Source organism: Eleutherodactylus coqui, chromosome 1 (genome assembly GCF_035609145.1).
Source record: "Eleutherodactylus coqui strain aEleCoq1 chromosome 1, aEleCoq1.hap1, whole genome shotgun sequence".
Taxonomy (NCBI): Eukaryota; Metazoa; Chordata; class Amphibia; order Anura; family Eleutherodactylidae; genus Eleutherodactylus; species Eleutherodactylus coqui.
This window is the reverse complement of record NC_089837.1, coordinates 505,569,677-505,713,855: the sequence shown is the minus strand read 5'-3', so window position 1 is coordinate 505,713,855 and position 144,179 is coordinate 505,569,677. Positions and strand designations below refer to the sequence as shown.

The 144,179-nt window shown below is 47.6% G+C and overlaps 1 protein-coding gene and 1 long non-coding RNA gene across 2 annotated transcripts; both read right to left on the bottom strand.

Moving 5' to 3' along the window:
* Window positions 1–32,724: 32,724 nt before the first annotated feature.
* On the bottom strand, window positions 32,725–37,102 carry LOC136614234 (uncharacterized). The gene is made up of 3 exons (XR_010790949.1): window positions 37,017–37,102; window positions 34,404–34,535; window positions 32,725–32,906 (listed from the first exon to the last, which is right to left on the bottom strand). It is a non-coding gene; the product is annotated as an uncharacterized lncRNA (long non-coding RNA).
* An 18,005-nt stretch (window positions 37,103–55,107) lies between these two features.
* Window positions 55,108–118,549, bottom strand: LOC136614191 (leucine-rich colipase-like protein 1). The gene is made up of 6 exons (XM_066594104.1): window positions 118,415–118,549; window positions 103,155–103,271; window positions 94,501–94,623; window positions 60,714–60,836; window positions 56,822–56,953; window positions 55,108–55,305 (listed from the first exon to the last, which is right to left on the bottom strand). The coding sequence occupies exons 1-6, from the start codon at window positions 118,493–118,495 to the stop codon at window positions 55,216–55,218; spliced, it is 666 nt and encodes a 221-aa protein (XP_066450201.1). The 5' UTR covers window positions 118,496–118,549; the 3' UTR covers window positions 55,108–55,215.
* Between the last annotated feature and the right edge of the window lie 25,630 nt (window positions 118,550–144,179).

The window sequence follows — 144,179 nt, the reverse complement described above, 5'->3', positions numbered from 1 at the left end:
ATGCCGCCACGCATTCGCACGCTCAAGCTTTAAACGTGCTCATTGCCAAATTGATCAGGCTGGAGATGCTGCCGTACAGGCTTGTGGAAACAGAGGCTTTCAAAAACATGATGGCGGCGGCGGTCCCACGCTACTCGGTCCCCAGTCGCCACTATTTTTCCCGGTGTGCCGTCCCAGCCCTACACCAGCACGTCTCCCGCAACATCAATTATGCCCTCACCAACGCAGTTACTGGGAAGGTCCACTTAACCACGGACACGTGGACAAGTACTGGCGGGCAGGGACACTATATCTCCCTGACGGCACATTGGGTGAATTTGGTGGAGGCTGGGACCGAGTCAGAGCCTGGGACCGCGCACGTCCTACCCACACCCAGAATTGCGGGTCCTTCCTCGGTTCTGGTATCTGCTGCGGTCTATGCGACCTCCTCTAAACCCTCTCCCTCCTCCTCCTCCTATGCAACCTCTACCTCTTAATTAATAAATGTGAGCAGCGTGTCGCCAGCAGTCGGTGTCGCGCGGTGCGGCAGCACAGCGGTGGGCAAGCGTCAGCAGGCCATGCTAAAACTACTCAGCCTAGGTGACAAGAGGCACACGGTTCCCGAGCTGTTGCAGGGTCTGTCTGAGCAGACCGACCACTGGCTTTCGCCGCTGAGCCTGCAACCGGGCATGGTCGTGTGTGACAACGGCCGTAACCTGGTGGCGGCTCTGCAGTTCGGCAGCCTTACACACGTGCCATGTCTGGCCCACATCTTCAATCTGGTGGTTCAGCGGTTTCTGAAAAACTACCTGTACTTGTCAGACCTGCTCGGCAAGGTGCGCCGCGTCTGCGCACATTTCCGCAAGTCCACCACGGACGCTGCAAACCTGCAACATCGGTTTAATCTGCCAGAGCACCGGCTGCTGTGCGACGTGCCCACACAGTGGAATTCTACGCTCCACATATTGGCCAGGCTGTATGAGCAGCGTAGAGCAATAGTGGAATACCAACTCCAACATGGGCCGCGTAGTGGGAGTCAGCCTCCCCAATTCTTTACCGAGGAGTGGGCCTGGATAGCAGACATCTGCCAGGTCCTCGGAAACTTTGAGGAGTCTACCTAGATGGTGAGCGGCGATGCTGCAATCATTAGCGTCACCATTCCTATGCTATGCCTGCTGAGAAATTCGCTCCAAAGCATAAAGGCTAAAGCTTTTCAGTCGGAACAGGAGACAGGGGAAGAGAGTATGTCGCTTGATAGTCAGAGCACCCTCATGTCTATATCTCAGCGCGTTTTGGAGGAGGAGCGGGAGGAGCAGGAGGAGGAGGAGGGGAAAGAGACAGCTGGGCCCACTGTAGAGGGTACCCATGCTGCTTGCCTCCCATCTGTTCAGCATGTATGTCGTGGATTACTGGGTGTACACCCTTCTCGACCCCTGGTATAAGGAGAACCTTTCCACTCTCATTCCTGAAGAGGAAAGGGGTTCAAGAGTGATGCAATACCACAGGGCCCTGGTGGACAAACTGATTGTAAACTTCCCATCTGACAGCGCTAGCGGCAGAAGGCGCAGATCTGAGGGCCAAGTAGCAGGGGAGGCGCGAAGATCAGGCAGCATGTTCAGTGCAGGCAGGGGAACACTGTCCAAGGCCTTTACCAGCTTTATGGCTCCCCAGCAAGACTGTGTCACCACTCCCCAGTCAAGGCTGAGTCGGAGGGAGCACTGTAAAAAGATGGAGAAGGAGTACGCAGCCGATTGCACCACCGTCCTCCGTGATGCCTCTGCTCCATACAACTATTGGGTGATAAAAGCTAGACACATGGCACAAACTTGCGCTGTATGCCCTGGAGGTGCTGGCTTGCCCTGCCGCTAGCGTCTTGTCAGAGAGGGTGTTTAGTGCATCTGGGGGAATCATCATGGACAAGCGTACCCGCATGTCAACTGACAGTGCCAACATGCTTACATTCATAAAGATGAACAAAGGCTGGATTTCCTAAGACTTCTCTTCTACACCGGCGGAGAGCAGCGGAACCTAAAGATTCTTTTCGCTGCAACCGCAGATAAGAGCACTCTTCTCTGTCACCGGTAAAATGGGGCTTTTAGCTTTGCCAATCTGTCTCTGACATTAGTCCTCCTCCTGCCACTCCTCCTCGAGAAACAACATGTCATCACGCTGGCCAATTTTTCTGCGGCCCAAAAGGCTTATCTACATCTATCAATTTTTTTAAGTTTCAAAAGTATTGAGACTGTAACATGAACCAATTTTTTAGACAGGGCTGCCACCAGGCTCTGTTACAAATTAAGCAGCAGTAAGCTGTATCTTTAAAAAAATGTCTATGAGTTTCACCTGCCCTCTTGGTTGATAAATTTTTCAGAGGTACACTTGTACTCTTGGTACACTAATTTTTGGGGCCCACGCCTACACTCTTATCCAACTAATTTTACCGGCCTTCGCCTACGCTCATGGTATTCCAATGTTTCAGAGGTTGGCCTATACTATTACTACAGAAATTTTACTGGGGTCTGCCTGCCTATACTTCTGCTACAAGAAAGTTACAGGGGTCTGCCTATACTGCTGCCACTTACATGTTACAGGGGTCTGCCTCTACTGCTGCCACTTGAATGTTACAGGAGTCTGCCTATACTTCTGCTACAAGAATGTTACTGGGGTCTGTCTATACTTCTGCCACGTAAATGTTACATGGGTTCTGCATATACTGCTGCTACACAAATGTTACAGGGGTCTGGCAATACTGCAGCTACATAAATGTTACAGGGGTCTGCCTATACTGCTGCTAATGAAATGTTACTGGGGTCTGTCTATACTCTTACTACAGAAATGTTAATGGGGTCTCCCTAGACTTCTGCAACACAAATGATACTGGTGTCAGCTTATACCTTTGCTACAGGAATATTACAGGGTTCTGTGTATACTATGGGTGCACTGAGTCTTTCAATCGTGGTATTCTACCTATCTGGCCCGAAAAACAACCCAGACTGACTAGGGCATGGCGTGTGGGCAGCAGCCAACATGTATTTCCTCTCACGCACCGCAGCTATCCGGGGCACTGCAATGGGATTTCCTTCTGTACCGTCTGTGTGTTCCTGCTAGCCACCCATGCTGCGGGTGCACACAGACTTGCCATAGCGGAGTTGTACCTGCCTGGCACTTTTAAAGAAACCACGAATGTCTAGGGCATGGCATGTGGGCCGTAGCCAACATGTATTTCCTCTCATGCACTGCAGCTATCCGGGGCACTGCAATGGGATTTCCTTCTGTACCGTCTGTGTGTTCCTGCTAGTCACCCATGCTGCGGGTGCACACAGACTTGCCATAGTGGAGTTGTACCTGCCTGGCACTTTTAAAGAAACCACGAATGTCTAGGGCATGGCATGTGGGCCGCAGCCAACATGTATTTCCTTTCACGCAACCACAGCTATCCGGGGCACTGCAATGGGATTTCCTTCTGTACCGTCTGTGTGTTCCTGCTAGCCACCCATGCTGTGGGTGCACACAGACTTGTCATAGCGGAGTTGTACCTGCCTGGCACTGTTAAAAAAACAACGAATGTCTAGGGCATGGCGTGTGGGCCGCAGCCAACATGTATTTCCTCTCACGCAACCGCAACTATCCGGGGCACTGCAAAGGGATTTCTTTCTGTACCGTCTGTGGGTTCCTGGGGGGCCACCCATGCTGTGGGTGCATACAGACTTCCCATTGAGGTGTTTTACACTGAGCCTGAATTACTGCGCTAACTCATCTCTCCGGCGGTAAACTCTGGGCCGGACTCGAACCGAGCTATGTTAATAGCTGCCTCTGATTGAAAAGTGAAGAAATGTTTTATGTTCCTAAAAATGGCATCAATGTAGACTAGGGCTCATCCTGCAAAAAATAAGCTGTTACGGCACTCTGCCCCCCAGAGCGCCAGGTGGGGTGCCCTGATCTTCCCGCACCCCACTGTCCCTGCCTACTTGCCTCGGCCCTGGCTAACCCCAGGCGGACAACTGGGCGGCGGTCCCTGCGCTGGCTAGGGACCTGGCGACTACCTAGAGGGAACTACTAACAGGGGACAGAGTGCCGACAGAAGAGGCAGGTGGAACAAACCAACAAAACTTACAAGCAGAGTAAGTCTGGAGATGGAGCTCACAGGTAAACAGACAGGCTACTGACGAGCAACTAGCACAGACTGGAACAGACCTGACTAGAGGCTAGCAGAACCAATAACTGGCAGTGAGCTCAGGTCACTGCCAGCCTTTTAACTAAAAGCCTCCGCCCAGGGGCGGAGAGTGGGAGGAGCCGACTCTCCCACTGTTGCATAAGGAAGGTGGAGGAGAACGGGCGGCACCCTACGGGCGGACACGCCCACGCCGCTGCACGCTGGCTGCTCCACGCCGCTGCACGCTGGCTGCTCCACGCCGCTGCACGCTGGCTGCTCCACGCCGCCGGGAGAGCCCCGACAGCAGAGCTCTGGGACGCCGGAGCCGACATCGGAGCACCGCGCGCTGGCCGTGGGGACCAGCGCCGCCCTGCATGGTAACATTACCCCCCCCTCTGACGGGGGACCTCCGGGCCCCCGGAAACTCGACCAGGCTTATCCGGAAAACGACGGTGGAACCGCCGTACCAACACGGGAGCGTGAACATCACGTGCGGCCACCCAGGAGTGATCTTCTGGTCGAAACCCCTTCCAGGCCACCAAATATTGTAGGGTTCCTCGACACCGACGAGAATCCAGTATCTCCTGGACCTCGTATTCAACTTCATCCCGGACCAGGGTGGGCGGAGGGGGACCGGAGGTGGGCATCACCGAAGGGACAAAAGGTTTCAATAGCGACTTATGGAATACCCTGTGAACCCTCCATGTGGGTGGCAGCCCCAGCTCGTAGGCGAGAGGGTTCACCACACGTGTGATGGCAAACGGCCCTACGTAACGTACCGCCAGCTTCAAGGACGGAACCCGCAATTTGAGATTTTTAGAAGACAGGTATACCTTCTGTCCCACCCTGTAAGGTTCAGACACAGACAGACTCTTCCCACTGCAGGCAGGAGGAACCCTCGGGGATGGAAAAGGCCCATGTCTGGGCAGAGCCCCGCAGCAGGGACATTATCAGCCCGACCCTCTGAGCCTCTGACCCGGAAGAACGGGGACGCATCCGAAAAAACAGGCGGCACGCCTGTTGGAAAACAAAAAACTTGTTCCTCTCCCCAGAAAACGCCTCAGGAAGAGGGCACTTGGGTTCGGGGCTGGTTGCGGCGTCCGATCCCTGCAACACCCCCCGCTGCTCCTGGGCCACCATGCGGGCGGATAAATCCTGGATCACAGGCACCAGGGTCTGCAGCTGGTTTGTGAGGGAACTGAACGCCTCCATGACAAACGGTTTTTAAGGGCCAGTTATTATGTTACGGCACTCTGCCCCCCAGAGCGCCAGGTGGGGTGCCCTGATCTTCCCGCACCCCACTGTCCCTGCCTACTTGCCTCGGCCCTGGCTAACCCCAGGCGGACAACTGGGCGGCGGTCCCTGCGCTGGCTAGGGACCTGGCGACTACCTAGAGGGAACTACTAACAGGGGACAGAGTGCCGACAGAAGAGGCAGGTGGAACAAACCAACAAAACTTACAAGCAGAGTAAGTCTGGAGATGGAGCTCACAGGTAAACAGACAGGCTACTGACGAGCAACTAGCACAGACTGGAACAGACCTGACTAGAGGCTAGCAGAACCAATAACTGGCAGTGAGCTCAGGTCACTGCCAGCCTTTTAACTAAAAGCCTCCGCCCAGGGGCGGAGAGTGGGAGGAGCCGACTCTCCCACTGTTGCATAAGGAAGGTGGAGGAGAACGGGCGGCACCCTACGGGCGGTCACGCCCACGCCGCTGCACGCTGGCTGCTCCACGCCGCTGCACGCTGGCTGCTCCACGCCGCCGGGAGAGCCCCGACAGCAGAGCTCTGGGACGCCGGAGCCGACATCGGAGCGCCGCGCGCTGGCCGTGGGGACCAGCGCCGCCCTGCATGGTAACATAAGCCCTCCTAGCGCTCCGTCGATGGGAGAAGAGCAATGTTCTATCTCTTGTGATGCAGCGACACAAAAGCAAATCTTTAAAAAATATATTGTTTTAGTGCACACAAATAGCAAAACATAAACTACACAAACTTGGTATCGCTGGAATCCTGCGGACCCCGAGGATAAGGTTATCACATTGTTTATTCTGCATGCTGAATGACGTAACAATGAAATACAAAAACCAATGGAGGAATGTCCTTTTATCTAATAGTATGGGTGAAGCTAATGGTGCTGTAAGCCTGTACAGAGCCCTCCATGTACTTGTGGCAGTGGCCCCTATACAAGCTCTATTAGTGGTTGTTCAGCAGTATTTTGCCCCTGTTATGTCCCCTGCTACAGTATTTTCCTCCTGCATGCTGGGAATTGGTCTTTGCACCAACGTACCAAACTGGGCCACATCCTGAAGGGGTTAAGAATAATTTACATGAGCCCCATAGCTCTCTGGCAGATTACATAAAATCTGCATGTTTATTAGTACAAGCATTGTATTTTAGTGAAAACTCACTTTTAATAACTCCCTCTTATAAGCCACGGAGGTGGACCACCCAAGCCTCGAGTAATGCAGCATTTCATCACAGCCCTCCAGCTTTCCAGCACCTCTCACGGGCTGACATCGGTGATGAAATTCCAGGCTGCGTGACTCAGGGACTCAGACAGCCGAGAAAATCGTGCGAGATTTGTGTGTTGTGAGACGCACAAATATGAAACCCATTCTTACACATTATTAAAGACTAGCTGATATACCCACTGTTGTAGCTTGTCAGTCACGACAGCATTATGACATGGTGGCATCAACACAGGTCAAGATCTGTCACCTTGTTATGCAGGACAAGGGTTAATGCACCATGTGCAGAGACTGCTGGTGCTGCCTGTCTTTGTTGCATGGATGCATGCTGGATTAGTCATGCCTGGAATTAGGGTGGAGATGTGGTTTTCCATTCACTCTGCCAGTTCCCAGGTGCTATATATTCTTACCCCTCCCTTTGCTCAGTTCTTCTTAATCTGTTCCATAGTGGAGACCCTAGAGTTTAGAGCTCTTCTGTGCTGGGTGTATTTCTACTTGCAGATAAGTTGTTGCGGGTTCCTTTTCAGATGCATTTCTCCTTTTCATTTCCATTTTGCTTTGCCGTTCAGTTCATCTCTCCAGGGGTCATTTCAGGGACAGTCAGGGCCCAGGATGAAGATCGTGGGCCGTCTCTAATGAGACGAATACTCCGCTTCTAGGCAGGGACCTTTCACCCCCCCTGCTAGGTTAGGGTCAAGCTTCCTCCTCCCTGGAGTGGTGCTACCGCTCAGCATGGCATGGTGTGCAGCTAGTTCCTACAGTGTGTACGTTCCCTGTTGCCATGCTGAGTGTTGTACTCTAGTGTTGCACAGACTTGTCATCTGGGTTACGTTTTTCAGTTGTTGTGCGCACTGTTCTTTGGTGCATATCTATCTACTACAGTAGTTGTGAACATCATCCTGCATCCGTGCTGAATGTGGTGCTTGTGAGCCGCACGGACGTGACACCCGGGCCTCACACGAGTTAATTTGATACAGGTGTTTGCATGGAAAGTTTTGCCAATACTTTTGCACTTAGCATTGGATTTTTGAGTTGTGACCCCTTTACTTTTCCTATTTAGGACCTAAAGAATGCTCCTGCCAAATTTCATGTTTGTACAACATCGGGAAGTTAGAGAATTAGATTTAGTACATTACACAGGGGCGTCAATGCTTTTGCACTTAGCATTGAATTTTTAAGTTCTGACTTCTTTACTTTTCCTTTTTAGGACGTAAAGAATGCACCTCCCAAATTTCATGTTTGTACGACATTGGTAAGTTAGAGAACTAGTGGCCAGTCAGTCAGTCAGTAAGTCAGCCAGTCAGTCAGTCAGGGACTTAGTGAGTGAGGGCTTTCACCTAGATAGATAGATAGATAGATAGATAGATAGATAGATAGATAGATAGATAGATAGATAGATATGGCAAAAGGTGTTTTTTTTTTTTTACTTTGATTACCTTTCATTTTCAGAATTAGTAAAACTTTATAAAACTTTTTTTTACATTTTTCTTTAGTCCTCATAGGGGAAAAGAACTTGCAATACTTTGATTTCTCCTGTAGTATTGTGTAATGCCATAGCATTATATTATTTTGCAATCAAACAGGCATTCTATTAAGCCATGCCACAGGCGTGGCTTGATAGACACTCTGCAATGGCTGCCCAAGGCCCCAGCTGCCATGACAACCGCATGGCAACCTGCAATCTCATCACAGGGGCCTAGAGATGAGCGAGCACCAAAATTAAACCAGTTACCTTTTCTTTCACCGCTCCAATGACTGGATTAGTCAGGAAAAAGTTCCACAGGTCCAACCTGGCGCAGTTGCAGTTCCCCCGGGACATAGGCTTCGGCCAACAGCTTCAGCAATCGTAGGCATGAAGCGGACTTCGATGCTAGCACAGCATTGAACGTCTCATTAATGGAGTAACGCTCCTCTTCTTTGGCCCAAACCAGTGTATCAGATAACTGTGGTAACACGAGAGCAAATACATGATGCCCAGTGCTGATCCCCTGACCCCAAGCAGGAGGAGGAGGTGGCCTTACAAGGCCAAGAAACCATGACCAGGACCCACTGTAGCCTGTGTGGGAAGTATGTGAGTGGGCCCTTGGTATGGCTTGGTTCAAACACACTGTGGTACCCAAGGTGCCGCGAGTTACATAGCAATGGGCAATCCGGGTCCCCTCACACTATTCATTCTGTGTTGGTGTTGGATAGCTCAATCGACACTGCAAGGGGAAAGCCATCTGCACTCTGCACCCTACCCAAGTCAGCCAGTGACTTTGTGCCTGACAGGTGAAACACCGCAATGGGAAGTCTTTGTGCACCCACAGCATAGGCGAGCAGAAGGAACCAAAAGAAAGTAATAAACATGAAGAAATGACAGTGCCCAGACATGGCAGACTTTCACTCCGCCGAGGACATAGGGTACTGCACACACCCTCAGCAAACGCGGGCATAGAGCAGACTCCGATGCTAGTACAGCTGTGCATGTCTCATGAAGGCAGTAACGCTCCTCTTCAGTGGCCCAAACGAGTTTCACAGACAGCTGTGGTAACACGAGAGAAAATACATATTGGCCTCGGCCCACAATTCATGCCCTAGTCAGTGAGTGTTTTTGGGCCAGATAGGTAAAACACTGCGATGGGAAGTCTGCGTGCACCCATAGTATAAACAGACCCCTATAACATTCCAGTAGAAAAGGTATAAGCAGACCCCAGTAACATTTCGGTTGCAGTAGTATAGGCGGACCCCAGTACCATTTCTTTAGTAGAAGTATAGGCAGACCCCTGTAACATTTTGGTAGCATAAGTGTGAGGGTATATATATATATATTGCCATATGTTCTTTATACTTTTATACCTATATGCAAGTTTTATTCAATTCCAAATGGAAAAAACTTATATGTTGCCTTACATTAGATATTCCAAGGCTTTAGAAGGCTGAGAGAGACGTTCTAGAAATTCAGAGATGATACCGAACCAGACATGAAGGACGCATGTACTTGGCCGTTTTCCCAGAAGCCCATATCAAGATGTTCAACCATGTACATAATTTTCACTGTCTCAGGCCCGAAATCCGGACTTCTTAGAATTGAGTGGGTGATTCTTTGCACTGGAGTTAATTAAATACGTGATTTTCTGTACAAGCCAGAGGCGCCTCACTGTCTAAGGCGGAAATCCGGACTTCCCATATATGGTTATGAGCCCATCACCCCCTGGTGGGGATGGGACAAAAGGGTATAAGATCTCATGTAATCGGTAATAAAGCACGTTGGCACAGCCGAGAGCCATGTCCCGTGTGAGGAATTATACCAGACCTCTGTGTGGTGTCTCTTCTTACCGCCGGCAACGGGGCAAGTGGGGTGGGCCCGATTGGTGCTGTACTTAGAATATTTTATTACCCTGACATAAGTATAGGCAGACCCGTCTAACTTTTCGGTAGCAGGAGTAAAGGCAGACCCCAGTAGTACCATTTCTGTACAAGTACAGGCAGACCCCTGTAACATTTATGTACAGCAGTATAGGCAGACCCCAGTAACATTCACGTGGCAGAAGTATAGGCAGACCCCAGTAACATTTATGTAGCAGCAGTATAGGCAGACCCCAGCACCATTTCTGCAGTAGAAGTATAGGCAGACCCCTGTAACATTTAAGTGGCAGCAGTATAGGCAGACCTCTGTTACATTTATGGAGCAGCAGTATAGGCAGACCCCTGTAACATGTACGAGGCAGAAGTATAGGCAGACCCCAGTAACAATCTTGTAGAAGAAGTATAGGCAGTCAGACCCCAGTAAAATTTCTGTAGTAATAGTATAGGCCAAACCCTGAAACATTGGGGTACCATGAGCGTAGGCGAAGGCCGTAAAAATTAGTTGGATAAGAGTGTAGGTGTGGGCCCAAAAAATAAGTGTACCAAGAGTACAAGTGTACCTCTGAAAAATTTATCAACCAAGAGGGCAGGTGAAAGCCATAAATATTTTTTGAAAGATACAGCTTGCTGGTGCTTAATTTGTAACAGAGCCTGGAGGCATGTTGAAAAAATTGGTTCATGTTATAAATTATCAATACTTTTGAAACTTTGAAAAATTGTAAAAACATTGCTAGATGAGCCTTTTGGGCTGCAGAGCAAATTGGCCGTTCAGCGCAATGACATGTTTCTGGAGAAGGAGGAGTAGCAGGAGGAGGACTTATGTCAGAGACAGATTGACAAAGCTAAATGCCCCGTTTATCTGGTGATAGAGAAGAGTGCTTTTATCTACGTCCGACTTTATGCTTTGCAGCGAACTTCTCAGCAGGCATAGCAGAGGAATGGTGACGCTAATGATTGCAGCATCGCCGCTCACCATCTAGGTAGACTTCTCAAAGTTTCCGAGGACCTGGCAGATGTCTGCCATCCAGGCTCACTCCTTGGTAAAAAATTGGGGAGGCTTACTCCCACTACGCGGCCCATGTTGGAGTTGGTATTCTACTATTGCTCTACCGGTCGGTGGAATGATTCAGCAAGGAATAATGGAATAGGCCCCCGGTTGTATTTTGTTGGTTTTCTGAACTGGGGCCATGATTAAGAGGGACGGCCAGGGTCATTCGTATTGTGTCGGTAGAGGTGAAATTCTTGGACCGGCGCAAGACGGACCAAAGCGAAAGCATTTACCAAGAATGTTTTCATTGTTGGAGGAGGAGGAGGGGGAGGGTTTAGAGGAGGTCGCATAGACCGCCACAGATACCACAACCGAGGAAGGACCCGCAATTCTGGGTATAGGTAGGACGTGTGCGGTCCCAGGCTCTGACTCGGTCCCAGCCTCCACCAAATTCACCCAATGTGCCGTCAGGGAGATATGGTGGCCCTGCCCGCCAGTACTTGTCCACGTGTCCGTGGTTAAGTGGACATTCCCAGTAACCGCGTTAGTGAGGGCACAATTGATGTTGCGGGAGACGTGCTGGTGTAGGGCTGGAACGGAACACCGGGAAAGATAGTGGTGACTGGGGACCGCGTAGCGTGAGACCGCCGCTGCCATCATGTTTTTGAAAGCCTCTGTTTCCACAAGCCTGTACGGCAGCATCTCCAGGCTGATCAATTTGGCAATGTGCACGTTTAAAGCTTGAGCGTGCGGGTGCGTGGCGGCGTATTTGCGCTTGCGCTAGCGACAGCTGAACGCTGCGCTGAGAGACATTGCTAGATGGGGCCGAGGACAGCGGAGTCTGCTGCTCATCAGAATGTGTCCTTTTCATGGAGTGAGGAGGCTGGGAGGAAGGAGGATCAGCAGCGAGAGGATTCAGAGTTGCAGCAGTGGATGGCGTAGAAGACTGGGTGGCCGATACATTGCTGGATGCATTTTCTGCTATCCAGCACCTGTTCACACTGCTTATTTTGTAATAAAGGTCTACCACTTGGAACCCCAAAATTGTGATATGAAGCTGGGGACCCCAGAAACTTGCCTCTCTCTTAATCCCGCAGCTGCTGGCTGCGATTCACCTGGACCAGGAACTCGGCCTGTGCCCACAACCTCACTTGGACCTCCGCGTCCTCGCCCGTGTCCACGGCCACGTCCTCTAGGCCTACCCCTACCCCTCAGCATGGTGTATTTTGAATACAGCAGACAGAGCGGTGTAAAAAATTAGGCAATTATTGGCCTGCACTTGGAGGCTGACAGCAGTACTGTAACGCACACTGTAGGCCGAAAAAATTATACGCTGGCCTGCAGCAAGGCCTAGCTGTCTAATAGTGAGCCACTACAACTCCCAGCAGCCACAACAGTAATGCACATGGTCACAGGTAGCCCTAAGCAGGATTTTTAAAAAAAAAAAACAGCAGCCTAGATAGCCTGTATATGTCTTTCCCTCTATCAGCGGCTGTGGCTGTACGCTGTGCGTGAAGTTGACGGGTCGAACGGAGCGGTGTAAAAAATTAGGCAATTATTGGCCTGCACTTGGAGGCTGACTGCGGAACTGTAACGCACACTGCAGGCCAAAAAAATTCTACGCTTGCCTGCAGAAAGGCCAAGCTGGCTAATAGTGAGCCACTAGAACTCACAGCAGCCAGAACAGTAATGCATACGGTGACAGGTAGCCGTAAGCAGGAGCTTTTTTGGGGTACTTGTTGACAGGATTCTACACTACCACTGTCCCTGCCTCACCAGTACTGCCCCTATACTCTGTATAATTGGCTGCAGACTGAGAACGCAATAGTCTGCAGAGCCCAAGAAGAAAAAAAATTTGGTGCTAACTGCTCCTAGCAGCCACAACAGTAATGCACACAGTAAGATGTGGCCCTAAGAAGGACCAATGGGGTTCTTGCAGACGCAGTCAGTAGCTTAACACTTTCCCTATAGCACCAGCAGCATTCTTCCTAATCTCTGCCAGCTTGTGTCTGAGGCGAGCAGCGGGCAGGATTGCCTTATATACTCGGCAGTCACTTGATCTCGCCAGCCACTCACTGCAGGGGGGTGGGATAGGGCTGGCACGTCACAGGAAGAAGATGTAATGCCTTTCCTGCATTTCTATTGGCCAGAAAATGGCGCAAAACATGCAGGGAAGGAAATGGAATTGACTCGAGTACAGCGTGGTGCTCGTCTCAAGTAACGAGCATCTCGAGTACCCTAATGCTCGAGCGAGCATCAAGCTCGGACAAGTACGTTCGCTCATCTCTATTCTCTATATTTGGGTATTTTCATCAGGAATGTATTTATTCTCCAAGGTTTAGGATGTGAATACTGAGGTCCCAGACAAAGGGTGGTAACACTGGGAGCTTGGTCAGACCACATGCTGTTCCTAATTTAGAAGATGACACAGCGGATAATAGTGCTCTATTTACAAGGCATAAGTATATCCTGGAAAAGGATCTGTGGCGGGCCGAGTAATATGCTAATACTCGAGCGAGCATCAAGCTCGGACGAGTACGTTCGCTCATCTCTAGCCTGTACGAGACCTCTGAACATTGGTCGGAGCATTTAAATGCCGCTGTTAGAATTGATGGCAGCATTTAAAGGGTTAACAGCTCCGATCAGTGGCGTGGCTTATCAAAGCATTTTCGGGAGGGTGTTGGTTGTAAAAAACGGCTGACACTCACATTGTATGGAGCGTGATAGGCCCGCAATTTCCCTTCATACATACCCCGAACCTGCAGTATGTAACCGTACATCCTGTAGCTTTAAGGGGTTAAAGAGCAGATAATATCCTAGAGTAAAAAAAGCCACCCTCGCCTCTTCAGTCTCCCTGATCCAGCACAGATGCCCCAGTGGTCTGTGCATACAGTCGGCCAGCGATGATGTGCTATAACAGCAGAGAATTCCATGCAGGAAAAAGGGTCATCCACGCTTGCTTGCAGAATAAAATATATAATCTTCCTTTATTTAGACATATTTAAAATTGCCAGATATACACATCTCTGGACCAGACGCGTATCGGCTGCACAGAGCCTTCGTCAGTGGTATGATCTGAGTAGAGTGTGGGACCAGCTAAATAGGTGGAACAGAAGGAATTATTACAATGACTGTCAGCTGTACAGGTTATAGGGCAAAAGGGAATAACAGCACGTGCTACAGCTAGTCGCCGACCGGAGGAGTCACCTGCTGTTCTTAGTGACATCTTTTTTAAACTACTGGACAACAACTTTACCAGGCAGCGCTGAATCTAGAAGTTAGAACACTCGTAGGCTATGGAGCGCTCCCTTGACTCTGTGTTCTTACTTGGTTGCACACAAAACCTTCAGCAAGAAGCCATCGGGAGGTAAGAAAATGACTCCAGAGTGAGCTGAAAAAGCACAAGCAGCAACACCTCAGTAAGATTGTATGTGTATACCATATATGGGGTGGCGCCATTTAGCTGTTCGCTTCAGGTTGCAGGAGGGGCAGGCGCACCCCTCTGCACATCCGCTCACAGATTACCCCCATTCCATGGAGCTTACCCTCGTACAGATCTTCTGATGCAGATTCCATGCAGGTTTTTATTCCACAACGCGGATTATAAATCGTTGTGTAGAAACCCGCGTCACATGAACTAAGTCACCGATCCCAAGGACATCTATGGGATGTAAAAGTGACTTGGATTCCAATGTGGATTTTGGTACTGAATCCACACAAACCTTCAGTGTGTTCAAGGTCTTACATTCAGTGCCGGATCCGTCATTATAACTTGTAGCATGTTCATTGTCTTGGATTATATAGCCAGCAGGTGGCGCTCTGACACCAGTATTACTCAGTTATACCTTCAGCCACTTCATGTATCACATATCCCTGTACAGTCCGGTATCCGACTCTTATATGTATATATCACTGAGCATTATGGAAGGGATATAGAGTCTACTATCTGTAACATTCAGTAGCTGGAAGATCCTGTGTGATGTGAACATGCCCTGCGTGCCCAAAAACTACAGTAAAATGTGCCGATGTGTTGTGCTTAAGCATGTGCAATTGTGCATACATATCTATAAAGCAGCCTTTATGTAGGTGATTGTCCCATGAACGCTTGTGCAGCTCCTGTACACACAGCACCGACACACAGACACGGCTGCTCAGCTGTAACTCCTTTTGAGTTTCCCTGGTCTGCAGTGTTCTATGGCTGGACGCTACCGGCAGTGGTTGGTTGTGTGACATCATTGGTGCAGCCCCTACAGCTTGCTGCAGCTGAGAAGTAACTACTGCACAGTAAGTAGGTTTCCTCTATCCCTGCCCTCAGCCTGTTAGAGCCGTCGCTGTATCCTTGTATTGTCTATAACAAAGCTGCTGACTGATATTATGATTGCTGATCATTACAAATGGAATTACTGGTTAGATGCATTCGCACTGACAGCTTGTGGCCGCTACGCCGTCCTCCTACACCCCCCCATAGCCACCCGTCATATACAGCGTGCTGTCCTCCAGACACTGCAGAGTATTTGTATCTCATCCTGTTACAGCCCATTGCTGTATCCGTGTATCTGATATGTAACACGGCTGGGGATGTAGATCATACATGCACCCAGGAACTTAAAGATGGTATTACGCATAAAGAAATTACAGCGCCCGAACATGGCAAAGTTTCACCCCGCCAAGGGCCTCGGCCCACACCCTCAGCAATCGTGGGCATAAAGCGGACTTCGATGCTAGCACAGCTGTGAACGTCTCATTAAATTAGTTGCGGTTGCTTTTACCGCTCCAATGGCTGGATTAACCAGGAACAAGTTCCACAGGCCCAACCTGGCGCAGTTACATTTCCCCCAGGACATAGGCCTCAGCCCACAACCTCAGCAATCGCGGGCATGAAACGGACTCCGATGCTAGTACAGCAGTGAACGTCTCATTAATGCAGTAACGCTCGTCTTCTTTGGCCCAAACCAGTGTCTCAGATAAGTGTGGTAACACGAGAGCCAATACATGATGCCCAGTGCTGATCCCCCTGACCCCAAGCAGGAGGAGGAGGTGGCCTTACAAGGCCAAGAAACCATGACCAGGACCCGCTGTAGCCTGTGTGGGAAGTATGTGAGCGGGTCCTTGGCCAGGCTCGGTCCCAGCAAACACCTTGTGTGGCCCAAGGTGCCGCGATTGACATAGCAATGGGGAATCCATGTGTCCACACACTGGTCATTCTGTTTGGGTGTCGGATACCTCATCGGCAATGCACGGACATAGAGCGGACTCCGATGCTAGTACAGCTGTGAACATCTTATTAATGCAGTAACGCTCCTCTCCTTTGGCCCAAATGAGTTTCTCAGAAAACTGTGGTAACACGAGAGAAAATACCTGATGCCCAGTGCTGATCCCCTGACCCCAAGCAGGAGGAGGAGGTGGCCTCAGAAGGCCAAGAAAAAATGACCAGGACCCGCAGTAACCTGTGTGGGAAGTATGTGAGTGGGCCCTTGGTCAGGCTCGGTCCCAGCAAACACCTTGTGTGACCCAAGGTGCCGCGACTGACATAACAATGGGAAAATCCATGTGCTCACACACTATTCATTGTGTGTAGGTGTTTGATAGCTCAATCGACACCCCAAGGGGAAAGCCATCTGCACTCTGCACCCTACCAAAGTCAGTCAGTGTCTTTGTGCCAGACAGGTAAAACACCGCGATGGGAAGTCTTTGTGCACCCTCAGCATAGGCGAGCTGAAGGAACACAAAGACAGTAATAAACATGAAGAAATGACAGTGCCCAAACATGGCAGACTTTCACTGCACCGAGGACATAGGCCTCTGCACACACCCTCAGCAATTGTGGGCATAGAGCGGACTCCGATGCTAGTACAGCTGTGAATGTCTCATTAATGCAGTAACGCTCCTCTTCTTTGGCCCGAACCAGTGTCTCAGATAACTGTGGTAACACGGGAGAAAATACATGATGCCCAGTGCTGATCCCCTGACCCCAAGCAGGAGGACGAGGTGGCAATACAAGACCAAGAAACCATAACCAGGACCCGCTATAGTCTATGTGGGAAGCATGTTAGCGGGCCCAGGGTCAGGCTCGGTCCCAGCCTCCACCTTGTGTGACCCAAGGTGCCCTGAGTTACATAGCAATGGGAAATCCATGTGTCCCAACACAGAAAGCTCAACACTACAAGGGGAAGTCTTTGAGTTCCTTGGGCTCGCCTATGCTGTAAGTGCACAAAGATGGTATTCAACAGGAAGAAATCAGAGTGCCCAACCATGCGAGAGTTTCACCCCGCGAAGGAACTTGGCCTCAGCCCACAATTCTGGCCTAGTCAATCACTGTATTAATTGTGCCAGATAGGTAAAACACCGCGATGGGAAGACTTAGTGCACCCATAGTATAGACAGACCCCTGTAACATTCCTGTAGTAAAGGTATAAACAGACCCCAGTAACATTTCTGTAGCACAAGTATAGGCAGACCCCTGTAACATTTCTGTAGCACAAGTATAGGCAGACCCCTGTAACATTTCTGTAGTAAACGTATAGACAGACCCCTGTAACATTTCTGTAGCAGAAGTATAGGCAGACCCCAGTAACATTTCTGTACTAACAGTATAGACAGACCCCTGTAACATTTCTGTAGCAGAAGTATAGGCAGATCCCTGTAACATTTCTGTAGTAAACATATAGACAGACCCCAGTGACATTTCTGTAGTAACAGTATAGACAGACCCCTGTAACATTTCTGTAGCAGAAGTATAGGCAGACCCAGTAACATTTCTGTAGTAACAGTATAGACAGACCCCAGTAACATTTCTGTAGCAGAAGTATAGGCAGACCCCTGTAACATTTATGTGGCAGAAGTATAGGCACACCCAGTAACATTTTTGTAGCAGAAGTATAGGCAGACCCCTGTAACATTTTTTCAGTAACAGTATAAACAGACCCCAGTAACCTTTCTGTAGCAGGAATATAGCAGACCCCTGTAACATTTATGTGGCAGAAGTATTAGCAGACCCCTGTAACATTTATGTGGCAGAAGTATAGGCAGACCTCTTAACATTTATGTAGCAAAAGTTTAGGCAGACCCCAGTAAAATTAGTGTACCAAGAGTACAAATGTACCCCTGAAAAATTGGTCAACCGAGAGGGCAGGTGAAACCCATAAATATTTTATGAAAGATATAGCTCGCTGTTGCTTAATTTGTAACACAGCCTGGAGGCAGACCTGTTCAAAAAAAATTGGTTCGTGTTAAAGTATCAATACTTTTGAAACTGAAAAATTGGAAAAAATTGTTAGATGAGATTTTTGGGCCGCAGAAAAATTGGCTGTTCAGCGTAATGACATGATGTTTCAGGAGGAGGAGTAGGAGGAGGAGGAGGACTAATATCAGAGACAGATTGACAAAGCTAAATGCCCCTTTTTTTCCGGTGATAGAGAAGAATGCTTTTATCTACCGTTGCAGCGAAAAGAATCTTTAGGTTCCGCTGCTCTCCGCCGGTGGAGAAGAGAAGTCTGGGGAAATTCAGGCTTTGTTCATCTTTATGAGTGTAAGCATGTCGTTACAGGCAGTTGACAGGCGGGTACGCTTATCCGTGATGATTCCCCAAGCTGCACTAAACACACTCTCTGACAAGACGCTAGCGGCAGGGCAAGCCAGCACTTCCAGGGCATGCAGCGCAAGTTCATGCCACGTGTCCAGCTTTGACACCCAATAGTTATATGGAACAGAGGTATCATGGAGGACGGTGGTAGGATCGGCTACGTACTCCCTCCGACTTAGCCTTGACTGGGGTGTGGTGACGCAGTCTTGCTGGGGAGCCATAAAGCTGGCAAAGACCTTGGAGAGTGTCCCCCTGCCTGCGCTAAACATGCTGCCTGATCTCCGTGCCTCCCCTGCTACTTGGCCCTCGGATCTGCGCCTTCTGCCACTAGCGCTGTCAGATGGGAAGTTTAGCATCACTTTGTCCACCAGGGCCCTGTGGTATTGCATCACTCTCGTACCCCTTTCCTCTTCGTGAATGAGAATGGAAAGGTTCTCCTTATACCGTGGGTCGAGAAGGGTGTACACCCAGTATTCCGTGTTGGCCAGAATGCGTCTAACGCGAGGGTCACAACAAAGGCAGCCTAACATGAAGTCAGCCATGTGTGCCAGGGTGCCAGTACGCAAGACATCGCTGTCCTCACTAGGAAGATGACTTTCAGGATCCTCCTCCACAGCCCATACACGCTGAACAGATGAGAGGCAAGCAGCATGGGTACCCTCTGCAGTGTGCTCAGCTGTCTCTTCCCCCTCTGCCTGCTCCTCCTCCTGCTCCTCCCCCTCCTCCTCCAAAACACGCTGAGATATAGACATGAGGGTGGTCTGGCTATCAAGCGACATACTGTCATCCCCGGCTCCTGTTCCAACCGCAAACCATCAGCCTTTATGCCTTGCAGCGGACTTATCAGCAGGCATAGCAGCGGGATGGTAACGCTAATGATTGCAGCATCGCCGCTCACCATCTGGGTAGACTCAAAGTTTCCGAGGACCTGGCAGATGTCTGCCATCCAGGCCCACTCCTCGGTAAAGAATTGGGGAGGCTGACTAACACTATGCCGCCCATGTTGGAGTTGGTATTCCACTATTGCTCTACGCTGCTCATAGAGCCTGGCCAACATGTGCAGCGTAGAATTCCACTGTGTGGGCACGTTGCACAGCAGTCGGTGCGCTGGCAGATTAAACCGATATTGCAGGGTCCTCAGGGTGGCAGCGTCCGTGGTGGACTTGCAGAAATGTGCGCACACGCGGTGCACCTTGCCGAGCAGGTCAAACAAGTACGAGTAGTTTCCCAGGGAGTCTCCACGACAGCACCACCTGAGATCGCCTCCTCCTGATAGGACAGGAAAACACCGAGAGGTTAAAGTTCCCCCCCCCGTCCTCCCCTCCTCAGTGTTTTCCTGTCCTGCCAGAAGGCAGGGTCACCGAGAGGGGCTGGTGGAGACGCCAGCCCGGAAAGAAGAAGCATACCGGCAGATCGGAGGGCAGTGGTCCAGCCTGTCCTCCCTTCTTGCAGAGCGACTCCCGGGACGCCACATGGGGTGGTCCCCCCGGGCCAGGTTCCTCCCGCGGTGGCCCATGGGGGGTGCAATGCGGGGCTCCAGCTCTCCCACGCGCCGGCTTAGGAACGTGCGCGGCGCCTCCGGCTTCCCCTTAACGAGCAGGGGAGGGGGCGGGGCGCCGCGGCAAGCGGCGAGCGTGATGACGTCATCGCGCAGCATGGCCGGCGCTCGGAGGGGGCGGGGCTAAAATTTAAAGGCGCCAAAATTCAAAAAAGAAAAAGAAAGAGAAAGGATTCAAAAGGAACCTGAGAGAAGATGGCGCCGAGCAAGGAAGCCACTCAGTGGGTATTGGCTTAAACGCCCCAAGAGTGTCTGCAGCACCAGTAATAAAGCAATGAGTGCTCCAGCACCAGAGGTCGCGGAATGCTCCACCGCGGCGGCAACCGTAAGTAGCCAGTGGGGCAAACAAGGCATGCATATTCGTATATGTTGTTAATGAATGTTGCATCCTTACACGCAAATTTTGTTGTCTGCCAGGGGGATAGAAGAGTTGCCCCTCCCAGAGCCAAAACTAAAAAGTGCGCAGAATGCGACGCAAGACTATCGGCTTCGCATGCCAGGCCATTATGCAAAGCATGCATAGCCAAGTTGGTCAAGGAGGAATCGGGGGGATTCCTCGAGGACGTCAGAAAACTCGTCCAAGAGGAAGTGCGGTCAGCGCTGTCGACCCCAAAAACTCCACCCAGAGGGGCATCGGGGACAAAGCGCCGAAGAAAGGCGCATACCCCGCAGGAGCTCTCAGACTCTGAGGAGAGTTTGGGATCTGAACCGGAAGAGCTGATGCTTGAGGAGTCCTCAGAGGAAGAGGAATACCAAAAGTACCTCTTCCATAGAGAAGATTTAACGGAGCTGATTAAATCCATTAGAGCTACACTGAAAATGGAGGAACCCAAGGAACCCCGTTCAATGCAGGACGAGATCTTTGGGGGTTTAGGAGAGAGGAAGAAACATACCTTCCCGGTCCATAGCAACGTAAAAAAATTAATACTTAGGGAGTGGGAGAAGCCCGACACGGGATCCTTCTCGTCTAAGGGGGTGAAGAGGCGCTACCCGTTTGAGGAGGGGGTATGTGCGAATTGGGAGGAAATACCCAAGGTAGACGTCCCAGTGGCTAAGGTGGCTAGGAGGACAACATTGCCCTTCGAAGACGCCACACAGCTTAGAGACCCAATGGATCGCAAGGCGGAGGGCCTACTAAGAAGATCCTGGGAGGCAGCGGCCAGTATGCTCAGGCCAGGTGTGGCAGCCACGTGCGTCGCCAGAACCCTGGGTGTGTGGCTCGAACAACTGGAGCTGCACATCTCGAGCAAAACACCAAGGGAGCACATCATAGATTCCCTCCCTATGTTAAAGATGGCCACTAACTTCCTGGCAGACGCAGCAGCGGAGTCAGTGAAGCTTTCGGCAAAAGCAACGGCCCTAACCAACTCGGCCAGGAGGGTCCTCTGGCTGAAGTCATGGTCGGGCGACCTAACATCCAAGAATAAACTGTGCTCGCTACCCTTTCACGGCCAATTCCTCTTTGGTCCGGATCTAGATAAAATACTAGAGAAAGCGTCGGATAAGAAGAAGGGATTCCCGGAAGAAAAACAACGTAATGTGAGGACCTTCTTCCGAACCCCAGCACAACAATCGGAACCCTATAAAGGCAAAGGCAAGATGGGCCGATGGAGTTACCCCAAGGGAGGCAGAGGGAGAAACTTCCTCTTCAACCCGCACCAGGGGGACCCAGCCAAGCAGAAGCCCTGACGCCATCCCAGTGGGGGCGAGGCTGCAGGGCTTTGCGGATCGGTGGGCCTCGATTTGCAGGAGCCCGTGGATCCCGGAGATCCTGCAGCAGGGATACAGAATCGAGTTAGTATCCCCCCCCAGGAGAAAATATATTATCACGCGAGATCCAGTACAACAACTGTACCCGCTTCAGCAGGCGGTACAGGACCTAAGACGTCTAAAGGCAGTGTCCCTCGTGCCACAGGAAGAGGAGACCTGGGGGTATTACTCCAGACTCTTTCTAGTAAAAAAAACCCGGGGGAGGTTCACGCCTGATAATAAATCTAAAACCCCTGAACGTTTTCATAAAATATCGAAAATTCAGGATGGAGTCCATCACATCAGCGGTAAAGTTGATCCCCAGGGGAGCCTACATGGCCTCGATCGACCTGAAAGACGCCTATCTGCATGTACCGATCCACAGGGACTCAAGGAAGTACCTAAGGTTCGCGTTGGAAATGGGCAGGAAGACAAGGCATCTTCAATTCAGATGCCTGCCCTTTGGAATCTCCTCAGCACCCCGCATCTTCACGAAGATCATGGCGGAGGTTGCAGCCTACCTAAGGCAGAGGTCGATCCTAATAATCCCATACTTGGACGACATATTAATCATAGCCGAGTCCAGGAAACGCCTAGTAGAGAACTTGGCAACAGTGCTCAACCTGTTACAGTTCCTAGGTTGGATCATAAATTGGGAGAAGTCCAGCCTAAACCCCAGCACGGAGAAGGTGTTTTTGGGCATAACACTCGACTCAGAGGCCCAATGCTCCTTCCTCCCCGAGGCAAAGGGGCAGAAAATTTGGCACATGGTAGAATCCTTTATGCAGAGACGGTCATGCACAATCCGGGAGGCTATGTCCCTCCTGGGAAGTCTAACATCATGCATCCCGGGGGTAGCATGGGCACAGGCACATACCAGACCCCTGCAAGCAGCAGTCCTCGCAGCATGGGACGGCAGGCAGGCTTCGTTAGAAAACAGAATACAGATCAGGAACTCGGTAAAGGTATCCTTACGCTGGTGGACGTCCCCAAGAAATCTAAGAAAAGGAGTCCACTGGATATTGCACCCGGCAGTACAGATCACGACAGATGCAAGCTCCTGGGAGTGGGGGGGCGCACGTCGGAGACCAGCTCCTACAGGGCCCATGGCCACTGCAGACGAAGCATCAATCCTCAAACTACAGGGAGCTGCAAGCAATCTGGAAGGCCCTGCAGCACCTGGGGGAGACGGTAAGAAACCAACATATACGAGTACTGTCGGACAACACCACGGCAGTGGCCCATATCCGACACCAGGGGGCACGAGGTCACCAGCTCTGCAAAGTATCGCGCAAAGGATATTTTGCTGGGCGGAGGGCCGCATCATCTCACTGTCAGCGGTACACTTAAAGGGATCTCTGAATCAAAGAGCAGACTTCCTCAGCCGGGGGCGCTTAGACCCAGGGGAATGGTCCTTATCCCAGGAGGCATTCCGGATAATGACGGACAAATGGGGTCTCCCGCAACTAGACCTATTCGCGTCAAAACAAAACGCCAAGGTGACAAACTTCTTCTCCCTCAGACGGGAAGACCGACCGACAGCGGTGGACGCCCTGAGCCAGGACTGGGGAGGAGAACTGGCGTACGCATTTCCCCCGATCCCACTAATCCCAAGGGTACTACAGCACTTCAGGTCACAACCGTGCACCCTGATCCTGGTGGCTCCCTTTTGGCCAAGAAGGAGCTGGTTCAGCCTCCTAAGAAACTTGAGCATCCAGGAGCCAGTTACCCTTCCGGCTCAAGAGAATCTCCTAACGCAGGGACCCCTGAACTACCCCGACGTAAGCAGACTTCATCTAACAGCTTGGTTACTGAAGAATCCATACTGAGGGGCAGGGGATTCTCAAGCAAGGTAGTCAGAACGCTAATGGCAAGCAGAAAAGAGACTACCAACCGCATATACCAGAGAATCTGGAGGAGGTTTACCTCTTGGAGACAAGAGAGAGGCTCCTCAGGCAGCAGTGCGGATGTCCCTCTGATCCTGGACTTTCTACAGGACGGCCTGGATATGGGCCTCGCCCCAAGCACCCTAAGAGTCCAAACGGCAGCCCTTAGCGCCCTATTTGACACTACGTTATCCGGGGACAGGTGGATCAATAGATTCCTGGCTACGACCCAGGTCCACCAATATATGCCCAGACTGGAACCTTAATTTAGTCTTGAGGGCCATGACAGGGGAACCCTTCGAACCAATGGAGGGGCTCTCATTAAAAATGCTCACAGTAAAAACTATCTTCCTAGTGGCAATTTCCTCAGCCAGGCGGGTCAGCGAGCTACAGGCCCTATCCATACGCCACCCGCTCCTCAGGATTACAGATACCAAGTTAGTCTTTAAAACAGACCCGACCTTTTTGCCTAAGGTGGAATCCCCATTCCATAGGGCCCATGACATAATAATACCCTCGTTCTATAATCACCCAAAAGACGAGAGCGAGCGAACCCTAAGCTGTTTGGACGTCAGAAGGGCAGTCTTGACGTACATCGAGGCCACAGGCCCATGGAGGCAGGACGACAACCTGTTCGTCCAATACTCAGGCCCTAATAAGGGAAAGAAAGCAGCCAAAAGCTCTATAGCCAGGTGGATTCGCCTGGCCATTAGCGAGTCATATAAGGCTTTGGGGAAGGAGGCCCCCTCGGCTCCTAAAGCCCATTCCACAAGGGCAGTAGCGACCTCATGGGCCGAGCATGGCTCGGCATCAGTAGAGCAAATATGTAAGGCAGCAGTATGGAAAAAGCCCCATACTTTCGTCAAACACTACAGGGTAAAGGTGCAGCTAGATGAGGACATGTCCTTCGGTCGTAAGGTCCTCTCAGCGGCAATCCCACCCTAGAATTACTTTAGTTGATACGTCTCAGGTGGTGCTGTCGTGGAGTCTCCCTGGGAAAGGTAGGATTATACCTACCCGATAATCAGGTTTCCAGGAGTCTCCACGACAGCACCCGTACATTCCCTCCCAAAGAAAGAATAATGTATATATGTATATAAAAATAATTAAATAAATAAAAAATAATAAAATAAAAAATATACCAGATAGGAAAAAATTTAAGTTAGCTCCTACCCCGGCAGTTTCGTTATAATACACTGAGGAGGGGAGGACGGGGGGGGGGGGGGAACTTTAACCTCTCGGTGTGTTCCTGTCCTATCAGGAGGAGGCGATCTCAGGTGGTACTGTCGTGGAGACTCCTGGAAACCTGATTATCGGGTAGGTATAATCCTACCTTTTTCAGAAACTGCTGAACCACCAGATTGAAGACGTGGGCCAGGCATGGCACATGTGTGAGGCTGCCGAGCTGCAGAGCCGCCACCAGGTTACGGCCGTTGTCACACACGACCATGCCAGGTTGGAGGCTCAGCGGCGAATGCCAGAGGTCGGTCTGCTCTGTCAGACCCTGCAACAGTTCAGGGGCCGTGTGTCTCTTGTCACCTAAGCTGAGTAGTTTCAGCACAGCCTGCTGACGCTTGCCCACCGCTGTGCTGCCGCGCCACACCGACCGCTGGCGACGTGCTGCTCACACTTAATTGAGAGGTAGAGGTTGCGTGGGAGTAGGGGGAGGGTTTAGAGGAGGTGGCATAGACCGCCGCAGATACCAGCACCGAGCTAGGACCCGCTATTCTGGGTGTGGGTAGGACGTGAGCAGGCCCAGGCTCTGACTTGGTCCCAGCCTCCACTAAATTAACCCAATGTGCCGTCAGGGAGATATAGTGGCCCTGCCCGCCAGTACTTGTCCACATGTCTGTGGTTAAGTGGACCTTCCCAGTAACCGCGTTAAGGGCACAATTTATTTTGCGGGAGACGTGCTGGTGTAGGGCTGGGATGGCACACCGGGAAAAATAGTTGCGACTGGGGACCGAGTAGCGCGGGACCGCCGCCGCCATCATGTTTTTGAAAGCCTCCGTTTCCACAAGCTTGTATGGCAGCATCTCCAGGCTGATTAATTTGGTAATGTGCATGTTTAACGCTTGTACGTGCGGGTGCGTGGCAGCGTATTTGCGCTTTTGCTCTAACGCTTGTGCTAGCGACAGCTGAACGCTGCGCTGAGAGACATTGCTGGATGGGGTTGAGGACAGTGGAGGTGAGGGTGTGGGTGCAGGCCGGGAGGCACTCGTGCCTGTGTCCTGAGAGGGGCTTGGATCTGAGTGGCAGGTTGGGGCACAGGGAAGGAGGCAGTGGTGTGACCCGGAGGCGGTGAACGGCCTTCGTCCCACCTTGTGGGGTGCTTGGCCATCATATGCCTGCGCATGCTGGTTGTGGTGAGGCTGGTAGTGGTGGCTCCCCGGCTGATCTTGGTGTGACACAGGTTGCACACCACTGTTCGTCGGTCGTCCGCACTCTCACTGAAAAACATCCACACCTTTGAACACCTAGCCCTCTGCACGGAGGCTTGGCGCGAGGGGGTGCTTTGGGAAACAGTTTGGGGATTCTTCGTTCTGGCCCTGCCTCTACCCCTAGCCACCCCACTGCCTCTTCCAACCTGTCCTGCTACTGCACTTGCCTCCCCCTCTGAAGACTTGTCCTCAGTAGGCTTAGCAAACCAGGTGGGGTCAGTCACCTCATCGTCCAGCTGCTCTTCCTCCAAGTCCTCCGTGTGCTCCTCCCTCGGACTTACTGCCCTTACTACTACTTCACTGATAGACAACAGTGTCTCATCATCATCATCATCCTCCTCACCCACTGAATACTCGTGAGACAGTTGCCGGAAGTCCCCAGCCTCATCACCCGGACCCTGGGAACTTTCCAAAGGTTGGGCATCGGTCACGACAAACTCTTCAGGTGAGAGAGGAACCATTTTTTCCCACTCAAGGCAGGGATCCGAGAACAGTTCCTGGGAGTCTGCCAGCTCATCAGAATATGTCATTTTCATGGAGTGAGTAGGCTGGGAGAAAGGAGGAGCAGCAGCCAGTGGATTCAGAATTGCAGCAGTGGACTGCATAGAAGATTGGGTGGCCGATACATTGCTGAATGCATTTTCTGCCATCCACGACAGGACCTGCTCCCACTGCTCTGTTTGTAATAAAGGTCTACCACGTGGACCCATAAATTGTGATATGAAGCAGGGGACCCCAGAAACTTGCCTCTCTCCTAATCCCGCAGCAGCCGGCTGTGATTCACCTGCACCAGGAACTCAGCCTGTGCCCACACCCTCACTTGGACCTCCACGTCCTCTTCCACGTCCACGACTCCTACCCCTACCCCTCATCATGGCGAATTACGAATAGAGCAGGGGCCAAATAAATTACCCCACTGTACAGCACTGACAACTGGGCCTTAATTCACCGTACACAGAGAATTGTAGATAGCGGAGGCTCTATGCTGTGACTAGGAAAAAAGTAACCTGCTGTCTCGTGCTGCTACCTAGGGGTAATTTACTGCTCGTAGAGACTTGTAGATTATAGAGGCTGTGTGGATTGGGAGAAGACTGTAAAGGCAGTGGATAGTGCTGGTAACTGCGGCGATCTCAACCCCACCAACGGAAATGTTATTGTGGGACGTTCTACACAGCGGCTGAGCTGAAATTCTCAGCAGTGGCCCCGGTAATATTACAGTACTGTTTAGTGGTGAGATCGCGGTCTAATTCATTGCAGCCGGAGAACGGTATAAATAATTATGGAATTATTTCCGTTCACTTTCACGCTGAGAGCGGTATTGTAACGCAAACTCTAGCCAGAAAAAAATTATATGGAAGGCTGCAATCAGGCCTAGCTGCGTAATACTGAAGCACTACAACTCCCAGCAGCCATCCTGTAAAATGCACACGGTCAGATGCAGCCCAATGAAGGAGCTTTTGTTTTTTTTAAAAAAAAAAAAGAATACAGGCTGTATAGTGTATATTACTTTCCCTCTATAAGTGACTGTGTTGGCCCTACGCTCTTCGTATAATTCACTGCAGACACAGAGCAGTGTAAATAATTATGGAATTATTTGCGTACACTTTCACGCTGAGAGCGGTATTGTAACGCAAACTCCACCCAGAAACAAATTGTATGGAAGGCTGCAAACAGGCTTAGCTGCGTAATACTGAAGCACTACAACTCCCAGCAGCCACCCAGTAAAATGACCACGGTCAGAGGTAGCCCTAAGAAAGACCGTTGGGGTTCTTGTAGACAGGATCCTACACTACCACTGTCCCTATCTCAGCAGCACTTTCCCTATACTCTGTATTACAGACTGCAGACTGAGAACGCTATACCTGTAATAGCCTGCACAGCCTGAGATGAAAAAAAAAAAATTGTGCAAAACTGCTCCCAGCCAGCCACAACAGTAATGCACATGGGGAGATGTGGCCCTAAGAAGGACCATTGGGGTTCTTGAAGACAGGATCCTACACTAACACTTTCCCTATCTTGTCAGCAGCACTTTCCCTAACCTCTGCCAGCATGTGTCTGAGGTGAGCCGCGGGCGGGACCGCTTTAAGTACTCCGTGGTCACTTGATCTCGCCAGCCACTCACTGCAGGGGGGTGGGATAGGGCTGGCACGTCACAGGAGGAAGTTGTAATGCCTTCCCTGCATGCCTATTGGCTAGAAAATGGCGCTAAACATGCGGGGAAGGAAATGGAATTGAATCGAGTAGTGGTGCTCGTCTCGAGTAACGAGCATCTCGAGCACCCTAATGCTCGAACGAGCATCAAGCTCGGACAAGTGTGCTCGCTCATCTCTAATAATAATAACTAGAGATGAGCGAACGTACTCGGATAAGCACTACTCGTCCGAGTAATGTGCTTTATCTGAGTACCTCTCTGCTCGTCCTGAAAGATTCGGGACGCCCTGCGGAGCGGGGAGCTGCAGGGGAGAGCGGGGAAGAACGGAGGGGAGATCTTTCTCTCCTTCTCTCCCGCCAGCTCTGCCCCGCTCCCCGCTGCGCCTCACCTGTCAGCAGCGGAGCGCCCCGAATCTTTCAAGACGAGTACAGCGGTACTCAGATAAAGCACATTACTCGGACGAGTAGTGCTTATCAGAGTTTGTTCGCTCATCTCTAATAATAACCTAACTCCTTTCCAGGGCAATTTATACAGATGAACCAGGAAGAAAGTAGGTAAATTCTGATGCCAAGACTCAATAGCAGAGAGAACGGGTTAGCCTCTAATATGCTGTCTGCCTGTCCTACAAGACGACTTACCGTACTTCAAGTCGTGTGAGAGTTTCCTCAAAAATGTCAGAGAAACTTGTGGGTAGATCATTTCAGCCATTTCCAGACAATTCTTCATCCAAAGATGTTTGCTCAACCTACAGTTGGGACTTACCTAAGCCTACTTAAAATCAATCATACCATTCTAACCTAAGGAAGCGTGATTTATAAGGTACTTGCTAAGAAAAATAGGTTTATCTGTGTCACATTGTGCTCCTGGGACCTGTAGTACTTTGGGTTTCCAGAATCACACTGCTGTAGGTATAGGTGATTTGGCTGGCTGATGGTGTGGAGCTCTCCAGCCAGCCAATCACCATCATGATGCACACATAAATATCAGCCTCTTACTAGCGGGTGCTGGTCATTTATCCACTATCCTTTTCCAATTCAGTGCTTGGTGTTATGCATGTTGCTATTTTGAAGTTGCTTTCACTGAAGATGGTCTGCACACCTGATCTTCTATCTGCAGGTTCTGTGGCCCCTCCTCCCTTCCCTTTTATCAGATGTGGCCTCCAGACATCTGATGTCCTATACATTGTGTGGTGGGTGATATCTGAAATGTTCCTCTTACGTCAGTTTGGTGTCTGAGGCTCTTGCCCCTTTCTTGATGTGTGAACACTTAAACTAACTCCTGTTTTATTTGTTAGGCCAACTACCCGTGTCTGCCGCCCTCTTGCTATTTTGGGCAGATGCAGGCTTTGCTCTGCTCCTTCTATATGAATGGATTCTTAGCTGTGTACTTTCCATTGGCACTGCAGGAGGTAATCCTCCCCAGCGCTCCCAGCCCAGCTGCAGGGTAACAGGCTATTGCCCACCTATTTAGTGGAGCTGGAGATTCTCCTCCTTTGCCTGAGTGTTGGTGTCTATGACTTCTGTGTTCGCCCTGATTCCTTTTACCAGGGTGTTTGTTCTCTGCCTGCCCAGACATTGCACAAGATTCTGTTTACAGTTTGGCCTGTTTTGAGGAGCTTTGCACCGGTGCCTCTGACCTCCATGGATCAGCTACCAACCACACCAGGACTACTCCAGGAAGTAGCAGTCTGCTCGGTTTCCTACAGTAAATTCTAGATCCCTGTACAGTGGTTAAAGAGTGAATACCGGGGAACCATCAGGATAATGCCCTTAGGATTAGCCCAGGCCAAGGCCAAACCGGTTGGTTGGCACAGTGGGTCCACACTCATTGTCCATAACATATTTCTGCATGCATGATGTTCTCAGTGGGGTTTTCCTCTGTGAGGTGAGCAGAGTTCATGTGGTAATAATCACTTCTTCAGTGTGGTCTGAAGGAGTGGACTGCTCTTGGTGTGTACAATGACATGTTCTGTGTGGTGTTCCCTCTGTGTTGCAGTCACTTGGTGTGAACAAGGTCGTGTTCTGTGTATGTCTGTAGGTGTTGACTACACTTGGTGTGAATTGTCCTGCTCAGTGTGTGTTTTGTTGTATCTCCCCTGCCTGGTGTTCCTGTCTGTTACCATCTTGGATGAGCTGAGCCCCTAGGTTCCAATGTGGAGCCATCCCTAAAATAAAAAAATAAATAAATCTTGGTATTTGTATAGCGGCAACTTATTTCACAGCGCTTTCGGGTGATTATTACTTATTACTCCCCACCAAGCTGGATTCTCATTTTACCGACCTTGGAAGGATGGAAGGCTGAGTCAACCTTGAGCCGGCTACCTGAATCATGCGGGGATTGAACTTCAGGTCGTAGGCGAGAGCTTACACTCTGCACCACATGAGGCTCTTATTGAGACAATCTCCCCGATTAAGACAATCGCCCCATTTTCAGGCAAGGTTCCCTAGGGACTCACAAGACACCGAAGACCCATGATGTGGGCTTGTGAGGTTACATATTCTGGCCAAAATACAAACCAATATCTCGTACTTATTAGCAATTCCAGCTGCCTATGTGGGTTTGTACTATAGGTAAATGTTTTGGTGTCTGTTGTTGTTTGTATGCATGTTTGATTTTTGTATGTTATTGGTGTTAGAGTGCATATTCTTTCCCTCCTGTTTTATTTGGGTTATGTTCATCTAGGTCATTGTTCCCATGGCTTGCACAGATATAACAATCAGAGGTAGACACCTGAACAAAAGGTGCCTATACCTGTATAGCAGTGTTTCGTAACTCTAGTCCTCAGGACCCCCAAACAGGTCATGTTTTCACGGTATCCTATAGGAAGAACACATGTGGCAATGTCTGAGGAACTGATAATTAGATCACCTGTACAATACTGAGGAAATCCTGAAAACATGACCTGTTTGGGGGTCCTGAGGACTGGAGTTGAGAAACACTGCTGTATAGTGTCCATCTTCATAAATAGTGTGAGGGAGGAAGGCTTTTAGCAGAGAAGACCCATATTGAGGAGTGATGCTCTATATTCCACAGGATGGATTTGAGAAAGCCTAAGGTAAGACTTTAGCTAAAGACCCTTTGACAAAGTGGTTCATAATGGCTATTCAGAGACTGAAGACAGCTAAATCAACCCTTTCCCAAAATTAAAAGCTATGTGAGCACTCCTAACCTTTATAGGAAACGGACTTGCTATTCCTATCAGGAAAGGTGGAGATCCTGGTGTCACTTACATCAGCCAAACGGATCAGTGCTCTATGGGCCTTGACTGTCAAAGAGCCTTATTTATCCTTCCATGAGGATAAAGTGATATTAATGACTCTGTTTTTTTTTCAGGCCCAATTGGTTATTTTTTCTCAATATGAATCAGGTAATTGTCCTGCCGGCCTTCTGTGCTGAACCTACCTGGGAGGAGGAAAGGTGCTCGTAGACACCAGATGTGGGGCACTGTCTGAGAATAGACCCATCCCAGCTGAGAGTTTGGACCGATCAGTTGTCTGTGCTCACACAGATCCCAAAGAAAGGGAGAAATCCCCCCAGCCCACCATATCTAGGTGACCGAGAGACCCTGTTATCACTTCATATAAAAGTGAAGGTCTCCGTCCAGAAGATGTCAGACTCGCTATACCAGAGTCACAGCAACATCAAGGGCAGAAGGTGCGGTATCTGGCTGAGAGCATCAGCACATGGAGCACACAACATACCTTCTATGTAAGAAGAACCTCTCTATGGAGAAGACTTTTCCTCCTGTCCTTCAGTTTTTATTTCTGGTCCTTGCCACCCCTAATAAATCCTTCTCCCCCCGTATGTATATGGCTGCTGTGTGAGGATACCCAAGGAAGCCAGAAGTTATTATGCTATACTTCTTTCCTGGTGATCTAACAGCAGCACATATCTACCCAACCAATAAAGTATTTTTCTCTACATCTCTTTGTAGTCTTTAAAAACAGACAAGGGGGAGGAGCTAAAGTCCTTCTTCTTATAGGGTTTGTACAAAATTTGAATTAACTCTCCAAAGCATGTGGTTGGGGAATAAATCCCCATGTCTATATGTGCTGCTGTCAGGGCTACAGAAAGAAGAACAGCATAACAAATCCTACCCGTCTGCAGAGTCACATTGACTGTAACAGGTCAGTGTAATGTAAGTATGAAGTCAGTTGTAAACACGCAGAGCACACGGATGTGAGAACTAGTCCGTCTGGATAAGCCCTTTATAGATTCCTCTATGAGCTCCACACATCAGCAGTCCTCCTATTACTCCTGTTCTAGACTCCTGACTGCTACATTGTAACAAACTGCTGCTGTGTGAGCCAGACAAGAGGACGGCTTCTCAGCCTCTGAATGTCAATGTTTTCATTAACTGACAGCAAGCAGAGATTTTGAAATCAGTGAAGAAAGACAAAACATATCAGGAAGTTGTAAAAGCTTTATTTCCATAAGATTCACAACTTCTTGCAGATCCGTGTAGATACAGGCGGATACTTTCTCATCTTAGACTTAGTTATTTGCTGTTTGGCTACTTGCAGAAGTAACGGGTATTCCGATCCAACTGACATGTAAGTCCTCTCGCACACGGGCAGTAATCCGGGTAGAGCCCATTCATAATCTGAAGAAAGAGATGATAGGGTTAATAAAGACCCTTGTGATTCCTAACCACATCTGCATGACTTTAGTCCATGTAGACGGACTGATGTCGCTGTGGGGCGTCTTACATCAGAGTTTGTGTTTTTAACGCACAAATGTCATCTGATTGCAATCAGTGTTTTTTATGGGGGAGAAAAAAACGGAAGGCGGTCAAGATGATGTCATTTAAACCTCCCATTAAATTCAATGGGTGCGTAAATAAAACAGAAGTTACTCCCTCGCCGTACAGGGGCGTTTATTTTAAATACATTCATTGATTTTAATGTGCGATTCTGGTCCGAGAATCAAAAAATAAAGACTTGATAAAGACTGCTAAAGTCGGAGCGTCGCCTGCTGTATGGAGCAATAACACTTTATATTCCTTTGCTCCACCATTGATGCTGCCATTTGCTTCTCCACTGGATGTACTACGCTGGGGACTAAGGATCCGAGGTCCCTTAAGTGGCTGTTGCACACATCTCTTCCGTGGCCTCTTTTTTGTGCATACGGAGGGGTGCTGGGGGACTTTCTTTTTGTTACATAGAATCAAAAAATAAGACATTCAACCTGTTAAAATTAATATAAAAAACCGCACATAAATAAACTCATCGCCTTTAAGGACTCCCGCGGGCGCACGCAGTATTAGTCCATGAAGAGCGCACCGTTGTTTCCTCCCGTGTATGTTGGATGTTTTTGCGCGTTTCTCTGCTTGCATATTGCGTCTGTATTCACTGTGGTTTCCAGATGCGCAAAAAAACAAAACGCAAGAAAGATGAACTGATGTCATTTTTTCTGCACTTCCTTGCAACAAGTTTAAAAAACGCTCTTTCCTGGTGATTTTGGTCTGTAAATCGGGGTGACAGCAGGACATCCGCATCACATATCTACATCTGACTCCACCCATGCAGATCAGCCGTGTTGTGCGGACAGGGGATACGGCGGTGTGAATGGGCCCTGATTGCTCCAAGTTTTGTCCAAATTCTGTCAGTTTCACACTTGAGCATTAACCTCCTCCGTGTGAATAATATCGCGGCTCCTCAGCGCAGGTTTTGGCCGCGCAGCTTGTAGAGACGGAACACGAGGTTGTAGGGGGCGACAAAGATTGTGGTAATTTATAGTAGAGGCTCCTGTCACCTCACTGCTGTGGGTACAAGTACCGGGTGTGTAGGTATTCATACACTGCCAGGAGGAGTAACAGAGGAACCACTGAATGTAGAGCTCGGAGATAAGAGGCTGCAGGAGGCTTATTTTGTGGGCGATGCAAATATTTAGTAAAACCGACAATGAAGGGAAATAACCGTATTTGTGCTATTAGGAGTGGAGGCTGAAGAATCGTCACATGAGAACAGGACATGTAATCTGTGGTGCCTGCACATCACACAACACACGGATGGGGCGCCCATGTGATCGGAGCGGCACCCGGGAATTCTGGGCACAACGAAGGGAGAAGCAGATACATCAGCCGCTTACAGATACTCACCAGAGGGTTACAGGTTGCATTTTCTGCTGCTCTTGGTGCACATTTATTTGTAGGAACACGGAACTCTGTGGATGTCCTACGACAACACCCACTGTCACATTCTGCACTTAGAGAACAGAAATCTCCATTGTCCTAAATATAAAAGAGAGACATAAATGTGATGTGATTGGAATTCTCTTTGTCTCGTTGTTCTCCTTCCTGAGATCGGCCACAATTATTACTTCACACCAGGAAGGAGAGGCTGTTAGGGACAGTTCAGGCGGTTGTTCCCCATCTGTGCTGTCCGTGTATTTCACGGCACACGGACCCATATATGACAATCAGGCTCTTCACATGAGTGTTATTTCATGTGGATCCTGTCCTGTTCCGGTCCGTGTCATGGATGAGCAGGATATGTAATGTCCGCTACCCGCCGCTCTGACATCACATGGACGTACATCCGCGTGCGGTCCGCTGCGAGTTGGGCCCTAGATTGTCACACACAACTCACAAACATCCTACCAATATATGTAGCAAGGTCTGCAGCACACCAAAAGCCTAAATGCCAAATAGGCTGAGGCAATAATAAAAGTATGCAAAAGCCAGCAAGAGGACAGAACCCCGAACCTCTGTAGGGGTCATCCAATGCGGTGATCAGCGAGTGGCAGCATGAATGGTGCAAATATTAAAACTATCTTTATTCCTCCACTAAAATTGTGCCGATTCGACGGCCTTGGTCTTTGCCGAGCTCCATGTATGCCGCCACTCGCTGATTACTACATGGGATACCTCACAAGCATCCGTCTGAGCGCACACTTAGACCTCTATCATTTAGTGTTATGGCACTTCTTTCCCTATAGAGGTTCTGTTGGGAACAACGCCTCCGTAAACAGGAATAAGGCGCGATCACGCGGGCTTTGTGGCGATTTTTTAATAGCGCAAAAGTCAATAGTACCTTTTAATGTTAAAAACACATTGCATAAAAATAACAGTTTTGTGCTTTGCGATGCAATAAAAAGGAGGCTCCATAGGGAAACACGGGAGATTGAAAAAAACAAGAAATATATTTTTTTAATGCAACATCGCAGAGTGAAAACCTTACCGATATGAGGGAAACCATTGAGAATCATTGATTTCATAATTCTGCTATTTTACTCCCTCCGCGTTGGACTGAAATCGTGCGATTTTACCGCCCATGAGAAACCCCACTAAGAGCTGTATAAGAACGGTACCTGGATTATTTTGTCAGTGCTTATAGCTCTACTGTTACTAGATGGGGGTCTCTAATACAGGGGCATTCGGTGTATAGTTATAACATAATGGGATTGGAGGAGAGATGCCTGTATATGGGGGTCATGGAGTAATGCTTCCCTCCAGCTGCTCCTCCGCCATTGTAAAACATAAGAGAAATACTCGGGGGCCGGACTCCGATGAGAGATGGCGGTGCTACATGGGTGGATGGTCCTAAGGAGCGCAGAGAGTATGGCGCCATATGGTACTGTGTGTAGAAGTAAAGGAAATCTTTACTAACAGTGCATTTCATGTTGTCTTGACAGCTCTATATGGGGGTGATTTAGTCCCCATATGGTGATATTAGAAGCTATATGGGGGTTATTTAGTCCCCATATGGTGATATTAGAAGCTATATGGGGGGGTTATTTAGTCCCCATATGGTGATATTAGAAGCTGTATGGGGGTTATTTAGTCCCCATATGGTGATATTAGAAGCTGTATGGGGGTTATTTAGTCCCCATATGGTGATATTAGAAGCTATATGGGGGTTATTTAGTCCCCATATGGTGATATTAGAAGCTATATGGGGGGTTATTTAGTCCCCATATGGTGATATTAGAAGCTATATGGGGGTTATTTAGTCCCCATATGGTGATATTAGAAGCTATATGGGGGGTTATTTAGTCCCCATATGGTGATATTAAAAGCTATATGGGGGTTATTTATTAGTAAAGCGGGTGAGCATGAAGCGAGAATGTCTGAAGAAAATTAAGACATAGTAGAAATAACAGAAACATGGCCTGATGATAAGTACGATTGGGCGGTGAATTTACAGGGTTACAATCTCTTCAGAAGTGACCATGGGAACCAGAAAGGGTGAGAGGTATGTCTGTATGTTAAATCCTACTTAATGCCGAGGCTACAAGAAGATATCGGTGTAGAAGATGATCTACTCCTGATCCCTGTTATGTAGGGCCTCCCCATTGGGCCCCCGATCCGGCCCTGTACTTACTTACTTTCACCATCGCTCAGCAGTGAACACTTATTTTATTTGCTTTTTGTGTTTTGAATTACTAAACAAAACTTTTACATCCATGTGTCATGTATGATAGAGCCAGTCTGTGTCCCAGATGCCAAGTTAGAGCGTTAGCCACAGCTAGAACATAGGCCATGAAGTGTTCCCCTGGCATTGTTCTGGGGCAAAGCACCACCCTGTGCCTTTCTTGACAGAAGAAGCTCAAGTTTTTCATTTTTTCATTTTGTTGTTTTAAGCATTAAGCTGTGAAATCCATATAGGAAATATATGGTGTAAAATGTAACAATTCAAAGCCCGTGTGAATGAGACCTTATACTAAATATGTGGAGGGGAAACCGGGACAGCAGCTGGTGACAGGTACTCACCGGGCCGAGACATTCCTGAGGGTGGCGTTTTGGTCCACATTCATCAACTGCCCCGCGAGAGGTACTCCTGAAGCAACACCCGCTATTACACTCATCACTAGAATAACATGAATCTCCATGGTTCTAAAAATACAACAGATTTCCCTCCTGTCTACCATCAAGACAGGAGTTGCTGTTCTCACTCTTCTCTTCCTACTTTTTGCTCCGTCTCTAACCGGATTAGGGTTCATTTTTTTGTATGTGAGCAGCTTTCTCCACACATCGTGGAGTTGCTGATCTCCTGTGGACATTGTTTCCAGTCTTTCATTTTTATCCCTAAAACCCCCCCCTTCTTAGGGGTTTAATCAATTTTTGGGGTTGTTTGGGACACTTTATCCTCTATTGGTGTCCCCTTCTTTCCGGTTAGGTCTATCTAGAGGAGCAAATTCCTCTTTTTCTATCTAGGAGGACTTATTTATTTAGGGAAGCTCAGGATTCAATATTTATTGCCTACTAACAGCATTACTTTTAGTCTAGGGCACCGTTATTGGTCAGTCAAATCGTGTAATAGAGAAACGTTACAACTATTAAGGACAATTCTTTTTCGTGTCTTATGACACCATTATGCATTACGGTCCCTGATGAGTCTGTGTATGACAGAAACGCGTCGAACCAGTATAAACGAACCAGTATGAATCAATTTTTGTAATAATAATTCTTTCAGAAGGGTTTTCTGAAACTTGTCCTGTATGGTTACTGAAGCCATATTCTGCATTAGAACGCATCAGTATTTTTATGGTGGTTCTCTGGTTATTTCTAGCAGAATCTGACTCTTTTTTTGACTAGTAACCTGTGGCCGATTATCCATCAGCCACTTGTGTACTCTTCCTCGGGAGGCATCAGCAGAGGCTTTGTGGTTTATCCACTCACAACTAAGCTATATACAGTTCCTGTTTCCATCATGGACAAAAATCTATCATAAACTTCTGCTGGTGTCCTTCTGTTTCAACATTTTTTACCCGGTGCTATTACCCAGATAGGGCAGTTACCTGGTCAGAACCAGACCTTTTCTCTTATCTAAGAGGTTTTGTGTACTAAGCAGACATAGACCTTATGGCCTTTTTGTCATTTTCACCTCTAATGAATCCTGGTCCTTTTTGATGAGACACAATAGACACCCGATTGCACGTCGCCATTGGAGGTGTTCTGTAAACCACTTACCTTGACGGAACGATCACCCTCCTTGTATCTTTTCGCAAAGGACGCATCCTAATATGGTCCTCTAATCTGTGTTGGGTGGCATCCATCCCCAATGGTGACTGAATAAGAGTGCATAATAGTGTCTCATTCTGCAGGTTACCCCTGCACTCTAATAAGAGGTGTCAATTATATACATTTTCTTTGGTTTCTCTCCAGGGTTTAAATTCTTGCTCTGTGTGTTAGTTCTAGTTTGTTTGTTTTTTGTGAGGCCCAATTATTTTATATTTATTTGTTAATAAAAGTTATATTTTAAGGGATATACCCAGTGAATATTTTGAAAAAGCCTTTCTTCTATATCCCTCTGCCTCTGTGAATTATATTTCAACATTTAAAGGGTTAACAGCTCCGATCAGTGGCGTGGCTTATCAGAGCATTTTCGGGAGGGTGTTGGCTGTAAAAAACGGCTGACACTCACATTGTATGGAGCGTGATAGGCCCGCAATTTCCCTTCATCCATACCCCGAACCTGCAGTATGTAACCATACGTCCTGTAGCTTTAAGGGCTTAAAGAGCAGATAATAACCTAGAGTAAAAAAGCCACCCTTGCCTCCTTAGTCTCCCTGATCCAGCATAGATGCCCCGGTGGTCTGTGCATATAGTCGGCCAGCGAGAATTCCATGCAGGAAAAAGTGTCATCCACGCTTGCTTGCAGAATAAAATATATAATCTTCCTTCATTTAGACATATTTAAAATTGCCAGATATACACATCTCTAAACCAGACGCGTATCGGCTGCACAGAGCCTTCGTCAGTGGTATGATCTGAATAGAGTGTGGGACCAGCTAAATAGGTGGAACAGAACAAATAATTACAATGACTGTCAGCTGTACAGGTTATAGGGCAAAAGGGAATAACAGCACGTGCTACAGCTAGTCGCCGACTGGAGGAGTCACCTGCTGTTCTTAGTGACATCTTTTTTAAACTACTGGGCAACAACTTTACCAGGCAGCACCGAAGCTAGAAGTTAGAACACTCGTAGGCTATGGAGCGCTCCCTTGACTCTGTGTTCTTACTTGGTTGCACACAAAACCTTCAGCAAGAAGCCATCGGGAGGTAAGAAAATGACTCCAGAGTGAGCTGAAAAAGCACAAGCAGCAACACCTCAGTAAGATTGTATGTGTATACCATATATGGGGTGGCGCCATTTAGCTGTTCGCTTCAGGTTGCAGGAGGGGCAGGTGCACCCCTCTGCACATCCGCTCACAGATTACCCCCCATTCCATGGAGCTTACCCTCGTACAGATCTTCTGATGCAGATTCCATGCAGGTATTTATTCCACAACGCGGATTATAAATCGTTGTGTAGAAACCCGCGTCACATGAACTACGTCACCGATCCCAAGGACTTCTATGGGATGTAAAAGTGACTTGGATTCCAATGTGGATTTTGGTACTGAATCCACACAAACCTTCAGTGTGTTCAAGGTCTTACATTCAGTGCCGGATCCGTCATTATAACTTGTAGCATGTTCATTGTCTTGGATTATATAGCCAGCAGGTGGCGCTCTGTCATCAATATTACTCAGTTATACCTTCAGCCGGTTCATGTATCACATATAATCCCTGTACAGTCCGGTATCCGCCTCTTATATGTATATATCACTGAGTATTATGGAAGGAATATAGAGTCTACAATCCTTAACATTCAGTAGCTGGAAGATCCTGTGTGATGTGAACATGCCCTGCGTGCCCAAAAACTACAGTAAAATGTGCCGATGTGTTGTGCTTAAGCATGTGCAATTGTGCATACGTATCTATAAAGCAGCCTTTATGCAGGTGATTGTCCCATGAACACTTGTGCAGCTCCTGTACACACTGCACCGACACACAGACACGGCTGCTCAGCTGTAACTCCTTTTGAGTTTCCCTGGTCTGCAGTGTTCTATGGCTGGACGCTACCAGCAGTGGTTGGTTGTGTGACATCATTGGCGCAGCCCCGATAGCTTGCGGCATCTGAGAAGTAACTACTGCACAGTAAGTAGGTTTCCTCTATCCCTGCCCTCAGCCTGTTAGAGCCGTCGCTGTATCCTTGTATTGTCTATAACAAAGCTGCTGACTGATATTATGATTGCTGATCATTACAAATGGAATTACTGGTTAGATGCATTCGCACTGACAGCTTGTGGCCGCTGCGCCGTACTCCTACACACCCCATAGCCACCCGTCATATACAGCGTGCCGTCCTCCAGACACTGCAGAGTATTTGTATCTCATCCGATACAGCCCATTGCTGTATCCGTGTATCTGATATGTAACACGGCTGGAGATGTAGATCATACATGTAATGCGAAAGCTTGTGGCAGCTTTACCTTCTCTCTGCGCCACTTCTAGCGGTCTGACATGCACAATGCTCAGTGCACAACCCCTTATATGAGACCGCCATCTTATCTGGGACGGGGGGGGGGGGGGCCTTGTCAGCTCCTATCAAAATAACCTGTCATTCAGGCCTCTATCACATGGGCGACAGCGGTATCACAGCTTTGTACACACAATTCTATTACACGCTTTTTCTTGTGAAAAATCAGGCATTGCGTCGCTGGCAGCCATGATTTTACAGCAAGAAAGTTAATAGGAGTTTCTAATGTTAAAAATATATTGCATAGCATGAAAATCGCAAATTTCTGCTATGCAATGCGATAAACAAGGAGGCTCCATAGGGAAACATGGCTACAAAAATAGCAGATCGCAGAAACTTATTGGTTGCTATAGAATCGTGGTTTTACACGCTCGTCTGACCAAGCCCTTAAAGGGGATATTTACCCATTGGTAAAAAGGGGTCTAATGTCCTGGACAGCTCCTACTGTAATTGGAGCTGGTGGTCAGCTGTTCTATTCCTCACTGTATATAAATATATTTATACTGCCTTCACTAGGATGATGTCTGGTGAGAACTCGGGGAGCTTTCAGCAGGAGGATCTTCTAAATGTCACCATTTATCCTGCTGAAATGAGAATCACTTCCTGAGGAATGTGATGACCAACTTTGTAGAGACTGTAGAGATGGAAACTGGGAATCTCAGTTTTAGCCACCCACCAAGAGATGACCCTGGGTTTAGAACTTTGCTGGGCCCAGAACACAACTTATAGAGAACATATGGGATTGGTGTTCCTATCAAAATTGTAGATAAGGAGGAAGTTGGATCTTCTGCTGCAAAGCATTCCTATAGAGCATCAAAGGATCAGCTCGTGGGTCTATGGTTATGATGTTTTCTTTTGGTACAAGAGGTCCCGGGTTCAGATCCCAGAAGAACCTTTACAAGTATTGATCCTCTTCCAGTTGTGGTAATGGACCTCCATATCGCTGCAGCACCTAGTACTGCGTCACCCATAACTGTATTGTGCTGTGTGTTTCCAGAAGGTAGTCTCAAGAGTAAAGGTGCATTTACACTGAAAGATGATCACACAAAAATCGCTCAAACGGTATTTTGAGTGACAGTTTTGAACAATCATTTTTGCATAATTCTTAAATATCTAATTAGCTGATTAAAGAGTTGTGTAGGCGGAGCAGGATACTGTTGTAAAAGCTGAGAACAAAGCAGCTATTTGTATATGCAAACAGCTGCTTTGTTCTCGCAGTGTCCTGCTGAGCTGCTAGCTCTGAGAAACAGCAGAAGCGCTGACAGCTCCTTTGTTCTTGGAGCTTTTCCAAAGGGATACCAGCTGAAAGAATGCTATGAGTGCCGCCCCGCTGATAACACTCCTTGTTGATTTCTAGCTTGCTAGAAATCAAAGATGAATGAATAGTGCACAAGCAGTGCATGATAGCAGCGCATTCAGACACAACGATTATCACTCAAGATATGGCTTTTAAGCAATTTTTGAGCGATAATCGTTGTTTCTAAATGGGCCTTAAGAATATTATAATCCAGATTTTCCTCCAAATGTCAATACAAAGGTGAAAATATATTAGACATAATAATTAGGGATGAGCGAGCACCAAAATGCTCGGGTGCTCGTTGTTCGAGTCGAACTTTTCGCGATGCTAAAGAGCTCGTTTCGAGTAATGAACCCCATTGAAGTCAATGGGGCTTGAGCATTTTTATATATGTCTAATGCTCCGCATAGGTCTTTACTTGTGAAACTCTAGAAAACATCCAAAAGTAATGGAAACACCACAGAAACAGTAGGGAAGGGGCAGCATGCAGGGCTGCATCTCAGGCTCCCAGGTCTCACTATTAGGCCACAATAGGTGCAAGAGTATGCCCCCCCCCCCTAACAATCTTTACTTTGGACAAACCCTCATTAGCAAGGCACACCTTAGCTAAGCACCACACTACCTCCAACCAAGCACAATCACTACCTGTGGGTCACATCGCTGCCTCTTCTCCTGGGTTACATGCTGCCCGACCCCCCCGCATGACCCTGTGTCCACAGCGCATACAAAAGTTTCCCTGCGCAGCCTTCAGCTGCCCTCATGCCACACGCTCGCTTCATAGCTACACCATCCTCATGTCTATTTCCAAGTGCGTCTGCGATGAGGAGGAACCGGAGGCACACACTGCAGAGGGTTGGCAGGGCCAGGCAGCGACCCTCTTTAAAGAGGGGGGCCTATAGCCCACAATGCTGTTGAGAATCGATGATAAATTGACGTACGATTATCATTTCAATCCCGTGCCACCTCCGTCGCAAAATAGTCAGGAGCTGCAAACGTGGGCATAAGGCGACTTAGGTGGCAGCACTTCCACACATCTCCACAATGCAGCAATTTCTGTGTGGGAAGCACGTGAGCGGGCCCAGGGTCAGGCTCGGTCCCAGCCTCCATCTTGTGTGACCCAAGGTGCCGCGAGTTGCATAGCAATGGGAAATCCATGTGTCCCCACACAATTCATTCTGTGTAGATGTTAGATAGCTCAACACCGCAATGGAAAGTCTTTGAGTTCCTTGGACTTGCCTATGCTGTCGGTGCACAAAGATCGTATTACACAAGAAATCAGAGCGCCCAAACATGGCAGAGTTTCACCCTGCGAAGGGCCTCGGCCTACATTTCTGTCCTAGTCAGTCAGTGGGTTTGTGTCAGACAGGTAAAACACCGCAATAGGAAGTCTTTGTGCAACGACAGCATAGGCGAGCCCCAGGAACTTAAAGATGGTATTACGCATAAAGAAATCACAGCGCCCGAACATTGCAAAGTTTCACCCCGCCAAGGACCTCGGCCCAATCGTGGGCATAAAGCGGACTTCAATGCTAGTACAGCTGTGAACATCTCATTAAATTAGTTGCGGTTGCTTTCACCGCTCCAAAGACTGGATTAACCAGGAACAAGTTCCACAGGCCCAACCTGGCGCAGTTACGTTTCCCCCAGGACATAGGCCTCAGCCCACAACCTCAGCAATCACAGGCATGAAGCGGACTTCAATGCTAGTACAGCAGTAAACGTCTCATTAATGCAGTAACGCTTGTCTTTTTTGGCCCAAACCAGTGTCTCAGATAACTGTGGTAACACGAGAGAAAATACATGATGCCCAGTGCTGATCCCCTGACCCCAAGCAGGAGGAGGAGGTGGCCTTTCAAGGCCAAGAAACCATGACCAGGACCCGCTGTAGCCTGTGTGGGAAGTATGTGAGCGGGTCCTTGGCCAGGCTCGGTCCCAGCAAACACCTTGTGTGGCCCAAGGTGCCGTGATTGACATAGCAATGGGGAATCCATGTGTCCACACACTAGTCATTCTGTTTGGGTGCCGAATACCTCATCGGCAACGCAAAGGGAAAGCCATCTGCACTCTGCACCCTACGCAAGTCAGTCGGTGACTTTCTGTAAGACAGGTAAATCACCGCTATGGGAGGTCTGTGTGCACCAACAGCATAGGCGAGTCCAAGGAACCCAAAGACAGTATTAAATATGAAGAAATCACAATGCCCAAACATGGCAGACTTTCACTGCGCCGAGGACATAGGCCTCTGCCCACACTTTTAGCAATCGCTGGCATAGAGCGGACTCCGATGCTAGTACAGCTGTGAACGTCTTATTAATGCAGTACCGCTCCTCTCCTTTGGCCCAAATGAGTTTTGCAGATAACTCTGGTAACAGTTGTGTGACCCAAGGTGCCGCGACTGACATAGCAATGGGAAAATCCATGTGCCCACACACTGTTTATTCTGTGTAGGTGTTTGATAGCTCAATCGACACCGCCAGGGGAAAGCCATCTGCGCTCTGCACCCTACCCAAGTCAGTCAGTGTCTTTGTGCCAGACAGGTAAAACACCGCGATGGGAAGTCTTTGTACACCCACAGCATAGGCGAGCAGAAGGACTCAAAGACAGTAATAAACATGAAGAAATGACAGTGCCCAAACATGGCAGACTTTCACTGCGCCGAGGACATAGGTCTCTGCACACATCCCTTAGCAATCGTGGGCATAGAGCGGACTCCGATGCTAGTACAGCTGTGAATGTCTCATTAATGCAGTAACGCTCCTCTTCTTTTGGCCCAAACCAGTGTCTCAGATAACTGTGGTAACACGGGAGAAAATACATGATGCCCAGTGCTGATCCCCTGACCCCAAGCAGGAGGAGGAGGTGGCAATACAAGGCCAAGACACCATGACCAGGACCCGCTATAGTCTATGTGGGAAGCACGTTAGCGGGCCCAGGGTCAGGCTCGGTCCCAGCCTCCACCTTGTGTGACCCAAGGTGCCCTGAGTTACATACCAATGGCAAATCCATGTGTCCCAACACAGATAGCTTAACACTGCAAGGGGAAGTCTTTGAGATCCTTGGGCTCGCCTATGCTGTAAGTGCACAAAGATGGTATTAAACAGGAAGAAATCAGAGTGCACAACCATGGGAGAGTTTCACCCCGCCAAGGAACTTGGCTTTGGCCCACAATTCTGGCCTAGTCAGTCACTGTATTATTTGTGCCAGATAGGTAAAACACTGTGATGGGAAGACTTAGTGCACCCATAGTATAGACAGACCCCTGTAACATTCCTGTAGCAAAGGTATAAACAGACCCCAGTAACATTTCTGTAGCACAAGTATAGGCAGACCCCTGTAACATTTCTGTAGCACAAGTATAGGCAGACCCCTGTAACATTTCTGTAGCACAAGTATAGGCAGACCCCTGTAACATTTCTGTAGTAAAAGTATAGGCAGACCCCAGTAGCATTTCTGTAGTAACAGTATAGACAGACCCCTGTAACATTTCTGTAGCAGGAGTATAGGCAGACCCCAGTAACATTTCTGTAGTAAACGTATAGGCAGACCTCAGTAACATTTCTGTAGTAACAGTACAAACAGATCCCTGTAACATTACTGTAGCAGAAGTATAGGCATACCCCTGTAACATTTCTGTAGTACAGGTATAGGCGGACTCCTGTAACATTTCTGTAGTAAACGTATAGGCAGACCCCAGTAGCATTTCTGTAGTAACAGTATAGACAGACTCCTGTAACATTTCTGCTTCAGAAGTATAGGATGACCCCAGTAAGATTTCTGTAGTAACAGTATAGACAGACCCCTGTAACATTTCTGTAGCAGAAGTATAGGCAGACCCCTGTAACATTTCTGTGGCAGAAGTATAGACAGACCCCAGTAACATTTCTGTAGCAGAAGTATAGGCAGACCCCTGTAACATTTATGTGGCAGAAGTATAGGCAGATCCTAGTAACACTTATGTAGCAGAAGTATAGGCAGACCCCTGAAACATTTCTGTAGCAGGAATATAGCAGACCCCTGTAACATTTATGTGGCAGAAGTATAGGCAGATCCCTGTAACATTTATCTAGCAAAAGTTTAGGCAGACCCCAGTAAAATTTCTGTAGCAAGAGTATAGGCGAACCCCTGAAAATTGGGGTACCATGACTGTAGGCGAGGGCCAGAAAAATTTGTTTACCAAGAGTACAAATATATCCCTGAAAAATTGGTCAACCGAGAGGGCAGGTGAAACCCATAAATATTTTTTGAAAGATATAGCTCTCTGTTGCTTAATTTGTAACACAGCCTGGAGGCAGCCCTGTTCAAAAAATTGGTTCATGTTAAAGTATCAATACTTTTGAAACTTTGAAAAATTGGAAAAAAATTGTTAGATGAGCCTTTTGGGCCGCGGAAAAATTGGCAGTTTAGCGTGATGACATGATGTTTCAGGAGGAGGAGTAGCAGGAGGAGGACTAATATCAGAGACAGATTGACAAAGCTAAATGCCCCTTTTTTTCCGGTGATAGAGAAGAATGCTTTTATCTGCGGTTGCAGTGAAAACAATCTTTAGGTTCCGCTGCTCTCTGCCGGTGGAGAAGAGAAGTCTGTGAAAATCCAGGCTTTGCTTATCTTTATGAGTGTAAGCATGTCGGCACTGGCAGTTGACAGGCGGGTACACTTATTCGTGATCATTCCCCCAGCTGCACTAAACACCTTCTCTGACAAAACGCTAGCGGCAGGGCAAGCCAGCACCTCCAGGGCATACAGCGCAAGTTTATGCCACGTGTCCAGCTTTGACACCCAATAGTTGTATGGAGCAGAGGCATCACGGAGGACGGTGGTACGATCGGCTACGTACTCCCTCACCATCTTTTTACAGTGCTCCCTCTGACTCAGCCTTGACTGGGAAGTGGTGATGCAGTCTTGCTGGGGAGTTATAAAGCTGGCAAAGGCCTTGGAGAGTTTTCCCCTGCCTGCACTGAACATGCTGCCTGATCTCCACGCCTCCCCTGCTACCTGGCCCTCGGAACTGCGCCTTCTGCCACTAGCGCTGTCAGATGGGAAGTTTAGCATCACTTTATCCACCAGGGCCCTGTGGTATAGCATCACTCTTGTACCCCTTTCCTCTTCAGGAATGAGAGTGGAAAGGTTCTCCTTTTACCGTGGGTCGGGAGCGGTGTACACCCAGTATTCCGTGTTGGCCAGAATGCGTCTAACGCGAGGGTCACGAGAAAGGCAGCCTAACATGAAGTCAACCATGTGTGCCAGGGTACCAGTACGCAAGACATGGCTGTCCTCACTAGGAAGATGACTTTCAGGATCCTCCTCCTCCTCCACAGCCCATACACACTGAACAGATGAGAGGCAAGCAGCATGGGTACCCTCTACAGTGTGCCCAGATGTCTCTTCCCCCTGCTCCCCCTCCTCCTCCTCCCCTAAAACGCACTGAGATATAGACATGAGGGTGGTCTGGCTATCAAGCAACATACTGTCATCCCCGGCTCTTGTTCCAACCGCAAAGCGTCAGCCTTTATGCCTTGCAGTGAACTTCTCAGCAGGCATAGCAGCGGGATGGTAACGCTAAGGATTGCAGCATCGACGCTCACCATCTGGGTAGACTCCTCAAAGTTTCCAAGGACCTGGCAGATGTTTGCCATCCAGGCCCACTCCTCGGTAAAGAATTGGGGAGGCTGACTACCACTATGCCGCCCATGTTGGAGTTGGTATTCCACTATTGCTCTACTCTGCTCATAGAGCCTGGCCAACATGTGCAGCGTAGAATTCCACCGTGTGGGCACGTCACACAGTAGTCGGTGGTCTGGCAGATTAAACCGATGTTGCAGGGTCCTCAGGGTGGCAGCGTCCGTGGTGGACTTGCGGAAATGTGCTTAGACGCGGTGCACCTTGCCGGGCAGGTCAAACAAGTGCGGGCAGTTTTTCAGAAACCGCTGAACCACCGGATTGAAGATGTGGGCCAGGTATGGCACATGTGTGAGGCTGCCAAGCTGCAGAGCCGCCACCAGGTTACGGCCGTTGTCACACACGACCATGCCCGGTTGGAGGCTCAGCGGTGAAAGTCAGAGGTCGGTCGGCTCTCTCAGACCCTGCAACAGTTTGGGGGACGTGTCTCTTGTCACCTAAGCTGAGTAGTTTCAGGACGGCCTGCTGACACTTGCCCACAGCGCAGCTGCTGGCGATGTGCTGCTCACACTTAATTGAGAGGTAGAGGTTGCGTAGGAGGAAGGGGAGGGTTTAGAGGAGGTGGCATAGACTGCCGCAGATACCAGCACCGAGCTTGGACCCGCTATTCTGGGTGTGGGTAGGACTTGAGCAGTCCCAGGCTCTGACTTGGTCCCAGCCTCCACCAAATTAACCCAATCTGCCATCAGGGAGATATAGTGGCCCTGCCCGCCAGTCCTTGTCCACGTTTCCATAGTTAAGTGGACCTTCCAAGTAACCGCGTTGGTGAGGGCACGATTTACGTTGCGGGAGACGTGCTGGTGTAGGGTGGGGACGGCACACCGAGAAAAATAGTGGCGACTGGGGACAAGTAGCGCGGCACGCCGCCCCCATCATGTTTTTGAAAGCCTCCATTTCCACAAGCCTGTACGGCAGCATCTCCAGGCTGATTAATTTGGTAATGAGCACGTTTAAAGCTTGTACGTACAGGTGCGTGGCGGCGTATTTGCGCTTGCGCTCCAACGCTTGTGCTAGCGACAGCTGAACGCTGCGCTGAGAGACATTGCTGGATGGGGTGGCACTCGTGCCTGTGTCCTGAGAGGGTGGTTGGATCTGAGTGGCAGGTTGGGGCACAGGGAAGGAGGCAGTGGTGTGACCCGGAGGTGGTGAACGGCCTTCGTCCCACCTTGTGTGGTGCTTGGCCATCATATGCCTGCGCTTGCTGGTTGTGGTGAGGCTGGTAGTGGTGGCTCCCCGGCTGATCTTTGTGTGACACAGGTTGCACACCACTGTTCGTCGGTTGTTCACGCTCTCACTGAAAAACTGCCACACCTTTGAACACCTAGCCCTCTGCACGGAGGCTTGGCGCGAGGGGGCGCTTTGGGAAACAGTTGGGGGATTCTTCGCTCTGGCCCTGCCTCTACCCCTAGCCACCCCACTGCCTCTTCCAACCTGTCCTGCTGCTGCACTTGCCTCCCCCTCTGAAGACCTGTCCTCAGTAGGCTTAGCCAACCAGGTGGGGTCAGTCACCTCATCATCCAGCTGCTCTTCCTCCGAATCCTCTGTGCTCTCCTCCCTCGGACTTATTGCCCTTATTACTACCTCACTGATAGACAACTGTGTCTTCATCATTATCCTCCTCACCCACTGAAAGCTCCTGAGACAGTTGCCGGAAGTCCCCAGCCTCATCACCCAGACCCCGGGAACTTTCCAAAGGTTGGGCATTGGTCACGACAAACTCCTCAGGTGAGAGAGGAACCATTTTTTCCCACTCAAGGCAGGGACCCGAGAACAGTTCCTGGGAGTCTGCCGGCTCATCAGAATATGACATTTTCATGGAGTGAGGAGGCTGGAAGGAAGGAGGAGCAGCAGCCAGAGGATTCAGAGTTGCAGCAGTGGACTGCGTAGAAGACTGGGTGGCCGATACATTGCTGGATGCATTTTCTGTCATCCAAGACAGGACCTGCTCACACTGCTCTGTTTGTAATAAAGGTCTACCACGTGGACCCATAAATTGTGATATGAAGCTGGGGACCCCAGAAACTTGCCTCTCTCCTAATCCCGCAGCAGCCGGCTGTGATTCATCTGAACCAGGAAATCGGCCTGTGCCCATACCCTCACTTGGATCACCGCGTCCTCGTCCGCGTCCACTACCCCTCATCATGGTGTATTACGAATAGAGCAGGGGCCAAATAAATTACCCCACTGTACAGCACTGACAACTGGGCCTTAATTCACCGCACACAGAGACTTGTATATAGTGGAGGCTCTATGCTGTGACTAGGAAAAAGTAAGCCGCTGTCTCGCGCTGTTACCTAGGGGTAATTTACTGCTCGCAGAGACTTGTAGGTTATAGAGGCTGTGTGGAGTGGGAGAAGACTGTAAAGCCAGTAGATGGTGCTGGTAACTGCGGCGATCTCAACCCCACCAACGGAAATGGTATTGTGAGATGCTCTGCACAGCGGCTGAGCTGAAATACTTTGCAGTGGCCCCGGTAATATTACAGTACTGTTTAGCGGTGAGACTGCGGTCTAATTCACTGCAGACAGAGAACGGTATAAATAATTATGGAATTATTTGCGTTCACTTTCACGCTGAGAGCGGAATTGTAACGCAAACTCCATCCAGAAAAAAATTATATGGAAGGCTGCAATCAGGCCTACCTGCGTAATACTGAAGCACTACAACTCCCAGCAGCCACCCAGTAAAATGCACACGGTCAGATGCAGCCCAACGAAGGAGCTTTTGTTTTTTGTTTTTTAAGTAATACAGGCTGTATAGTGTATATCACTTTCCCTCTATAAGTGGCTGTGTTGGCCCTACGCTGTGCGTATAATTCACTGCAGACACAGACCGGTGTAAATAATTATGGAATTATTTGCGTACACTTTCACGCTGAGAGCGGTATTGTAATGCAAACTCCACTCAGAAAAAAATTATACGGAGGGCTACAAACATGCCTAGCTGCGTAATACTGAAGCACTACAACTTCCAGCAGCCACCCAGTAAAATGCACACGGTCAGAGGTAGCCCTAAGAAGGACCGTTGGGGTTCTTATAGACAGGATCCTACACTACCACTGTCCCTATCTCAGCAGCACTTTCCCTATACTCTGTAATACAGACTGCAGAGTTAGAACGCTATAGCTGTAATAGCCTGCACAGCCCGAGATGAAAAAAAAAAAACAATTGTGCAAAACTGCTCCCAGCCAGCCACAACAGTAATGCACACGGTCAGATGTGGCCCTAAGAAGGACCGTTGGGGTTCTTGAAGACAGAATCCTACACTAACACTTTCCCTATCTCATCAGCAACACTTTCCCTAACTTCTGCCAGCATGTGTCTGAGGCGAGCGGTCACTTGATCTCGCCAGCCACTCGCTGCAGGGGGGTGGGATAGGGCGGGCACGTCACAGGAGGAAGTGGTAATGCCTTCCCTGCATGCCTATTGGCTAGAAAATGGCGCTAAACATGCAGGGAAGGAAATGGAATAGACTCGAGTACCACATGGTGCTCGTCTCGAGTAACGAGCATCTGGAGCACCCTGATGCTCAAACGAGCATCAAGCTCGGACGAGTGTGCTCGCTCATCTCTAATAATAATAATCTAACTCCTTTCCAGGGCAATTTATACAGATGAACCAGGAAGAAAGTAGGTAAATTCTGATGCCAAGACTCAATAGCAGAGAGGACGGGTTAGCCTCTAATATGCTGTCTGCCTGTCCTACAAGACGACTTACCGTACTTCAAGTCGTGTGAGAGTTTCCTCAAAAATGTCAGAGAAACTTGTGGGTAGATCATTTCAGCCATTTCCAGACAATTCTTCATCCAAAGATGTTTGCTCAACCTACAGTTGGGACTTTGGACAAAACTAAGCCTACTTAAAATCAATCATACCATTCTGACCTAAGGAAGCGTGATTTCTCCTGCTTTAAGGGATTAGTCATGTAAACCATGGCAGGCTTTCACCCAGACCAGCTGTTTAACAGCCTGAAGGTATTCAGCTTGTTAGCGTTAGAATTATGAGGTCCTTGCTAAGAAAAATAGGTTTAACTGTGTCACATTGTGCTCCTGTGATTTGTAGTACTATGGGTTTCCAGGATCACACTGCTGTAGGTATAGGTGATTTGGCTGGCTGATGGTGTGGAGCTCTCCAGCCAGCCAATCACCATCATGATGCACACATAAATATCAGCCTCTTACTAGCGGGTGCTGGTCATTTATCCACTATCCTTTTCCAACTCAGTGCTTGGTGTTATGCATGTTGCTATTTTGAGTTGCTTTCACTGAAGATGGTCTGCACACCTGATCTTCTGTCTGCAGGTTCTGTGGCCCCTTCTCCCTTCCCTTTTATCAGATGTGGCCTCCAGACATCTGATGTCCTATACATTGTGCGGTGGGTGATATCTGAAATGTTCCTCTTATGTCAGTTTGGTGTCTGACGCTCTTGCCCCTTTCTTGATGTGTGAACAATTAAACTAACTCCTGTTTTATTTGTTAGGCCAGCTACCCGTGTCTGCCGCCCTCTTGCTATTCTGGGCAGATGCAGGCTTTGCTCTGCTCCTTCTATATGAATGGATTCTTAGCTGTGTACTTTCCATTGGCACTGCAGGAGGTAATCCTCCCCAGCGCTCTCAGCCCAGCTGCAGGGTAACAGGCTATTGCCCACCTATTTAGTGGAGCTGGAGATTCTCCTCCTTTGCCTGAGTGTTGTTGTCTATGACTTCTGTGTTCGCCCTGATTCCTTTTACCTGGATGTTTGTTCTCTGCCTGCCCAGACATTGTACCAGATTCTGCTTGCAGTTTGGCCTGTTTTGCGGAGCTTTGCACCGGTGCCTCTGACCTCCATGGATCAGCTGCCAACCACACCAGGACTACTCCAGGAAGTAGCAGTCTGCTCGGTTTCCTACAATAAATTCTAGATCCCTGTACAATGGTTAAAGAGTGAATACTGGGGAACCATCAGGATAATGCCCTTAGGATTAGCCCAGGCCAAGGCCAAACTGGTTGGTTGGCACAGTGGGTCCACACTCATTGTCCATAACATATTTCTGCATGCATGATGTTCTGAGTGGGGTTTTCCTCTGTGAGGTGAGCAGAGTTCATGTGGTAACAATCACTTCTTCAGTGGGGTCTGAAGGAGTGGACTGCTCTTGGTGTGTACAATGACATGTTCTTTGTGGTTTTCCCTCTGTGATGCAGTCACTTGGTGTGAACAAGGTCGTGTTCTGTGTATGTCTGTAGGTGTTGACTACACTTGGTGTGAATTGTCCTGCTCAGTGTGGGTTTTGTTGTATCTCCCCTGCCTGGTGTTCCTGTTTGTTACCATCTTGGATGGGCTGAGCCCCTAGGTTCCAATGTGGAGGCATCCCTAAAAAAAAAAAAAAAAAATCTTGGTATTTGTATAGCGCCAACTTATTTTGCAGTGCTTTCGGGTAATTATTACTTATTACTCCCCACCAAGCTGGATTCTCATTTTACCGACCTTGGAAGGATGGAAGGCTGAGTCAACCTTGAGCCGGCTACCTGAATCATGCGGGGATTGAACTTATTGAGACAATCGCACCAATTATGAGAATCGCCCCATTTGCAGGCAAAGGTTCCCTAGGGACTCACAAGACACCGAAGACCCATGATGTGGGCTTGTGAGGTTACATATTCTGGCCAAAATACAAACAAATATCACGTACTTATTAGCAATTCCAGCTGCCTATGTGGGTTTGTACTATAGGTAAATATTTTGGCGTCTGTTGTTGTTTGTATGCATGTTTGATTTTTGTATGTTATTGGTGTTAGAGTGCATATTCTTTCCCTCCTGTTTTATTTGGGTTACGTTCATCTAGGTCATTGTTCCCATGGCTTGCACAGATATAACAATCAGAGGTAGAAACCTGAACAAAAGGTGCCTATACCTGTATAGCAGTGTTTCTCAACTCTAGTCCTCGGGACCCCCAAACAGGTCATGTTTTCACAGTATCCTATAGGAAGAACACATGTGGCAATGTCTGAGGAACTGATAATTAGATCACCTGTACAATACTGAGGAAATCCTGAAAACATGACCTGTTTGGGGGTCCTGAGGACTGGAGTTGAGAAACACTGCTGTATAGTGTCCATCTTCATAAATAGTGTGAACAAGGAAGGCTTTTAGCAGAGAAGACCCATATTGAGGAGTGATGCAACATATTCCACAGGATGGATTTGAGAAAGGCTAAGGTAAGACTTTAGCTAAAGACCCTTTGACAAAGTGGTTCATAATGGCCATTCAGAGACTGAAGACAGCTAAATCAACCCTTTCCCAAAATTGAAAGCTATGTGAGCACTCCTAACCTTTACAGGAAACGGATTTGCTATTCTTATCAGGAAAGGTGGCGCTTACATCAGCCAAACGGATCAGTGATCTATGGGCCTTGACTGTCAAAGAGCCTTATTTATCCTTCCATGAGGATAAAGTGATATTAAGGACTCTGGGTTTTTTTCAGGCACAATTGGTTATTTTTTCTCAATATGAATCAGGTAATTGTCCAGCCGGCCTTCTGTGCTGAGCCTACCTGGGAGGAGGAAAGGTGCTCGTAGACACCAGATGTGGGGCACTGTCTGAGAATAGACCTATCCCAGCTGAGAGTTTGGACCGATCAGTTGTCTGTGCTCACACAGATCCCAAAGAAAGGGAGAAATCCCCCCAGCCCACCATATCTAGGTGAACGAGAGACCCTGTTATCACTTCATACAAAAGTGAAGGTCTCCGTCCAGAAAACATCAGACTCACTATACCGGAGCCACAGAAACATCAGGGGCAGAAGATGCGGTATCTGGCTGAGAGCATCGGCACATGGAGCACACAACACACCTACTGTGTAAGAAGAACCTCTCTATGGAGAAGACTTTTCCTCCTGTCCTTCAGTTTTTATTTCTGGTCTTTCCCACCCCTAATAAATCCTGCTCTCCCCCCGTATGTATATGGCTGCTGTGTGAGGATACCCAAGGAAGCCAGAAGTTATTATGTTATTATGGAGATCTAACAGCAGCACATATCTACCCAACCAATAAAGTATTTTTCTCTACATCTCTTTGTAGTCTTTAAAAGCAGACAAGAGGGAGGAGCTTAGGTCCCCCTTCTTATAGGGTTTGTACAAAATTTGAATTAACTCTCCAAAGCATGTGGTTGGGGAATAAATCCCCATGTCTATATGTGCTGCTGTTAGGACTACAGGAAAGGAGAACAGCATAATAAATTCTACCTGTCTGCAGTCACATTGACTGTAACAGGTCAGTGTAATGTAAGTTTGAAGTCAGTTGTAAACACGCAGAGCACACGGATGTGAGAATTAGTCCGTCTGGATAAGCCCTTTATAGACTCCTCTATGAGCTCCATACATCAGCAGTCCTCCTATTACTTCTGTTCTAGACTCCTGGCTGCTACATTGTAACAAACTGCTGCTGTGTGAGCCAGACAAGAGGACGGCTTCTCAGCCTCTGAATGTCAATGTTTTCATTAACTGACAGCAAGCAGAGATTTTGAAATCAGTGAAGAAAGACAAAACATATCAGGAAGTTGTAGAAGCTTTATTTCCATAAGATTCACAACTTCTTGCAGATCCGTGTAGATACAGGCGGATACTTTCTCATCTTAGACTTAGTTATTTGCTGTTTGGCTACTTGCAGAAGTAACGGTCATTCAGGTCCATCTCACATGTAAGTCCTCTCGCACACGGGCAGTAATCCGGGTAGAGCCCATTAATAATCTGAAGAAAGAGATGATAGGGTTAATGAAGACACTTGTGACTCCTAACCACATCCGCTAGTCTTTAGTCCATGTAGACGGACTGATGTCGCTGTGGGGCGTCTTACATCAGAGTTTGTGTTTTTAACGCACAAATGTCATCTGATTGCAATCAGTGTTTTTTATGGGGGAGAAAAAAACGGAAGGCGGTCAAGATGATGTCATTTAAACCTCCCATTAAATTCAATGGGTGCGTAAATAAAACAGAAGTTACTCCCTCGCCGTACAGGGGCGTTTATTTTAAATACATTCATTGATTTTAATGTGCGATTCTGGTCCGAGAATCAAAAAATAAAGACTTGATAAAGACTGCTAAAGTCGGAGCGTCGCCTGCTGTATGGAGCAATAACACTTTATATTCCTTCGCTCCACCATTGATGCTGCCATTTGCTTCTCCACTGGATGTACTACGCTGGGACTAAGGATCCGAGGTCCCTTAAGTGGCTGTTGCACACATCTCTTCCGTGGCCTCTTTTTTGTGCATACGGAGGGGTGCTGGGGGACTTTCTTTTTGTTACATAGAATCAAAAAATAAGACATTCAATCTGTTAAAATTCAAATTAAAAAACCGCACATAAATAAACTCATCGCCTTTAAGGACTCCCGCGGGCGCACGCAGTATTAGCCCATGAAGAGCGCACCGTTGTTTCCTCTTGTGTATGTTGGATGTTTTTGCACGTTTCTCTGCTTGCATATTGCGTCTGTATTCACTGTGGTTTCCAGATGTGCAAAAAAACAAAACGCAAGAAAGATGAACTGATGTCATTTTTTCCGCACTTCCTTGCAACAAGTTTAAAAAACGCTCTTTCGGGGTGATTTTGGTCTGTAAATCGGGGTGACAGCAGGACATCCGCATCACATATCTACATCTGACTCCACCCATGCAGATCAGTCGTGTTGTGCGGACAGGGGATACGGCGGTGTGAATGGACCTGATTGCTCCAAGTTTTGTCCAAATTCTGTCAGTTTCACACTTGAGCATTAACCTCCTCCGTGTGAATAATATCGCGGCTCCTCAGCGCAGGTTTTGGCCGCGCAGCTTGTAGAGACGGAACACGAGGTTGTAGGGGGCGACAAAGATTGTGGTAATTTGTAGTAGAGGCTCCTGTCACCTCACTGCTGCGGGTACAAGTACCGGGTGTGTAGGTATTCATACACTGCCAGGAGGAGTAACAGAGGAACCACTGAATGTAGAGCTCTAAGATAAGAGGCTGCAGGATGGGTATTTTGTGGGCGATGCAAATATTTAGTAAAACCGACAATGAAGGGAAATAACCGTATTTGTGCTATTAGGAGTGGAGGCTGAAGAATCACCACATGTTCTATTTACGTGTCACATGAGAACAGGACATGTAATCTGTGGTGCCCGCACATCACACAACACACGGATGGGGCGCCCATGTGATCGGAGCGGCACCCGGGAATTCTGGGCACAACGAAGGGAGAAGCAGATACATCAGCCGCTTACAGATACTCACCAGAGGGTTACAGGTTGCATTTTCTGCTGCTCTTGGTGCACATTTATTTGTAGGAACACGGAACTCTGTGGATGTCCTACGACAACACCCACTGTCACATTCTGCACTTAGAGAACAGAAATCTCCATTGTCCTAAATATAAAAGAGAGACATAAATGTGATGTGATTGGAATTCTCTTTGTCTCGTTGTTCTCCTTCCTGAGATCGGCCACAATTATTACTTCACACCAGGAAGGAGAGGCTGTTAGGGACAGTTCAGGCGGTTGTTCCCCCATCTGTGCTGTCCGCGTATTTCACGGCACACGGACCCATATATGACAATCAGGCCCTTCACATGAGTGTTATTTCACGTGGATCCTGTCCTGTTCCGGTCCGTGTCATGGATGAGCAGGATATGTAATGTCTGCTACCCGCCGCTCAGACACCACATGGACGTACATCCGCGTGCGGTCCGCTGCGAGTTGGGCCCTAGATTCTCACGCACAAACATCCTACCAATATATGTAGCAAGGTCTGCAGCACACCAAAAGCGTAAATGCCAAATAGGCTGAGGCAATAATAAAAGTATGCAAAAGCCAGCAAGAGGACAGAACCCCGAACCTCTGTAGGGGTCATCCAATGCGGTGATCAGCGAGTGGCAGCATGATTGGCGCAAATATTAAAACTATCTTTATTCCTCCACTAAAATTGCGCCGATTCGGCGGCCTTGGTCTTTGCCGAGCTCCATGTATGCCGCCACTCGCTGATTACTACATGGGATACCTCACAAGCATCCGTCTGAGCGCACACTTAGACCTCTATCATTTAGTGTTATGGCTCTTCTTTCCCTATAGAGGTTCTGTTGGGAACAAGGCCTCCATAAACAGGAATAAGGCGCGATCACACGGGCTTTGTGGCGATTTTTTAATAGCGCAAAAGTCAATAGTACCTTTTAATGTTAAAAACACATCGCATGAAAATAACAGTTTTGTGCTTTGCGATGCAATAAAAAGGAGGCTCCATAGGGAAACACGGGAGATTGAAAAAAACAAGAAATATATTTTTTAAATGCAACATCGCAGAGTGAAAACCTTCCCAATATGAGGGAAACCATTGAGAATCATTGATTTCATAATTCTGCTATTTTACTCGCTCTCGCGTTGCACTGAAATCGTGTGATTTTATCGCCCATGAGAAACCCCACTAAGAGCTGTATGAGAACGGCACCCGGATTATTTTGTCAGTGCTTATAGCTCTACTGTTACTAGATGGGGGTCTCTAATACAGGGGCATTCGGTGCATAGTTATAACATAATGGGATTGGAGGAGAGATGCCTGTATATGGGGGTCATGGAGTAATGCTTCCCTCCAGCTGCTCCTCCGCCATTGTAAAACATAAGAGAAATACTCGGGGGCCGGACCCTGATGAGAGATGACGGTGCTACATGGGTGGATGGTTCTAAGGAGATTATTTCGTCCCCATATGGTGATATTGGAAGCTATATGGGGGGTTATTTCGTCCCAATATGGTGATATTGGAAGCTATATGGGAGGTCACTCCGAAACTATATGTGGGGTTATTTAGTCCCCATATGGTGATATTAGAAGCTATATGGGGGGTTATTTAGTCCCCGTGATATTAGAAGCTATATGGGGGGTTATTTAGTCCCCGTGATATTAGAAGCTATATGGGGGTTATTTAGTCCCCGTGATATTAGAAGCTATATGGGGGGTTATTTAGTCCCGATATGGTGATATTAGAAGCTATATGGGGGGTTATTTAGTCCCCATATGGTGATATTAGAAGCTATATGGGGGTTATTTAGTCCCCATATGGTGATATTAGAAGCTATATGGGGGGTCATTTAGTCCCGATATGGTGATATTAGAAGCTATATGGGGGGTTATTTAGTCCCCATATGGTGATATTAGAAGCTATATGGGGGGTTATTTAGTCCCCATATGGTGATATTAGAAGCTATATGGGGGTTATTTAGTCCCCATATGGTGATATTAGAAGCTACATGGGGGGTTATTTAGTCCCCAGATGGTGATATTAGAAGCTATATGGGGGGTTATTTAGTCCCCATATGGTGATATTAGAAGCTATATGGGGGTTATTTAGTCCCCATATGGTGATACTAGAAGCTATATGGGGGTTATTTAGTCCCCATATGGGGATATTAGAAGCTATATGGGGGTTTAGTCCCCATATGGTGATATTAGAAGCTATATGGGGGTTATTTAGTCCCCATATGGTGATATTAGAAGCTATATGGGGGTTATTTAGTCCCCATATGGTGATATTAGAAGCTATATGGGGGTTATTTAGTCCCCATATGGTGATATTAGAAGCTATATGGGGGGTTATTTAGTCCCCATATGGTGATATTAGAAGCTATATGGGGGTTATTTAGTCCCCATATAGTGATATTAGAAGCTATATGGGGGTTATTTAGTCCCCATATGGTGATATTAGAAGCTATATGGGGGTTATTTAGTCCCCATATGGTGATATTAGAAGCTATATGGGGGTTATTTAGTCCCCATATGGTGATATTAGAAGCTATATGGGGGTTATTTAGTCCCCATATGGTGATATTAGAAGCTATATGGGGGTTATTTAGTCCCCATATGGTGATATTAGAAGCTATATGGGGGTTATTTAGTCCCCATATGGTGATATTAGAAGCTATATGGGGGTTATTTAGTCCCCATATGGTGATATTAGAAGCTATATGGGGGGTTATTTAGTCCCCATATGGTGATATTAGAAGCTATATGGGGGTTATTTAGTCCCCATATAGTGATATTAGAAGCTATATGGGGTTATTTAGTCCCCATATGGTGATATTAGAAGCTATATGGGGGTTATTTATTAGTAAAGCGGGTGAGTGTTAAGCGAGAATGTCTGATGAAAATTAAGACATAGTAGAAATAACAGAAACATGGCCTGATGATAAGTGCGATTGGGGTGAATTTACAGGGTTACAATCTCTTCAGAAGTGACCATGGGAACAAGAAAGGGGGGGGGGGGGGGTATGTTTGTATGTTAAATCCTACTTAATACAAGAAAACAAAAATCAGCGCCTACTCACACACAACGATTTTCAAAAGAATGTGAGTTACTTTTAAGTACTCACCTGGTGCTCGGCCAAAACTCCTGTCCAGGAGATTGACCGACACCTTATATCCAAGTTGGCTTGTAACGTCTCTGGAGTCCCGGATCCGATTACCGGAGAGCGTCTCTGGGGTTTACAGCCGTGACAGGCTGTTTGCATACCTCTCGTGTCAAATGGAAAAATTTCCCCGGCACTCGTCGGTTCCAGCAGAAATAGAGGACACAATGTCCGTGAATAACTTTAAATAATTTATTGATTCGTACGCTACGCGTTTCTGCGGGTTATCCCTGCGGTTGTCGAGGCTACAAGAAGATATAGGTGTAGAAGATGATCTACTCCTGATCCCTGTTATGTAGGGCCTCCCCATTGGGCCCCCGATCCGGCCCTGTACTTACTTACTCTCTCCACCGCTCAGCAGTGAACTCTCTTATTTTATTTGCTTTTTGTGTTTTAAACTACTAAACAAAACTTTTACATCCATGTGTCATGTATGATAGAGCCAGTCTGTGTCCCAGATGCCAAGTTAGAGCGTTAGCCACAGCTAGAACATAGGCCATGAAGTGTTCCCCGGGCATTGTTCTGGGGCATAGCGCCACCCTGTGCCTTTCTTGATAGAAGAAGCTCAAGTTTTTCATTTTTTCATTTTGTTGTTTGTCTCGGCGCATTTAGCTGTGAAATCCATATAGGAAATATATGGTGTAAAATGTAACAATTCAAAGCCCGTGTGAATGAGACCTTATACTGAATATGTGGAGGGGAAACCGGGACAGCAGCTGGTGACAGGTACTCACCGGGCCGAGACATTCCTGAGGTCGTCGTTTTGGTCCACATTCATCAACTGCCCGGCGAGAGGTACTCCTGAAGCAACACCCGCTATTACACAGGTCACTAGAATAACATGAATCTCCATCGTTCTAAATATAAAACAGAGGAGAGATACGTTTTAGGAATCCATTTATAAGGTCTCACATTTATGTCACATAAAGAAGTGCGCTTTCTAAAAATTACTGACACATCATACGGACACGCAAAAAGTTTTGATCGCTGGGGGTGCAGATGCTAAGACCCCACTGATTGCTAGAATAAAGCAGCTGAAGCCTCATCCCAGCGCTGTCACTGCTGGTTCGCTGAGGATGGGCCGTAGTCTTTATATTGAGCCCGTCTTCAGCCAGATAGCAGGGACAGCACTGATGAGCGCTTTAGCTGGCTTGTTCTAGTGATGGGTTGGGGTCTCGGCACTCAGACCCCCAGTGTACAGAAACCTTTGACAAGTCCATATGTAATGACAAAACTATATGAAATCCCATTTAGGGCCCATTCACACCTGCATTTAGGGCTTCAGCCACAATTCTGTTTCTCTTTCATTTTTGGAGCGGAAAAGTGAAATTAAAATGGAAATAATCATTTCCATTTTTTTCTTATTGATTTTATTGGGTTTTCAAAGTAAAGGAAAACAAACGGATAACTCGATGTTACCTCCATATCATTAGGTTTACATTTTTTAAAAATTAACAAATAGCGCTGCAGACGTGCCAGTGGGGGAAAAAAAACAACGAAACAGAAGCAGATAGAAAGCTTTCCGTTTTTTGAAAACCAATTGAAATCAAGGAGAAAAAAAGGGAACTTTTATTTACATTTTCAATCTGTTTCTCTGCTCTTAAAACAGAATTGTGACAGAAGCCCTAAACGCCGGTGTGAATGGGCCCTCACACCGCTGAAGAGTATTCTCATCCAGGGGAACTATTTTGCACATTGAGGGTACATATACACATAGCGGAAATGCTGCATCACCTGACCAGCGGCGCTGAGCCCACTAGAGACCGCCGAATGAAGGGGTACGCTGCAGTGCAAGGAAGTGCGAGGTGAGAGGGAGAACTGTGTGAGCCGCTATGTGTAAACATCCCCTAATTACCACTCAGCCCAGCTGATAGTGGGCAGAGCTGACAGGCACACACTGTGATTTAGGAATGCTCTTTATAACTTGTGTTAATCATCGTGATTGGCTGGGCGATAAAATTGGGTCCAGTTTTGCTAAATTGGATTGGATCATCCTGATCTAATTTTTGCAAAAATTGCCAAATTATTGACTTCCTACTTAGAGGAGAGGGGACGGGTGTGCTGGTGCCGTGTGGCTGCCTTGCAGTGCTGGAGATCTAGATTTCCATCAGCAGTGCTGCCCACTGGGCCACCACCACCTCCACTGTTGTTCCAGGGACATTTTGAAGGCCAAATTAGAGAACCCGATTTTTGCTGCCTTTGATTTTAATGAAGGTTGGAAGAAGGAGTCTCAATTGGCAATTATTTTTTTTAAATCGGGTCAGTCGGTCACTGCAAAACCAATTACAGTTAAATCTCTAGATTTGTTGGTAATCCGTCTGAAAGCAATCAGCCAAACTTGAAACCAATGAAAGTCGAGGTAATTGTTTCCATAGCAATCAATGTAAATCCAATTAATTTGTTCTAGACATTCCAGAAAACACACCCCGCCTCCCAGCAAGAGATTGCTCTAATTGGCTAAATTATGACTAGCAAGCAGAGGTTTGTTACAAAAGAGTTAAAACAGACAGAAGGAAAGGCAAATAATTATAGTAAAGTAATTGTATTATGATTGAAAAGTATATAGGAGAGGAAAAATGTATTGTATAAGGAGCAGAGTCAGATAATCAGTTACCATAAACCCATCATATAATCTCCATGTAGATACGTGTAATACAGTTACTTTATTGTAATTATTTGCCTTTCCTTCTGTCTGTTTTAACTTTTTTGTAACAAACCTCTGCTTGCTAGTCATAACGTGATGCAATTAACTTCTGAACACACCCACCACACCATTCCCCAGTCGTTCCCCTCTTGACAAGCTAGCACACACAGGTATTGCTTTTTTTACTTTAATTTGTATTCTGTCTATAAATGTTTTGCGTATCTCATACCTCAGAGCTGTTGACAAAGGCTATCGTAGCCGAAATACGTTCAGCGCGGACCTGTGAGCTGTATGCTTTCTATTCAATAAAGGACATATTTTTTAATGGTAGCAGCTCCTCTCCACTTCTACTTTTCTCAACTGGTCACTAAGGGGTAAAGATACAGGGCACCTAATTACCCTGATCAACCCAGTCCCTTGGCAAGACTCCAATATATGATGCACACTAGACCTTAAGTCTCTCTACTCTACTATCCCAAATGATCTAGGGATTAAGGCAGTTGAACACTTTCTGAGTGGAGATTTTCTAACATCGCACCAACAAAAACTTTTTATTTACCAAGTTTGCACCCAGCTCTGCCAACCTTTTTCTGGGTGCATCTGAAGAAAGTCATTTTAATGATTCCTGCATTGTATTTTTTAGGGGATTTATTGACAATATCTTATTGACCTGGAATGGGGACTTGGAGGATTTAACATCTTTTATTGTTAATTTGAATAAAAACAACTGACCTCGGGTTTTCTGGTACTATGAACCCTGTTAGTGCGGCCTTCTTAGACTTGGAATTATTTATTCCTAAAGGTAACACCCGAAGTAAATCCCATTTTAAGCCCATTGATTTAAATAGTTACCGAAACTCTTGCAGCGAAGAACTGGAAAACTAATATCCAGTATGGACTGTTAAAAATGGATTAAGAGAAACTGTTCTTCTACCCGAACATACAGTGAACAGGCGAAAATCAGGAAAACAAGATTTAAGAATAAGGGGTATCCTAAAACACTTATTGCATCGGCATATACAAAAGCCTTGGAAGAAGATCACCATGGTGACAAAAATAGAATAGACATGATTCCGAAGAAAAATGACTTTAGTTTGAAAACTCTGTTCATTACCCGCTACAACTCCCAGCATGCCTCTATAAAATACATGCTTTTTAAGCAATGTGGAATCCTAAAAGGAGACCCCTTTTTACTTAATGATACCCCAGATAACCCTAAAGTTGTTTTCCACAAAAAGAACCCTAAAAACATCTTTGCAACTTTGTGTCAGGATCCGCGGCCCGCGGGTCCTCCGTGCCCACATCTCTGGTCATGCCACCCAGCATTTAAACGTCTATGCGCTCCTGACCTTGCCAGTGTTAGTGTGGTCTTCCTGCTGTACCCGCGTTTCCTTGTATTTGACTCCCGTTTTGATTCTCTGCTTTCTGGACCCAACTTGCCTTTGCCTGACCCTTTGTACTGCGTACCCTCCTGTTGCCGACCTGGATAGCTTGGCTTGCCTGAGTGTTTCGTTTGTTCCAGTGTCTGTCTGTTGTCTGTCCCCATGTCCCACTTCCCTAGTGAGTGTAGGGACCATCGCCCAGTTGTCGCCCTGGGGCTTAGCCCAGGGGGCAAGTAGGTAGGGACAGGGGTTGCGGGCGGTTTTCAGGGACTTCCAGTATCCCGGTTCCTTGACACTTTGTGTTCTCACATTAATCTACCTACTTTGAAAAACACATTTCTGAAACCCTTCATAGGCTCCTTAGATGTGGCTTGTAAAGGTGCAACTGCTGTCTGTATGTGCAACATGGAAGAAAGGAGATTCCTATAAACCCGGATCAGGACCCAATTAAATAATGGCCGTTTTTAAACTGTGGAGTAAGCGATGTCATTTATCTTGTTGAGCCCCCTGTGGCCTTAAGTATATCCGACGAACTATAAATGCTTTAAGAACACATTTTATCATTTCTAATGGATATATAAAAGATAGTGCTTCTCGATAATTTTTACATGTCCTCGACAGATACGTGACAGAACTCTGTGTCACCCCAATGAAATATGTAAAGTCAAGGTTATTCTCACGATTAAAGTCAAAAGAAATGTCCTGGATTTTCAGACTTTATACTTTTGTTCCAAATTTCTTAATGAAGTCCTAGAGAAATAGTAATTTATTGTTATTTTTATCATGTTCCCGATATATTTATATATTTCTATCAATATTATCTTTTTTATATCTTTTACATGACTCCTTTCATGCATCCATGATGTATTATGACCCTGCGTGGTGCTGTAGTGACATCATCACGCTCTTGGACCTCACACAGCTGCGCACACTGGGCACTTGCCCCCAGATGGAACACAATTAGTCTGCGGTGCCATGGTGTGCTAGACACTAGCATCCATGCTCCGTGTGGCTGCCTTTGATAACTTGTCCATGTCCACTGGCATCATTCGGTGGGGCGTGCCGCCTGATGGTTCCACCATTGTGGTGAGTCTTTATAAATATCTCTCTCTCCTTTATGTCAAATTCTTCATGATAAAGGTGCATGTTAGCACCAGAACGTGTTGCATCTAACCTTGTGCTCCTTACCCCACTCCTTGTTACCGGATTACAGAATTTTATCACTGATCATTTAGACTTCTCCCTGATGTGTTTGGTCTAAGAAAAGGGGGTGGGGAATGGGGGGGGGGGGGATATTCTTAAGCTAGGGTCTGTACCCCCTCCTCTTCATGTAAGTCATTTAGCCTAATTCTCCTACTAACTCTTTAAAGTGCAGAGCATTTAAAGGGGTTAATAGCGCTGATCATTCACTCGGCTAATTGCAGCTATTGCCCGCAGTTGTCAGCTGTAATAAACAGCTGTAGTCCACTCTGTATGAAGAGAGGTCACCCTGCGATCTCTCTTCATACTTACCCCAACGCTGCAGGACGTAAATGTACATCCTGGAGCATTAAGGGGTTAAGTTATATACATCAACAATGCCTTGAGGGTCAGATGTCTTAACCTGAGCATCATGAAGAAAGAGTTTGCATGTTTTAGCTGTACGAGTTTTTGCTTGTTTCACTAATGTAGATCCAGTTTTATCGCCTTGCCAGTAGTATGTTAATAGTTAGAGATGAGCAAACGTACTCGTTTAGGGCGATTTCGCAATCAAGCATCGCTTTTTTTCGAGTAACTGACTACTCGGGCGAAAAGATTCGGGGGGTGCCGGGGGTGAGCGGGGGGTTGCAGAGGGGAGTTTGGGGGGGGGGGGGAGAAGAGAGAGAGCTCCCCCTGTTGCCCACTAACCCCCGCTCCACCACGCCGCCCCCCGAATCTTTTCACCCGAGTAGTCAGTTACTTGAAAAAAGCGATGCTCGAAATTGCCCTAAACGAGTATGTTCGTTGATCTCTATTAATAGTAATTCTCCTAGAGCTAGGTCATGTTCATAGACATGAAGCTCCTGGAGCTGCTGGTGTAGGGCCAATATCTCTCTATCCAAGGAGTAGGATGCTTTGTTTAATCAGTGCAATGTGCATAGTTGTGAGGACAGTAATAAGTCATTGCTATGTTTTTTATCGTAAGATGCTTGCTTGATAAAATGACCCTTGATAGTAGCTTTATGTGTGCACCAGAGTTGGGTTAGAAACCTCAGCATTGCCATTGAGATTTAAGTAATCCAGGAGGTCCTGCAGTGACTGAAAGCCCATTCAGACAAAACGATTATCGGCCAAAATTAACTCAAAGGCGATCTTTTAAGCAATAATCGCTGTGTCTAAACACGCGGCCATTATGCACGGTTCGTGCACAATTCATTCATCGGTGATTTCTAGCAAGCTAGAAATCACCAATAACTCTTATCAGTGCTGCACGCTGATTTTCTTAGCAGACAGCGCTGATACCATTCTTTCAGCTGATATCCCGCTGGGACTTCTCAGCAGAATACCAGCTGCAAGCTCTGAGAACTAAGCTGCTGTCAGCACTCCCGCTGCTTCTTAGAGCTATCAGCTCAGCGGGATACCGCTGATAACTCCGAGAGCAAAGCAGATATTTGCATATACAAAGCAGCTGCTGTTCTCAGAGTATCAGCGGTGTCCTGCTCCACCTGCATTTAACTCTTTAAGTAGCTAATTAGCTACTTAAGAGTTATGCAAAGATGATCGCTCAAAACTGTCACTGAAACTGTCATCTGAGCGATCATCTTACAGTGTAAATGCACCTTAAGGTATATATTTTGGGTGCTGTAATATGTAATTATTCAGGCACCAAGTAGCAGTGGGTGGTTGATTAAATTATTCTTAAAGGGTCCATGCTACCCCGGCATGCTTTGGCCAGGTTATGGTCGCTACTGTCGTAAATATAACATTTTTTTTATAAGGGTTTATGTCTATTAGAGTAAAATCAATTCTGCTGTGTACTTTTTGAGGATGTGGAAAAAAATGTATAATTTTTAAATATATAATGTATTAGTGGTCTGGATGGAGCAGTCGCAGGTCTCTGAGCTCTGTGAGATTCGGCCCTGCAAAGCGACAAGAAGAAGGAGACCTGAGAAAGGGAAAGCTTACAGAGACTCCCTTTGGCGATGGCTGCAAGGAGGAGAATGAAAACCGGACTGCAGGGGCTCACATCGTTCTGCACCACTCGTACAAGCGGAGGAGAAGAATAGACTGCCGGCACACAGGAGAAGTGGACCGGAGGACATCTTGAAGAAAAACAAGGGTAGGAGACCTTCTCCCATTCCCCCACTTTCGGGATCCCATAATGCGGCTGCAGCGGAAAATTGGGGATCAGGTCACAGCAGAGAGGCGCAGGCAGGAACTTCTAAAATGGTGCCTGCTTTCTCTGATGCAAGTAAAACTCCCGCCCTTTAATTACAGCAGCGACACTCCACAGCGATGGGGTCTCCTGCAAACCACCCAAAACCCCGAGCTGCAGGAAAGAGACTCTGATGCAGTCTCAGGAGACCCTGAAGACCCCATTCTAAGTATTTCTTGCTCTGAACAAGCAGCATCAGAACTGTTTATAAAAGAAATGATCCTAGCCCTGAGGGGGGGCGCTTCAAAGAGATTTATCATCTATCTCAACATTACTAAACTCTTACATGGCAGAGCTAGGAAATAGAGTAGAACATCTGGAAAGTAAAATGGTGCAAATCACACAACGATCTTATTGATGCACACTATAATGTGGTGGGAGAGTTAGAAGCATTAAAGTGCAAAGTGGCAGATATAGAAGACAGGAACAGGCACAGCAATCTAAAAAGCAGAGGAATTGCGTGGTCAATCCCGCGATCTGAGTTAAAAGAATTTATCCAGCAGCTCATAAAACATCTGTTGCCTGGCACCCCCTCAGAGGAAAGAATAATCGACAGAGCGCATAGACTGCCACATCCAAAATCAGCCTGATCATCTACCTAGAGACGTTATAGTGAGGATTCATTTTTTCCATATCAAGGAAACCATACTGTTCGCAGTTAGGAAGAATGCATCCCTGCCTGTACCATATGAGCAAATAAAACTTTTTACAGATCTTTCCCAGATGACTATTAAAACTAGGAAAACGTTCTGCAATATCACCCTGGCCCTGCGGGACAACAAGATCCCTTACAAATGGAGATTCCCACCTAAAATGATTATAGCCAAATAGTTAATTTTATACAAAATCCTGAAGACGGACAACAACTCTTGCAAAAGTGGAAAATTCAATTGTAAAACATGAGCGCTCCGTCACGCCTTAATCCAGATTGGGTCAAAATCCTTAACCGCTTTATTAATAGGAGAGCCTTTCAATGTGCTCCTTGCTTCATGGTCTCTCACTATGAGGAGTCGCCTGTTGAAAATATTAAGGTTCCTTTCTTTAAGGTTTGATTTAAGAAGGTCCTGAGTCTTGCAATGGCTGGACATTTTTCCCCCTAAAACAAAGAAGGGTGTCCTTTTTTGATGACGTTTGAGCATTCAGAGAAGGACATTGTAGCTAAGATTCTCCAAAGTTTGTGGTTCCCCACCTGGTCAGGTGATTCTCCTCTATCCTGTCAATTTCCCCTATTTTGGAGGTAAATTCTGACCGCTAATTTTTCCTCAGTAATACTGGAGCACATTCTGGAATGGGAACCTGAGAGAGTTTCTTCCTGCCGGACCATTTGGAACTGTTTGGAACTAGGTAATAAAAACCCATATATAAAACGGTAAACAGACCTGCCATCATGAGTATGAAACTTATGTCCTTTAACGTGAAGGGGCTTAATTCTCCATACAAACGAGCCTTCCTATGGAAAGATGCTTAAGCAGCTTGGGCAGACATCATTTGTTTGCAAGAGACTGACTTTACAAAAGAGAGACACCTAAGGTTGTCCCACCCCAAGTTTCCAATGATGTTTATGTCAAATACGGAAAAGAAGGCGGAGCCTGACCGCTGTGCTTAATGGCCGCTTGAGAGCAGAGCTCCGGCGGCAAGACACCTTCTGGAGGTCACAGCAGCTTCTTAAAGCAACGAAATGAGAAGAGTCGGGAGGGAGAGAGCCGCGGAACACGCTGGGACGCCGAGGGGAAGCGGAGGACAAGCCGGTATGCAGCGCTTCCTTAAAGAAAAAAGCCCCCGTTCACCGCTGTTCCCAGCCAAGATGGCGCCGGCTGCAGCTCACAGTAAGGAGGGGGAGGAGGGAGCTAGCTCCGATAATGAAGATGGGGAAACAGTCTCAAAGGGATTCATGAAGGATTTAATCATGAAAGCCCTGCAACCGATAATGTCTGAGCTGGGGGAGATAAAAGAAGACATAAGACACCTGGGGAGAAGAGTAGAGGAACTGGAGACATCCACGTCCTCTTTAACAAGCCACGCTTCTGAAATGGCCCAGATTCTGCAGCTGCATCAGGATCACCTTAACAGAGCCCTCTTGATGCAGGAGGACTTGGAAAATAGGAATAGGAGATGTAATATTCGCATCAAGGGGCTTCCGGAGTCTTGGGCCACGGAAAGTCTTTCTAAGGTAGCTAAAGAAATCTTCTCTTCCCTGCTTGGCCCAGAGAGGGCCGCCCCAATATCAATAGAACGGATTCACAGAGCCCTCAGGCCCCTCCCGGCGAACGCTGACCCACCAAGGGACATAATTTGCAGTTTGTTGTCTTTTCAGGACGCGTTCGCCATTTTGAGAGCCGCCAGAAATTACAAAAATTTAAAATATGCCGAGGCTCCTCTGCAGATTTTTCAGGACCTTGCCCCTACCACCCTAACCAAACGTCGCCTGCTTCGGCCACTGCTGGAGATACTCAAGGAAAAGGGTATTAAGTATGCTTGGCTGTTTCCATTCGGCCTGGGTTTCTCCCACAGGGGTCACAGGATAAATATCAGAGACCCTGGAGACCTGCAGGCGTGCTGGCGACTACTTGAAATAGAGCCGCTGGATCTCCCGAGTTGGTTGCCACTCCCGGGGCTGCCTGACCTACCAAAGCTTCCCTCCCCGTCTGCTTGGACATCAGTTGGACCCGCTAAATCTCCCAGAAACAAAAAAAAGAAGAGTCGTGACAACACACCCGCGGGTGACTGAACCTTAAGCAGCAGTCTTTCAGTTGGATGCTTTTACCCAGAGCCCTTAGGGAGAGTTTGGTGATTCACCCTCTCTAAGCTATCCCAAAATGCTTGAAAACGTTTTGTATCTACGACAGGCTGAGGATCAGGCCGGGAAGTCTTTGTGTTTGGACTTGAGGTTCCGTAAAGAGTATCGGGTGGACTTGTTTGGACTTCTAGTTGTCCAGTCGCTCGTGCGGCTCGCAGGGATCGCGGTTGACCCTCTCGTTTCGACTCATGATAACCATACCCTTTGAAAGTTTAAATGCTTGCTTTCGTTTTAAGTTTCTGACCTCCAGGGATGTCTGTCAGGGCAGGCTTGGTGCAGTGCGGCTTCTCTGCCTGGTGGCGTTTGTTGCCGGTATCGCTCCCCTGGAGGAGTTTATCGTACTGCACACCGCCTCCACTGACCGTCCTTGGACTGACTGGTCTTGTTGATCACTTGTTCACATATTCAGAGTTCGTATTACTCTTTCCTTGTGTTTCTTTCCCCCTCCTTGTGTATCCTCCCCCCCCCATCTCGCTTTCCTTACGATACAGAAAGCTCATATAAAATACTAAGGAATTACTCACGTGTCAGCCTTCTCTACTCTAGGTCACCCTTTTAGTCTGCCATGCCTCTCTCTCAACAGCCGAAGACGAATGAGCTCCTCCGCGTCTCCTCATTTAACGTGAGAGGGATCAACTCCCCATTCAAGCGTCACAGTGTGGCTCAGCTTCTTCGAAAATATGGCACAAAAATCGCCTTTCTTCAGGAAACGCATTACAAGAGGGGTAAGTGCTTGGCCCTTCCGGGCAGACAGTTCTCATTGGGCTTCCACAGTTCACACACAACCTCAGCTTCTAAGGGGGTCTCTATCTTTTTCCATAGCTCTGTCCCCTTCACATGCGAAGCACAACACACCGACGAGGAGGGTAGGGTGATTCTCTTGAGGGGACACATCCAAAACTTTAAGATTACCCTGGCCAATTTTTACGCCCCAAATTCTGGTCAGGTTCCCTGGCTGGTCGGGCAGTTAGAGACCCTTAAGGAATTCGCTGTGGGCCCCATCATCTTAGGGGGTGACCTAAATTTGACGATGAACCCTTTAGTAGACTCGTCAACTGGACGTTCGCAGATCTCACAAATTAAACTGAAGAGGCTACATCGAGCCCTTTCTGAGTTGGGCTTGGTGGACGCCTGGCGCCAGTGTTCCCCCTCCGCAAGGGATTACACTTATTTTTCTCAGGTCCATGCTTCTTTTCAGAGGCTCGATTATGTCCTAATAGCCTCTGAACTCCTGCCTTTTTTGGTAGATTCAGTGATTGCTACCACCACTATTTCTGACCACGCTCCGTTACATGTGAACCTTACAATGCTCTCCAACACCCCTAAGGAGTGGAGGTGGCGGTTAAATCCTGCCCTTTTAGACTCTGAGGACGACAGGATGATGCTCTCCAAACAACTGGAGGAATTTTTCAGATTTAACTCTGGAAGAGACCAGTCGGCGGCCCTTGTGTGGGAAACGCATAAAGCGTTTATCAGAGGCCATTTAATAGCTTTAGGTTCCAGATAAAAGAAGTTACAACAAAGGGAAATAGACAACTTGCTGGGGCAAATCGCGAAACTAGAGCACTCCACTAAACTTAAGCAATGTAAAGAAAACCTGAATAAGCTGAAGGCGCTCAGGAAGGAACTAAATTTATGCCTGAGGTCTAGATTTAACAAAAGATGTCTTCATCTAAAACATATAGTGTACGTCCAAGGCAACAGAGGAAGTAAATATGTCATCACAGATAAAGAAAGCCCGCGCAAAAAACCAGATTGATATAATAAAGGCCCGTTCGGGAACTAAAGTCACCTCTTCCACTGACATTGCGGTTGAATTCCAACATTTCTACTCCCAGCTATACAATTTGCGACCTCGGAGGAATCTGGAAGAGATCCTTAAATCTAACACCCAGATCGCAAACTATTTACAAAAACTTAAACTCCCCGGATTGGAGAGGGAATCAGCTAACTCTCTCCTTGCCCCAGTAACAGAAAAGGAAGTAAACAAAACCCTTGATTCATCCCCTCCGGGTAAAAGCCCCGGTCCAGATGGCCTCCCCCTCATATATTATAAATCCCTACGTCCCATTCTTGTCCCGAGACTAACAGAACTGTTTAATAATCTCATGAATGGCGGCTCTTTACCAAGGCAGGCCCAGGAAGCCCACATCACGTTGATTCATAAAGAGGGCAAGGACCCGGAGATGTGTGGCAGCTATAGGCCCATTTCTTTGATAAACTTGGACGTCAAGATGTGGGCTAAACTTCTCGCCAGGAGAATGGAGAACTATATCCCGCTCTTGGTAAATAGAGAACAGGCTGGCTTCGTGAGGGGCAGGGAGGGAAGGGACAATAGCACACGTATTCTCCATGCAATCCAGTATGCTAATGCAAAGAAAATCCCCCTCGCTCTGGTCAGTACTGATGCCGAAAAGGCTTTTGACAGAGTTGATTGGGGATATATGAGATCTGTCTTGCTACATTTCAACTTCCCTCCCTCCTTTGTAGAAGCCATCTTTACTCTATACGCTGAGCCTCATGCTAGGCTAAAAATTAATAACACCCTTTCCCCTCCATTTGAAATAAGTAATGGCACGCGCCAGGGGTGTCCGTTGTCCCCCTCCCTGTTTATATTAGCCCTGGAACCCCTCCTGCAGGAAGTGAGACTGGACCAGGAGATTCGGGGACTAAGAGTAGGGGACTGTGAATTATCGGCGACGGCGTTCGCAGATGATGTTATTTTTACAATTACGAATCCAGAGAGTGGGCTACCGAGACTGATCACCTGCCTAGAGCAATTTGGAGCACTCTCGAACTTCAAAATTAATTTCAACAAATCAACAGTCCTGGGCGTCGCGATTCCAAAAGCTAGGTACGAAAGGCTGAGGGTGGGCTCCCCGTTCTCCTGGTCCAGCTCATCAATAACTTTTCTGGGAGTAAAGCTAACTGGGAGGATAGAGGATCTCTACCCTGCAAATTTTCCCCCGCTGCTAGCTAAAATAAAGTCCCTGCTCCAGAACTATGATGTACCGTACATCTCCTGGTTTGGGAGGAAAAACCTCATAAAGACCTACATACTCCCCATCGTCCTATACCAGATTAGATCCCTTCCGGTTCACTTGCCCGCCAGCTTCTTTGACACCCTTAGATCCTTGTTCATAAAGTTTATTTGGAGACAGAGGAGCCCCCGGTTGGCGTATAGTCTCCTGATCAGAGGAAGAGATGAGGGGGGAATAGGAATGCTGAACGTATATGATTACTACATAGCCTCCCACATTAGTAACTGGCAGAGACTCACCCTGACTGGAGAGGACCCTCTCCTATATCAGTTGGTAGCAGAATTGTATGGGACCTCTGCATTGGCGGATCTGTGGTTCACTAGGAAGAATACATATAGGAGCAAAGGGTTCAATCCTTTGCTGAGAGGACCCTGTGAGGCGTGGGACCTGCGGAGGGAGACACTGGCGCCCACGCCCTCTCCCATTACTCCCATAGGCTCTATCCCAGCTCTCTTGGGACTGCCGCCGGATCCCTGTACGAAGAGACTCTGGATGACACTTAGCAATAGACCTCTCAGCGAGCTCCAGGCTATGAGACACTTGGGACCGAGAGAGATAGTGGAGTCCCTGCTGCCCGCCCAGCCACTGTCATTCCTCCAACGGGCTCAGATTGAGGGAGTGATTAAGAAATTTAACCAGACCTTCACGTCTTCCAGACCTCTTACCGCATTTGAGAGGGCAGTGAAAGACAGTAGAACAGGCAGCAAGAAAATTGTGTTCATTCGCAAATCCTGTTCTTCTTCCTTACAAATTGCAAAGCCAGCTTTTCTATACTCCTGGGAAAAAGAGCTACATATCACACTGTCACCCCACGAAACACACATAATCTTGAAATTTGCCTACGGGCTTTCCCCCTGCATCACCTCGCAGGAAGCCCATTATAAGCTCCTTGCCAGGTGGTATAGGACACCCCAGTGGCTCGCTGACCACAAACTTTCCCCTGACAATAAGTGCTGGAGATGTGGGGGCGACACGGGCACCTTTTTACACATTTGGTGGAGTTGTCCGGTACTGGAGGCTTTTTGGCAGGAGATCACGGTGTCGTTACAAAAGATTTCGCCAGGCTTTACACTCTCACCTGAGGTTTTGTTTCTGTGGAGGCCCACGAGTAGCTTTAATCCTCGCAAGCATAAATTGCTGGCCCACGCAATTGATGCGGCCAAGGCACTTATCCCTCTTCTCTGGTTGCAAAAGTTTCCCCCCCTCCTGAGTCAGTGGAGGGACAGAATGGACCTGACTTACAACTTGGAGGAGCTCTCTGGCTGGGCCACTGGCTCCCATGAAAAATTCGTGGAGGTCTGGGGTCTGTGGAGGGAGGTACGTGATCAGGTAGGCCACTGAGCACCTCAAAAGGCTGGCTGGCTTGGCAGCGCCGTGGCTGAGCTCACTTGGACCCCTCCCCCTTCTTGTCCTCCCCCCCCTCCCCACCACACCCACGAACCGATGTATGTATCCCCCCGTCTTCTTTTGTTAGTAGGATGTCACCACACTATGCTAGATAGACCTTTGTTACGGTTTGCATTACTGCCTGTGTGGCGCCGTCCTTGCCAGGATCACATGTGATGTAATTAAGGTTTCAGGCAATTTGTTATTGTATGTTTGGCTGTGTTAAAATTAATAAAAAAATTGGATTTGAAAAAAAAATAAAAAATACGGAAAAGAAAAAAGCAGGTGTTCTTATAGCAATTAGAGATTCTATTGATTTCAAACTTGTTAAATCCAAAATAGATGAAAAGGGGAGATATATAATACTAATTTGTGACGGTAATGGGTTTCCTGTAACATTGGTAAACATGTATGTACTGAACAATGCTCAAATACGATTTCTTAATATGGTGATGAGAAAGGTTTTAATTTCTGATAGAAGTATAGACACCAACAGCAGAGGCAGAACGGTAGCACCTACACTAGCACCATGGCTGCTAAAAGAGGAACTCTATGATACAACGCAAACACAAAAAAGTACTCCTACTCCACAAGACATAGAACCTGGACTAAGACTGACATGATCTTAGTGGATTTTTTTTTGTTACCAAGAGTGAAGGAGGCCTCGATTGGAACCACTCACCGAAGAAGAAATTTAATTAAAACTACTGATTTTATTGAAAATTCTTAAAAACTTATTAATGGACAGACTGAAACATATATTTTTCAAAAATGAGGGGAATTTATTGATAATTTGTGGCCAGAAAATTCCCCTACCCCAAAAAGAAACCCATTCTCTTTGATCGTACTATTGTTCCAAATACAGAGTATCAATCCACTTTATTATTAGTGTTTGTACCACAGGTGGAGACACCCCCTAGGTGTTAATTCAGTAAGATCAACAGATCGGGAAGGTCATTCCCTTTTAAAGTTTATCTAAGAGCCTCTTTGCGGTCTCCTAGATTAGTAATAGTCACAAAAGGGAGTTAAGATAGTGTGTGATGACTACTGAATATGTACACTCTTAGATACATTAAAAAATGCACCTCTTTAATACTTCATTACCTCTGTATATGATATTGCAAAACGGGGAAAGAGATGCATAATACTGACCCCTCTATGTCCACAGATACGGCCCATTGAGCAAGTGTGACCCAGAATTAGGGAATCAAGGTGTGCTAGGTAGAAAATAAAACACTCCTAATGATTCCCTTAAATGGCATGTAGTAGTGGAAAGGATAGGGTTAATTATAAGCAGGACAGCTATAGCAGGCACACATATAGTCCTTTTAGGATTCTATATATGTTGCCCCATAGTCCAAACACAGTGCCATCAATATATTGCAAAGTGTATGTTTTCTTAAAAGAAAAAAGAGGGTCCAGTGCACAAGGGGTTAAGGTTCACCTATGTATCTGAATGTGAATCAGCTTCTCCGATCTCAAGCAGTGTATTCCATTCCTTGCAGTAAATGGGTTTTGATGCATAAATTCACCCAAATTGCTAAATGGAACTCCCTGCTAAGTATTCTGGCATTAATTGCCGTAATAGGAGATAGCTGACTGTCTGGGCATTGTTGTAGCCGCCCGATGAAAGGTAGCAGGCAGCCGGCTAACACTGTACTAGCTAACTCGCTTTGGAGATGAACTGACTCACTACTCTTATAACATCAACGCGTTTCTACACTCTGCTACGGCAGACTGTGTCATCAGGATGTGTTTAAATTCATTAGCTTGAGCGGCCGTGATGACCGGCGGCTTTCCCAATAGTGAGTGCCACGCGTCAGGAACTGACAGCGCTTATATGTGAAACACCCCTCCTTCCCTCATTCCCAGAGTTACTCCCCTTTTTCCATCTATCCCCTATCCTGATTGAGATCTGAAACACTCCCCTCTTTTGCTCCCTCGCGATATATTGCAGGGAGTGTCTTCACTGACAGAAGTTCAGCACTGGACAGCTCCCCTGCTGTTACGATATCAGGCAGCAGGGTGGTAGTGCTTAATAATCAGTACTGGACAGCTCCCACACTCAAAATGCAATGTATAGGCATAATGAGCACCTTCCCATGCTTCAGGGGTTTTTTAGAAGTTTTTTTATGATGCCATAAATTCTCTCATCAGGATCATTAGATGGTGGGGGCTATTTAAATACTCTAGAGGGATTGTTTGAGTTAGTAAAACTGGAAGCATAAAAGTCTATGTGTGTCTTTTAATTTTTGGTCAAACTCAGCATGTACACCAAATCCAAAATTTCAAAATTTATAAGAGGTGGAGATCAATTAGAGGAAGTCATTTTTCATTCGGGAATTTCTCTTTTTCTTTGATCTTGAACCTTTCTCTTTTTCCTTCTTTTCTTCTTCCTGCTTCTTTTTCTTTTCCTTTAATCTCATTCTCCTCCAGATCTTAGTGGGAGATAGGAAGCTTTACACTTCTTTTTGTCACATGATTATTCCCACTGGAATTAGTCTGATAAATGACGTATAAGAAACTTGGTCGTTCAAGCCTTTGGGGGAGCAGGTCTGTAATCTATGGATCCACATGCACTCTTTTTGTAGTAATTTTCTATCAATATTCCCCCTTCTTCAATTGCACCTGATCAGCTCTATGCCCTGAAACTTCAGGACACTAGGGTTGTTATCATGGTGGTCTCTCACATGGTTCGCTAAACTGGTATGCTCATTTCTCTGCACATTTCCCACATGAGCCAGTATTCTTCTCAATTGTTGTTTCATTTTGCCTGCATATTCCATGGTGCATGGCCAGGTGGCCAGATATACCACCCCTGACATTTTGCAGTTTATGAAATCACCGATGTCATATGTCTTTTTGTGTTGGAACCTGCAAATGTGGTGCCTTTCCCTATAAATTGGCACGCTGCACAGTCGGAGCAAGGGTACGCCCCCTTAATTTTTTTGGAGTTTAACCATGTTTTCTTAGGGGACTCAGGGGGTGAAATGACTATGAACCAGATGGTCCTTGAGATGTCTACCTCTTCAGTATGTGATAGAAGGCCTACTTCCCAGGCAATCCGCCGAGTCCTTATCCTTAAGTAGGATATACCAATATTTATGAAGGATCCTATCCACATTTTTGGATTAGAACCACCTCCTGGTCTGATCACGCACCAGATTTCCTTCCTTGGGATTGTTTCACTCTGAGTATATACAAAAAGTTTGGCGGATTAACTCCTATTTAATGAATGTTGACCCTTACAAAAGTCAATTGTGTACAGCTATCCAAGAATATTTTGCAATTAATGATTTACCTTTTACTGTGTGGAATGCTCATAAATCAGTAATTAGGGGACTAATGATCCAACAAGGGTCCCGATACAAAAAATAAAATCCTAAATGACCTGCTATCATAATTAAAAAATCTAGAACTAAAGGTACAGAAAGACACGACAGATAGCATACATAGGAAACTACTCTGTGTAAGACAACAACTGAGGGACCACTTACTATTGGAACATGAAAAACAACTCAAAGCCTATAAAAAAACTACCTACTATACAGCTAACAACAAATTCAATAGCTATATGGCTGGGAGAGTAAAACAAATAAGGATCAAATCCAAGATTCCATTTATAAAAGAACCAGGCTCAGAGCATAAGCTTTGCAACCCAACAGATATAGTGAAAGCTTTTAATCTGTTCTACACAAAGCTTTATAACTTAAAAGACTAACCTCTAACAATTCAACCGAATGAGGGGAGTATAAACGAATTTTTGAGCAGTATTAATCTCCCGACAATTAGTCAGGAACAATTAGAGACACTTAATAACCTGATTACAGTACAGGAGGCCTTAAAAATAATCAATAGTCTTAAAAAAGACAAAGCCCCGTGGCCCTGACGGGTATTCTTACAAGTACTACCACATTTTTGGAAAAAACAACTGTCGGTAAATCTCACTAAAATCTTTAACGAAGCTAAAAAGATAGGCAAACTACCTGTGGAAATGCTTCAAGCCACAGTAGTAACAATTCCTAAACCAGATAAAGACCTTACTTTCCCGGCGAATTTTAGGCCAATCTCTCTGTTGAACAGTGACACAAAAATATATGCAAAAAACCTAGCCTAAAGATTACTGGAAATGATCCCATTACTAGTACATAGTGACCAGGTGGGGTTCACTCGGGGCCGTCAAGTGTCAGATAAAACGAGAAGAATAATAGACCTGCTGGCTCAGGTCTCTGGTTTGTGGGCACCTTCTCTGCTCCTTACGGTGGATGCGGAGAAGCCATTTGATAGGATTCACTGGGGCTATGCGTTCGCGGTTTTGAAAAAATTTGGATTCAAGGGAGAGATTCTTAGAGCTATTCAAGCTGTATACTCCTCCCCATCTGTGAGAGTATTAGTTAATGGAACCCTTCCTAGTTTTTTCCAGATCACTAATGGTACTCGCCAGGGCTGCCCCCTTTCACCTCTATTGTTTATTTTGGCAATGGAACTGTTTGCAGATAAAATAAGAACAGATTCTGATATTAGGCGGATCCCACTACCACCTCGTCAACATAAAATAAGCTTATTTGCAGACGATGCTGCGCTGCTTATGACCCATCCAATATCTTCTCTTAGGCTGGTAACAAGGATTATAAATAGTTTTGGACGTGTTTGATACTGTAAAATTAGCTATCTCAAGTCTCAGTTATTGGTGATTAATATCCCTAAAAATCTTAAAGGTTATCAAAAGAGAATTTATTTTTTGTGGGAAATGGGGTCGATCTGAAATCTAGGCTTAAAGATTGTCCTTTCCCTTAGGGTGGGTTCAAACAAGTGTGTTTTTGTGCGCACCTAGGTCCGAGCAAAAAAAACGCATGAACATAGCTGCGTGCTTGTTGAAAACAATGCTCTGTTGGCACCCCTGCATTCTTTTTCAGGGAATGGCTTTATATATAAGTTAAAAAAAAGTTAAAAAAAAAAAAAACTTACCTGCCCGCCGCTGCTGTGTCCCCGCGGACGAAGAACACATCTGCCGCATGCGGCAGATGTTTCCTGCATCCCTGCAAGGAAAAAGAATTCCCTGCTGCACCTGCCACATCTGTGACAGATGCAGCAGAGGAATTCTACATCCCCGCGGGGAATAAAGGATTCCCCTCCGCAGCTGAAATATAGTAGAAAAAAGATCCGCCCGTGCTTTTTCAGGATAAACCAAGGAAGACGTCTCCATTCCATCAATGACTGAAAGATAGTTGCTAGTTGATCCCCAGTTGTCTGGTGTGAAGGCACAATCATTTGGATTTCAATGACTTGCGAACAAATTTGCATGAAGATCCCGTCTGTGAACGATGAGCTGGCAAATCCTGACAGCTGCGGTGGAGGATCCTGCTGCCGGCACCCCTGAAATGCTTTCAGGAAAGGGCTTTAAATATAAGTCCTTCCCTGAAAAACAAAAAAAAAGTGTTAAAAAAACCCCAAACATACTCACCTCCCTTCGGCTGCCGTGCTCAGCCGCATCTTCTCCTGGCTGTCCCCGACTCTGTAGTACTGAGCTATCAGCAGCCGGAGATTTAAAATCCCGGGCTGCTGATAGCTGAGCACTATAGAGCTGGGACAGTGGCAGAAGTCGCCGCTGAGCCCCGGCAGCCGGCAATAGCTTTTCAGGGAAGGGCTTCATAAACCCTTCCCTGAAAAGACATTTAAAAAAGTGTAAAAAAAAAAAAATCCATACTCACCTGCCGGGCTCAGCAGCGCCTTTTGCCGCTGTCCCCGGCTCTGTAGTACTGAGCTATTAGCAGCCAGGGATTTGAAATCCCCACCTGCTGATAGCTCTGATTGTGCTTGGCTAATTGAGCATTGTTCATTTGAAAAATTATTTGCAATAAGACAGGATAGAGTATCCAGTTTTAAAGAAACTTGGCAACCATGGATAGACGGGGTAAAAAAAAAGAGTAATTTCATAAATAGTGGATCAATATGAAATATTGTAGTAAGGCAGTATCAGAATGGCCTATAGAGGGTGCTAAATATGCAGTCTGATACCTGGAAAAGAAAAAAAGAGAGGGTTAACACCTGATGGGTGTAGCAGAAATTGGTTGCATATAAGCCAGTTCCTGTCAGAAGCAAAAGAGATGATATTGGCTGAGAGAGCCAGAGAGGTGGTGAAGGGAGCCGCATCAGGGACTTGAAGCCTGAGGTCCAGTGTGGAGCAGTTGGGTCTGTCACCCTGACTGACAGAGGAAGACGCCCTGCAGACGCCCCAGGCGGGGTTAGTGACAGGACTATGTGGGTTGTGAACCCTAAAGCTATATGGACTGTTTATGATTTATGTTGCAAATAAAGGCTGCCAGGAGCCAGATTTAAAGATGTTTCAGAGTGCTGGGGCCTATTTTCGTGTAAGATGCGTCACTACTAGAGATGAGCGAACACCAAAATGTTCGGGTGTTCGTTATTCGGAACGAACTTCCCGGGATGCTCGAGGGTTCGTTTTGAACAACGAACCCCATTGAAGTCAATGGGCGACCAGAGCATTTTTGTATTTCGCCGATGCTCGCTAAGGTTTTCATGTGTGAAAATCTGGGCAATTCAACAAAGTGATGGGAATGACACAGAAACGGATAGGGCAGGCGAGGGGCTACATGTTGGGCTGCATCTCAAGTTCCCAGGTCCCACTATTAAGCCACAATACCGGCAAGAGTGGGCCCCCCCCCCCAACAACTTTTACTTCTGAAAAGCCCTCATTAGCATGGCATACCTTTGCTAAGCACCACACTACCTCCAACAAAGCACAATCACTGCCTGCATGACACTCCACTGACACTTCTCCTGGGTTACATGCTGCCCAACCGCCCCCCCTCCCCCCCCACAGCGCACACCAAAGTGTCCCTGGGCAGCCTTCAGCTGCCCTCATGCCACACCACGCTCATGTCTATTTAGAATTGCGTCTGCCATGACGAGGGACCGCAGGCACACACTGCAGAGGTTGGCACGGCTAGGCAGCGACCCTCTTTAAAAGTGGCGGAGCGATAGCCCACAATGCTGTACAGAAGCAATGAGAAATAGAATCCTGTGCCACCGCCATCAGGAGCTGCACACGTGGGCATAGCAATGGGGAACCTATGTGCCACACACTATTCATTCTGTCAAGGTGTCTGCATGCCCCAGTCAGACCGGGCTTTTTAATTCATAGACACAGGCAGGTACAACTCCCTATTGTGAAGTCCCTGTCGACCCACAGCATGGGTGGCTCCCTGGAACCCACCGGCGGTACACAGAAATATACCATTGCATTGCCCAACACAGCTGAGGTAGTAATGTCGTGCTTAATGCAGGTGGGCTTCGGCCCACACTGCATGCCCCAGTCTGACTGGGGTTCTTTATAAGTGTACAGATGTAGTAAAAACTCCGTGTGCACCTACAGCATGGGTGGGTGCCAGGAAGCCACCGGCGGTACATAGAAATATCCCATTGCATTGCCCAACACAGCTGAGGTAGTAATGTTGTGCTTAACCCTTTCCAATCCAATTTGTATATGGTTTTCCTAGGGGGCTTACTCTTTTTCTGCTGTTATACAACGGCGCTATATGCTGGCTAAAGCCAGTACTGCATGAGCTGACACGTAGGATAGGCTCCGACAGCAGAGAGGCTGGCAATATACAGTAAGAGAACCCCGACGGACGTCTACCAACAACGGAGCTGTACAGCCTTAAACCCTAATGTCTTCACAGGTCACACAGTGGACTGGAAAGGGTTAATGCAGGTGGGTTTCGGCCCACACTGCATGCCCCAGTCAGACTGGGGTTCTTTACAAGTGGACACATGTAGGTTAAACTCCCTGTGGACCCACTGCCTGGGTGGGTGCCAGGAAGCCACCGGCGGTACATAGAAATATCCCATTGCATTGCCCAACACAGCTGAGGTAGTAATGTCGTGCGTAATACAGGTGGGCTTCGGCCCACACTGCATGCCCCAGTCAGACTGGGGTTCTTTACAAGTGGACACATGTAGGTTACACTCCGTGTGCACCTACAGCATGGGTGGCTCCCTGGAACCCACCGGCGGTACATAAAAATATCCCATTGCATTGCCCAACACAGCTGAGGTAGTAATGTCGTGCTTAATGCAGGTGGGCTTCGGCCCACACTGCATGCCCCAGTCAGATTGGGGTTCTTTACAAGTGGACACATGTAGGTTAAACTCCCTGTGGACCCACTGCCTGGGTGGGTGCCAGGAAGCCACCGGCGGTACATAGAAATATCCCATTGCATTGCCCAACACAGCTGAGGTAGTAATGCCGTGCGTAATACAGGTGGGCTTCGGCCCACACTGCATGCCCCAGTCAGACTGGGGTTCTTTACAAGTGGACACATGTAGGTTACACTCCGTGTGCACCTACAGCATGGGTGGCTCCCTGGAACCCACCGGCGGTACATAAAAATATCCCATTGCATTGCCCAACACAGCTGAGGTAGTAATGTCGTGCTTAATGCAGGTGGGCTTCGGCCCACACTGCATGCCCCAGTCAGACTGGGGTTCTTTAAAAGTGGACACATGTAGGTTAAACTCCCTGTGGACCCACTGCCTGGGTGGGTGCCAGGAAGCCACCGGCGGTACATAGAAATATCCCATTGCATTGCCCAACACAGCTGAGGTAGTAATGTCGTGCGTAATACAGGTGGGCTTCGGCCCACACTGCATGCCCCAGTCAGACGGGTTCTTTAGAAGTGTACAGATGTATTAAAAACTCAGTGTGCACCTACAGCATGGGTGGCTCCCTGGAACCCCCCGGCGGTACATAAAAATATCCCATTGCATTGCCCAACACAGCTGAGGTAACGTCAGCTGTAATGCAGGTGGGCTAAAAATTAATTTGATTACACTGTAGGTGAGGGCCCACAAAAATTGCTGTATCAACAGTACTAATGTACATCCCAAAAATTGGCCATGGCCAGCCAAGAGGGCAGGTGAAACCCATTAATCGCTTTAGTTAATGTGGCTTAAGTGGTAACTAGGCCTGGAGGCAGCCCAGTGTAACGAAAAATTGGTTCAAGTTAAAGTTCCAATGCTTTTAAGCGCATTGAAACTTATAAAATTTGTTCTGAAAAATTATTTGAGTGAGCCTTGTGGCCCTAAGAAAAATTGCCCGTTCAGCGTGATTACGTGAGGTTTCAGGAGGAGGAGCAGGAGGAGGAGGAGGAGGAATATTAGACACAGATTGATGAAGCAGAAATGTCCCCGTTTTGGATGGTGAGAGAGAACGTAGCTTCCATCCGCGGGTGCAGCCTACGTATTGCTTACGTATCGCTGCTGTCCGCTGGTGGAGAACAGAAGTCTGGGGAAATCCAGCCTTTGTTCATCTTGATGAGTGTTAGCATGTCGGCACTGTCGGTTGACAAGCGGCTACGCTTATCTGTGATGATTCCCCCAGCCGCACTAAACACCCTCTCCGACAAGACGCTAGCCGCAGGACAAGCAAGCACCTCCAGGGCATACAGCGCTAGTTCAGGCCACATGTCCAGCTTCGACACCCAGTAGTTGTAGGGGGCAGAGGCGTCACCAAGGATGGTCGTGCGATCCGCTACGTACTCCCTCACCATCCTTTTACAGTGCTCCCGCCGACTCAGCCGTGACTGGGGAGCGGTGACACAGTCTTGGTGGGGAGCCATAAAGCTGGCCAGGCCCTTAAAGACTGTTGCACTGCCTGGGATGTACATGCTGCTCGATCTACGCACATCCACTGCTACCTTGCCCTCGGTACTGCGCCTTCTGCCACTAGCGCTGTTGGCTGGGAATTTTACCATCAGCTTGTCCGCAAGGGTCCTGTGGTATAGCAACACTCTCGAACCCCTTTCCTCTTCGGGAATCAGAGTGGGCAGGTTCTCCTTATACCGTGGATCGAGCAGTGTGTACACCCAGTAATCCGTCGTGGCCAGAATGCGTGCAACGCGAGGGTCACGAGAAAGGCATCCTAACATGAAGTCAGCCATGTGTGCCAGGGTACCTGTACGCAACACATGGCTGTCTTCACTAGGAAGATCACTATCAGGATCCTCCTCCTCCTGCTCCTCAGGCCATACACGCTGAAAGGATGACAGGCAATCAGCCGGTGTACCGTCAGCAGCGGGCCAAGCTGTCTCTTCCCCCTCCTCCTCATCCTCCTCATGCTCCTCCTCCTCCTCCTGTACGCGCTGAGAAATAGACAGGAGGGTGCCCTGACTATCCAGCGGCATACTGTCTTCCCCCGCCCCCGTTTCCGAGCGCAAAGCAGCTGCCTTTATGGTTTGCAGGGAATTTCTCAAGATGCATAGCAGAGGAATGGTGACGCTAATGATTGTAGCATCGCCGCTCACCACCTGGGTAGACTCCTCAAAATTACCAAGGACATGGCAGATGTCTGCCAACCAGGCCCACTCTTCTGAAAGGAATTGAGGAGGCTGACTCCCACTGCGCCGCCCATGTTGGAGTTGGTATTCGACTATAGCTCTACGTTGTTCATAGAGCCTGGCCAACATGTGGAGCGTAGAGTTCCACCGTGTGGGCACGTCGCACAGCAGTCGGTGCACTGGCAGCTTAAAGTGATGTTGCAGGGTGCGCAGGGTGTCAGCGTCCGTGTGGGACTTGCGGAAATGTGCGCAGAGCCGGCGCGCCTTTACGAGCAGGTCTGACAAGCGTGGGTAGCTTTTCAGAAACCGCTGAACCACCAAATTAAAGACGTGGGCCAGGCATGGCACGTGCGTGAGGCTGCCGAGCTGCAGAGCCGCCACCAGGTTACGCCCGTTGTCACACACGACCATGCCCGGTTGGAGGCTCAGCGGCGCAAGCCAGCGGTCGGTCTGCTGTGTCAGACCCTGCAGCAGTTCGTGGGCCGTGTGCCTCTTATCGCCTAAGCTGAGTAGTTTCAGCACGGCCTGCTGACGCTTGCCCACCGCTGTGCTGCCACACCGCGCGACACCGACTGCTGGCGACATGCTGCTGCTAACACATCTTGATTGCGAGACAGAGGAGGAGGAGGAGGAGGAGGAGGAGGGTGCTTTAGTGGAGGAAGCATACACCTCCGCAGATACCACCACCGAGCTGGGGCCCGCAATTCTGGGGGTGGGTAGGACGTGAGCGGTCCCAGGCTCTGACTCTGTCCCAGCCTCCACTAAATTCACCCAATGTGCCGTCAGGGAGATGTAGTGGCCCTGCCCGCCTGTGCTTGTCCACGTGTCCGTAGTTAAGTGGACCGTGGCAGTAACCGCGTTGGTGAGGGCGCGCACAATGTTGCGGGAGACGTGGTCATGCAGGGCTGGGACGGCACATCGGGAAAAGTAGTGGCGACTGGGAACTGAGTAGCGCGGGGCCGCCGCCTCCATCATACTTTTGAAGGACTCAGTTTCCACAACCCTATACGGCAGCATCTCAAGGCTGATGAATTTTGCTATGCGGACGGTTAACGTTTGAGCGTGCGGGTGCGTGGCGGCGTACTTGCGCTTGCGCTCGAACACTTGCGCAAGCGACGGCTGGACGGTGCGCTGAACTACACTGCTGGATGGGGCCGAGGACAGCGGAGATGAGGGTGTGGGTGCAGGCCATGAGGCGGTAGTGCCTGTGTCCTGAGAGGGGGGTTGCATCTCAGTGGCAGGTTGGGGCACAGGGGGAGAGGCAGGGGTGCAAACCGGAGGCGGTGAACGGCCTTCGTCCCACCTTGTGGGGTGCTTGGCCATCATATGTCTGCGCATGGTGGTGGTGGTGAGGCTGTTGGTGTTGGCTCCCCGGCTGAGCTTTGCGCAACAAAGGTTGCACACCACTGTTCGTCGGTCGTCAGGCGTCTCTGTGAAAAACTGCCAGACCTTAGAGCACCTCGGCCTCTGCAGGGTGGCATGGCGCGAGGGGGCGCTTTGGGAAACACTTGGTGGATTATTCGGTCTGGCCCTGCCTCTACCCCTGGCCACCGCACTGCCTCTTGCAACCTGCCCTGCTGATGCCCTTGACTCCCCCTCTGAAGACCTGTCCTCCTGAGTAAGCGTTGCACACCAGGTGGGGTCAGTCACCTCATCGTCCTGCTGCTCTTCCTCCGAATCCTCTGTGCGCTGCTCCCTCGGACTTACTGCCCTTACTACTACCTCACTGCAAGACAACTGTGTCTGATTGTCATCGTCCTCCTCACCCACAGAAAGTTGTTGAGACAGTTGGCGGAAGTCCCCAGCCTCTTCCCCCGGACCCCGGGAACTTTTGAATGGTTGGGCATCAGTGACGATAAAGTCCTCTGGTGGGAGAGGAACCGCTGCTGCCCAATCTAAGCAGGGGCCCGAGAACAGTTCCTGGGAGTGTTCCCGCTCCTGAGCAGGTGTTATTGTAGTGGAGTGAGGAGGCTGGGAGGAAGGAGGAGCAGCAGACAGAGGATTCGGATTGGCAGCAGTGGACGGCGCAGAACTGCGGGTAGACGAAAGTTTGCTCGAAGCACTTTCTGCCATCCAGGACAGGACCTGCTCACACTGCTCATTTTCTAATAACCGTCTCCCGCGTGGACCCATTAATTGGGCGATGAATGTGGGGACGCCAGAAACGTGCCTCTCTCCTAATCGCGCAGCAGTCGGCTGCGACACACCGGGATCAGGAGCTCGGGCTGTGCCCACACCCTGACTTGGCCCTCCGCGTCCTCGGCCGCGTCCACGTCCTCTAGACCTACCCCTACCCCTCAGCATGCTGTATTACCAGTGATTTGATTTCACAGGCAGGAAATAAATTGGCGCAAGACTGCAGGCCAAACATAATTTTTGCCCTTTTTGGAAAACGAAAGGCCCCACTGCCTCTAGTGAATGAATTATCTAAGTTTAATAACTGTGCTGTGTCCCTGCTAATGTGTCACAGAACGTGAGGGTAGCAGAGTTATTATAACTCTTGGAGAGCAGGTATTTTTTTCCCAATTAAGGAAAGCAAATGGCGAAGCCAGCAGTAAAACGTAGCTGGGTGCGTCTGATTTAGCAATGTTGTTCACGCAGCTCACACGTGTCCACAGCCCTTAGGACGGACAGAGGCTGGACAAATAGATTTGTTTTCAGTTTTTTTCCACCAAAAGGCAGCACTGCGTATATTCAATGAACATGAGAAGTTTAATAACTGTGCTGTGTCCCTGCTTATGTGTCACAGAACGTGAGGGTAGCAGAGTTATTATAACTCTTGGAGAGCAGGTATTTTTTTCCCAATTAAGGAAAGCAAATGGCGAAGCCAGCAGTAAAGCGTAGCTGGCTGCGTATGATTTAGCAATGTTGTTCACGCAGCTCACACGTGTCCACCGCCCTTAGGACGGACAGAGGCTGGACAAATAGATTTGTTTTCAGTTTTTTTCCACCAAAAGGCAGCACTGCGTATATTCAATGAACATGAGAAGTTTAATAACTGTGCTGTGTCCCTGCTTATGTGTCACAGAACGTGAGGGTAGCAGAGTTATTATAACTCTTGGAGAGCAGGTATTTTTTTCCCAATTAAGGAAAGCAAATGGCGAAGCCAGCAGTAAAGCGTAGCTGGGTGCGTCTGATTTAGCAATGTTGTTCACGCAGCTCACACGTGTCCACAGCCCTTAGGACGGACAGAGGCTGGACAAATAGATTTGTTTTCAGTTTTTTGGCACCAAAAGGCAGCACTGCGTATATTCAATGAATAACAACTGTGTTGGGGCCCTGCCTATACAATTCTTTCCCTGCAGTATCAATGGAGGGTGGAATGCTCTGCAGAAGCGATTTTGAGAAGCAAAAAAAAATGCAGCACAGCTAACAGCAGCCTGGACAGTACTGCACACGGATAAATATGGCCCTAGAAAGGACCGTTGAGGTTCTTGAAGGCTACACTCACTCCTAACACTCTCCCTGCCTATGCAGCACTTCTGTCCCTAATGCCAGGTGCAACGGTCTGCAGAGGCGATTTTGAGAAAAAAAAATTTGCCACTGCTAACAGCAGCCAACACACAGCTATCAGTGGCCCTAATAAGGACCTTTGGGGGGTCTTGAAGCCTACACTAACTACCAATTCTTTCCCTACAGCAGCTCCGGTACAAACAGCACTGTCCCTCATCTAACTCACACCGCATCTGAGGCGAACCGCGGGAGGGGCCGACTTTTATGTTCGGGTGACACCTGATCTTCCCAGCCACTCACAGCAGGGGGGTGGTATAGGGCTGGGACAACACAGGGGGAAGTTGTAATGCCTTCCCTGTCTTTCAATTGGCCAGAAAAGCGCGCTAACGTCTCAGGGAAGGAAGTGAAAATAACCAGAACACCGCATGGTGTTCGTTACGAATAAAGAACATCCCGAACACCCTAATATTCGCACGAATATCAAGCTCGGAAGAACACGTTCGCTCATCTCTAGTCACTACCTAACCGTGTGGATGGCGATCCAGAGGTGAGTGAACCCTGACTTGTTACATATGGCAGAGGATGTGCTGGGACAAAGTAGAGTGAAGTACAAAGCAAAGTATGTAAAGAGCCAGGAGGCTGAATGAGCAGTTACCATGAGGCGACAAAACGTTGCAGGCAGCTGGTAAAGAGCCAGGAGGCTGAAGATGTGGCTGCCTTAGTGGTGACAAACGTCTGCTTGAAGCAGTTTAAAGGGCCAGGAGGCCGAATGTACAGTTGCTGCTGGAACAGTATTTAAAGGCCCAGGAGCCCGAAAAACTGCGGTTGCTATGGGAGCAACAAAGGACCAGACTGAGGACATCTGGGAGGCAAGTTAGTGAACTTGTTGCATATGTCTATTTTTAGGACTGAGAAATCAAAATAGCGGTCATTGCGGGAGGCAACCAAAAAGAGCCATGCTGGGGGTGTCTAATGTGATTGTTCCCAACAGTCCTCACAAAAGGACTGTGACAAAAATCCAGAGAAGACTCCATGGAGTGCTGAGGCCACTAAAAAGACTGTGGGTTCTGTGCGGTATGGACTTGACAGTGAAAGAATTGATGCCAAAGTAGTTAAAATGCTGCATAATACGTCTTTGTTGAAGGTCTGTGCAGAGGAATCTGCACAATGTTAACTGTCATCCATTAACCTTGAATTGTCATGTGTGGGAGATTGTGGGATGTGTTTGCTATATGACGTGCCTAATATGTGGTGTTATGTTCCCCGAAGTAAGTCAGGGTGTAAACAGGTTTCTACAGGCAGTGCAGCCAACACCCATGGGGGAGTTAGCACAACTACTCCTCTAGTAATAGAGAGGAGTAGTGAAAGCAAACTAAAGAGTGAGTTGACAAGTAGTACTAAAGATGCAAAAAAGAAAAAAAGGGCTGCTCCTAGTGGGACAGGTGAGGTTCTCAGTGCAGTTCCTGAGGTCCAGAGTGAGATAGAAATAGAACGCTTGCTTAATATTCAGGAAAAAGAAAAAGCTCAAGAGAAAGCTGGAAATAGAGTAAGCTGCTTGCAGTCAGGCAGAGAAGCAAGCAGAGATCCTGAAAGACAGACTGGATTACAAAGAAAACCAGGAAGCGCTCCATGAGAGACTGGTGTCGCAGCTACAGATGAGCTTGGATGAGAAAGCTGAACTACAGGAAACCCAGATCCAGGAGCTGGAACGGAGTCATGCTCTAGTTATGGGGGCAGTGTCCAAGCAGTTGGCGCAAAGTGAAAAAGTGAAAGAAACATTGAAAAGTGAGTGTGCTAATCTGACCGAAAAGGGGAAGGGATTGTTGGAAGACAAACATGAATTTGAATGCAAGGAAAATGCAGTAACGGCTTCAAGAGCTACAAGTAAAAGTTACTGAAGGTGACCAAGTGCAGATAGAGCTGTCTGAGAAGCTGAATAGACTGCAGGTGGAGTTGAAAGCTCAGACTGAGAAGTCTCAGAGGCTGGTGCAAGAGGAGACTCAGCAGAGGCTTGGTCTTAGTGCACACTTGAAGACTATGCAAGATGAGAGAGATGTGTTCCTCAAGCAGTAAGAGAAAGATGCAGAAACTAAGAGGAATCTGTCAGAACAGATTGCATCACTTCAGGCGCAGGTGTCAGTTCTGGAAAAGAAACTGGATGAGAACCCTGCATGCTGGGTCACGGTTGAAGAGCAAGACAGTGAAATCCTAGAAGGAGTGAAAGTGAAAAATCAGTTGTTTTTTTTTTCAAACTGATATCTATGATTAAATTGAAACATTTACAGTGAGTCTTCAGCAGGAAGTAGAAGACATTAGTGTGGAGCTTGGTTATCAATGGCAGATGGTGTCCAACTGGAAAGTCATTGAGAAAGTGAGAGCTGAGCTACAGATGGAGGGTGAGCAATCCTCTGAATTACAAGAGGCCAACGAGAAGGCAGAAGGTGAAACTGCTGAAGCAGAGCAGGCCACTAAGGTAGCAGAGACTGGGGAAAAGGCCTATATGGACCGTTTATGATTTGTGATGTGCTGCGAATAAAGGCTGGCAGGAGCCAGATTTAAAGAAATTTCAGACTGCTGGAGCCTATTTTCGTGTGAGGTGCGCCACTTCCTAACCGTGTGGACGCCGATCCAGAGGCGAGTCAACCCCGACTTGTTACAATACGCTTCTATATAGGTTTGGCAATTGGAGAGCTTTCTTCGGTTAGAATGTATGCAGATCTCAGAACGTACTTCCCTCCTTGCCCCACCCTTCTTTCCTACTTTCCTGCTCCTTATGTTGTTTGATATGTTTATGTTTAGGTATGGAAAAGAAGGAAAATGTGATGTTTAGGCCTGCAACTCTATGACAATGTAAAACTGTTACTATGCTACGCTACCCAACAGCATACCAAAGATTTATTGAAATTAAAAAAGGTATAATTGCACTTAGTTGGATGCTGTAGATGCCCAATATCAAAGAGATTCTTACTGTTTAGTAGGGGAACAATGGAAGCAGGTTGGTCTGTAATCTGAGTAGTGGATGGTGTGTCCACTAAGGGCCACAGAGTTTTATTGAAGTCACCCAATAGTCCTAATGGACCAACTTTAACCTGGTCTATAGTTTTTAATGATAGTATGCTGCTTAGAATTAGGGGCATGTATTGAGGCTAGAGTGTACTTAGTGCTGTTAATAGAGTATATCAGTATAGCGTAACGCCGATTGATATCCAAGATCACTAAATGGACAGAAAATACAATTGTATCCTTGATAGCTATGGACACTCCACATTCACTATGTATTGCAGAAGAGGAAAAACATGGGGAAACCACTTGTGTGTTAGCTTAAATACATCTTCTTTGTTTAATGTGTTTCCTGAATGCATAGTATGTCTGTATCAGTTATGCAGCCTCTTTCCACACCATTAATCGCTTAAAGATCCAATTGTGCAAACAACGTTCAGAAAGCGCCTTCAGGTAAGGTTGGGACATCAAAAACCGATATATCGAAATATCACTAATGCTTTGGCGATACTTTTCATCGATATTGGTATGTCCGATATATCGGTAACATCGATCGTTTATGGCGATATCGATTTTTGTAAAGAAGAAACATGTCTTGTGGTCCGGTGACCATGCTTTCTTTCTTTACATTCTGCCCCCTTTGTGTTGGCACAGGATGTAGTTTTGCTGTCGGCACTAATGAACTTATAAACAAGTTCTAGAAACTTCTGGAAAGTGTGAGGTGACTCTGTCACCAATAAGGTTTGCTGCAGGCAAATCGACTCTCAGAATAGTGGGGTCTTCGGCCCCTTTTCCACAAGCGTTTGTTCATTGCGTTAGACGCAGGCTCTGAACGCTTGCGTCTAACACGATGGCTGTGGGCAAAGCTTTCTAAATGAAAGCATTTCCACATGCAGATGGAGGGCTGCGCTGAACGTGCGAAGGTCGCGTCCAGAAAAGGAGACGCGACATGTCGTGCATTCAGCATCCAACGCCAACGCAGTGCCCAGAGAAAAGATAGGAGGCCCGTCTAGCGCAATCACAATTGCATTCGGGGCACTGCCTTTGCCTTACCAGGCCCTGCATTGCTTGCAAGTTGCCATGGAGACCGTTGGTCCCTCAGCGGCAACTTGAAAAAATGCAGGGCACGCAGCCCCACAAACACACAGAGATCATGCTCACATCCCGCCAGGTCCAGCGGCCAGCTTCTGGCTTCCTTGTCGCTGGCAGGACCTGGTTTCAGTGTGTTTACCGCCATCATCTTTCTGCACTCCCGGTCAAGCTGGTGAAATTCTGTCTCCTCGAAGGAGCATTGTGAAGGGAGAGCATGCGAGCAAATTAATATTACTTGGCTCATTAGATAACGATTATTGGGGCCAATGATAAAAAACCTCTTTTCATATTCCGAATCTTAATTCTATGTTTCATCTGTAATTGTTTATTTTCATTCGTACTTTAATCTATTTTCCTGTTATTAATAGTTAGAAGTTAGTAATAAATTCAACAGTTTAAAGCTTTATAAGAGATTTATAATGTTTGTTGTTGATTGATGCTTTATTAACCCTAAACCGGTTTTATTTTTATACAGCATTTTAAAAAGTCGATATATCGAAATATTGATAGTTTTCCACCGATATTTTACAATAATCGATAGTTTGTTCAGCGATTGTCAATACTATTGCCTATCGATATTTTTGTGTCGATGTCCCGACCCTACCTTCAGGTCACCAATTAGTTAATTGCTGGACAGTTCACATCCTCTAGAAATAGGGAGAGCTGCAGAGCCAATTGGGGGGTTCTCTATATAGAGGATCTCCCCCAAGAGGAAAATTGAAGAAAACTGTAAATAAAAAAGTTCTGCGCTCTTGAACTGTAAAGCATGAAACCAGACTTGTCACAAGAAGTTCATAAGAGAGAGAATGGCACTTACTCGAGAGGAGGGGGGTATGGCTTCCAAAAATCCCCCTCCTGCGGGGGGCCTGGGGTGTCAGTGCTTTGTACACTTAGGATATACAGGACAGCCGCCTTATATAATAGTAGGGGTGTCACTAATAGTCTGTAACCCTGAATGGTGCACTACACGTATCTGAGACTGGCACCCTATACAAGCCTTATATATGTGCAGGTATAATACTAGCAGCCCACCAGTGTACGGTAGGTGTGAGAGCGGTCGTACATCAGTATTCTGCACTGGTGCCCCTCCCCCATATACCATTTCTGCCTGCTGCGGGGACCTGGGGTGTTCCTGGCCTTCTATCTTTGGATCAGTAAGTTTGGTTGTTTTCTTTTGTTTGGAGAATGTAATATCAGCGTGAGGCCGGGGGTCCTGTTACCGAGAATGTCCCGTCTGACGTTACATCGCAGCACATGTTGCTCTGCTGGCTAACACTACGGCTTATTGCTTGTACAGATGAAACACGCGGTTATATAATGTTTTATTTGTGATACCCGTGTGCCCAAAAACTGCATTGAAAATGCAGCAAAAAAAGCGTCATACACTATTGTTATGTGTACAAGTACCCGGAGTGTGTACTTATTCATACACTTCCAGGAGGAGTAATGGAGGAACATCATCATATACGATCCTCAGGATTATTATTTTATGGCCAATACAAATAGTTACTTAGAACTGTCTGCAGACGGACGGACGGCTCTCGGGTCTCCTTCTCATGGCAGAATGTTGCCACTGAATTGAGCACAGATTCCGCACCCGATTTTGCGGTGAAATGTGCCATTTTAGTGTTCTATCGCTGCTCCCCAGATCTGTGCTGTAGCTCATATAGTAGATTTTTCTTCATGCAGATCTTCAAATCCGTAATGCGGCAAAAATAATTGTCCTGACAATTCCCGCAGAGACGAGATCTGCTGGCGCACACGGATTTGTCCCGCCGCCAGGAGATAAATCCATCTGTATGCAAAAAGATCACAGAACCCCAAAGCTCAGCCGCAATATTCCACCGAGGGTTAAACAGTCAGATCTACGTGGATAAATCTGACCCGGATCTGACGGATTATAGACCGTGCGAATGAGACCTTGTACTGTATGCGGAGGAGAAACCAGGACAGCAGCGGCACGCAGGTACTCACCGGCCCGATGCATTTCGTATTCGGTCCTCTTTTTGGTATGCATTTGGCTATGGAATCCTGAATCCGAATTCCACAACACCCGCTGTCACATTCACTGCTGTTAGAACATTCATCTCCGATGTCCTTAATGTAAAAGAGGAAATAAATGATTAGTGAATTTGTTTCTAAGGCGTCACATTTACATCACAGGAGGAAGTAAAGACTGTTACAGACTTGCCAACTCTCCAGTAACATCCGGGAGACTCCCAGGCAGAAGGGAGACCTGATTACCGGAATAGTTGTCAAATCTGCCGTACGTCACTGAAGTCTCTCGGAAGGGACCCTATACAAAAATATTCCTCTCCCCCGGGCCGATGGATGTATGGCAGGCAGCCAGGGACATGCTGATGCCCTGCTGACCTTGTTTGCACATAAATCCTGCCCTCCCTTTGGAGATCAGTGGCGCCCCTGCAGGCAGATCCCATAGAAACACCAGTACATCATGATGAGTGAGGCAGAGGCCCTCAGGAGGCAGAGCTATGTGCCAGGAGGTGCAGTAGAAGTGTGCCTTTTTTATTCCATGTTTGGGCATAAACATCTCAGTAAGTGAAGGCATCAGCTGATCCCCCGGCTGGAGTATCATCTCCATGACAGATAAGGGGGGGGGGGATTCTTGTCATCCAGTAGTTATTTCTGTAGGGAGCAGTAGGGATTCCTATAATGGAAGTGTATAATCACTGCCACCAGGATCTTTGTGTGGATTTCATTCCTTTACAGTGAATTATCTGTAAATAGACGCAGCGTGAGGCCGGAGGTTCAGGGTCCGAGAATGTCCTGTCTGGCGCTACACCTCCCGCCGCACGCGGTTTTACCTCAAATTGTATCAGTTGTTCAATGCAGTTTGTCGGTGAGGCTCGTACAGATAAAACACGAGGCGGTAAAGGTTACCTGTGGAACCAGTGCGTCCCAAAACATGATTAGCAGTAAAGAGCGGCGCACTACTGCTATGTGTACCAGCACCAAGGAGGTATTTATCATACAGTTCCAGGAGAAGTAAAGGAGGAACAGCTGTAGGGTTATAAGATAAGACGCTCCTGGATTTACAGTCTATGGACAATTTAACTAGTTGTTAAACAGACAGTCAGGAGGCGGATCATTCAGATGTTTCCTTGTGCAGATTTTCAAGTCCGCACTGCGGGAAAGATAATTGACCCGTCATTTCTTGGTGATGAAACCACGTCAGGCGGCCGCACATGGATCTGTCCCGTAACAGAGGTTACATCCACGTGCGAATGCACACAAGAATCTGCAGCAGAATTCTAGAGCTCAGTCTCAGAGATCTTTCGTGGGTTAAATTGTCAGAGCCGCATCAGGAAAATATGGCGCTAATCTGACAGTTTAAGGTCACTCTCACACACGGCATCGCATTTTGCTGGGATAGTTTACCATGATTTCTGAATGCACCCCACCATTGTGAGGGTGATGAGGTATGCTAAAAATTGTGAAAATGAACGGGGGCGTGGCCTAGTCTGAATGGTGAACGGTTGGGCTTCCAAGAGCTCTGTCCCTGCCTTACAAGATCTATCAGCATCCTGCCTCTGCTGGACCTGAGCCAGGCTCCCAAATCCCTGCATCTTACCCTCCAGCGTTAGGCCCAATGCCCATGGACAGAAATTCTGCAGCATTTTTTTCCACTGAAATCTCGCCATGGCACGCTGTACATAGGATGGCATTAGTTTAATGCCATCCTATGCTCACTGCCCTGATTTGACCGCATGAAAATCCGTGCGGTAAACAAATGGAGGCATGTTCTGTTTCTGTGCGGGCCTCGCAGAAGCCCACACAAAAATGGCACTGATGATGTGCTGGCTCCGCTCTGCAGAGCGGAGGAGAAGATGCCGGACGAGTGAGTTTGAGGTCAATTCGAGGGCATGAGTCGCCTCCCACTGCATGAATCTCGCAGCGAGATCTGACCTGGCCGTGGGCATGAGGCCTTAGGGGAACATTTAGAGACCAAACAGACCGGAGATCCACTGCGCTCGCAAGGCCCGAACATCCCCGCAAGGGCGAGCACCGGGTGCTAACACCCGAGGAGAACCCAGCCTAAGCCTTCCTCATCAGGTGGTCCAGAGTGGGGACCAGCTAGAGGCTCCTAGATTGCTGAAACTGCAGCCTGCTCCTAGCTCCTCGTGGCCAGGTGACACTGCCGCCAGCGGCAGCTCCATCCGACAGCTTCTGCCCTGTGGGGCCTCGGCCACCGCGGGCTCCCCATGCAGCTCACTGCATCCTCCTGGACAACCCTGTACCCCAGGAAGCTAAGACCATCATCGCCAGCCGAGCAGACACCATCTAGTGTGAGCCCCCTGCTGCAGCGGGCCCCCTGCAAAGCGGGACCGGCTTTCCTTAAGTCGCTGCATCCCCAGGAAGAGCCTGACCGTGGGGCGATCAGACACTCCCCACCCCCTCCCCGTCAGGCGGCCGCAATCTTGAGCCGGGGGACAGCGGACAGCGTCCCTCCTGTTGTACTCCCGCAGCTGCAGGGGGTAGAGAGAGGGCACAAAAAGTGAAAGGAAGTAGCAGGGGAGAGGAACTGCGGAAGGAGGGCAGTCCTCAGTGAAGTGCCCCTGGGTATACAACACCTATAGCCCAGAGGGGTGAAGCTGCCTGGCCTCCCCCTATTAGTGAGGGGAGAAATAGAAACCTGGTCTTCAGCTGGCAGGACTTTGTTGTTCTCTGCTGTCACCCAGTGGCCAACTAAGGGAACAATATCTTACAATATATTCTTGCTAGACTGAAGTGGCCTGCAAGAATAGACCCCCTTTCATCTGCAACACACACAAGCATGTACAGGAGAGGACAAATAAATCAGTGCAGGACTGCCTCCTAAAAAAGCAGTGGGATCCCCTCCTCCCTTCCTCCCCAGAAAAATAATCCAATAACCACGATGGACATATCAGGCTCCTGCCTCCGGTCATCACTCAGTAAAGCAACAAGTAAAAATCTTGTAAATAATAGAGGAACCCATGCTGTAATTGGCCTGAGCCCCTCCATCACCCCGTGGGATGAGCTCATACATGGCCTTTGGGATGACTGCCATCCTCCCTTGATCTGTGCCCTGACTCTGTCCTAGACAGCTGACTGGAATATTTCAATCCTCACTCCCCAAGCTATTCCCTCCAGGTTATGGCTTCAGAATGACAAAAACAAACAGAACAGAAAAAAATTGCTTACAATGTCAGCTCAAAGTACCCTTCCAGAACTCTTCTCAGGATCTCAGCCTATTGTTTCCACCGCAATGGCTCTCTCTCCCCAAAACTCTGATTCCAAGCTAGTGAACCAGTGAAAAACACCCAAATTACAGACCTCTCCACTGCAGACTCAAAGCTCTTTAACCACGTAAAAAAAAAATGTTTCAGGGCGAGCTGCAATCAGCATTTCATGATATATCTAAGCAAATCTCTGACCTAGGCCATCGTACAAATAACCTTGAACAAAAAATGGATGAGATAATCGATGCATTGGACCAAGAGCGAGCCAAATGGTATGAACAATCAACAAGGGTTGAAGCTTTTGAGCTGAAATGTGAAGACCTCGAAAACAGGAGCAGAAGTTCAAATTTAAGGATTCGAGGCGTCCCCGAGAGCATTACTAACTTAAAAGAAGTGGCCACCAACCTCTTCTCTGCACTTCCTCCGCCGGCTGACAAGGAAACCCTCCATATGGACAGAATTCATCATTTCCTTACTAAGCCTGCCCAACTCTGACCTCCCAAGAGACATTATCTTGAAGCTCCACTACTCCGAGATGAAGGACCAAATCCCATCCTCCGCTCACAACTCACCCTCACTTCCAGGCGTTCCACCTTCAATCCAGTTGTACCCTGACATTGCTTCCTCTACCCTTGCAAAAAGAAGATCCTAAAACCCATCATCTCAGCACTATAGCAGGTGAACATAAAGTATAGATGGAACTTCCCGTTTGCACTATCTGTTCGCATTAACCTGGAAGAAGGGAAATGTATGCTAGAAGAGGAAGGAATTCCCTACGATCCTGGCAGTAACCCACCGCCTAGACCTCAATGGCCAACCTGCACCTGGACGAAAGACCACGTTGAAATGAGCCAGTTCCACTGCAACGCAACCAGAACCTCTGAAACAAGATACGTATGAACAGACTTTGTTTAAATACTGAAAGGTTAAGGTTTTCTAATTCTTGGCTTACTAAATCCCGGACATAGTTAAATGGTTTACTGACCAGCTCTTCCGGTCAGCTGGTTATTTAGTTTAAATCTTACATATTTTAAGAACTTGCTAGGACAGAGAGATTTGATGCTCCTTCCCATTGAGAATTTAGATGCGCCTCACATATTTATTTGGAGGTGCACTTAGCCTGGGCTACCTTGGGTCCATAGACCTAATATTGTTTTTTTTATTAAGTTTGCTCACATATTTCATTCTGCTGAGTTACTTATGTTTGATGTTGTTTCCACACAAGTAGCGAACGACCTTCGCCTCTTCTCTGGGAAAACTAGGCTTACTCAGCTCCCAGCTTACCGCCACAATGGTCTTAATAATTTCCCATAATGTTAAAGGGTTTAATTCCCCATTAAAAAGGAGAAAGGCTTTCTTTCAGTATCTTAAATACAAGCCAGATGTCATCTGTCTACAGAAGACCCACTTATCCACCACTTCAGCCCCTAAATACTTCCACTCCCAATACACACAAGCATACTCATCAGTAGCCACCAAGACGCACCAGGTTGTTTCTATCATCCTACACAACTCACTCCCCCCCACCATAAACAAAGCAGAGATAGACCCACATGGCAGAGTCATCATTTTACAAGATACCCTGTGATGGGTGATTTTAACACTGTACTCTCCCCTGCTCTGGATCGTTCCTCTTCCAATCCAGACAAATTAAGTGCATCACAGAGGTCAACACTGGCCTCCATCCTGGGGAACTTGGCTCTGGCTGATGTGTGGAGGCACGCAATTTTAAAAGAGGCTATACCTTTTCCTCAGCCCCACCTAAATCATATTCTCGTATCGACTGGACGCTTGCCTTCACTCACCTTCTGTCAGCACTAGCACAAGTGGAGCACATTCCCTGTGCGTGGCCAGAACATGACATGGTCATATCCCACTTTTTGAACCAAGGTACCCCATTTTTCCCCAGGAGATGGAGGCTCAACGAATTTCTGCTGAAAGGCCCCATATCTCTTGCAAAGATAACAAATCAGCTCATGACATATTTTGCAACAAACAATAATGGCAACTTGCAACCAGTTTGGATTTGGCTGGCCCATAAGGCTTACATGAGGGGTCAGATCTCCCAAATTGCTTCCCATAAAAAGAGAAAAAAAACAAACTCAACTTGTGCCGGAGAGACGTCTCGCTCTGCTGGAACTAGCCAACCAGCAAGAACCTAGCATATCATTAATAAAATACATTAAAGATACAAAATTAAAACTTAACCTCCTGTATACTTCCTTGGCAGAAGAAGCCCTCCACTGGACCCAAGCTACCTATTTAAGATTTGCCAATAAACCGGACAAAATTTTAGCAACGAGACTAAGGACAAAAGAAAGAATTTGCACAGTTCATTCCATCAGATCTGAAAATGGCTCTTCCACCTCGAACTCAGATAAAATTTCTGAAACATTCTACAATTTCTATAGCGCCTTATATAAATACAAACCTCAAGAAAATCTCCTACTTCAGATTTACTGAAAACTATCTCACTCCCGAAAATTACCTCACAACAAAACAAACAGCTTAACCATCCAATCACTGAGGAGGAGGTGGAGAAGACTATGAAAAATCTCAAATTAGGCAAAGCACCCGGTCCAGATGGATTGACAGCCCTCTACTACAAAAAATGTTGTACATTTCTATCCCATCCATTAGCACTCTTTTATAATGACATATTATCTGGAAAAGATACCCCTAAGGAACTTTTGAGGGCCCACCGGATAAAGACCCTGCCTCCCCTAAAAATTACCGTTCAATCTCATTACTAAATTGAGATTATAAAATCCTCACAAGTATATTTACCGCCTGACTTAACTGCTATCTCCCCTCTCTGATACATAGAGATCAGGTCGGATTTATCCCAGTTTGCCAGGCCCCAGACAATGTAAGAAACATACTAAATGTCATCCATGCCTCGCATCTGCAAAAAGTCCCACTGGTAGTCCTAGCTTTGGATATTGAAAAAGCTTTTGACAGTCTCTCTTGAGACTATCTTTTTGCGGTACTAAAGAAAGTTGGTATCCATGGAGCTTATGTCACAGCCTTACATGCCATATACTCTATTCCTTTTGCACAGCTGAAACTTCCCTGTTCAAAATCTCCGACAATACCCATACGAGGAGGTATATAAGAGGGATGCCCTCTGTCCCCTGCCCTCTTTGCCCTGACAATGGAAGCCCTGGTCTGTATTATTTGAAGTAACCCAAACATTTCAGGCATTGAAATAGGGAAACAAAATTATAAATTTAATCTATTTGCAAATGACATTCTTCTCACCCGTACCAAGCCCCTCACGTCACTCCCAAACTTAATGGCTACACTTGATACCTTTGCCGAAACGTCTAGCCTAGTAGTCAATATTGATAAAACAAAAGCCCTTTTAATAATCTACCCTCACACACGCAAAAACTCATAAAGCTTAACTTTGGCTTTCAGACACCCCCACACTACATTACCTATTTAGGTATCAAACTCTCTCTCTCCCTAGACTCACTATATAAATGGACCCCTGCACACACACACAATCAAAGCTGGTATGAAAAAATGGGACCAACCCACCCTCTCCTGGGTAGGAGAAATGCCATCAAAATGACAGTACCATCTTGCCTCCTCTACCTTTTCAGATGTCTCCCCATCATTGTTCCCAGCGCCAACCTAAAGGAAATGCAACAGGCAATCTTGGTATAACGAGAGACCCCACATCAAACAAAAAGTTATGCACCTCCATAAAAGTGTTGGAGGCCTATCAGTCTCTAATCTGCAAAAATACTTCTTGGCAGCCCAGTTGTCACAAATTCCCCCCATGTCCTCTGGCCTAAGGGTTCCTCTATGGGTAGAAATAGAAACATCTCTTATAGCCCCAATCCACCCAACACCTATTACCACTAACATACCATCTCTTTCTCATCTGGGGGAGGTGCAGATTCAAGTTCCTGCTGATGTCAAATATTCCCCCTTGCTACCCATTATCCTCAATCAAGTGTTTGACTTAAGTTCCCAAGAAAACAGCCTCCTATAGTGGTGAAACAGAGGCCTAACTTTATTCTTCCATTTCATGGCACAGTGCAAACTCCTTACACCACAAGAACTCCTAGATAAATACTGCATCCCAGGACGTCTCTGGATGAAACTATTACAAATATACAGCTTCATTTGAACCCTAAAAAGTAACAACAACCACGCTGTAAAGCCCACTGGCTTTGAAAGACTTTGTCTATGGTCCCCCCTTCAGTCCAGCGTGATACCCTCCCTGTACACCAATATGAACAAGCCAGCACTGGGAAGTAAGCTTCCATTTATGCTACGCTGGGAAACAGATCTAAACATCTCACTCTCCATACCTTGATGGCATCACTGCTGCACCTTTATATCAAAGAGAAGCCATCAGGTAACTCTTGCTGAAACATCATTAAAAATACTTCACAGGACATATTTGATTCCATCGATAATCCGCAAGTATTCCCCAAGTACTGCACCAAATTGTTTCAGGAGCTATAACTCCCTGGGGATGCCCTCTCACATATGGTGGACATGCCAGGGGGTGAGGTTCCTCTGGAGGCAGATGCCTAACCTTATATCCAGAGTCCTGGGCAAACCATTCCCCCTCTCTCCACCCCTTTGTCTCCTGGCTGACAAACCCATGGGGTTCAATGATCAACAGCATTACCTCTCGCAGTACACCTATATGGCTGCTGGAATATACATTGCCTCTTAATGGCTTTTACCCACTCTTCTAGTTAACCCAATTGTCGCCAGGGTTTCAAGAATGATGCTATATGGAAAACTGTCGGCCATGAGAGAAGACAAAATGGAGTTGTTCCTAAAAACTTGGCAACCATGGTGTGCTTCTTTGGCTATACCTGGGCTTCCCAGAGTACTCATTATGAGATAGAAAACAAGCAGAAGGAATGTGTAGAACGGGACATATGCCGAAACCGTAGTCCTAGTCTTAGTCTCACATTCCCCTCAAAAGAAGAGAAAGAAGAATTTTTAAAAATGTGACGGAAATAGTTTAGATTTCGTATAAACTGACCTGTGGAAGTTAATTGTTTAATTGTTTTGTTTTCACAGTGATATTTCTTTATTGCACCCCCTGCGAGGGGAATTTTCTAGCTGAACAGCTCGTAATAATTTGCATATTATTTCTCAATAAAACCAGTTGAACCAAAAAGTTTGAAAACACGTCAAAATAGAGCAGTCAGCACACAAAAATCGCGTTTTAGAAAATGTATTCGAGTGCAGGTCTGAAAGGCCCCATTGAAATCAAGGGGAGTGTTGTATCTCAATTATCGGGGCGTTCAAAACACTGCATTAATAACAGTATAAAGCACGTGTGTGAGAGTAGCCTAAGGCCGGCATGAACGGGGAATCGTACTAGTATGTCCTCTGCGCACCGTATAACAACCGGGAACAGGTACTCACCAGGCCGATACAGCTGAGATCTGGCAAGTCGCGTGGAACACATAGACCGACGCCCAAAAATCTGAAGCAACATCGGCTCCTACAGTCAGAACTTCTCGTACATTGATTTGCGAAGAGCTAAATGTAAAACAGAGAAAATAAATATTCAGTGAATTTGTTTATAAGTTTTCACATTTATTTCACATGAGGAAGTAAAGACGATTCATACTTGTCACCCCGGAATATCCTTAAGATTTCCAGGATTAAGGGAGATCTCTGGGATTCGCAGTTGTCAATTCTACCGCATGCTGCTGAAGTCTCTTGGAAGGAAGCCTTTTATAGAAGACTAGTAATTATTAGGACATTATAGCAGCAGTGTTTCTGGTGGCACATCACACATACAGCAGCTTGATTACCACACAAGACAAACACAGCTGGAACAAACACAGCAGGGACATCCCCACAGGTCCTTCAGCCTACCAGATCCCTGTGCTGCAGGTAGGTCAGTGTGTTCTGTCAAGACCGCTGAGTTGTGTCTGACATAATAGTGGCTTAGTTGTATTCTCAGTGTTTTAGGACCTGCCGTAATGGCGCCAGGGAGCGAAGCTATGGCGTAGCCAGGAGCAAGGCTATGATGTCACCAGAGGTGGGGCTATGAAATCGCTAGGGAGCCAAGCACTCGCACTCATACAAACAGACAAGTGGTCATTACATTTCATAATAACACAATACAGAAGCTGCTGCTGCCACATATAATAACTGACACAAGTGTCGGCGTCTATAAGAGAACAATAGCTTTTTAATGGCTGAAAACAACATAACTTGTAGCAGAAAGTTATTACAGACAAGTTAAACTTTGCTACATCTGTAGACGCCAACTCTACCAGAAAACCCAGGAGGCTCTTTGGAAAAAAGGAGACCTACCAGACTCCCCGGAGAATTGCCAAGCGTTCTGAAAGGGCTTGGGCTATTAGGCCTCCATCTCACAAGATGTATGATTCCCCTGTAAGGGCTCCAACCCACTGGTGAGATTTTCTTTCTTGCGCTGCGAGAGCACGAGAAAAATCTCGCAGCGCAAGAAAGAGGCCGGTATAGAACCGGCATATTGCAAATGGTTTCAATGGGGCTAGCGACAGCAGCGACAGCTGTGGCAGGAGTTTCCTTCATCCCCGTGGATGAAGCATGTAAAAATGTGACCTTAAAAAGACACCCAAAAAAGCCGTCTTAAAAACACAAGTGAGGAAATTTCAAGCTTTTTTAGTTATGTTTTTAGGGTCAGAAATGCTTCCAAAAAGGGTGTGACGCTGCCTATTCGCTCTTGCAGGTTTTTCTTTTTAGCTTTTAACTCCTTCCTCTCGCAGCTTGCTTTGATCTTATTGACAGCACAGTTTGTTTTTTTAAATCTGACATTTTTCATTAGGGTAAATGTCAGGAAAGGGTTAAACACTGTAAATGGCTCCTATGAAACGTGTGCATTTCTCTAAAGTTTCATTTTCATACTATTTTAGTGCTGTTTAACAACATCTATTTGGTATATGTGTTTAGATGGTATATACAGTGTGTGATATGTATACATGCGTGTGTGACATATACTGTATTTTCTGGACTAGAAGTGGTGGCGTCTTTTACTCTGAAGTGACCTCACCAAGCGTCTCTGCCTCTCTCTGCTGTGATCCTGCTCGGCTCTCTGACTGCTCCCCATCCTGGTCGGCTGATTCCCCAACACTAACACGAGAGACAGAGCCCCTCAGAGTCCTGACCATGGAGCTCGGCCTCCTATAGCGGAGGCGCCCTGTTTGTTTTCTCTCACACTCTGCAGCTGCTGGTGACGTTAACGGTACAACCTCCATTCTCCATCTGGCGGCATTGAGCAGCCTGCGCTACTTCTGATTGACTGAGCTACGGTGGCTCAGAGTTAATGCAAGTAAGCTGGGTTGTTGTAAAAAGGAGGGCAGAAGTATGCCTATTTTAGAGTAGGAGATGACAGCAATTGTATAGTTAAAGAATTACTGCGCCTGTTTAACACTGTAGTGAAATGTAACCAATTAGTTTGCTTTTAGATGGAAGAATGTCTCTGCGTGGATTCCTTTTGTTTTGGTTCAGTCTTTTAGAAACTATTCCAACTGGACACATATATATGGATGTAATAAAGTGTCTATGCTTTCTGAAGAAACAGCCAGGTGTCATTGGACTCTACCACATTTCTGGGGGATCATCTGGAATTTGGAGGGTCAGAAGAGGGTGATTTCACCTCCTGCTAGCTCTTAGGTTTTAAGACTGATTGACTGAGAGAGAAGATCCACTTGGGTGCCAAAGAGCTATTTGCTTCATAGCGGGAAAACACACTCCCAAAGATTCAGACTGTAACTGCGACGTATAGGAACCGTCAGAGGCATGGAAATCATAGACGAACAGGTGGGAATTCAAATTGTAAGGTAGGGGACCTACTGTTTGGTACGGCAGAAGTAAGAGACCGATCATCTTTTTAAAAACTGACTTCTTTTAGTAACCTTCATTGGCGAAGCCTTGTTCTTTATGGGAATGTTGGTAGGGTTGGAATTAGTAACTTAGAATTAGAGATGAGCGAACACCAAAATGCTCGGGTGTTTGTTATTCGAAACGAACTTCCCGCGATGTTCGAGGGTTCGTTTCGAATAACGAACCCCATTGAAGTCAATGGGCGACCGGAGCATTTTTGTATTTCGCCGATGCTCGCTAAGGTTTTCATGTGTGAAAATCTGGGCAATTCAAGAAAGTGATGGGAACGACACAGCAACGGATAGGGCAGGCGAGGGGCTACATGTTGGGCTGCATCTCAAGTTCACAGGTCCCACTATTAAGCCACAATACCGGCAAGAGTGGTCCCCCCCCCCCTCCCAACAACTTTTACTTCTGAAAAGCCCTCATTAGCATGGCATACCTTTGCTAAGCACCACACTACCTCCAACAAAGCACAATCACTGCCTGCATGACACTCCACTGACACTTCTCCTGGGTTACATGCTGCCCAACCGCCCCCCCCTCCCCCCCACAGCGCACACCAAAGTGTCCCTGCGCAGCCTTCAGCTGCCCTCATGCCACACCACGCTCATGTCTATTTAGAATTGCGTCTGCCATGACGAGGGACCGCAGGCACACACTGCAGAGGTTGGCACGGCTAGGCAGAGACCCTCTTTAAAAGTGGCGGGGCGATAGCCCACAATGCTGTACAGAAGCAATGAGAAATAGAATCCTGTGCCACCGCCATCAGGAGCTGCACACGTGGGCATAGCAATGGGGAACCTATGTGCCACACACTATTCATTCTGTCAAGGTGTCTGCATGCCCCAGTCAGACCGCGGTTTTTAATTCATAGACACAGGCAGGTACAACTCCCTATTGTGAAGTCCCTGTCGACCGACAGCATGGGTGGCTCCCTGGAACCCACCGGCGGTACACAAAAATACCCCATTGCATTGCCCAACACAGCTGAGGTAGTAATGTCGTGCTTAATGCAGGTGAGCTTCGGCCCACACTGCATGCCCCAGTCAGACTGGGGTTCTTTTCGAATGTGTACAGATGTAGTAAAAACTCCGTGTGCACCTACAGCATGGGTGGGTGCCAGGAAGCCACCGGCAGTACATAGAAATATCCCATTGCATTACCCAACACAGCTGAGGTAACGTCAGCTGTAATGCAGGTGGGCTAAAAATTCATTTGATTACACTGTAGGTGAGGGCCCACAAAAATTGCTGTATCAACAGTACTAATGTACATCCCAAAAATTGGCCATGGCCAGCCAAGAGGGCAGGTGAAACCCATTAATCGCTTTGGTTAATGTGGCTTAAGTGGTAACTAGGCCTGGAGGCAGCCCAGTGTAACGAAAAATTGGTTCAAGTTAAAGTTCCAACGCTTTTAAGAGCATTGAAACTTTTAAAAATTGTTCAGAAAAATTATTTGAGTGAGCCTTGTGGCCCTAAGAAAAATTGCCCGTTCAGCGTGATTACGTGAGGTTTCAGGAGGAGGAGCAGGAGGAGGAGGAGGAGGAATATTAGACACAGATTGATGAAGCAGAAATGTCCCCGTTTTGGATGGTGAGAGAGAACGTAGCTTCCATCCGTGGGTGCAGCCTACGTATTGCTTACGTATCCTTGCTGTCCGATGGTGGAGAAGAGAAGTCTGGCGAAATCCAGGCTTTGTTCATCTTGATGAGTGTTAGCCTGTCGGCACTATCGGTTGACAAGCGGCTACGCTTATCTGTGATGATTCCCCCAGCCACACTAAACACCCTCTCCGACAAGACGCTAGCCGCAGGACAAGCAAGCACCTCCAGGGCATACAACGCTAGTTCAGGCCACGTGTCCAGCTTCGACACCCAGTAGTTGTAGGTGGCAGAGGCGTCAAGGAGGACGGTCGTGCGATCGGCTACGTACTCCCTCACCATCCTTTTACAGTGCTCCCGCCGACTCAGCCTTGACTGGGGAGCGGTGACACAGTCTTGGTGGGGAGCCATAAAGCTGTCCAGGCCCTTAAAGACTGTTGCACTGCCTGGGATGTACATGCTGCTCAATCTCCGCACCTCCCCTGCTACCTTGCCCTCGGAATTGCGCCTTCTGCCACTAGCGCTGTCGGCTGGGAATTTTACCATCAGCTTGTCCGCAAGGGTGCTGTGGTATAGCAACACTCTCGAACCCCTTTCCTCTTCGGGAATCAGAGTGGGCAGGTTCTCCTTATACCGTGGATCGAGCAGTGTGTACACCCAGTAATCCGTAGTGGCCAGAATGCGTGCAACGCGAGGGTCACGAGAAAGGCATCCTAACATGAAGTCAGCCATGTGTGCCAGGGTACCTGTACGCAACACATGGCTGTCTTCACTAGGAAGATCACTTTCAGGATCCTCCTCCTCCTCCTCCTCCTCCTCAGGCCATACACGCTGAAAGGATGACAGGCAATCAGCCGGTGTACCGTCAGCAGCGGCCCAAGCTGTCTCTTCCCCCTCCTCCTCATCCTCCTCATGCTCCTCCTCCTCCTCCTGTACGCGCTGAGAAATAGACAGGAGGGTGCTCTGACTATCCAGCGACATACTGTCTTCCACCGCCCCCGTTTCCGAGCGCAAAGCAGCTGCCTTTATGCTTTGCAGGGAATTTCTCAAGATGCATAGCAGAGGAATGGTGACGCTAATGATTGCAGCATCGCCGCTCACCACCTGGGTAGACTCCTCAAAATTACCAAGGACATGGCAGATGTCTGCCAACCAGGCCCACTCTTCTGAAAAGAATTGAGGAGGCTGACTCCCACTGCGCCGCCCATGTTGGAGTTGGAATTCGACTATAGCTCTACGCTGTTCATAGAGCCTGGCCAACATGTGGAGCGTAGAGTTCCACCGTGTGGGCACGTCGCACAGCAGTCGGTGCACTGGCAGCTTAAAGCGATGTTGCAGGGTGCGCAGGGTGGCAGCGTCCGTGTGGGACTTGCAGAAATGTGCGCAGAGCCGGCGCGCCTTTACGAGCAGGTCTGACAAGCGTGGGTAGCTTTTCAGAAAGCGCTGAACCACCAAATTAAAGACGTGGGCCAGGCATGGCACGTGCGTGAGGCTGCCGAGCTGCAGAGCCGCCACCAGGTTACGGCCGTTGTCACACACGACCATGCCCGGTTGGAGGCTCAGCGGCGCAAGCCAGCGGTCGGTCTGCTGTGTCAGACCCTGCAGCAGTTCGTGGGCCGTGTGCCTCTTATCTCCTAAGCTGAGTAGTTTCAGCACGGCCTGCTGACGCTTGCCCACCGCTGTGCTGCCACACCGCACGACACCGACTGCTGGCGACATGCTGCTGCTAACACATCTTGATTGCGAGATAGAGGTTGCGGAGGAGGAGGAGGAGGGTGCTTTAGTGGAGGAAGCATACACCTCCGCAGATACCACCACCGAGCTGGGGCCGGCAATTCTGGGGGTGGGTAGGACGTAAGCGGTCCCAGGCTCTGACTCTGTCCCAGCCTCCACTAAATTCACCCAATGTGCCGTCAGGGAGATGTAGTGGCCCTGCCCGCCTGTGCTTGTCCACGTGTCCGTTGTTAAGTGGACCGTGGCAGTAACCGCGTTGGTGAGGGCGCGTACAATGTTGCGGGAGACGTGGTCGTGCAGGGCTGGGACGGCACATCGGGAAAAGTAGTGGCGACTGGGAACTGAGTAGCGCGGGGCCGCCGCCTCCATCATACTTTTGAAGGACTCCGTTTCCACAACCCTATACGGCAGCATCTCAAGGCTGATGAATTTTGCTATGCGGACGGTTAACGTTTGAGCGTGCGGGTGCGTGGCGGCGTACTTGCGCTTGCGCTCCAACAGTTGCGCAAGCGACGGCTGGACGGTGCGCTGAACTACACTGGTGGATGGGGCCGAGGACAGCGGAGGTGAGGGTGTGGGTGCAGGCCATGAGGTGGTAGTGCCTGTGTCCTGAGAGGGGGGTTGCATCTCAGTGGCAGGTTGGGGCACAGGGGGAGAGGCAGGGGTGCAAACCGGAGGCGGTGAACGGCCTTCGTCCCACCTTGTGGGGTGCTTGGCCATCATATGTCTGCGCATGCTGGTGGTGGTGAGGCGGTTGGTGTTGGCTCCCCGGCTGAGCTTTGCGCGACAAAGGTTGCACACCACTGTTCGTCGGTCGTCAGGCGTCTCTGTGAAAAACTGCCAGACCTTAGAGCACCTCGGCCTCTGCAGGGTGGCATGGCGCGAGGGTGTGCTTTGGGAAACACTTGGTGGATTATTCGGTCTGGCCCTGCCTCTACCCCTGGCCACCGCACTGCCTCTTGCAACCTGCCCTGCTGCTGCCCGTGCCTCCCCCTCTGAAGACCTGTCCTGTGTAGGCGTTGCACACCAGGTGGGGTCAGTCACCTCATCGTCCTGATGCTCTTCCTCCGAATCCTCTGTGCGCTGCTCCCTCGGACTTACTGCCCTTACTACTACCTCACTGCAAGACAACTGTGTCTCATCGTCATCGTCCTCCTCACACACAGAAAGTTCTTGAGACAGTTGGCGGAAGTCCCCAGCCTCTTCCCCCGGACCCCGGGAACTTTCGAATGGTTGGGCATCAGTGACGATAAACTCCTCTGGTGGGAGAGGAACCACTCCTGCCCAATCTAAGCAGGGGCCCGAGAACAGTTCCTGGGAGTGTTCCCGCTCCTGAGCAGGTGTCATTGTAGTGGAGTGAGGAGGCTGGGAGGAAGGAGGAGCAGCAGACAGAGGATTCGGATTTGCAGCAGTGGACGGCGCAGAACTGCGGGTTGACGATAGGTTGCTCGAAGCACTTTCTGCCATCCAGGACAGGACCTGCTCACACTGCTCATTTTCTAATAACCGTCTCCCGCGTGGACCCATTAATTGGGCGATGAATGTGGGGACGCCAGAAACGTGCCTCTCTCCTAATCGCGCAGCAGTCGGCTGCGACACACCTGGATCAGGAGCTCGGCCTGTGCCCACACCCTGACTTGGCCCTCCGCGTCCTCGGCCGCGTCCACGTCCTCTAGGCCTACCCCTACCCCTCAGCATGCTGTATTACCAGTGATTTGATTTCACAGGCAGGAAATAAATTGGCGCAAGACTGCAGGCCAAATATAATTTTTTCCCTTTTTTGAAAACGAAAGGCCCCACTGCCTCTATTGAATGAATAATCTAAGTTTAATAACTGTGCTGTGTCCCTGCTAATGTGTCACAGAACTTGAGGGTAGCAGAGTTATTAACTCTGGCAGAGCAGGTATTGTTTTCCCAATTAAGGAAAGCAAATGGCGAAGCCAGCAGTAAACCGTAGCTGGGTGCGTCTGATTTTTTAACGTTGTACACGCAGCTCACACGTGTCCACAGCCCTTAGGACGGACAGAGGCAGGACAAATAGAATTCGTTTACCTTTTTTTACACCAAAAGGACCCACTGCGTATATTCAATGAATAATAACTGTGTTGTGGCCCTGCCTACACAATTCTTTCCCTGTAGTATCAATGGAGGGTGCAATGCTCTGCAGAGGCGATTTTGAGAAACAAAAAAATATGCAGCACAGCTAACAGCAGCCTGGACAGTACTGCACACGGATAGAAGTGGCCCTAGAAAGGACCGTTGAGGTTCTTGAAGGCTACACTCACTCCTAACACTCTCCCTGCCTATCCAACACTTCTGTCCCTAATGCCGGGTGCAACGCTCTACAGAGGCGATTTTGAGAAAAGAAAAAAAAAGTCACTGCTAACAGCAGCCAACACACAGGTATTACTGGCCCTAATAAGGACCTTTGGGGTTCTTGAAGCCTACACTAACTGCTATTTCTCTCCCTACAGCAGCTCCGGTACCAGCAGCACTGTCCCTCATCTAACTCACAAGGCATCTGAGGCGAGCCGCGGGAGGGGCCGACTTTTATATTCGGCGGACACCTGATCACCCCAGCCACTCACAGCAGGGGGGTGGTATAGGGCTTGAACGTCACAGGGGGAAGTTGTAATGCCTTCCCTGTCTTTCAATTGGCCAGAAAAGCGCGCTAACGTCTCAGGGAAGGAAGTGAAAGTAACCGGAACACCGCATGGTGTTCGTTACTAATAACGAACATCCCGAACACCCTAATATTCGCACGAATATCAAGCTCGGACGAATACGTTCGCTCATCTCTACTTAGAATAAGTTAAGGATTTGGTGTATTTGGAGCTGTTTCCAATTGTTTTCGCTGTGTCCTTATGGGGTGAGTTTTTGAAAGATAACAAGGTCTGTTTTCACTGCACTAATTAGGACGTGGTTCAGGCCATTACCAATTTGGCGGCATCTTCTTCCCAATGGTGAATTTATTGTGACATGCGGTATTACAGGCACTGTTATTAAACATGTGGGTAGTGGTTGTGCATATACCAGGCGTACAAAATTTAATAGTGAATACTCTCTCTCGTTTTCAGTGTGAGCAATTCCGAAAGGTGGTCCTGAGCAGAATGTGTCCGGCTTGGCTTTGGAAACTGGTTGGCAAGTAGCGGAGCACCTAATAAGTGGATAATTTTTGAACAGAGTACAAGGAGAGCATACAAAGTTGCGTGGCGGGAGTAGAAACAGCGGGTCGAGATGTTAAGCGACATAAGGACCAATAAGGATAAAGAAGGAGCTGTTTTGCAGTGGTTTGGGATTGTGCATATGTTGGGTGTATCTGTGGCAATGGTAAATCAATTTTTGGCCGGCCTGTCTCTTGGTTTTAAACTTACGATGTTTTGGGATGTGATAGGCCTTAGAAGGCTTTCAAAAGAAAAAAATTAAGCCCAGATAAACGTAGGCCTGTGTCGTTTTCAGTTTTTGAAAGAGGTGGTGGTTGCATTGGAAATAATCTGTGCGGGGCGTTTCGAGGGGGCCTTGTTCTATTTGGCTTTTATGTTAGCATTTTTTTGAGCATTAAGGTTGGGCGAATTGGTTTTGCCTAGCAAGAAAAAAGGGAGGAGACTACTAACAGAGGATGTGAGAGTTGGGGAAGAACAGCTTGAGTCTTTTATATGAAGGTCTAAGACAGACCTAAAAGAAAAAGGAAGAAGGGTATTGATTTGATAGGTTCATAGGGTATAGATGAGCCTTGTTGCATGTTGAAAGCACTATGACGAGTTGGCCAGGGTGAGGATGGGGCAGTTTTTTATGACATAGGTCTTTCCTATCCAGGTTTCAGTTTGTGGTGGTTTTTCAAAAGGCCCCATCGCACCTCAGCTGGGACAGTACTAGTTTTGGGCCCCATTCTTTTTGGATTGGGGTGGCGATAGAGGCTGCAAGAGGGGATCTGAGTGTTGATGTAATTAAGAGGAGTGAGAGATGGCAGTCGGGAAGGTTTAAATCTTATATTTAGACCACGGTGGTCATGAAGTGGTCTGGGAATTTAATGAGTAAGGTTCATTTAGGGGCGGAGGAATTTTTTATGTTGCTATGGTTGCCTTTGTTTTCCCTTTCAGATCAGCGACAGGCCCTAGTAGAGATTCTGGGGCATTCATATGTGTATTTGGGTGGGGAGAGAGCAAAAGTATGATCAAAAAGGAGACAGTTGGGTTTTGAAGAAAGATCGGCGGTGTTGTGATGCATAGGAATACGAGGAGTGTTGTGATGGAGGGTTTTGCACGAGTTTCATCATTTTGTGGATTTGGACAGGGCACCAAATAATCTGGTGCTGCATGCAGGCAGGAACGATTTAGGTAAGAGGCCTTTTCGCTAGGTATCTTGAGATATCCGGTATGATATCCTACATTTCCAGGGTCGGTGGTTATTTATTTATTTAATAAAGTGTGAATTAAACTGAATAGGGAAGTTTCCAGTTTTGTGGCAAGAAATGGGGGTATGTGGATTTAGAAAAAGGCCAAGGCAATTTTTGGGAGATTGATGGTGTTCACCTAAATGAGGTGGGCAGCGCAGATCTGAGGTGGTCAGATCGTGTTTGCAGTAGCGGGTCCTTGGATTTAGTCACAAATTATTGGTTGGGGGGGGGGGGCAGGGGCTGGATAGCCACCATCCCCCTTGGTTTATCTCTGGTTAATATTGGGTCTGTAGCCTCCAAGGAAATATTATTAAATGACTGGTAAATAAGGATTTTTTATATATTTCCAATCTGTGTATCTTTTTGGTGTTGGAATGAGAAGGTGACAGATGTCTGGACTCCAAGGACCTCCCCTCATATTGGAGGGGAAGATTAATTCAGGGTTATGATTATTAGTAATGAGTGAATAAATGTTTTTGTCTTGTAATAAAATTGTCTGCTTATCCAGGGAAAGGTGTATTTTTATGAATTCAAGCTACAGCAAGTAAAGGAACCAGTCTGTTATACCCGGGTCATGTCTATGGGCATGGCTAGCAGGATGGTTTATTTTCCTCCTCATACTATGAATGGGGGATTAGTTAGTGAAAGCAACAGTTTTTTTTAACTTTCATGTGATTGCCAATATCTATTGGATAATGGCGATCACGTGATCAGAGACCACTCACAGCGGTCCTTGGTCACTGCCCCAGGGCCCAGTAGCCAGGACATTTTAAATTTCACGAGTCCTCGCCAGCTTCTGCGCTTGCATCCGCCATTTTGCAGATGGGTGAATGGGTCGCATCCAAGCTGGGGAGAGGTTTGCTGATAAGGATTAGAGATGAGCAAGCATACTCGCTAAGGCTAACTACTCGAGCGAGTAATGCCTTATTCGAGTATCTGCCCGCTCATCTCTAAAGATTCGCCTGCCGGCGCAAGTGAGAGGTGAGTTGCGGCGGTGACCAGGGGGGGAACAAGGGGGAAGAGAGGGAGAGAGAGAGATCTCCCCTCTGTTCTTCTCTGCTCTCCGTCGCCGCTCCCTGCACCCCGCCGGCAGACGAATCTTTAGAGACGAGCGGGCAGATACTCGAATAAGGCAATACTCGCTCGAGTAGTTAGCCTTATCTTGTATGCTTGCTCATCTCTAATAAGGATCCCATCAGGGGACATCACCAGAGGCCTGAGGTAAGTAATTTCACCTCTCCTCACGGTTTGTATCTGTGTCGGGAGATGAAACTTTAGCTTCTTTTAATTTTACGTGACCGCTGTTATCAATTGGATAGCGGCAATCATGTGACCAAGGGCTTCCTACTGCCTAATGCGGCCCCGCATGAAATCTTCAGGCTTTTGGATACGTTTGGTAACCAGGAGCAGGGAGATTTTAAATTACTCCGGCAATTCACGGCTTTTGCACATGCCAAGTTAAGGTCCGTGGATAAATCTGAGGGTCTTAAGTGGGGAATTTCATCTCCCCTTATGGATATGATCCATAACAGAAGAGGAAACTTAAACTTTTTAAACTTTCTTTTTTTCTGCAGTTACACTTTCTTCTTTACTTTTACATGATGAATAGAGACGAGCGAGTATACTCGCTAAGGCACATTAGAGACAAGCGGGGAGATACTCGGCCAAGGCACTGCTCGCTCGAGTAAAGATTTGGGGGCCGCCGCGTATGACAGGTGAGTTGCGGCGGGGAGCAGGGGGGAGCGGCAGGGGGGAGAGGGAGAGAGAGATCTCCCCTCCGTTCCTCCCCGCTCTCCCTCGCCGCTCCCCGCTGGCCCCCGAATCTTTAGGAACGAACGGGGAGATACTCTGCTAAGGCACTACTCGCTCGAGTAATGTGCCTTAGCGAGTATACTCACTCATCACTAATGATGAATAATGCCGATCATGTGACTGGGAATCGCATACAGTGACGGTATAACGACATGTTGCCTTTAATTGGACATCAAGGCACATGTAAGTAATGCTTATGTCACAATAGACAGCCAATGGGGTGCTCGGAACAAGAACACATGACTCCAGAGGCAAAATACAATTATAAGGAAACAAAGTAACAATGAAAAGTCCAGTCGGCGGTTCAAATATGCATCCAAATGCCTATCTAACAATAAGCTTGAGGAGATGATCTCCACCCCATAATGGGCGGTTAACTCTTTCAATACCACAGACTTGTAGAGAGGAAAAATCTCCTTTATGAACCAAAAAGAAATGCGATGAAACGGCCGATACATTCTTCCTTCCAGCGTGTTCACTATCAGATCTGTGTCTCCTTATCCTAGTTTTTAGTTTTGCACATGTTGCACTTGGCAGGACAGACGTGATGAGATAAACCACAGAAGTCGGATTACAGTTTATATATTGACTTATGCTGAAAGGTTTCATCGTGACACAAAGTGTTTTGTAGTGTGAACAACGGAGCAACAAATCCATCTGTTCTGGCCACATTTCACACAGCCCGAGGGTGGGTTCACACAAGCGTGTTTTGTGCATACTTAGGTGCGTACGTATGTGTGCACCTAGGTACAAGCAAAAACGCGCGTGAACACAGCTGCGTGCTTGTTGTCGTTAATAGGGCCGCGGCTGCTGCCAGCGGTTCTATTGAAAGCAATGCTCTGCCGGCACCCCTGCATTCTTTTTCAGAGAAGGGCTTTACATATAAGTCATTCCCGGAAAAAGAAACATTTTAATGCAAAAATAAATAAAAAAACGTACCTCTCTGCCGCTGCCGTGTCCCCTGCGGGGATGAAGAACACATCAGCCGCATGAGGCAGATGTTTCCTTCACCCCCACTAGTTAAAAGAATTCCCTGCTGCTACATCTACCACATCAGATGCAGCAGAGGAATTCTTCAATTCTCAACCGCAGCTGTCACAGATGACAGCTGCAGTAGAGAATCCTGCTGCCCGCAGCCCCATCAATGGCTTTTCAGGGAAGGGTTTCATAAGCTAGCCAAACCACAATCAGAGGTACCAGCAGGCGGGGATTTTAAATCCCCGGCTGCTGATAGCTCAGCAGCGCTACAGAGCTGGGGACAGCGGCAGAAGTTGCCGCTGAGCCACGGCAGTTGTCAATGGCTTTTCAGGGAAGGACTTCATAAGCTCTTCCTGAAAAGAGTGTTAAAATAGTGGGGGAAAAAATTAATAATACTTACCTGCCGGGGCTTAGCCGCGGCTTGTACAGCTGTCCCCGACTCTGTAGTTCTGAACTTTCAGCAGCCGGGGATTTAAAATCCCCGCGTGCTGGTAGCTCTAATTGTGATTGTGATTGGCTGAAGCGCTCAGCCAATCACAATTAGAGCTACCAGCAGGCAGGGATTTTAAATCCTCGGCTGCTGATAGCTCAAAACAGCAGTGACAGCTGAGAACTATAGAGTCAAGGACAGCGGCAGAAGTTGCCGCTGAGCCCCGATAGCCTTCAATGGATTTTTAGGGAAGGGCTTACGAATACTGTTAAAAAAAAAATAAAAAAATACTCCACTGTCGGGGCTCAGCCGCGGCTTCTGTCGCTGTCCCCGACTCTGCACTGCTGTTTTGAGCTATCAGCAGATGGGGATTTAAAATCTCTGCCTGCTGGTAGCTCTGATTGTGACTGGCTGAACTGCTCAGCCAATCACAATCAGATCTACCAGCAGGTGGGGATTTTAAATTCCCAGCTGCTGATAGCTTAGAACTACAGAGCCGGGGACAGCGCCAGAAGTTGCGGCTGAGCCCCGGCAGCTGAAGAGAGGCGAGTATTGATTTTTTTTTTTAATACACTTTTTTAAATCGCTTTTCAAGGAAGGGCTTATGAATCCCTTCCCTGAAAAGCCATTGACGGTGATGCCGGCAGCAGGATTCTCTACCACAGCTGTCATGTGCTGTTGAGAATTGAAGAATTCCTCTGCTACATCTGCCACAGATGTGTTCTTCATGCCCACAGGGGTCACGGCAGCAGCAGAGAGGTAAGTTTTGTTTTTGTTGTTTGTTTTTTTTACACAAAAATGTTTCTTTTTCAGGGAAGAGCTTATATGTAAAGCCCTTCCCTGAAAAAGAATGCAGGGAGCCAGCAGACCATTGTTTTTAATGGAGCCGCAGGCAGCAGCAGTGCCTCCATTGAAAACAATGCGTGCATTTCCAATGGTGCACGCATGTCCTATCTTTGCAGGCACACACCTGCAAAGTACGAACGTGTGAACACACCATAGGGAATGCATTGTTGTAAATACAAGCGTGTTTTTGTGCATGCGTATGAACGCACAAAAACACGCTTATGTGAACCCACCCTGAATACTGAAGCCTGGAGGACGGTTCAAACTGATGGTCAATAATCATACTGATTGATAATAAATGTCGCACGCTGTGAACTTTTATAGCTACAAATTTACAGCCGAAATCAAGAATTCTGGCAAAATCCCCGTCAGCATGCAATAAAGGAAGATATTTCTGCATAATCTGACAGATAGAGGGATATTCTACACTATATGGGGGTGAATAGATCATCATGCCCCCCATGGATGTGGTTTAACTCTCAACAAGCCAGTATAATTTTTTTCAGAAGAAATTTTTGGGCCCCAAAACATCCATTGTGGGTAATTGTGATGCTGTAATCTCTCCATAACTTATTGTTCCTCCATCTGGTGGGCCAAATCAGAGGAACAATTTGCTTGTCACGCAGCAATTCTCCCACTGGGACACTATTACACACATGAATAGGATGACATGATATGGCATATAATATAGTGTTACCAGCAGGCGGCTTGCAGTAAGTGGACGTTTCCACCAGAGACCGCATTGCATTGCCTGAAACCATATTAGCAAATGTAATGTCCTGCAGCTACAAGTGGAGGGATCTGCTCCATGCGGAAATGGTAATCTGCTCAGGAAGGTTTATAGCTGGTAAATTAGAGCAGTGAAAAATAGCTTTTTTAGTTTTTGCAAGAAATATCCCCTATTGTTAACAGAGAGAAGCTGCATATAGAAGCCTGAAATATCTACATAAATGCAAATATACAACATAGGAAATACATAATGTGATATAAAGAATACACCTTACCTCTAACTGAGACTGTGCGACCTCAAAGCAGAGCGATAGGCACACAAACAGCAAGATGGACATAATGCTATGCTGTGCCATATCTGTAGTGATGGAAGCTGCAGCAGAAGATTGGAGTGTTTACCCAGCGAGCCAGCAAGCAGACAGGGAGACTGAAGAATGCTGGGTGTAGATGGGACATATATAGTTCCCTCAGTCACACGTCACAAAGATATATGATGAGGAAGAAGGTAAACGCCCCGGAGCTTACTGTCACATGCTGCATCCAGCCTCCTCATCCATTTACTAAAGTCTATAGATTTCTTGGCTATGTACGTACTGGGCAAACAAACACGTGAAGCTTCATGGCCACGTGTACTTATACAGTGTTTCCCTGAAAATAAAATCCTGTCTTATGTTATTTTTGCCCCAAAAGAACCACTAGGTCTTATTTTCAGGGGATGTCTTATCATACTTACCTAGCATGCTTGGTCCAGGTCCCTCCCGCTGCTCTCCGGAGCTCTGATGTGCTGAGCAGCGGCATTGATTGGCCAATTTAAAAATCCCGCCTCCACAGCACGATAGTCGTAATTAGTTCTTCGACCGATGCTCAGCCAATCAAAGCAGCACTCGATAGCGCTGCATTAGTTGGTTCTTGAGTGCTGCTCAGCCATTCAGAGCCATCGCTTCTTGGAGGTGAGATTTATGAATCCTGTAACCAGGAAGTGATCAGTGGGTGAACAAGGACTGCAGGACACACGGCGGAGCTCCGGACAGCAGCAGGCGGACCTGGACTGTGCCAGCTAGGTAAGTATTCCCTTTTTCTATGTAATGCAGCTAGGGCTTTTATTTCCAGGGTAGGGCTTATATTTCAAGCCTTTCAAAAAACCCAAATAATCAGGGAAAGGCTTATTTTTAACCCTTTCCGATCCAATTTGTATCCTGGGTTTTCTAGAGGGCTTACTCTTTTTTCTGCTGTTATACAATGGCGCTATATGCTGGCTAAAGCCAGTACTGCATGAGGTAACACATTGGATAGACTCTAACAGCAGAGAGGCGGGCAATATACAGTAAGAGAACCCTGATGGACGTCTTCCAACATCGGAGCTGTATAGCCTTAAATCATAATGTCTTCAGAGGTCAGACAGTGGATTGGAAGGTGTCAAGGGAGATCTTTTTGGAGATCACATGTGCTGTCAGTATAGCAGGAACTGTAAACTTACATAAGAATCCCATATACCTATTACTTACAAGCCTAAATAATCTGGTCAGTTTCTCAGGGAGAGAAGATAAAGTACGGGTAAGATACCCCTCCGCCCTTTGGGCCCTGGACAAAATTTTGTCCCGAAACTGGAGGGTTGCTTTAACCAAATGGCAGTCGGCAGTTCAAAATAATCCATGTCTTCCTAGATAATCTCTCTGAATAATCCTCTCAATTAGGTGCCGATCATTAGCTATTGGGCGGCACTCAAACGAAAATATAATTCCTTCATTCTCATCCCTGTTCCCATTTACATATATTAAGGCGTTACCAGAGGAGCCACCAAATGCTGATGTGAATTCCAGATTAACTCAGCTCAGACACTGGATGTGGGTCTGCTGGGCCACAAAACCAATTTAGCCTAGGATAAAATTGAGGGGGCAGCGCCCGATGTTCTCTGGTTTTCATCCTTTAATGCCACCAATGAAGCTCGAGCATTCACTGCATTAAAGAATCTCCTGCCACCCCTGTGCCAAAATAACGAGATGTTCTCCATTTCAATGGAGCCGGCGCTGCCGGAAAAGTTGTAAAAAGTAAAATAAAGTTTAAAAATACATCTTCCCTCATGGATTAGATCCATGAGGGGAGGTAAAAATACTCACCTCTACCCTCAGTGATGTCCCGCGGCGATATGGTCCTTCCAGGCCCTTACGTCGCCTTCTGCACAGAAGGGCTCGCGCCCCAGGAAATTTTTAAATATCTCTCTACTCCCGGCTAGCATATGCTGCAGGCGGTTCCTGGTCACAATGGATAACAATGATCATATAAAGTAAAAAAAAAAAAGTATAAAAATCCGTGAGGGGAGATGAAATTACGTACCTAAGGCCCCTGGATTTATTCGCAGACCTTACCCCAGCTTCTGCGCATGTCACCAAAATGGCAGCCGCATACACAAAAGCCACGGATTACCCTGTTTCTGGCTACCAAACGTAGTCGAGAGCCTGAAGATTTGACCTGGGGCCGCAGTACACATTTCATGGTCACGTGATAGTCGCTATCCATTGGCATAAGTAAAGAAAAGTTAAACTTTCACCTCCTGTCATGGATAGTCATATGACAGAGCCGAGGACACAGCAGGTGGAAATCTTGCATAACAGTAAAATCAGGCGGCAGGTCTGAGCAAGCAGCAAAGTAAGGGCTCATGCCCACGGGCGTATGTGTAATGTACTGCGGGTCTCCGCACAGCATTTTGCCCACTTGACAAATATATGCTTTGCCAGCAGAGAACTGGCAGCGACCCCGTACGGCTGCATATGGCATTACACATGCCCACATATCACATGCACAGGTATCACACGGACATGCGCATTGTGATTTTTAAATTTTATTTAATACCTTGCTGTTTCAGACCTGGATATGTATGAGAAGACTGTCCATTTATTGAGTATGGAGAACATATCATACACAGCCTATACAAGTGTATAGGGCTCACACTGCCATTTATTTCTCTTGCGTATCGATACGCAGTGTCCATCGCCGGGGTGCATGGATCAATCTAAGTCCATTCACATTCATTTCCTCCATTCACCAAGTTTCATGCCTGCATCACATGCCTAATATGTGGTGAGAACACGGTCGTGGACATGAGCCCCAAGTGTGGTAAAGAATAAGCCAAAGGCAGGAGTGGAAAAGATGGGAAAGGACAGTGAAGCAAGTGTCATGTGTGACACAGGTTCAGGATGGCGCGGTAGTGATAGACAATGTTGGCATATGTTTTTATATATATATATATATATGTGTGTGTGTGTAAAGAAGAACGCCCTCACTGACTGACTGACTGGCCACTAATTCTCCAACTTCCCGATGTAATAGAAACATGAAATTTGGCACGAGCATAGATTATGTCATAAATAGGAAAAGCTAATGGGACCCAACTCGATTATTTAATTCTAAGTGCAAAGAATTAATATCCAAATTTTCCTCGGTATCTCTAAAGTAACGACGACTTCATAAGATTTTCCATGTGAACACCAGATAAAAACCAGTACCAAATTAACTCAGGCGAAGCCAGGTATATCAGCTAGTTACATATATACACAAACTTTACCAAACAAACTGGTAATGACTAGGCATGAGCGAGCGTACTCGCTAAGGCACTACTCGATCGAGTAATGTGCCTTAGCCGAGTATCTCCCCGCTCGTCCCGAAAGATTCGAGGGCCGCCGCGTGGGCGGGGAGCTGCGGGGGAGAGCAGGGAGGAACGGAGGCAAGATCTCTCTCTCCCTCTCTCACGCCCGCTCTGCCCCGCTCCCCGCCGCAACTCACCTGTCAGCTGTGGCGGCCCCCGAATCTTTCGGGACGAGCGGGGAGATACTCGGCTAAGGCACATTACTCGAGCGAGTAGTGCCTTAGCGAGTACGCTCGCTCATCCCTAGTAATGACCTGTCATTTTTAGGGTGACTACTCACTACAGTTTTTTTTCACTGCAAAATTCGCAACATAAAATTTAAAGATTATCTGCAGTGCATCTGCTTCAGAAATCTGCATTAAATATCCGCTCGGGCTGTATATTCCTCATGGACATGAGGCCTTAAGGCCGAACAAAGGCGAGGAGCACACTAACAGAAAAAAAAAATACCTCGGTCATGAAAGGTTACAGAAGTAAAAGGTCTTGATTCTAACGTTACATTCTGGACGAGGCGCCCTTAAGGTTTCTAATAATATTTTTACTACTGTAGATATTTACTGTGCAAACAGATAGAGGAGAAGATTCAAGTAAATGTGCAAATATCCTGGAACATCAGCAAATGCCGGGCAATCTAAGGTAACCTGAAAAAAAAAAGAAATCACGTTACATACAGACCTAAATCATTCCTTTACCTCCCTGCACACAAGGGGTCTGTCAGTCATCACAGATGGCCACTTACCTCCAGTATAATAAATAGCACCACTCGTGATACAATTAAAGTCACCACTTACCTGCAGTACAATAAAAGGCGCCACATACAGTATATTTAATGTCACCATTTACCTCCAGTATAATAAATAGAGCCACTCACAGTACAATTCATGTCACCGCTTACCTCCAGTATAAATGGCACCACTCACAGTACCATTAATGTCTCCACTTACCTCAAGTATAATAAATTTAGCCACTCACGGTACAATTAATGTCACCACTTACCTGCAGTACAATAAATGGTATCATTTACAGTACATTTAATACCACCTATCTTCTGTATAATAAATGGTGCCACATATGGTACAATTTATGTCACCACTTACCTCCAGTATAAATGGCATCACTCACAGTAGCATTAATGTGACAACTTACCTCTAGTATAATAAATGACATCACACACAATATATGTAAAAGGAATCTGTCACCAGACTTATGGTGCCGGATTGGAGAGCTGCAAAAACTGGTGGCAGAAACTCTGATAATGACAAATTACTGGTTTTCTTTCATTACTTCCCCATAAAATCAGTGTTTTCTGTGCCAGTATCAGCAGCTCTTCAGGAACATGGCACCTCGCCACTTCCCACCCCATCAGACTGATTGCTGGGTTATACGGTGCCCCTTACACATTCCACAACCCAGACAGCGGAAACGCATCTCGTCTCTTAATTCCTGGATCTGCTCACTCTGCGGCAATGGGGATGACACCATTCTCTCCGAAAAATAGGGGATAAGTTAAGTTTTGTCAGTTGTATCCTCTGTACAGCGTCCCATAGGGTGACCCTGGACATGGGGCAAATGTTTAGAAGGGAGGATTAGATGCTGGCTTGTTACAGCGGCACTTACCACTCTCCCTCCCAGTGGGACACATGTAGCCTTGGCCAGTGCAGCGTTGGGCCTCTTTCGGGCACCCCCGACATAGGGCTGCCCAATAGATTGTGGAAAAGGTGCAAGGGCTGTCACGGATGACGCCACAGTTCTGGTACCTACTGGCATGAACATCGGCGGGGAAGTAATGGAGCCACAGACAGTGATATCATACCTCAGGTCACCAGGAACGATGAAGTCCTGGAATAACTTTACTTAATGGTAACTTTAGCAATAGACAAGGCACAAATGTCAAGGTTGGAAAGTGCAGGAATTACATAAGCCAGAGTATCTCAAAGTGGGAGACCCAGACTTTAGGCGTGCGTAACCTAATAATTGTTTACTTTTTTTTCTTTTCCCTTTAAAAATTCAAAAAATTCAGAACTTGACTTGTAATAATGTTGCCATCCAATAGGTGATGCTGCATTTCCTTCAGTGTGCAGGTTGAAGGAGAGATAAGACACATCATAAAACTGTCCTGAGCTCAGTGGTCTGATTTACGATTTACTTCTCAGCTTTGTTTGTCTAATGTTTTAAGTTTTGATTGCAAAACAGTCTTAAATTTCTATGTGTGAACATTTATTTAGATCAATAGCTATTTGTTCTCCTCCCCTCTGCATCTGTATGTTATAGTTATGTGTCACCCAAACTAGTTTCATTCAATAGCCTGACGAAGGGGGCGAGATATCCCCGAAAACTTGCTGTAACATCATGCATTTTTGTAAGCCATTGAAATGTATCATATTTACAAGATTACTGGGTTTCTCTCACTGAGAACAATCACACATTGACCTAAAAAGGACGCGCACCTCCACATAGCAAGACCCAGACTTCAGGACGCTTGAGGATGAGCAATGAAGGTAGAATACCTCCACCTGGCAATCCCAGACTTCAGGACGCACGGGTCTGAAATAATTATAAATGTTCTCCTACCTACCCAACCACCTCTGCACTAGGCCTTGGAAGAATGCACTCACTTGTTGCTCACTTTCTCTCTCTTGGGGGGGGAGGCCTCACTCCATCATCATTACCAACACAAGCACTCCGGGAAACCTCTCTACCTCTATTCTTCACTACACGAGGGTTAAAGGTACACCTGGTAGCTGGCATTCTTTAGCAGAAACCCAGGAGACATGGACAAGACCCTTTCCTGCTCTCAGGCACTCATTTATATCTTCACTCATGCCACTTGACAGGATAGAATTTGTTACAATCACACTTTGCAGACTTTAACTCTACATTTGCTGCAGCTGTGCAGTACACATAACTGAATGACAAGACAGGCTTGCACAGTGCATCAACATAAGACATGACATGTATGACATTTATGGAGATGACAAGATGATGTACTGGGCCACTACAGTTTCCCCACATACTTAAGAATAAGCCGCCCCTGCGCCTCCTAAACAGAGTGTGTGAATCCAGAGTCCGGTCATCTTCAGTGTTTGACTTCCTATTTACCTCTGCACAGTCATGGAGTGTGCAAGGCTAAACCGATAAACACATGTCCTACCCCCAGTTACTTATGTGAAGGTTCAACCCACTCCAGGTGTACAGAGACTACTAGAAGTGTAATTTCTGTGTATGGCTTTTCTATTATGACAGTATGTCAGGAATATGACTTGCAAGTACATTAAGGAATTTCTACTAGGCTGAACAGAATTCAGGAATACTAGTATAGCTATGGGGGTTATTCATTACTCTTTCCTCTAAAGAAAAAAGAATTGAGACAAGTGGAATGAACATCACTTTCTCTTTTGAAGAATAAAACAAACTACAAAAATATGAGGGGGGCGACTGGCAGTAAAGAGAAACAAGAGACCAGTGGAATGACCATCATTCTCCATGAAAAAGTAGAACTAGGTGAAAGGAAGGCCCTGCTAGCTGGAACAGACCAGATGGACAGCCAGCACTGTTATCAACTAGATCACAGCTGGGCAGCATCAATATAAACAGGTGTAGAGAAACACTCACCCATCGGTCTGCTGTAGAGACCAGAACAGTCTGCCTCTACAGCAGACCGATGGGTGAGTGTTTCTCTACACCTGTTTTAGATGTCTGTGCTTTTATGTGATTGGTTGTGTGCCCTATTTAAGGATGGGTGGGGGTTAGTAGTGATGAGCTTCACAAAGACCCGTGTGGGGTTGATACATGGCTTGTACATCCCCTCCTATCATGGACGATTAACCCCTTGAGTGGCGGGTTTCCTTCCACCCTGTTGTACCCACTAGGGCAGGTTTTTTAAAATGGTCTAATCATTAAATTTCAACTAATTTTGCAGTTGCGTCTCAAGAGCCATAACTTTTTTCATTTTTCCATTGACATGGCCATATAAGGGCTTGTTTTTTGCGGGACAAGTTGTGATTTTTTTAAACAGGGGGAGGAAAAAAAGAAATGGGGAAAAAAGAAAAAAAAGGGGCCATGTCATTAAGGGGTTAAATAATTAATTAACTTCCTTCTCTGGGTCATTACGACGCATGGATACCACATGTGTGATTGTATTTTTGATTTTTTTACCAAGTAAAGGGAGACAAGTGTCTTTATAATTTTTTTTAAATAATTTTTTTACTTTTTTTTTTGTCCCTTTAGGGGACTTCCACAGGGACCCATCAGGACCCCTGATCACATTCCGAGGGTCCGATGGTGACAGCCCTTTACATGCTGCAGTGACAGCCCTTAGACTGCAGCATGTAAAGGGTTAACACAGCAGAGATCGGAGGTTTTCTCTGATCTCTGCTGTAAGAGCTAGTACCTAGCTGTCCTCTGACAGCCAAGCACCAAGCTCTCCCTGCCACAGAGACAATCGGCTTGCTTCTGACAAGCCGATGGTCTCTATGGCAACTTGTAAACAAAGCAGGAGATTGCCGGCATATCGGCAATATCTTCTGCTGGTTTTTCAAAGCCCTTGCACTGCTCTGTGTGGGTCTGTGCAGGCAGAGCACACTGCCACAGCTTGTGGCATTGTGCTCTGCAGCTCCCATAGTGATACATAGCCCGGAAATCTTCCGGGCTATGTCGCTATGAGCAGTGGAGCTCGTCCCGGAAAATTTCCGGGCGTGCCACTCAAGGGGTTAAAGGAACTTCTTTTATATATTGATGCTGCCCACTTGTGATCTATTTGATACCTGGAGTCTGGTTCCTTTCTGCGCTTTGCATCTGAACGAATACCTTGCACCAGCGGTGTTACACAGGGAGGTGCTGCTGCTTTTTCTACTTTTGTCTGCGGGACAGCCAGCAGTATGACATGACATAGGGGACCTAAGAAAGCTCCAGTCATACACATAAATCATACATACCATACATACAGTCTCATGCACACAGTGGCATATCTAAGCTAAACATTTCTACATTAGTACATTAAATTAATAGGAGAATATATTACTTTGAATTAGACTTTAGCAGGTGCAATAAACAATAAGTGCTGTATTAAACATCCTCCTGCACATTACTTTAAATGTTACCATTGGGCGGTTGCTGGTCCTCCCGGGGCGGCGGTATGTGGGGTCCCGTGGTCGGGGCGCGTCCCCTCAGGTTGTTGTCCAGCTGCCGGGGGCGCAGGTGCCCGGCCGGTGTGGTGCACGGCACCGTGCGCGCGTGCACCTGTAAGTGCAGCTGCCGTGCACGAGCTCCCTTTTATTATTTTCTGTTGGGAGTTGGCAGTCTCCCTCTCTCTGCCCCCGGGTGGAGGCTTTTGTTTAAAGGTCGGGCAGAGATTTGCAATCACTGGCAGTTATTGGTTTCCCTCAGAGTGCTAGCTAGTCTGCCTCTCTTGATCTACAGCCTCTGACATCTTCTTTGCTATACTTTGCTATTGTCCACCAGGTTTTTCCATCTGCCTCAGCTCTGCTTAGTATTGTTTGTGTTAGTTGTTTACATCTGCCTTTTCTGTCGGTATTCTACCCTTTCCATCCAGGTACGCCAGTGTCCCTTTTCAGTCCCTAGTGAAAGTAGGGACTGCCGCCCAGTTGCCCGCCTGGAGGTAGCCAGGAGTGGAGGTAAGCAGGTAGGGAAAGGGGTTGCGGGTGAGATCTAGGGCACCCGGGCTGGCATATCAAGGATAGTATACCATAACATAATAGCTGGCCCTTAAAATTGCTCTCCAATGGAGGCCATGAGTACCCTCGCAAGTCAGTTGCAGGATTTAGTGGTCATGATCCAAGACCTGTCCGGTCGTATGATGGCCCAGGAGCAGCAGGAGTTAGTGCATGTTTCTACTGCCCCTTCTATTCCCGAGCCCAAGTGTCCTCCTCCTGAGGTATTTTCAGGGAGATGAGCAGTTTTTTTGTTTTTCAGTAGGCATGTAGATTGTATTTTAGGATGCAGCCCCGCTCCTCCGGCTCAGAATCCCAGAAAATTGGATTGATTATGTACTTACTTCAGGGTCCCACCCAGACATGGGCCTACTCCTTGCCGGAAAGATCAACTTGCCTGCAGTTAGCTGACTTGTTTTTTTCAGGAACTTGGAGGTATTTTTGATGAGCCAGACTGTGCGGGGTTGGCGGTATCTCATCTCATGTCTCTCTGTCAGGGGCAGCAGTGGGTAGAGGACTATTGCTCTAAATTTAGACTGTATGCAGGTGAAACGTCTTGGAATGAAAGCGCCCTTAAAGATGTGTTCTTGTTGGATCTTTCTAACGCTGTCAAGGATCTACTCATTTCTCATCCCGCTCCCGTGACATTCAATGATACAATGAAACTGGCGATCAACGCTGACAGGAGGCTGAGATCTAGAAAAGAGGAATGTCAGGCCCATAAGGCTAGGGAATCCGGCAGGCTCGCTCCTCCTTCTCCCATGTCAACTTATGGTGCCGAGCCTATAGATGTGGATCAGCTAAGTCCTGAGGAACAGCGACGGTTCCGGATGACTCATTGCCTCTACCTCTATTGTGGGAAAGCCGGACATCGGGTAGTGACCTGTCCTCAGAAGCATCTACAACATCAGGCGATCTTTGGGAGGATCGCCTAGGATCACAGGTACTCCCTAAATTGTTGGTGCCTTGTCAGATTGGCTTCCGGAATTTCACTCGGTCCGGTCCAGCCTTTATTAATTCGGGTGCAGCCGCCAATTTGATTAGTTTAAGTTTTGTCAGAACTCTGATGACTGAATTTTCTGCGTTAAAAATTCCCATACGCTTCACTAGTATTGATTCTACCCCTCTATCTGCAGGGGTTGTACAATGGAGGACTCCTATGTTACAGATCACTGTGGGTGTTCTCTATTCTGAGAATCTGTTGTTCTTGGTAATGGGAAGGATGTTGGTTCATGTAGTGCTTGGTATTCCCTGGTTGGCACTGCACAATCCCTGATTTGATTGGTCCACTCGGGAATTGACACATTAGGGGTTGTCCTGTCATAGTCACTTAGCTACTATTTCTGGGTCTTCAGCAGATACCATACTTATTCCTGAGTATTTGTCTGATTTTCATTATGTATTTTCCCAAACACTGTCTTAGACTTTACCTCCCCATAGGGAGTGGACCTGTGGTATTGATTTGATCCCCAACAGTCCCATCCCTAAGAGAGCCATTTTCAATTTGTCTGGGCGTGAGCACGAAGCCCTTAAGTCCTATATCTCAGAGTCTCTGGCCAAACGACATGTCAGGCCGTCCAAGTCCCCTGCCGGGGCAGGTCTCTTCTTTGTGGAGAAGAAGGATAGGACATTGAGGCCTTGTGTGGATTATCGGGCTTTAAATAAAATTACAGTGAAGAACCAGTGCTCCTTGCCCCTGATTCCTGACTTATTGAATTAGGTTGTAGGAGCCCACTGGTTTTCCAAATTGGAATTAAGGGGTGCTTACAATCTAATTCACATTTGAGAGGGAGATGAGTGGAAAACCTCCTTCAACAACTCGTTGGGACATTTTGAATGTTTAGTCATGCACTTCGTACTTTGCAATGTCCCCACTGAGTTCCAGGGATATAGGAACGCGGTCCTTGAAGACTTTCTGTGGGTATTTTTGGTCATATGTCTCAGTTACATTCTGGTGTACTCCCCAGACTGGGACTCACATGTGCAGCACCTGAGGCTGGTTCTGACCCGTTTGCGTGAGTACCAACTTTTTGTCAAATTGGAGAAATGCATTTTTGGTAGTAAACAAGTGTCTTTTCTTGGTTATATGATTTCACACACGGAGATTCAAATGGAGTCTGGTAAAGTGGCAGCAATCTCCCAATGGATCAGACCAGATAACCTGAAAGCTCTCCAGCGGTTTTTAGGTTTCGCAAATTTCTACCGTAGATTCATTAAGAATTATTCAGTTATTGCTCAACCCCTGACCGATCTAACCAAGAAGGGTTCCTGAGGCCCTAGAGGCGTTTAGTCATCTCAAAAGTGTGTTTACAGCTGCCCTGATGCTAGTAGAGCCTGACACGCGGTGACCATTCTTCATTGAGGTCGATGCGTCTGAGGTGGGGGCGGGGGCTGTACTGTCTCAGGAAGTCAGCGGGAGACTTGGGTATAGTCCATGAGCATTCTTCTCTCGGACGTTCAGTTTGGTGGAGCGTAACTATGACATGGGTTATCGTGTGTTATTCGCGATTAAGTGGTCTCTAGAAGAGTGGCGTCACCATCTTGAGGGGGTAAGGAATCCCATTACCATGTGTACTGATCATAGAAACTTGGTATATCTCACCAATGCTACGAGACTCACAGCTCGTAAGGCCAGGTGGGCGTTGTTTTTTACCAGGTTTAACCTCGTCGTTACATATATTCCAGGGGAGAAGAACGTGAAGGCAGTTGCCCTCTCACGGAGTTTCAGTTCGCCGGAAAGTGAGATAGTGGCTCCCGAGAATATCTTGGCACCTGGGGTGGTGGTGGCAGCTGCAGAATCTGATCTTGTTCCTCATCTACAAAATTGTCAGCAGAACGCTCCCTCGGGGGTGCCAGAGGGCCGATGGTGTGTGCCAGAGACCTTGCGTCTCAGAGTCATTGAAGAGTCTCACTCATCTGGTCTCGCAGGCCATCCGGGGGCTCAGGGGACTCTGGATCTTTGTACTAGAAACTACTGGTGGCCAGGCATGTCTCGGGAGATCCACGACTTTGTTAAGGGATGATCTGTCTGTGTACGTGGTAAAAGTAGCCGTCGGCGTCCGGAGGGGCCTCTGAGACCATTACCGGTGCCTTTTCATCCGTGGTCTCATTTACCGGTGGATTTTATCACTGATTTACCTGAGTCTCAGAAGTTCAACACTATCCTAGTTGTTGTAGACCGTTTCTCAAAGATGGCCCATTTTGTGGTGTTAAAGAAGCTACCTTCTGTGATAGAATTTTTGTAAAAGAAATCATTCGTCTACATTGGGTTCCCAAGAACATTGTATCTGATCGTGGGGTTCAGTTTGTTGCGCAATTTTGACGAGCCTTCTGTAGAAACCTGGGAATTTCGCTTTCCTTCTCATCAGCATTCCACCCGCAAACTAATGGTCAGATTGAGTGGAAAAAACAGGATTTAGTGCAATATTTACGGTTGTTTGCTAGCAAAAAGGCTCATCAGTGGGCAAAATTCCTGTCGTTGGCAGAGTTTGCACTGAACAACCGTACTTGTTCTTTCACTGGGGTGCCTCCATTCTTTTTCATATATGGTCAGCATCCTCACTTCCTAACAGCTATTTCTACTGCGTCGGTCTGTCCTGCAACTGTTGCCACCACAGATACACTGCAGGGGGTACGGAAAGAAGTACAGAAGAACCTGGAAGCAATGGGGGCTCATATGCAGTTGCGTAGTGAAAAAAGTCTGTCAGTATCTGACATGGCAGTCAACCTTGGAGGGTGCAGTTCCCTCAAACGGGAGAAATGTTTACGGGCCTGGAAAAAGACTTTACCCTGGGGTCTTCAAAATCCCGTATGAAGGGATGCAACTCTGGGGGTATAACAGCGTGGGCCACCCTGTTGGCCTGATTAATTATAATCCAGGGGAGAGATGGCTCCTCTCCACCATAGGGTAGCACCCGTGGCACCAGTCTTGCCCGTAGAATGTTCGTGGACAGGACTGCAGGCAGAATCGCGGACACACTCGCCTCATTTAAAAGTTCTCCGAGGCCTAGCCAGCTGGAGGGGTCCCATGTGGAGCCTCTGCTTTTTGATTGTGGCCTTTTGTTCCATCGAAGGTGGCGCCATGGGGGCATTTGCTGGGTCTTGTTTCTGAAGGTCCTCTGGATCACCCCAAAAGAACTGCGGCCTTGATGGTGGGTAGCTGTACACCACACCAGCAGTTAAACGACTAGGGGTAATGCTGGAGGATACATCTCTACTAGAGATGAGCGAGCACCAAAATGCTCGGGTGCTCGTTACTCGAGTCGAATTTCCCGCGTTTCAAGTAACGAACCCCATTGAAGTCAATGGGCGACTCGAGCATTTTTGTATATCGCCGATGCTCGCTAAGGTTTTCATTTGTGAAAATCTGGGAAATTCAAGAAAGTGATGGGAACGACACAGAAACAGATAGGGCAGGCGAGGGGCTACATGTTGGGCTGCATCTCAAGTTCCCAGGTCCCACTATTAAGCCACAATAGCGGCAATTTTTACTTCTGAAAAACCCTCATTAGCAAGGCACCACACTATCTCCAACAAAGCACAATCACTGCCTGCATGACACTCCGCTGCCATTTCTCCTGGGTAACATGCTGCCCAACTGCCCATTTCAGTAATAGTAGCAGTCAAGACAGGCCCCAGTAACAATTTCAAAGCAGCAGTATAGGGGGAGCTCAGTATTAGTTCAATTTCAGTAGTAGTAGCAGTATAGACAGGCCCTAGTAACATATCACTAGCAGCAGTATAGGGGGAGCACAGTATTAGTTCTATGTCAGTAGAAGTAGCAGTCAAGACAGGCCCCAGTAACATATCACTAGCAGCAGTATAGGGGGAGCACAGTATTAGTTCCATTTCAGTAATAGTAGCAGTCTAGACAGGCCCCAGTAACATATCACTAGCAGCAGTATAGGGGGAGCACAGTATTAGTTCCATTTCAGTAGTAGTAGCAGTCTGGACAGGCCCCAGTAACATATCACTAGCAGCAGTATAGGGGGAGCACAGTATTAGTTCCATTTCAGTAGTAGTAGCAGTCAAGACAGGCCACAGCAACATTCCTGTTGCAGCAGTCTAGGGAGATAACAGTCTCTTTCACATTTCAGTAGCTGCAGTATAGACAAGGCCCCAGTTACATTTATGTAGCAAAAGTGTAGGCCAACCCCACACACCTTGCTGTACCATGAGTGCAGGCGAAGCCCATAAAAATTACTAGGATTACACTGTAGGCGAGGGCCCAAAAAAATTGGTGTACCAACAGTACTAATGTACCTCAGAAAAATTGCCCATGCCCAACCAAGAGGGCAGGTGAAACCCATTAAATCGCTTTGGTTACTGTGGCTTAATTTGTAACTAGGCCTGGAGGCAGCCCAGTTAAAATAAAAATTGGTTCAGGTGAAAGTTTCAACGCTTTAATGAGAATTGAAACGTATAAACATTGCTTACAAAAGTAAAATGACTGAGCCTTGTGGGCCTAAGAAAAATTGTCCGTTCTGCGTGATTACGTGAGGTTTCAGGAGGAGGAGCAGGAGGAGGAGGACGAATATAATACACAGATTGATGAAGCTAAAAGGTCCCCGTTTTTTATGGTGATAGAGAACGATGCTTCCATCCGCGGGTGCAGCCTATGTATTGTTTAGGTACTGCTGCTGTCCGCTAGTGGAGAAGAGAAGTCTGGGGAAATCCAGGCTTTGCTCATCTTTATGAGTATAAGCCTGTCGGCACTGTCAGTTGACAGGCGGGTACGCTTATCCGTGATGATTCCCCCAGCCGCACTAAACACCCTCTCTTACAAGACGCTAGCCGCCGGTCAAACAAGCACCTGCAGGGCATACAGCGCGAGTTCAGGCCACGTGTCCAGCTTCGACACCCAGTAGTTGTACGGAGCAGAGGCGTCACGGAGGATGGTCATGCGATCGGCTATGTACTCCCTCACCATCCTTTTACAGTGCTCCCGCCGACTCAGCCTTGACTGGGGAGCGGTGACACAATTTTGCTGGGGAGCCATAAAGCTGGCAAAGGCCTTGGAGAGTGTTCCCCTGCCTGCGCTGTACATGCTGCCTGATCTCCGCGCCTCCCCTGCTACCTGGCCCTCGGAACTGCGCCTTCTGCCACTAGCGCTGTCGGATGGGAATTTTACCATCAGTTTGTCCGCCAGGGTCCTGTGGTATAGCATCACTTTCGGACCCCTTTCCTCTTCGGGTATGAGAGTGGAAAGGTTCTCCTTATACCGTGGGTCGAGCAGTGTGTACACCCAGTAATCCGTAGTGGCCAGAATGCGTATAACGCGAGGGTCATGAGAAAGGCATCCTAACATGAAGTCAGCCATGTGTGCCAGGGTACTTGTACGCAACACATGGCTGTCCTCACTACGAAGATCACTTTCAGGATCCTCCTCCTCCTCAGACCATACACGCTGAAAGGATGACAGGCAAGCAGCATGGGTACCCTCAGCAGTGGGCCCGGCTGTCTCTTCCCACTCCTCCTCTTGCTCCTCCCCCTCTTTCTCCTCCAAAACGTGCTGAGATATAGCCAGGAGGGTGCTCTGACTATCCACTGACATACTGTCTTCCCCCGCCTCCGTTTCCGAGCGCAAAGCGTCTGCCTTTATGCTTTGCAGGGAACTTCTCAAGAGGCATAGCAAAGGAATGGTGACGCTAATGATTGCAGCATCGCCGATCACCATCTGGGTAGACTCCTCAAAGTTTCCAAGGACCTGGCAGATGTCTGCCAACCAGGCCCACTCTTCTGTAAATAATTGAGGAGGCTGACTCCCACTACGCCGCCCATGTTGGAGTTGGTATTCCACAATAGCTCTACGCTGCTCATAGAGCCTGGCCAACATGTGGAGCGTAGAGTTCCAACGTGTGGGCACGTCGCACAGCAGTCAGTGCACTGGCAGATTAAACTGATGTTGCAGGGTCCGCAGGGTGGCAGCGTCCGTGTTGGACTTGCGGAAATGTGCGCTGACCCGGCGCACCTTTCCGAGCAGGTCTGACAAGCATGGGTAGCTTTTCACAAACCGCTTAACCACCAAATTAAAGACGTTGGCCAGGCATGGCACGTGCGTGAGGCTGCCGAGCTGCAAAGCCGCCACCAGGTTACGGACATTGTCACACACGAGCATGCCCGGTTGGAGGCTCAGCGGCGAAAGCCAGCAGTCGGTCTGCTCTGTCAGACCATGCAGCAGTTCGTGGGCCTCTTCTCTCCTAAGCTGAGTAGTTTCAGCACGGCCTGCTGACGCTTGCCCACCGCTGTGCTGCCACGCCGCACGACACCGACTGCTGGCGACGTGCTGCTCCTGACACATCTTGATTGCGAGACAGAGGTTGCGTAGGGGGAGGAGGCGGAGGAGGTGAAGGAGGAGGGTGGTTTAGTGGAGGAAGCATACACCACCGCAGCTACCAGTACCGAGCTGGGGCCCACAATTCTGGGGGCGGGGAGGATGTGAGCGGTCCCAGGCTCTGACTCTGTCCCAGCCTCCACTAAATTCATCCAATGTGCCGTCAGGGAGATATAGTGGCCCTGCCCGCCTGTGCTTGTCCACGTGTCCGTTGTTAAGTGGACCTTGCCAGTAACCGCGTTGGTGAGGGCGCGTACAATGTTGTGGGAGACGTGGTCGTGCAGGGCTGGGACGGCACATCGGGAAAAGTAGTGGCGACTGGGAACTGAGTAGCGCGGGGCCACCGCCGCCATCATGTTTTTGAAACCCTCTGTTTCCACAAGCCTATACGGCATCATCTCCAGGCTGATCAATTTGGCTATGTGCACGTTTAACGCTTGAGCGTGCAGGTGCCTGGCGGCGTACTTGAGCTTGCGCTCAAACAGTTGCGCTAGTGACCGCTGGACGCTGCGCTGAGAGACATTGCTGGATGGGGCCGAGGACAGCGGAGGTGAAGGTGTGGGTGCAGGCCGGGAACCCGTCGTGCCTGTGTCCTGAGAGGGGGGTTGGATCTCAGTGGCAGGTTGGGGCACAGGGGGGGAGGCAGTGGTGCAAACCAGAGGCGGTGAACGGCCTTCGTCCCACCTTGTGGGGTGCTTGGCCATCATATGCCTGCGCATGCTGGTGGTGGTGGCTCCCCGGTTGATCTTGGTGCGACAAACCTTGCACACCACAGTTTGTCGTTCATCTGCACTCTGTGAAAAACTGCCACACCTTTGAGCACCTCGGCCTCTGCAGGGTGGCATGGCGCGAGGGGGCGCTTTGGGAAACAGTTGGTGGATTATTCAGTCTGGCCCTGTCTCTACTCCTAGCCACCGCACTGCCTCTTCCAACCTGCCCTGCTGCTGCACTTGACTCCCCCTCTGAAGACCTGTCCTCAGTAGGCTTAGCACACCAGGTGGGGTCAGTCACCTCATTGTCCTGCTGCTCTTCCTCAGAATCCTCAGTGCGCTCCTCCCTCGGACTTACTGCCCTTACTACTACCTCACTGATAGACAACTGTGTCTCATCCACATGATCCTCCTCGCCCACTGAAAGCTCTTGAGACAGTTGCCGGAAGTCCCCAGCCTCATCCCCCGGACCCCCGGAACTTTTCAAAGGTTGGGCATCGGTCACGATGGGAGAGGAACCATTGCTGCCCAATCTCGGCAGGGGCCCGAGAACAGTTCCTGGGAGTCTGCCTGCTCCTCAGAATGTGTCATTTTCATGGAGTAAGGAGCCTGGGAGGAAGGAGGAGCAGCAGCCAGAGGATTCAAAGTTGCAGCTGTGGACGGCGTAGAAGACTGGGTTGTCGATAGATTGCTGGATGCACTTTCTGCCATCCACGACAGGACCTGCTCACACTGCTCAGTTTCTAATAAAGGTCTACCGCGTGGACCCATTAATTGTGAGATGAATCTGGGGACCCCAAAAACTTGCCTCTCTCCTAATCCCGCAGCAGTCGTCTGCAATACACCTGGGCCAGGAGCTCGGCCTGTGCCCACACCCTGACTTGGGCCTCCGTGTCCTCGCCGCCATCCACGTCCTCTATGCCTACCCCTACCCCTCAGCATGGTGTATTACGAGTAGAGCAGAAAACAGAATGCTGTAATTAAATGTGCCGCTTATTGGCCTGTGGTTGCAGGCTGACTTCCCTTACGGAACGCACAGCAGACCAGGAAACAATTATGCGCAAGCCTGTAGTGAGACCTAGGTGTGCATGACTGAGCTACTGGAATTCACAGCACAGAACCAGTCAAGTGGCCAAAGGCCAGTGGTAGGCCTTAAGTATTTTGGTTCAATTTTTTAAAATGGTGAGGTGAAAAACCAGACAGACACCGTATGCAGCGTATATATGTATACTCTTTCCCTCTGGTGGGATGACGGCGATCATGTAACGGACACAGCAGAGCCAGGAAACAATTATGTGCAAGCCTGCTGTAACGCTTAGCTGGGTAATAATGAGTGACTACTACCCCCAGCAGACACGCAGTAAACTGAAGACGGTCACAGGCAGCCCAAATATAGTATTTTTCCCAATTTTTGGGAAAAAGCCCACTGCCTATATACCCTGTATTTGGATTTCCCTGTTGGAGGATGACTGTGGTTATTGAAAGCACAGTGCAGCCAGAAAAAATTATGCGCAAGGCTGCAGTAACACCTAGCTGGGTAATAAGTGAGCGACTACTACCCCCAGTAGACACGCAGTAAACTGAACACAGTCACAGGCAGCCCAAAGATTTTTTTCCAATTTTTTTGAAAAAGCCCACTGCCTATATAGCCAGTATACCTCTTTCCCTGTACCACTGTCCCTGCCTCACCAGTACTGCCCCTTTACTCAGTAAAATGACTGCAGACTGAGGACGCTATGGTCTGCACACCCGATATACAAAAAAAGAAAAATAGCAAAATTGCTAAAAGCAGCCTCAACAGTACTGCACACGGTCAGATGTGGCCCTAAGAAGGACCGTTGGGGTTCTTGAAGACAAATATAACAGCCTAACACTCTCCCTATAGCAGCTACAGCAAGACAGCACTTTCCCTAATGTCTCTCAGCGTGCATCTGTGGCAAGCCACGGGCGGGCCCAGTTTATATACTCGGGTGGCACCTGATCTCCCCAGCCACTCACTGCAGGGGGGTGGGATAGGGCTGGAACTTCACAGGAGGAAGTTGTAATGCCTTCCCTGTGTTACTTTTAGCCAGAAAACGGCACAAAATTTTCTGGGAAGAAAATGGAAGTGACTCGAACACCTCGTGGTGCTCGTCTCGAGTAACGAGCATCTCGAGTACCCTAATACTCGAATGAGTATCAAGCTCGGACGAGTACGCTCGCTCATCTCTAATCTCTACTCCATGAGGTCCGCCAATGTTATGTCTCATGGAGTCTGCAGCAGCAGATAACTCCTTCCTCTGTGGTTTGTCCTGAATTATAGGTAAAGTTCTTTTGATAGGGGTAGTCCTCTCTCTTACTTCACGCACAGCCAGGGTGCAGTTCTTTTCATACCAAAAACTTGTTGGAGTATTTTGGTGTGAGAGAGTGAGCCAGAGAGGAGCTCTGATGATTGAGCACCACATTAAATAGTTCCTCTCAGATCATGCAGAGCACACACTTGTAAATTATTTACACATTCCTTCTTTCTTTGTGGCGCAGAGGATTTAATCCTGTTCCCAGTGATACCAAAAAATAGGGTCCTGCAGCGCCCCATAGGGTGACCCCGAAGCACAGGGCATACGTTGAGGAGCAGGGAGAGTAAGATGCTCGTTTGTCATGGTGGCATTTACTGCGTTCCTTCCCAGATAAACACATGTAGCCTTGGCAAGGGCAGCTTTGGGCCTCTTCCGATCACCCCAGCCATAGGGATGCCCAATAGACTGGGGAACAGGTGCAAATGTTGTCACGGGTGATGCCACCATTCCGGTACCTATCGGCATGAACATGTACTTGTAGAGAAATATCGTGAGATAAAAATCACAATTCTCTGAATAATTTAACACACCAGTGCAAGAAAGACAATGATGGAGGTCAGGGAGGAAAACACAGGATGACACCAGCCCTACAGTTGAGTTATCTGTATGACACACACTCCAGAGGAGAACTCGAACACTCCACAGACACTCACTTTCTGACGGTTTCTAAACTCTGCACAGTGAATTCCTTTCTCTTTTTTTCTTTCTTTCTTTCTCTCACACTCTCTTAGGGTAGGGGTCCTGGGCATGAACCTCCAGGGTACCGCTCCTCTGCTTCTATTCACATGAGGGTTGAAGATACCCCTATGTGGCTGGCATTAACTCTCCGACTGACTGGAATGGAACTCTCTGACTTGCACCTTGCAGTCACATATATCTTGTATACTTACATGACAACACAAATTGTTACACTTTCCAGACATATCCCAGACATTCACAGACATTAACCTCTCACATGCTGAAGCTGTGCAATACACATAACTGGTATCAGGACAATCTTCACAGTCCATCCACGGTGAAGACATGACATGTGAGACAAAGACAGTTATGGAGGGGCCAGATATATGTATTTCGGGCCACTACACTAACACAAGAAAATAAATATGATGTCATAGATCCAGACATTTCTTGGGAATCTCTCTCAGGCAAAAGTAATGGGTCCAACAAATTCTTATCCGCTCTTGCAGAAAACCTTATCTTCCAAAATGCAGAAGAGAAAAAGCTATCTGTTATCTTGGACCTAATTATTACCAACAGGGAGGGAATGGTTGAGAAAGTTAGGGTGGCTGGGACCTTAAGAGGCAGTCATCATGCCATTCTGAGGTCCCACCTCCCCTTAACAAGGAAAATACAGACCAGTGAGCCTGACTTCTATACCAGGAAAGATCTTCGAACAAATTATTAAACAGCATGTATGCACGTACTTGGATGAGAATGGAATAATTAACCAGAGCCGGCATGGGTTTGAAACAAACAAATCATGCTGGAGAAATCTAATTTTTTCTATGACATAATCACTGACGTCGGCGCAATCATTTGGCATCATCCACAGCGGGACGATGTGTTCCATTGTGCGTTCCAACTAACTCGGTCATGTGACACGTCACGTGGTGATGTGATACATCGAGGCGCACATCACATGAGGACACAGCAAGATGGCGATGCGTTCCACTGCGCGTCTCAGCTGACGCCAGTCACCAAGATCAGAATGTCCAACGCTGTCTGCATTCTACATGTATTTCAGAGCAGGCATCTTATCTGATAGAGTAAATGTGTAAATTTATGACAGATTGGAAAAATACTAAATACTCTCTTTTCAGAACTTACAGATATAGTTAAATGTCTGATCCATGTTATGAAGAATATTTGTAAAAGCACATGAGTGAATCTTCACTTATTCATATGTATGTAAACACAATATATTACAAGATTAGAAAATTAAAGAAAATGATTATGTTTTTGAATAGACCCATACTCCCGATATATCTATCATTACAGGAACTCTATGGATTTTTGGTTCCCATTTGTAATAACTATTGATATAATCCTAAATATTCATGTAAAATTCTGCTATCTATAAGTATACGCAATATATTAAATTTTAAAACATTATGTATTAACCCCTTAAGGATGCAGCCCTTTTTTTCCTGACATTTTAGTTTTTTCCTCCCCTCTTAAAAAATTGTAATTCCATCGATGTAGCTGTATGAAAAAGTCATGATTGGGTTAACGGGGAGGAAAGTAGTTAAGGAACAGGCTGCATGCTCGAAGCAGGGGGAGAGGAGGATACAATTGAAGAGTGCACGAAAGGCAGGGGAGGAGCCAGTTCCAGCAGTAAGGGAGAAGGAAGAAGAAGAACCTGGAGCAGGACGGAGAAGAGGAAAGTAAGTAACTGACTGAGGTAAAGAAGCTGGCTGGCAATCAGAAGGAGGAAGAGGAGAAGTAAGAAGAGTAGATGCAGAAAAATGCTGTCTTCACAGAGATAGTGTCCACAAGTCTTTGTTTTTATGTAGCACTTTATTCAATAGTCAGACGTCTACACAGAACGCGTTTCCACTTTGTGAGGAGTCTTGATCAAGTCTTGATCAAGACTCCTCACAGAGTGGAAACGCGTCCTGTGTAGACGTCTGACTGTTTTTATGTAGCACTTTATTCAATAAAGACTTGTGGACACTATTTCTGTGAAGACAGCATTTTTCTGCATCTACTTACCTGTGTACCGCAATTGGATGGAGCGGTTGAAGCAGTCTGAAAGCGATCCCAAGCCAATGCATAATTTTTCCAAAGGAGAAGACACCTAGGCAGTGGACGAGCAAAAATATTTCCAATACATATCGAGAAGTAAGAAGAGCCTGAAGAGGAGAAGAAGGAAGAGCCCGAAGATGAAGGACTTATTGAGGAGAAGATGGAAGCATTGCTGGTACGCATCCTGGTGGCAGCAGAAGAACAGGGCCTGACCTGGCTGGAACAGATCTCCGGAGCGGCCCTTGGAGCAGCAGAGACAGAGCCAGTGGCAGGTCTGAAGAGGGAGTGGAGGCTACGGAGGGTGCATGCACCCACAAGCGTTAGCCCCGAGCACATGCCAATGCGCCAACGCCAGAGAGGGAGCGCATCCCAGGTCCCTTCAGGCAGGCTCTTCCCTGCATCAGCACCAAGCAGAGATAGCAAGGCTGGGGGGAATCCCGCTCAGTGGCATGGGGCGGCATCCACTAATGGGTCCCATGTGGAGAGGGAGGCGGGGACTAGTGCTGGTCTGGTATCCATGAGAGCTGAGAGAGGGGGGCTGCTCTCCTGTTCCAGGACCGATCGGGGAGTAGTCCCACCACAGACACAGCCCAGCAGAAAGAGGAGAGAGACAGGCTCCACTGGTTGGTGGAGGCAGGTGGCATGGAGAAGTTAGTGTGGGATGGCGTTCGGCCGGTTCAGCACAGAACAGGAGGATCTCAGCCCCGGAGCATGCATCGGTGGCTGTGTGCACAGGTGGGAGGAAGCAGTCCGGAGAAGAGATGGTGGCGCAAAGCAGAAACGTCATGGACTCGAAGGGAGATCGGCAGGAAGACGGGTCCTATGCAGCCTGGTGAGTTAACATTCATGTCGGTTTTGTCTAACATAGTTAGCTGGGTAGTGCCTGCAGGGAGTAGTTTTTCAGTGGATGGGTGGTTTAGTGATGCCTTTGCAGCTGTGTGCGGTGCTAGCAGTGAGGTTAGGGCATTAGTAGGGTGCATGGTGGAGTTTTTGCAGGGACAGGAATTAGGGCCTGGTCCACAGTCTGTTTCGCTGTGTCACATGCCGTTCAGCACATCATCCAGTAGGGAAAGCCTTCCGAATGGCAGCTCAGTCAGTGGGCCTGGGGTAGAAAGGCGGGGGGGGGGGGGGGGGGGTCTGAGGTGTGGCCAGTCCCGTTGCTGACAGCAGCATGAAACTTGTCGATGCGAACTTCATCCAGCAGGAATGGTACTCTGGCTGGAAGCTCGGCTGGGGGGGGGGGGGGGGGTGAATGGTCAGGAATCGCTAGTGGGGGTTACAGTGGCAGTACAAACAGAAAAGGATGGGGATGGGGTTCGCCGGGATGATAGGGTGAAAGGGGAGGTCTATGTTTGCTTTGAGGGGCCATTATGGGCTCACTTGAAGAAAGACGTTAGGGAAAAGATCTGGAAGGATGAATATTTGGAAATATTCTCCCTCCTTCTATTGGAAAAATTAATTTAGATAAAGTGAAGAGGACAGAGTGCAAGGAGGAGAAAAGACATAGGTGGCATATGATTCCTCAGACATTCACCAATTGGCTACAAGCGTTTGCCATTTTGGCAAGGGTAATTGGGGAAAAAGAAAAAAAAAAAAATTGAAAATTGCTCCGGCCTTTTTGTTATTTGTACTCAATAGGAGAAGCATATCGAGTATACAGGGGGCAGACTTGGCTGCGCTATGATGAGCAGTTCAGGCAGTGGAAAGCAGTCCGGCCATCAATCAGATGGCATGAAAAAAACATCGGTTTGTGGCTGAGGGTAATGGCCTTAATGCATTCTGGACAGCCCTTTCAGGCAGGAGCCGCTTCTAATTCGCAAGCTGGAAGTCAAGGAGACCGGGCAGGAGGTAATAGATTTTGTTTTGTTAGCAATTCCATGAAGGCCAATGTAAATTCGGGGCGGGTTGTAGGTTCAAACACGGCTGCTCCCTCTGTAATGCAGGGTCACACAGAGCAGCTAAGTGCTTCAGGAAAGGAAAGGGGAAAGCTTACAGGGGTTTTGAAAAAAAAAGATGACCCCGGTGATGCTTGTTGAGTTGGTGTACTTCCTAAATAGATACCATGACAGGGAGAAGGCCGAGTTATTGCTGAGGGGTTTTAGGGGCGGTTTTGCCATTTCGCCCCGTTGCATAAATTACCATTTTCTACAAAGAACTTGCTGTCGGCACTGAGGTGTCCGGAGATTGTAACCGAAAAGTTGGCCAAGGTGGTTAGTTTAGGCCGCAAGGCAGGACCTTTCAAGGACCCTCCTTCACAGGAATTTGTGGTGTCACCTCTGGGGGTACTTTCAAAGAAGAAACTAAACAAGTTTCAGTTAATCCATCATTTATCCTACCCAAAAGGGGGCTTCAGTAAACGATGATATAGATCCTGTGCTATGTTTGGTGGTGTATACCTCGTTTGACACTGCGTTATGAGGGGTCAGAAAATACAGAAGTGGGGCATTATTGGCAAAATCTGATATTGAATCAGCTTTTCGCCTATTGCTGGGGCTCAAGACAGCATCCAGTTACTGGGGTAATAACGGGGGTTATTTTGCAGGTCATCCTTTTTAGAGAGGGCAATAGGAGATCCATGATAATGGATGACTTGAGCGAGAATGTGAATTGGGAATTGTTGAGGTATATGGCAGGAAGCGCGGGTCTTCGCGCCTATTGCCAGGGGCAATGGTGCATGGGGAGAGTTGCCAGAGGAGTGCATAACTTCGGGTTTAGTACGCAATCTAGTACTATTGGAGCTTTTCCCAATAGTTGTGGCTATTGCACTTTGGGGCACTCATTTTCAAAACAAAAAGGTGAGGTCCCACTGCAACAATATGGGGGCTGTACAGGTCATTAATTCCCTGATGGCCCCAGCTCCCCCTGGGATAAATGTGCTGCGCCATTTGGTTTTGGAGGCACTGTCCTTGAATATGTGGGTAGTGGCAGTGCACGTTCCATGGGTCAAAAACTTAATTGCGAATGCTCTCTCTCGATATCAGTAGGAGCGGTTCAGGACATTGGCCCCAGAGGCGGAGGAAGAAGGAGACCCCAGAAACCCCAAAGAAGGAGGAACAGGGAGACTGACCAGTGAGCACCGCGTAGCTGACTGGAAGCAACAAATGAACAGACCAGAGAGTAGTCGTGAAACAAGCAGGGTCAAGCCGAAAGACACCTGTGGAGTACAGCAGGGCAAAACAGAGGTGGAGTCAAATGAAAGGCCGAAGTCGAACACAGAAAAAGTCAGGTCAATAATTGCGGTTGTAGGCAGAGAAGTCAAACCAAACACTGGCAACCAGAGTCTGGGCCAGCAAGGTATAGGTGCAGAACTCCCCGCCCAGAAGAGCAGAGCGAAGTCACATGACGAGTGGAGGTAATCATAAATCTGCCTCCCCGCAGCGGCGCGCACTGGCCCGAGCACCACACGGCAGCTGCGACCAACCACCAGAGTGGGGGAACCTAGGACAGAGCTGCCAGCTTGGGCCCCCCCCCCCAGCGCAAGGATGAGCAATTTTTATCAAAGTTTCAATTTATATCAGTCTTTAATAAGGCGGTGGAGAGTTCAGGTTTAACCCATTAAGGATCAAGCATGGTAAATATACGGTGCCTGGTCCCAGGCTAAAGC

What these genes read in the sequence shown, in the direction of transcription:
- LOC136614191 (XM_066594104.1), bottom strand. Translation starts at nt 118,495, where the DNA reads ATGGCACAGCATAGCATTATGTCCATCTTGCTGTTTGTGTGCCTATCG. An exon ending in ATCTCAGCTGTATCGGCCTG is followed by an intron (nt 94,624 to 103,154) that starts GTGAGTACCTGT and finishes TTTTACATTAAG; the next exon opens with GACATCGGAGATGAATGTTC. An exon ending in CTCAGGAATGTCTCGGCCCG is followed by an intron (nt 56,954 to 60,713) that starts GTGAGTACCTGT and finishes TTTTATATTTAG; the next exon opens with GACAATGGAGATTTCTGTTC.